At 42.0% G+C, this 118,334-nt stretch overlaps 5 protein-coding genes and 1 pseudogene across 5 annotated transcripts; 5 read left to right on the forward strand and 1 right to left on the reverse strand.

The window, feature by feature from the left end:
• The first annotated feature begins 30,630 nt into the window (after nucleotides 1–30,630).
• On the forward strand, nucleotides 30,631–35,764 carry LOC142368732 (Fc receptor-like B). The gene is made up of 6 exons (XM_075450918.1): nucleotides 30,631–30,661; nucleotides 31,374–31,637; nucleotides 31,925–32,173; nucleotides 32,345–32,458; nucleotides 33,465–33,536; nucleotides 35,712–35,764. Exons 1-6 carry the CDS (start codon nucleotides 30,631–30,633, stop codon nucleotides 35,762–35,764), a joined length of 783 nt encoding a protein of 260 aa, XP_075307033.1.
• A 585-nt stretch (nucleotides 35,765–36,349) lies between these two features.
• LOC142368733 (uncharacterized) lies at nucleotides 36,350–44,048 on the reverse strand. The gene is made up of 3 exons (XM_075450919.1): nucleotides 44,026–44,048; nucleotides 40,807–41,372; nucleotides 36,350–36,381 (listed from the first exon to the last, which is right to left on the reverse strand). Exons 1-3 carry the CDS (start codon nucleotides 44,046–44,048, stop codon nucleotides 36,350–36,352), a joined length of 621 nt encoding a protein of 206 aa, XP_075307034.1.
• Nucleotides 44,049–51,120: 7,072 nt separating this feature from the next.
• Nucleotides 51,121–55,865, forward strand: LOC142368734 (general transcription factor II-I repeat domain-containing protein 2-like; annotated as a pseudogene).
• Nucleotides 55,866–59,475: 3,610 nt separating this feature from the next.
• LOC142368735 (uncharacterized) lies at nucleotides 59,476–69,379 on the forward strand. The gene is made up of 3 exons (XM_075450920.1): nucleotides 59,476–59,919; nucleotides 60,687–60,899; nucleotides 68,035–69,379. The coding sequence occupies exons 1-3, from the start codon at nucleotides 59,476–59,478 to the stop codon at nucleotides 69,151–69,153; spliced, it is 1,776 nt and encodes a 591-aa protein (XP_075307035.1). The 3' UTR covers nucleotides 69,154–69,379.
• Nucleotides 69,380–73,227: 3,848 nt separating this feature from the next.
• On the forward strand, nucleotides 73,228–74,478 carry LOC142368736 (sialoadhesin-like). Its single transcript, XM_075450921.1, is given in 6 exon segments — nucleotides 73,228–73,255; nucleotides 73,709–73,744; nucleotides 73,885–73,993; nucleotides 73,995–74,137; nucleotides 74,217–74,294; nucleotides 74,297–74,478. Coding segments are annotated over 6 exon segments (576 nt in total).
• Nucleotides 74,479–96,651: 22,173 nt separating this feature from the next.
• Nucleotides 96,652–104,858, forward strand: LOC142368738 (uncharacterized). The gene is made up of 3 exons (XM_075450922.1): nucleotides 96,652–96,883; nucleotides 101,949–101,977; nucleotides 103,846–104,858. Exons 1-3 carry the CDS (start codon nucleotides 96,652–96,654, stop codon nucleotides 104,794–104,796), a joined length of 1,212 nt encoding a protein of 403 aa, XP_075307037.1. The 3' UTR covers nucleotides 104,797–104,858.
• Nucleotides 104,859–118,334: the final 13,476 nt, after the last annotated feature.

The following is a 118,334-nucleotide window of genomic DNA, read 5'->3' on the forward strand; positions in this document are numbered from 1 at the left end:
CACAGGCAATCATTTCTTGAAGTGTTCCTGAGCCCATGCAGGGATTTCCATGACAGAATTCTGCCTGTTTTTGATGCAGTGCTGCCTGGGGATCCAAAGATGGTGGCCATCCAATATTGATTTTTAGCTGTGTTCCCTGCACACAGAGATGTTCCTAGATTCACTAAATCTTTTGACTTGATAACATTACTGTAGATGATGGGATTTCACAATTTTAGAATGTGTCTTTCGAATTGCTGAACCTCTGCTCTCTGCTTTACTTCTGAGAGACTCTGCCTCTCTAAAGAGTTCTTTTATAACCAGCTCCACGACTCACATATTGTTAATCATCCTGCGTTGCAAAAATGTTCCTCCCACTGTTTCTTGTTACAACTATTCACTTTTACAGCCTTTAGTTGGCTCTTGCCCCGTACTTTAAAAAATAAATTGTAAATAAAATATTGATTTGAGATTTACAAATGGTCCGTGTAACGCTTTGCAGTGCTTTGATCCATTTTTAGAATTCACATGAAAAAGATGAAAATTGGGTTCAATACTTCAATTTTCAATTTTGAAACTAGTCCGTAAATAGATAAATAGCGTTATTTTTATTCAGTCGGTGATCAAACACGATGAAAAAACAAAACAAAATATCAACTGAAACTAATGTAAAATTTGTTGATGTATTCTTTGTAATTTTTGTTTCGATTTTAGTTGGGCTGAACCACAAGGGGGGAGGGCGTTGACTAATATAAGGGGAGCACAGCTCAATTACCTTTCTCTTAGCCTACAGCAGTCAAGATGTTTTTTTTTTGTTTTTTTTTTACATGTAAGACGCATGTGTTGGCGCTAGCGCATCTGCGTGTGGCTCGGGTTTGATTCCTGCTCAATGCACATTACGTATTTATTATTTATATTTTTCTCAGAAAATGGCACGTTATGATAACGTTGCGGGAACGGGAGCCTGACTTCAGGTGAATTCTAAAAATGGAGCAGATCAATGCAAAACACGGACCCCCGGGGGCAGTTGCGCTGTAACCCATGCAACGTTTCGGTTCAGCTGATGTCTGCTTTGCAGAGGTCATTCACGAACGTATTCCTGTCACATTCTTAATGTAGCCTACATCTGCGTCTTTGTAGGCAATCATCTTCGTGCAGTGAATGTACTAAAATAAAAATTAGGATATTGTCCTAGGCCAGTGTGTTTACGCAGAGGGCGGGGTTTACACACTTAGTATTAACCTAATTAAATAGGCTACTCATACTGACTGTTTAACAAAATGTAGGCTATTCGAGCCCAAATATAGCCTAAGTGGCATAGGCAACACTCAGCATCACCGTTTCTTTACTGATAGTGCAGTATTGATAGTGCGAAGGGCGTAAAACACATGACAATATTAAATCATGCCACAACTTAATAGGGTACTGTAGCCTATTGGAAAGTTTGCAGGTTGGCCCACAGCTGAGCCAGTCGTTCTGTCAGATCTGTACGTCTCAAGCTGACTTGCCATCCATTTCATTTGTAGGCCTATCTCTACAAAACACATCTGGCGCTACTCGAGCCAGGACATCCCCCCGGCCCCCGCGTGCATGGTTCAGTCCAACCACGACGCAGAAATTCAAAATTGGAATATTAAAGGGGAACTCCGGGGCATTTGAAGCGTGTTTCCATTGCTAGAGGTTGTCAAATACTGATAGTAGGACACAGAGAGGTGCGTATCTGCGCTCCCTGTGTGAAGATCGCTCTGTCCGCACAGCATGTCATGCGAGGCTAATACGTGGTGGCTAAGGGGCAAGCGCTAACCCTTCCATGTAAAACAACAACTTGCACACAGCAGAAACGTCACACCACTTTATAAACCATCCGACAATAAAGTCACAAGCCTTACCATCAAAACCATATGCATGGTTCTCACATTACTGGCATGGGGACGTTACAAAACAACTTTATAAACAGCATGTAACTCACCGGCTGGTTGTAGGCTCGCGCATGTGAAAGCCCAAAAGAGTCGATGGAGAATAATCCCATATACAAAACAATTATCTTCTCTAGAAAAACTGCGTTCAAGTATTTAAAACATTACAACAATACATGCCCAGTAATATTGTTTTAATGTTTTAAATACTTAAACGCAGTTTTCCTAGAGAAGATAATTGTTTTGTATATGGGATTATTCTCCATCGACTCTTTTGGGCTTTCACATGCGCGAGCCTACAACCAGCCGGTGAGTTACATGCTGTTTATAAAGTTGTTTTGTAACGTCCCCATGCCAGTAATGTGAGAACCATGCATATGGTTTTGATAGTAAGGCTTGTGACTTTATTGTCGGATGGTTTATAAAGTGGTGTGACATTTCTGCTGTGTGCAAGTTGTTGTTTTACGTGGAAGGGTTAGCGCTTGCCCCTTAGCCACCACGTATTAGCCTCGCATGACAGGGTGTGCGAACAGAGCGATCTCCACACAGGGAGCGCAGATACGCACCTCTCTGTGTCCTACTATCAGTACTTGACAACCTCTAGCAATAGAAACACGCTTCAAATGCCCCGGAGTTCCCCTTTAACTCATTTTACTTTCCACCGACAAATTACAATGAAATGAACAAACAACATCAATTATCTGTTTTCTGAGTTGTCTGGAAAATTGAAAATTGAAGTTTTGAACCCAATTTTCATCTTTTTCATGTGAATTCTAAAAATGGATCAAAGCACTGTAAAGCGTTACACGGACCACAAATCACTGCATTCTGATTTATTTATTTTTACAACTTGTTTTTTGACAAAATATACAAAGTAAAGTGTCATTCGAAAGCTTTATCAGGTTTTTGATCATCATCACTATTAACTACATCCTCAAAATATGCTTAATCTCTTTTAAGACAAATTTTCCCAGTCCTACCAGAATAACCTGGTAAGTCCTAATATCCACATTAGAATCCCATAAAGCGGTCAATAAAGTGGAAACATATCAAAAGGTATTGGGGCACAGGCCCCTTGTAAGTTTGGCTCCTCCACTTTTCTCTCAAAAGTAGGCCTGGGCTACGATTACAATTTTTTATCTAATTAATCACATGATTTCCCTGATTAATCACGATTAATCGCATTCGTACGCAAAATCCAAAAATTTATTCAAAAGTAGTGTGTAGCCTTTAGCATTTAGTTTTATTTTAAATGTGCTGCCATATGAATGAAAGTGCCATAACATTTGTTGTGCAAACACACTTTTAACATCAGCATCTTTCTGTAGTTTTTATGTAGAAGCCTCGCTCCACTGTCTGTTTCGTTGAATGACTTGCTGCTATCAGTTGTGTGTTTTGCCTTTAAGTGATATTTTAGACTGGAACTACTACGGTAAGAAGACAATTCAACTTGGCTGTAAATGCAGGAGTTTTTTTTTTTTAATTTTATTTTGAAATAAGTGCTTTTATGTTGAAACAAGTAAAACAGGAAGTAGCGCCGGTTAGCTCCGTGAGCTTCACACAGAGACCGAGGAGCACCTGTAATGGTGATGTTACCTGCTAGTTTGTTATTTTATTACTCCATGCTTCGTGGTGTTTGCTGTAACTGTGTGAATGTGATGCTAAAATATTTATCGGCGTTAAATAATTAATAAGTTAACACGATAATAACGAGTTAACGCGCCCAGCCCTACTCAAAAGTGAACCATTGCTTCACATATCCAATGCCAGGCATGCAAACTGGTCAGGGGTGAAAAAGGTGACAAGGGTACACGGACACACGGCACGTGCGGAAAAGCGGAAACATGAGACGCATTAAGTTGTAAATTATACAAAATATATATTATAAAATATACAATATGTCCCATTTGCATTAAGTAGAGAACAGCTGTGCAGCATAAAAGATGAATTTATAGGTACAGTAGGCATATCAATTGCATTTACTGTACTATTATGTGTTTGATATATAACATCACAGGTCTTCAAAAACATTTAACTGTAGTATCATACATTTAATTACATTAAATTTAACGAAAAAGTTAGTCCCATGGTCCTTAAAGGGATACTACAAGTATGTAGGATTAAAAGTTTAATTAATTACTGCCCCAAGACAGCCTATGCTTAGTAATAGCCTACCGGTATGTCATTAGTAAGTGAACGATGACTCTCCCGACCACTTTCGCAGTCCGCTGTCATTAAACCACGAAAGTGACCGTTTGGCATGACGAGCCAAACGAGCTCCACGGGAAAAACTTATATCAGCAATTCACTTGACGTACCGCCAGAGACAAATTTGTATCGACAGCTGGCACTCTAACATGAAAAACATTCTCGCGGCAAGCTTAGTTAAACGACATTTTTTCATGACAGTGTAAGTTTTGAGACATGCATGCCACGAGCACTACGTAATCCTACATTGTGCCCCTTTTAACTTCGATTGATGGTGCATCATACTGGATGAACACGAGTGCACCTGTAGGCTGTCATCATCAACTGGGGTGTGGGCGAACAGCGAGGGGATGGGGGTCGCACTCTCAAATACGACCTGTGGCAGAGCTCTCCGGACTCTGCATTGATAAACTCACGACGAATGAAACGACCTCCTCAAATGGGCAAAATGTTCCCTTTCCGTGATTATCGGAGGGTATTATGAAGGGGCATACCTCGTTAAAAAGCCAAGTCCGGCGACAATTAAGGTCTCCATTGACGTTGGCTAAAAGTATTAGCAAAGCCCTGAACTTGTGTGGAAGGCGCTAGTTAGCCACTCTACAGTTACCTCGAGTAGCACTAACACAAACGGAGTTCTGTGAGGCGGTGAAATATCGAGGAATTGTAGACTATTTCAAGTCTGTTATCAAGACATTTAGCCGACACTTGTATTAAAGACACTATTAAAAGCACATTAATTGATCTAACGACACAATTCGTTATGAAGACTATTTCAGGACATCAGTCAAATTGTAGCATTTTAGCTTCAGAAGTTAACAACTGTAAACATTAATCCCTACCTGTCCTTGTCGCAATTTCCACCGTGTGGGGTCGGGGTGGGGGTGGGGACGGGGGGTGGGGGGGGGGAATAGGGGTTCGCCCTCCTCACTTCTGATTGGTGATAGTGCTTCTCTCACACGCCACTCTTGTCAGTCATTTGTTGTCACGAGAAGAGAGCGGCGGTGATAGGTCTAGTGTTGTTTTGAAGTTCACAGTTCCACTCGCTAGTTGACATGCTCACCCCCCCCCCCCCCCATTTTTTTTTCTCCTCGGATCTACGCAATTCAGAAGAATGACCCATTTTGATTTCAAAACGGCGAATTTCGCCAAAAGGTGGCAAGTTTGCATGCCTGCAATGCAATTTCATTGTTCTCAGCCTATAATAGCCAAAGCCTCAAGCCTCAAAGTCTCAACCCTGTCCACCTGACAACACTGAGTTTTTATTTCTCTTCAGCCAAATGGAGTTTTTGAAAATATCTATTTCAGGGCCAAAAACTGTGTCAGTGTTGTGGACAACCACAGGAACACCTGCACTTACAAAAATACCCGTGTGTGTGTGAGAGGATGAGGCCTGAGGATGGGGGCATGGTTGCATCATGCAAAGTCAGATCTGTGCAGACTGAAAGGAGTAAAGGAGGAGGTCCAACTAAACTATTCTTAGGAATTAATCCGTTAATTCCGTGTAAAAATCGTATACATGTGTCATTTTAGTAAGTGCGTATGATGTCAAATCAGGGGAATTGATCATTTTACTCCAAATCACATTTTACTCCACGTTTAACTCATGGAGACATTGAGTTACTTATCGACTATAGGCCATGCGTTTGTCTCCAGCAGGTTAGACTACTGTAACGGCCTGCTCACTGGCCTCTCTAAACAGGCTGTAATGCTGCGTGTACACCAAGTCGCTTGAGAAGCTTCGCTTGAGAATTTGCTTTGGTAGCTTTGGTAGCTCGTGACGTCACATTTAGAATGATCAATTCTTAAAGGCCCCGCAGCTGTGCAGCACCCCCGCGAAAAAAAACATGAGAAAAGTGAGGGCAGGGACACGAATAAACGTGTTGTTATTTACAATTTGTTATACAAGATATACATCACGTTACAAATTATGTAAAACTACATTAGGTACACCTGAGAAGAGCAGGAATAGAGGCAGCTGTGAAAATAAACTAAATTCGAAATAAAATCCAAAATAAATCCTATTATTTATTTTCTGGATAGGAACTAGAGTATGGCAACCCGACCGAAGCCCGACGGGCCCGGTCGGAACCCGACGGGCCGGGCCGGACTCGGACAAAAAATTAGAATGTCTTGTCGGACTCGGGTCGGGCTCGAAAGCAAGCAGACATCGTGAAAATTATAAACAGCCAGAGGACAGGTTTCAGTTCATTGCAAACATCAGTTTTTGTGATAAACATAAATAATTGAATATGCATAAATGAAAATGTTGGTAGGCTATTCGTGCCTCATGCCGTGCAGCATGCATCTGTGTGCATCTGTGGTGTGTGCATGCTCGGTGCGCACGCACGCATATCGAACATTCAAACAACTTTACATTAAACACGTGCGATCAGTGCAGCCGAGCTCAGTTGGCTGGAAGTGCTATGGAGGACATTAAAAGAAAAATAGCTTCTGGAGAACTGAAAGTCGTGGAAAATGAGAGGGGGAAATCCACTGTGTAGAAACGCTTTAAGCTATAATGGATTATGGAGGATAAGGGTGCGCTGTCACCAATGTGATTAGGGTGCGCCGTTTTGCGTTGGTAACTGGTCTCGGGCTTCCGGCGGGCTCGGACACAAATATTTTAATTAATCTCGGGCTCGGGTCGGATTTGAGAACTTTTCTGTCGGGCTCGGAATGAAAAATCCGGCCCGAGCCAGGCTCTAATAGGAACTAAAGTTTAAACGTCTGTTTCCGCGAACCCCGCGGATTGTCGGACCCCTACAATCTGTGGATTGTCATTGGTTTTCGCCGAAACGCGTCATAGCTCATTACCATAAAGTTAGCTTGAGTTTAATCGCTGGAATCCGCTCTGGTAGCCCAGGTAGCTCACCCTCCATAGAGAAATAATGATTTCCGGCGCTCAGGTAGCGTAGGTCGCTCTTGGTGTCCACGCAGCATATGACAGCTGCAGTACATCCAGAACGCTGCTGCTCGAGTCCTGACTAGAACCAGGAAATACGACCATATTAGTCCAGTGCTCAGGTCTCTGCACTGGCTTCCTGTCGCTCAGAGAATAGACTTTAAAACAGCTCTGCTTGTGTACAAGTCTCTTCATGGTCAAGCGCCAAAGTACATCTCTGACATGTTAGAGCCATATGAACCAACTCGGGCTCTGAGAACCTCAGGGAGGGGTCTCCTGCTGGTGCCCAGAGTCAGGACTAAACAAGGTGAGGCTGCGTTTCAGTTTTATGCTCCTAAAATCTGGAACAGCCTTCCAGAAGATGTGAGACAGGCCTCAACTCTGACAATGTTTAAATCCAGGCTGAAAACAGTTCTATTTAGCTGTGCATATGACACCTGGAAGTATTTTATCAGCACTCTTCACTTTTTAATTAATTAATGATTATTTTAATGGGTTTTTAATATATATATATATATATATATATATTTTATTTTGTATTTCTTTTTAATGATTTTATTGCCTTCTTGTGATTTTATGTAGCTGTGAAGCACTTTGAATTGCCCTGTGTATGAATTGTGCTCTATAAATAAAATTGCCTTGCCTTGCCTTGCCTTGCCTTGCCTAGATATATGTTGCGTCAGGGAGGGCATCCGGCGTAAAACATGTGCCAAATTGATGATGTGAGATCGACTCGCTGTGGCGACCCCTGATAAAAGGGAGAGGCCAAAAGAAGAAAAAGATAGACTATAAATATATCCGATGTAATTATGTCTCAATATTGCAATAATCATGATATATTTAAAACGTAGTTTCTGATAGGTAATAGATAACAGAAAGGAATGAAAGTTGTTCAGTCACCTTCAGCACATCCACAGCAATGGAGCCTATTCAGCACTACAATGAAGAGGGATACTTCATCAGATATCATCAAACAGACACTAAAAATTCAATTTAAAAAAAGTTGCAAATATAGCCATAATTCCGCTCTGATCAAGCTTGAACATTTTGTTCTTCTCATTGTTCCATTTTCCTTCCCCTGAACAATTGAAACAGATAAGGTGATGTACTTACCGAATAACCACAGAGCCAAAGTGGGCCCCATCCCCCACATCCAGTCCTGGTGATGTATCCCTCTGCTTTTGAGAAATATTTCAGTGAACCCTGAAACAGCAGCACCATGAAGAGAAACCCGACTGCGAGTGGAAAAGTTACATTTGACTTTGATATGAGATCAGGTGTCATTCAGGACCTCTTCACTTGAGTTTAGTCAAAGGCTGCTTCCTTCTCCTTCTAAAAACACCTCACAGCCCAGCAGGCTGTTGGTGACACAGACCACTTCCTGTCCAACTACTGCAGAAACAAATGAACTCATTTTTGCTTAAAGAAAACAAGATTGTTGTTGCAAACGTGGCCCTAAATATTCCTCCTTTAGGATCAAAATTTGCAGCAGAGTTCTAATTATTAATGCTTAATCTGTTGCATTCTTCTTGTTGAACTGGTATTTGGTTTGAACTGCACGGGCTGCATTTCCTCTTCTGTGCGTGGTATAAATAAGACTGTGGCACAAAAACCACAGAGCAATTTCTCTTCTCACCTGCATTAAAGATATCACTTTGGGGTGACAGGAGTGCCAAAACAAATAAACAAACACTGTTTTTCAAGGTTTAAAGACTCCTACACACAAATTCTTCCTGCCTCTCGTATAAAGGCTTACTCATAGATAGATAGATAGATGTTTTATTGATCCCACGAAGGAAATTGCTTTGTCACAGCAGCAAGCAATAGTGCGGTCACAAAAGACAAATATAGTATTTACATGATAATATTATAATGAAATAATCAACAATAAGAATAAATGATAAGACTGCATCTACAGATGGTCTCAATTAGTAAGTTAGTTTAGTACTGGGGTAGGGTTAGTAAGCATCATACCGATTCACAACAAAAGTAACAACATATAAAAGATAAACAACAAATGATGGGTGTAACAGTAATTTTCATGGGTACTAATCCGACTCCGTGGTCACGCAGAGGCTATCAAAGACCTCAGTATGCTTCTGCGTCACTATCCGTCAATCCGTCTCCGTAGTCCGTCCTTTCTAAGTTCTCCGTCGGACTGTCGGATACGCAAGGCAATTCACCTCCCGATCACTAGGCGTCGCTACGCTAGACGACCAAATCTCACGACGTCTATCGTGAAAGTCGTTGATTGATTGTTTACCTTCCGGCTCCGTTCCACTCCTCACAGTGAACGATGGCGACCGAGAGAGAAAGACTGTTGTTGGAGTTTGAGCTCATTGATATTGAAATGCAAATAATTTTGACCAAATGTTGACCGGAACACAGTAAACTGTTTAAAAAATGGCTGTGTTGTTGTTGTGAGAGGAAGGAGCAAAACCGGAAAAGTGATTCCGGAAATGATGTTGTTAGCCGACCAATCACAACCCTTGCGGTCTCCGCGAGCCTCCGTCTCCTCGACGGATAGATAGATAGGAATTTTGGCCGACGCACGCAAGCGACAGAGAGCGTCTCCGGGAGGGTCGACGGAAAGGGCTCTCCGTAGCCTATGGTGACGACCATAAATTAAGCTTTAGTTTTCAAGTTCAAGTTCAAGTTTTCAAGTGCCTTGAGATGACATTTGTTGTATTTGGCGCAATATAAATAAAACTGAATTGAATTGAATTGAATAGAAACCGTGTTTTCTTCATGGAATTAGGTTTTTTTTTAAAAACAACTTCCCCTTTAATTTCCATAAGGAGCATGAAGTCATTCATCGCTTTTTACATAAAGGGAAAGAGGAGGAGGAGTTCCCATGTACTTAAGCATTTTTTTTCATAAGGAAAGTGTTCCTCAGCCTTCACAGAGCAGCATCCTGATGGCGAGGATCTTACTGGGTGTCTTGTTTCTCTCGGGTAGAATCCTTTGTTAACCTTTGGCAGAGCATTCTCTTGTGTGATATTGTAATGTATGAGATGTTGACCTATTCTGAGATGTTGCTTTGTCATGTTTTTCCTCTCAGAATGGCTCGTCCTCTGCAGCTGCGTCCTCCGTCAGTACCACTTTGTCAATCAACCTTTGACTTGGACTGAAGCTCAGACCTACTGCAGACAGACACACACAGACCTGGCCACCATTGAAAACTCTGAAGAACTGAAACAACTTATCAACACGGTTTCATCTGCTGGTCACAACTCTAACGTGTGGTTTGGTCTTTACAGTGAAATTGACTGGAGGTGGTCTGATGGGTTCACAGGGAGTGGGGCTCAGTACAGGAACTGGGACACTTATATGCCCAACTTTAGGTCAGCAAACCAGTTTTGTGTGGCAACGGACGATAATGGAAGGTGGTTTGATAATTACTGCATGACATCCTGCCCCTTCATTTGGTAGGTAAGGTAAGACTATCAAGCAATATTTATTTCATTATGTTTAGAAAAGCCTATTTTTTTAAACAGAAAAAGAATGTGATCTCAGCATATGTCCTATCACTTGCAGGAACACAGCTGGATCCTGTATTTATTTTTGTAAATGAGAGAATGAACTGGACCAGTGCTCAGAGGTACTGCAGGGAGAACCACGTAGACCTGGCCACTGTGAGGAACTCCACAGAGAACCAGAGCGTCAGCAGCGTGTTACCAAGTGCAGAATGGTCATGGATTGGTCTATTTAGAGATCCAAATTTTTATTGGTCTGATAGGAGCAGGTTCCTATTCAACGAGTGGGACGATGCTCTAAACCTTATCCAGTCAATGACAGTCATATGTGGTGTTACATCAGTGGATAAATCAGGAAGATGGAGATTTTTATCCTGCGAATCACGATTACCATTTGTCTGTTACAGCCTCGCACCTGGTGAGTGTTTTATCAAATCAAATAAAATCAAATCAAATAAAACAAAATAAAATGTATTTGTTTAGCACATTTCATGTACAAACAATTCAAAGTGCTTCACATAAAATAAAAGCATTGCAGCAGGGAGTGGAAGAAGCATTAAAATTACATAAAATAATATAAAGAGAAACAAATAAAATCTTTTAAATGAATTTAAAAACAAGCAACAGTAAAGATAAGTTAAAAGATAGCGTGCAAATTTCATGCATAGACACATGAGAAAAGAAATGTTTTTAACCTGGATTTAAAAATGTCTCCATTTGGTGAAAGTTTAATCTCCACTGGCAGTTTGTTCCACTTGTTTGCAGCATAACAGCTAAATGCTGCTTCTCCATGTTTTACTGTCCTTCAGTGGAAGATAGAATACTGCAGTCTATTAAAATAACTAATGTTAAACTTCCTCAAACATGTATAGATTGTTCATGAATTTACATTTCTGAATGCAATGAAATGGAATGTCTGGTAATGTCTCTCCTTTATTCGGTACCAGTGACCAGGCAGGTAGTGAAGCTCAGATTGGCGGTGGAGGACTCTGTGGATCTGGAAGACAGTGCTGTGAAAGCAGAGCTCCTGAAGAAGGTAAATTAGGATTTACGCACACACACCTTTGTTGAAATGTTTCCAAATAACTGTCATTTGTGTCCCCCCCCCCCCCAGTTCCAGGAAAGACTGAAGGAGAGCGGAGTGAATGGAGTCACCCTGAAGTGGAGAGAGCAGTTTGATGGAAAAGTCTTCCGCAAGGAGAGAAAAAGACAGACCGAGCTCTGAAATCTGAAGCCAACTTTACTTTGCTTTAGCAATGATTGCGGTGTTTAGTTAATACATTGCGGTTCAGTCTACATCAAAGCTTCTGTGATAATGTTATCTATGAGAGGACACTTTGCTCTACTGAGGCACATCTCTGATTTGTATAGCAGGAATATTCGTCCTGAATCTGTCGTTTCACAGCTCTTTCCTTTAGCATTTTGAACTAATTTAGTTATGGTGTAAAAGACACAACTCCTGGACTGTTGCACACACACAAACACACACACACTTGTGTGTTGGTTGTTCTTTATATAGGATCATAGCAGTGTCAAATTTGCATGTAATTGATGGTATAAGTACTTTTTATTGGATGAATAAAAGGGCCCTTCTGTGTTTTGCTGTTTTTCATTTTCAACTCCTTTCCCTCTTAACTCTGGTGGTGGCCTGTGTGTGAAATGCCGGGGGGGAGGGGGGGGGGGGGGGGCAGATAAAGAAAGATGATTGACTGCTTGGCGTTTAGCTAGTCTCAAAAGTTACCAGCGTGAGAGGCAGACTTGTGCATGTGATCGGAACACCATTTCAGTGCTCTTGCCAAGGCCGCCATTTTCCTTCTCCCTTACCTCCTGGAGCGATGAAGACCTCGCTGAGACTTGTATAGAAGAGAAGAAAAGTTAATCAATCAATTATATTAAGAAAATATTTAATAAAAATGGATCAATAAAAGTATTTTGATTGATCAAGTCTGAGGGATTTGGAAATACTGCAATGCAAAAAATAAACACACTTGCTTTCGTGAGGTTGTGAACGCACATCAAACTTAGATAAAAATATGAGAGGCCACACTGGAAATCTGATTCCCAAAGAAAATGACGTGGCTGATTTGAGAATTGTTTTTTGGGGGCTGGTGTTGGAGAGAGTGGGATTGTTGGAACGAGAAACACTGTGTCGACGGAGATGGCTAAAAATGAGTGCAGACGGAAAGAAAAGACTGTTCTGAGCCAAGACAATTGATGTAATTAACTCATCCATTCGCTTTATCTGCATCCGTTATAGACATGGAATTCAAACGACAACAGTTTGGAAGTTGGAACTTGACAACAGTCAAGGAAGTTGAGGAAAACAATTATTAAATCTTAGAAATATGTTTGTTTTGTGTATGTATATGTATCGTGTACATCTCACAAAAGATCCTTCACCAATTGTTAATAAATCCACCTTAACTGATCTTTCATGTTGACCTCATTTCATCTGTTCGTGAAATATGTGTTTGGAAAAGCTCCATCCAATATAGTCTATATTTCAACTCCTAACAACCGTGTTATTTGTTTGGTAAATTAAAAAAAATAATTTGACATTTGAATTAGGCCATACATATGGAACATGGTTTCATTGTGGGAGGAAGTGGTGGCACAGGTCACATTTGCTTGCCAGCAGCTTCATCCATTCATTTTCAATAACTTCAACTGGTCTCTGTGCAGTCTGTTTGCTCCTGCCAGCACCAGATAAAGCATCTTGTTCTGTTGGCTCAAGGGGACACTCGACACTGCATTGGCTAATGACCCTATTTAGTGGTTCAAAGTTGCATGGCGTTAAAATGCAACCTGTTCCCTGTGGATCCGAGTCGTATATCTCAGCTGCAGAGTACATGGGCACTCTTTATATAGCACCATAGGCATTGTTTTTTTTTTTTTCTCGATTCTGTTGATATCTGTAGTTATATTTCTGGTGCTTTAATCATTTCTTCTACAAAGAGCACCCTTGTGAAAAACATGAACTGCAACGCATAGGCCTTTGGTTTTGTTTTCATATCATCGTAATTAACTTTTGGATTAATTTTGAACGAGTATTAGGTATTCTTTACGTCTTAAAAATTGTGCTTGATCTGGATGACCGTCCAGTACCAAGTGAAACTTTTCCTTCCAATATTTTCTACCGTGTGGACCTTTAAAGTTTAAATTAATAATAAAATTGTATTTTTCTTCTCTAATACACGTCACAATATTTAAAAAAAGTATGTCTGATCTTACGAAAGGCCATCAGACAAACTCCATGTTGTTTACTGAGAGGGTTCATCTGTGTTGCCTGCCTATGCTGAGTGAGACTAGCCTGATAAACCAGCCTAAATGGATTGGATGTCTAATTTAGTCTGGCACCGATCAATGGATACAACGGAACATTGTTGATGAGCACAACCCGTTGTCTTTCAAACCGCGTCTGTGCCTATAGGCCAACGCTCTGACCAATCAGCGCAACTGACTGTGACGTAGTAAGCGCGACAGAAAGCTTTGGTGGGAGGGGACTCTTCCAAAACTGATGCCAAGCACAGATTCTATAGGACAGATACGCCACTCACGGTGCATTTCCGGTTTCCAACGAGGCGATTTTGGTTGCAGTTCCACCCTCTTTCCACGTGGGGCGCCCAATTTTGGAGACCAGAATGAATGGAGTCCTATGGAGCTATACGCCCTTTCGTGCCCTTATCTCAAGATATAATTTTTTCTCTAGTAATTCGAATGTTGTTTTCGAAAGAGGGTGTTTAGAAAATACCCATGGCTGAGTTTTAGATTTTTAGAGCCACTCATTTGCTTAAAAAAAGGATTTGAAGTGTATATGACGTCATACATAGCTGGTCGACCAGCTGTCATTAGCACAATGCTAGCGCGTTGTGGACAACAAGAAGCCAACCAGTAAGAAATCAAAGGGATATATGTACTCGTTCAGTTGATTTTTTACTTGAAACCCATGTTGAGCTCTCAGAAACTACATTCAAATCTGAGCGCTCTTGAGGAGACTTAGGTGAAACTGACCATTTGTAGCATCTAGCTCCATTGGGCCCCATTCATTCTGGTCTCCACCGACGCTCCCAGTGGAATTCTGGTGGAACTGCAGCCAAAAAGCCGGTACAATGGGGCTTAATAGAGAGTGGCAAGGCTGTTCGTTATAATGGCTGTGTGCCAAGGCTGAATCAAACGAGCACTGTTCCATTGCCGCCGCCATCTTTCTTATTGTGCTTTCGCTTGTCTATGTTGCTTCCACTGCCCAACGTCGCACTGCTCTGTCGTCACTCCCTCAGAACCCTCTGGCCCGCCCGCGTTGATTCAAAACACATCTCTGCGTTGTGATTGGTTTAGTTGCCATCTGCCAGATTCAGGGCAGTATTTTCAAAATGACAAGTGGATCGAGGCCAGACCCAACCGCAGGCAAAACATTTTGCCGTCCAGCAGTTGGCGCTGGTTTTCCAGGCTAGAGTGAGACCTCATCAATCAATCAATCAATCAATCAATCTTTATTTATATAGCACATTTCATACCACAGGCAACTCAATGTTGCCTGACAGCTGAGTTGCTGTCAAGCTACATAAAAAAAACACCCCTGTCTATTCATGGTGATCTCTGAAGATTTCAATCTAACTACAACACATCTCATCTACACTATATTGCCAAAAGTATTCGCTCATCTGCTTTTACACGTATATGAACTTAAGTGACATCCCGTTCTTAATCCATAGGGTTTAATATGATGAATGTCAACTTTTCTGGGCAAGCTTTCCACAAGGTTCAGGAGTGTGTTTATGGGAATTTTTGACCATTCTTCCAGAAGCGCATTTGTGAGGTCAGACACTGATGTTGGACAAGAAAACCCCCCAAACTGTTTCCACAAAGTTGGGAGCATGAAATTGTCCAAAATCTCTTGGTACACTGGAGCATTCAGGGTTCCTTTCACTGGAACTAAGGGGCCAAGCCCAGCTCCTGAAAAACAGCCCCCCCCTCGAGCGAGGAAATTTCACAGCTGGACTTGTTGCACAGGTGGCGTCCTATCATCGTACCAAGCTGGAATTCCACTGAGCTCCTGAGAGCAAACCCATTCTTCTTTGTTTGTAGAAGCAGTCTGCATGTCCAGGTGCTTGAATTGATACACCTGTGGCCATGGAAGTGATCGGAACACCTGAATTTAATAATTTACATGGTTGAGTGAATACTCTTGGCGATAAAGTGTATTGGCGATAAAGAGTGGGGTGTCTGATACTCAAGAGAAACAGTTGAAAAGGACCATCTTTAAGTTCACTGAGTGCATATGCTCTAAACACGTCACTGATGAAGGCCACTGAGTGCATGTGTTCCAACCAGAGATGGCATATAGTCAAATAAGGAGATTCGGAGGAAAATACATTCCAAAGGCGTGAAGTCCATATACATCGTCTCTTGGCTAGTTGCCTGGAGAAGAAGAGACCTGAAGCATCTCCACCATATAGGGATAAATTAACACCCATAAAAAGGAGTTTCACCCTCTGAAAGACAGAGAGATTTCGTTCGAACAATTGGGCTAATCTCTCCAGACTTGATGCATCTTTACTGGAAATTCGAGACGGACCTGATGAATGCAATAAAGGTTTCTATGTTCGATTAAGTCCATGTCAGCAGAGTTCTTCATCACTCATCTCCACATCGGCTCGGCGACCATCCCTCATATTTACGACAAGAGCAATGAAATAGCTGCAATCATTTTTCTCCGGAGATTAAACAAGTATTTAGTCAACTGAATGCAACTGCTGCATTTGAGTGGAAATATGTCCAGTGTTTTCATTTTGAACTGATAACATTACACGCAGGCATACAAGTTATGGGAGTGATTTATTTCAGGGTGCAGATTCAGTGCACTATGCTTCCTGAAGAAGACACACAATTGTTTTTAACAGCAAAATCAAGAGATCAAACAAAGCAGCAGAAAGAGAAGAAACAAAGGAAAGCAGCATGGTACAAATTACATGGTCAGTGTCATCATCTGTAAAACTCCTTGACTATTACATTGGTATACTATAACCCCCCACATTCCCCTTTGTTTAAGGGGGAATCAATACAATGACGACACATCTCTACAAAACTAAGAACAAGCAGAATATGTACAAAAGTTGAATTAAGGTGTGAACCAGAATGACTGGAAATGTAACCTGCTTAATCAAATACGAGATGAACCAGAGGGGGTGTCGATGATAACGGTAGCATCGGTAGCTTCGATTTGGAGTTTGTAGAATTGTTCAGCTGCCGCCCAGTACTTGGCACGGCAGCTTCTTACTATCATTAGTGCAATAAACCGAACAAAAAAAGACTTTAGCAAAAAGGCAACAGAAACACTAACCAGTGTTTTACACATACTGGAAAAACCTGACGTGTATCAAAAATATCCATATATATCGTCATTACCGTATGCAGTCGTGAGTGTCTTTATAAGACAGCAAAAATTATTTCTGGTTAACAACGAAGACTGTGAGATAGACACGGAAATATCAAAATAGGATACATGTGAAGCAAGCAATCAAACTGGAAACGGTAAAACCTTTTTTTTTTTTCATATCTAGGAAAGTCATTGGCGAATTACCCCAGAAAGAGAAAAACAATGCCATGTATTTTGGTAGTTGTGTAAAACACTCACACACATGTCAACAGGGATATGTACAAAGTGGAGTTCACTGTTCATATTTACACATTTACATTAAACGAGCCAAACCTTTACAGGAGACATGATTCCACCGCGGGCTACGCCTAATATAGGCTGATACAGAATACGCCGGCTACACCTTCTCTCCACGACGGCAACTGTTGTCTCCAGAGGACAGAGTCGGTTCTGACCCAGAAAGTGTGAGGAGGAGGAAGAGGAGGAGCAGAAAGGGCCGTAACGTTGTTTTTCTTTTTCTTTTTCTTTTTCTTTTAGTTTTTTTTTTTTTTTTTAAAGTAACTAGACATGACAACGGTTAAAGGGGAACTCCGGGGCATTTGAAGCGTGTTTCCATTGCTAGGGGTTGTCAAATAGTGATAGTAGGACACAGAGAGGTGCGTATCTGCGCTCCCTGTGTGGAGATCGCTCTGTCCGCACAGCATGTCATGCGAGGCTAATACGTGGTGGCTAAGGGGCAAGCGCTAACCCTTCCACGTAAAACAACAACTTGCACACTGCAGAAACGTCACACCACTTTATAAACCATCCGACAATAAAGTCACAAGCCTTACCATCAAAACCATATGCATGGTTCTCACATTACTGGCATGGGGACGTTACAAAACAACTTTATAAACAGCATGTAACTCACCGGCTGGTTGTAGGCTCGCGCATGTGAAAGCCCAAAAGAGTCGATGGAGAATAATCCCATATACAAAACAATTATATTCTCTAGAAAAACTGCGTTCAAGTATTTAAAACATTACAACAATACATGCCCAGTAATATTCTTGTAATGTTTTAAATACTTGAACGCAGTTTTTCTAGAGAATATAATTGTTTTGTATGTCGGATGGGTTATAAAGTGGTGTGACGTTTCTGCAGTGTGCAAGTTGTTGTTTTACGTGGAAGGGTTAGCGCTTGCCCCTAGCCACCACGTATTAGCCTCGCATGACATGCTGTGCGGACAGAGCGATCTCCACACAGGGAGCGCAGATACGCACCTCTCTGTGTCCTACTATCACTATTTGACAACCCCTAGCAATGGAAACACGCTTCAAATGCCCCGGAGTTCCCCTTTAATGTCACAGAGCAGATCTGCATCCGCTGTTTTAGGCACCATGGGACAGACAAAGGTGGTACTGATTCGAAACACTAAACACCAATCTTCTGAGGGTGAGTCATTTATAGACGAGGACACGGGACAATAAGGAATAAGGATTATGACAAAGCTGTGTGTACATACAGTGTAGTCCTCAGAAGCTGAGACGTCCAAGTACCTGTGAGTTAACGTTTTGAGAAAAAGTGCAACACTGCCCTCTTGTGTTTTGCATGCATACTTTCTCCATATGCAAATTCACAAGGGTTCTTATCATACTGTACATTCCATTGAGATTATTATTGCCTTTTAAGAGAGATAAATTGAGTGGTAATTTGAGGGAGAAAAGAAAGAAAAAACAGGGTGAGGTGTAAAAAAAACTCACTTGTCTTTTAATTTAACTTCACTACCTTGGTGCAGCCTACATTTAGTGCTCAAAAACAGCTGTCTTTGGGCACAGCTAACTTCAGTAGCAAGACTGTTCAATTCTTCCTGAGTGAACAACACAGGACACCGATACACTGAGCATTACTTGCTGATTTTAAGTGTGATAAGTGGCAGACAATTTACACACACGTTTCTTTCTTTTTTTTCCTTTTTTTTTTTTTTTTAAGCACAGGTGAGCCATCAAGAGTCATTAATAGCTGTCCAGAGCTGGTGTGAAATGAGAAGCAGAGGAAAGAGGCTTGCAGTGATATAAAAACTAAAACCAAAAGGATCGCACAGAGGTCATAGAGTGGAGGTGAAGCGTCCAAGGAGGAGGACGGGACGAGAGGAAGAAAACAAAACAAAAAGGGAAAAGAGGGTAGGAAGGCAGAGTCCCTGTGCTCATTAGCTGACTCGGCTAGGCTGGGCTAGCTCATCAGCGTTGCTATGGCAGCCATCAGCTGGTCAGGTAACTGTGTAGTTCTCTGGAGTTGATGCTCAGGACCACACCTGAGTGGTTGCCTTTAAGAAAAGTGCAAATTACAAAAAGGACAGACAAGCAAACGAGAAAAATAAGCTGAAGACTATAAAGCACACATCCTGACATGCTGTGCGTCGCTGATGTGAAAGGTGCCTTGTGGAGTTTTCTTATCCTTGTGCCCAACTGAACCCACCACACATGCCTAAACTGTCGGTTTTTCTGCACTCCCTGAATGTTTGAAGTCAAACATGAAAATAATTTTATGGTAATCAAACAACAGTTTTTCTTTAATATTTACGAATGTGAGGTTCCGCTCCTTTTGAACCAAGTTCTAAAGCTCAGGCTGAGGTGAAAACATGCACAAGGTACCTTTTGAATCAGCTTATTATCCGTGCAAAGTTAACTTGTTCTGGTATAGTTTGCGTCGAACGTTGGTCACACTCGGCAATGTGGTTTCACACAAAAGAGTTCTGCCACTCTAGAATGGAACACAATCAGCCATAAGTTTTGATTTCAAACTGTTTTTGTTTTTTTTGTTCTATGTGTCATCACCGGACTTGTTGACACTGTCATTTATCTTTTACTTTTTGCACGATTGAAATTCTTACAAGTTTCTAACAATTCTGCAACTACAGTTCAGTAACGCAGATACTTTAATCATTGTCCGTTACTTCATGGCATGACAACATGACAAAACGTGCTTCAGCTAAGATATAACTGAATGTGTTCAATTCTGCCGGTGACTCTGAAGCACAATCTCATTTCCAACTCGTTACGCACTGCTGATGGGTCAAGACCCCCTTGTGTTGGTTTTTAACACATGAGGAAGTGCTCTACAGCTGCGTGTTGCCAGTTATTTTTGTGCACTGGCTGCGCAGATACTATACAGTGACAGGAAAACGTATTTCTATAATGCTGGCTAATTACAACAAACGTGGATTATTTAAGTAAATTGTATGGAAGACACACACAGTCCAGCCTTGACAGTTGTCCTTTTTTGCATTCTTTTTTTCTTTATTTTGACTTCTTTCGCTCTGATACTTTACTTACAAAAAGTACTTTTTCAAAGCGAAGCAAATTTGCATGGAAACACGTTTAAGATGTATTAAACAGTAGTTGTTCCAGACCCGTGTTTCACTGAATTATGGAGTTGGACTGTTAAATTGTTTTTCACCAACTTTCAACTCAGAATTTTTAGGGCAGGACTAAAGTCACAAATTCCCGATTCAGTGGGATTTGGCATCTAAGGTGAGGGAAAGCTGACCCCTCCCTTCACACTATCACAATTATTGATAACGTTTCATCCACTACTCCACCTCTGCCCATGAAAGAATTTGATGCACTGGATTGAACCTCTATTCCTTGATGGTCATTACTTTACTGCAAAAGTGGAGATGCTCACACAATTGCCTGATGTTTTAGGTGTCTTTATTCGCCTACAATCGTTTTAGCACAGCCATTCTGGCCACTGCTGCTGTTCATTTTGCCCCGAATAGCAATGACATGAGCAATACCCGAAACGTTCAGGGGTGAATAAACAAAAGGAAAAAAAACTGAGTGATGCCCTTCATTTATTTCATTCATTATTTTACTATACATAATAGATAGAATTTAAAAAAACTGTTTAAGAATATAAAATATAAAAATATAAAGTGACCAGTGAAGTGACATGAAAGTGAAATATAAAGTGATCAGTGAAATTCAGAAGTGCCATCACTGAGAGCTGTTGTACAGCCTGATGGCCAGAGGAACAAAAGAGTTTTTGAGTCTGTTGGTGGAGCAGGACTGAGACAGCAGTCTGCCACTGAATACACTCCTCTGTCTGATGAAGGTGTTGTACAGAGGGTGGTGGGCGTTGTCCAGTATGGACAGCAGTTTGTCCAGGGTCCTTCTCTCTGCCACTGTCACCAGAGAGTCCAGCTCTGTGCCCACCACTGAGCCAGCTCTCCTCACCAGTCTGTCCAGTCGGGCAGAGTCCCTCTTCTTGCTGCTACCTCCCCAGCAAACCACAGCGTAGAAGAGGACACTGGCCACCACAGACTGGTAGAACAGCTGCAGCAGTTTTTTGCAGATGTTGAAGGACCCCAGCCTTCTCAGGAAGTACAGACGGCTCTGTCCTTTCCTCTGTACAGAGTCTATGTTAGCTGACCAGTCCAACCTGTCATCCAGCTGCAGCCCCAGATATTTATATGTCCTGACCACCTCCACATCGACCCCCTCGATGGACACAGGTTGGAGCTGTGGTTTCTTTCTTCTGAAGTCCACCACCATCTCCTTGGTCTTGGAGGTGTTCAGCTGTAGGCGGTTGGACTTGCACCACCCCACAAAGTCCTCCACCAGGCTCCTGTACTCCCCCTCCCGTCCATCCTTGATACAGCCAACTATCGCAGTGTCATCTGAGTATTTCTGCACGTGGCAGAGCCCAGAGTTGTACTGGAAGTCAGATGTGTACAAGGTGAAGAGGACGGGAGAGAGCACAGTCCCCTGTGGTGCTCCTTCCTGAGTCTGGTTCTGCCAGAGGTTTCTTCCTGTTAAAAGGGAGTCGTTTCTCTCCACAGTCGCCTCAGGCACGCTCAGGACGGGAGATTGGACCGAAAAACAAAAAGTTTTCAGTGCAATCTGTTGGTTTTCTTAGCTAGGAAATTGTTTTTGAATTGGCTCTATATGAACGAATTGGATTATTTTATGAATTATGATTATTATTAATTAATTGAATTCCAATTGGCTTGAATTGGACTTACTATCTAAGTGCCTTGAGATGACATTTGTTGTATTTGGCGCTATATAAATAAAAATGAATTGAATTGAATTGAATTGCTCCGGTGCTGCTGACCACAGTGTCCGACGTGCAGTTCTTCAGTCTGACGTACTGCGGTCTCTCTGTGAGGTAGTCTGTAATCTATCTCACCAGGTGTGAGTCCACCCTCATCTCTGTCAGCTTGTCTCTCAGCAGGAGGGGCTGGATGGTGTTGAAGGCGCTAGAGAAATCAAAAAACATGATTCTCACAGCACCGCTCTCCTTGTCCAGATGAGAGTCTGGACAAGGAGAGCATATCTTAACCTGGTTCTCACGCAGATGGATGTTTCTCATCCATCTGGAATTGTGTCGGTTGCCTAGCTGTTCTCTGCTGTGAGTAGGCGGGATTGTATTCAAAAACCTCTCGAACCTGATTGGAGAATTCAATGTGTGTGTCACGTACTACTTCGACCAATCATATCGAAAGCGGACGTGACGCGTTGGAGCGCGACCGGTCTTTCGGTCTGTGGTGGAAAATAAACAAAACACAACAGCAGCGAGCAAAGCAGGAGCCGAGCAGGAGCTAGCAGCAGCTAATCGTCCGGCAATGGCTGTGTTTGACTGTGTTCGTTGTCGCGCCGGATGCTACGTCATACCTGTTAACACCCCGCCCCACGATTGTGATTGGCCCGGTTATTTGGTAACCGGGGACTTCGGGCTCAACAAGGCGCTCCCAGACCCTCGAGCGAGCTCACGAAGTGTAACGAAGATGCACGAAGCACGAAGGGTCTGCGTGAGAGCCAGGCTAAGCATATCTAGCTCATCACCACGAAAACAACCAGGGGAATGACCTAGCCATTTACATTAGCATACATTACTGGCCATGATGTTTGCAAGGTGTTCATGTAATTTTGTACAGTTCACACAGATGTCAACCCACCAGGGACACCCACAATCTCCACCACCTTCCTCCACGACTCGTCTTTTATGTTTGTATCCCTGTATGATGGGATAGATCGAATAAAACGGGGAACCCGCTAACCGCTGTAATCAAACACTCCTCCATCTTTATTATTTTTGATTTTTCTCCGCGATGCTTTCGTCACGACAAACCTATCATGACACGCCTACATGATCTGCTGTCATTGGGTAACGCACTACGGCTGCCGTGGCAAATTTGCATAAACTTCGGGCAAGCCCAACATTTTGACGTGCTCCCCCGCTCGCCGTGCCGGAATCCCAGCATGCTTTGCGAGCACGGTGACAACGATCGGCCGGATTTCATTGAAAATGAACTGAATGCGTTGGATACGGCTTGCGTTGACGGAACAATGGACGACTAGCGTCAGAAAGGGCATTCGGCGTAAAACACCTGCCAAATTATGACGCGAGAGTGACTCGTTGGGGCGACCCCTGATAAAAACGGAGCGGCCCAAAAGCATGTTATCATAATTTGTAAATTCGTGTTGATTCAGTTGTGAAAAAAGCAAACCACAAAACTTCCCTTTGAACACAGACACGATTTATTGTTGCGTCTAGTTGTAGCCCTAAAAAAGCTCTTAGACAACATATGAGAGGTTTTTTTTAAGTGGATCTCATGTCATCTTTAGTATTACTTGTCTGGGGAATCGTGAGGGATGTACTTGAATACATTGAAGTAAAGGAACAGTAATCATTTGGCATAATTTAGGGTTTATATTTTAAGAGATTGAGCCGACAATTTTGGACAGAATCAAGAAAGACACCAACGAACTGTGCCTATACTTCTAATACCCGGCAGGTCTTTTTTCTTAACCCACCGATAACTCTGTTATAATATCGGCATGACATTATACACTCATCAGACACGAAACTGCCTATAAAAGATGACTGACGTGGCACACGCGTCGTCTTAATACTAGCCAGGATTAGTTCAGAAACACTGTTGTTGCTGTTGTTACTCACCTTGAACCGGCGTCAGGACAGAAAACAGCAACAAGAAGACGAGATTAAAGCGCACAATGACAGGCGAAAAACCCTCGATGTTCATTTGGCCGTCCTCCCTTTGCTGCTGCACACATGGCATGAGAGATTGCGTTAGTCCACGTGGATCTGTGTATGTTTCTGTTTAGTCTCTGTTCGTCTCCAGTTAGTTTAGTCCTGCCATTTGCTCACCTTTCCTCTGTTCCCTCCTGCCAGTCGTCAGCTCCACTCACTCCACCTGTGTGTCTTCACTCCCTCACTCACTCCCTCCACTCACTCACTCACTCACTCACTCACTCACTCACTCACTCCTTCACTCCCTCCCTCAGCTAAACTCTCGGCTGTGATTCACTCATTGTCAGATCCTCCGTCCCATGCAGGTTTCCCCGTCTGTCTGGTTCCACGAAATGTACAGTCTGCTTTTTTTTGTTTTTTTTTCCTTAGGCGTTTGTTGTTTTTCTAGTTTAGTTTGTTTTGGTATTTCCAGGCTTGGCTTGGCTGTGATTTTAATTCATAATCAAATCAAATTAAATTTATTTGTATAGCACATTTCATGTACAGAACAATTCAAAGTGCTTCACATAAAATAAAAGCATTGCAGCAGGGAGTGGAAGAAGCATTAAAAATACATAAAATAATATAAAGAGAAACAATTAAAACAATTGAAATTAATTTAAAAACAAGCAACAGTCCGGATAAGTTAAAAGATAGCGTGCAGATTTCATGCATAGACACATGAGAAAATAAATATTTTTAACCTGGATTTAAAAATGTCTCCATTTGGTGAAAGTTTAATCTCCACTGGCAGTTTGTTCCACTTGTTTGCAGCATAACAGCTAAATGCTGCTTCTCCATGTTTAGTCTGGACTCTGGACTGGACCAGCTGACCTGAGTCCTTGGATCTAAGAGCTCTGCTAGGTTTATATTCTCTGAACATATCACAGATGTATTTTGGGCCTAAACCGTTCTGGGATTTGTAAACCATCAGCAGGCTTTTAAAATCTATTCTGTGACTGACTGGAAGCCAGAGTATTATTTCTATTCTAAATAAACGGCTTAAGTTGCCTCCTGACTCCGGCTCCCTGTCTGCACCTGGGTCCTCCTTCCTCGCCTCCACCTCCAAACCGTGACAGTGGAATGATGAAAAGAATTTACATGTTGGAAATCCCATCTCATTTATATACCAACATTTGATCTCTGCTTTGTGGTTTCACTTTCTTCTCACGGCAGGTAGATATATATACTCTGACGTTACTTTTGGTTGTGCTTTTGTTTTGTCTGTTTCAATGAACCTGACATCTTGGACACCTACACGTGTTTAAATACTTCATCACTGTCCCAGCCGTTTTACACGGCTGGCCGTTCTCTGACAGTTCATGCTGTAACTCCTCAGATGAGTGGCACTTCAGAATGAAATTATTAGTCCAGCAACAGTGCTGTAGACCTCAGATTGAGCCCTCTCAACTGTTTTTGGTTTGTTTTTTATTTTATCTTATGTATTCGGTCAGTGTTGTGCGCCACCTTCATCCACCAGGAGAGGGCGCAAGTTTACAAGATTGGCTAAACAGGACTGACCAAAATAGGCAGTCAATTTAAAGGGATAGTTCGCCTCTTTTGACATGAAGGACCATGAAGGACCATAAATATGACCATGCTAAAGCCTAAGTAAGAAGGGGAAAATATGTTATATTTTATATGTTATAGTTTGGCTGTGGAATGTTTTGTGTCAATAAAACATGAAGAGAAAGTCATCCACATTGTACTAAAGTTCTAGTAAAATTGACTGCTGTTCTGCGCCGGCTGGACCAGCATTAAACATGCAGTTCATTCAGAAGCTGGTGTTAGACTTTTAGTGAGACATAGTGCAGTCTTTTAAATAGCCTGGCTAGGCTAAGATGCTAACGCCAAATTGAACAGCGCCTTTTGCAAAGATAGGCACATTGGATATTATTTCCTGTAAACGTGTTTCAAAAGCACATCACAAAGCTATACAAAAGACCACAATGGCTTAGTATACATGTAGTGACCATTTGTCCATAAAAACAAATTAAACTTAAACCAAACAAAATCAAAAGACCACTGATGCACCATGGGGGATGTGGTTTAACGCAGGCAAAAGAAGATGATTTATTTCAAAACAATAAAACAAACAAAAGAACAAAGAAAACCATGCCTGTTACTTTCTCCTTTTCCCTGGTAAAAAACCATTGGCCCACCCAGGTGCATGCTGGTACTCCAGGTGCCTACCTACGGTGCCCAGTGTGACCCAATTACCAAAATATTCTAAACAAATAACTAACAAGGAATACTAGCAAAAAATCTAATCTAAATAAAGCACTGAAATCAATCAAATAAAGTTACTCATAATGAGCTGTTGATATGCAACACCATGGGATCACCTAAGATTCGTCTTTCTACTTGTCCTGCTGGATATCAGTGCTGCTTTTCCTTCAGCCGATCCCAACTACAACAGGTCATCTGGATTTAAGGAATCACAAAAGGCTGATGTGAGTGTCCTTTATCTGAGTCCAGTTTGTTCTCGTAAACAGTCAACCTCGTTACAAATACAGTTGTCCGTGAAAACAGAGTGAAAGAACAATGAAGACACGGAGTGATTCCTGTGCCGTCCAAGTTGCGTCTCTTTAATTCTCACAAATGCAAAATATAGTATAAACTCTCCAAATGTAATATTCTCATCCGTTTCAGGTAAGTTGGAAATATCTCTACTTTTCACATGCATCCAATAACCTAATAAACACACGTTCAAATCAGATTGAAACATTGTTACACTCAGTGGGGTCACATGGCACTGAAAGGATCGGATAATTGGCTAAATTACGATAAGACTGAGTTATTAAGTGCATGTAGACACCTTAATCTGACAAGAAATTGGATCGGATTGGATTACTCGCGATCGGATTAAGACCCCGAGATAAACGTGTTTGCAGACGGTAAAGCACGTGGTGAATTAGACTTTGTGTTCTGCGCATGCTCGAGATTTTTTCCCGGGGTCGTGAGCCAGAAGTCGGAAGAGACGATATTACTGTTGCTGTCGCCGCCAGAAAGAAAGAAACACCGCGATGGAGAATGCACCGTTGTGCATCGCGTTTGTGCAACAAGCAGCTCATCACAAACGAAATGTAGAGGGACGTAGCTTCATCTTGCTCTTCGTTCGTGTTACGACCCAAGGGTCGTATATAGTGTGTGTGTGTGTGTGTGTGTGTGTGTGTGTATGTTAGGGCTGCAGCCAGGTGAGTTGTCCCAGCTGTGACTGACTAGGTCTAATCAGCTGGGCTGCTTTTAAAAGATGCTGGAAGACGCAACCCAGGAGCCCGTGGGACCAGCTGTTGTTGGAGTGTTTTTGCAGTAGCTTGTGCAGGTTGTCGTGAAGCATAACTCTTTCAGTGGAAGGAGGTTGACAGTTTGATTTTGGGTTCTGTTAATCATTTAGGCTCTTGTTCGTCCTCAGCAGGTTCCGTTGGGTTTGTGTTTTTCTTCTAGGTTTTGGTTGAATAGTATTACTTTTCTTTTCCAATACCATCACACATCAGTTCTCATTGTTTTATTTCCTCAGCTCGGGACACTTTATTGTTACCCCGTAACAGTTCGCCATTTTTTCGAATGCCTGAGTTTGTTGTTGTTGTTGGTGGTGTTGGTGAAGCGGTTAACCTTGAGTGGCTCTATTAGCAACAGTTGAAATGGGTACGGGTTCTGCACCGGCCCGTCGTGGTGAAAAAGGAGCTGAGCCAGAAGGCGAAGCTCTCGATTTACCGGTCAATCTATGTTCCTACCCTCACCAATGGTCACGAGCTGTGGGTAGTGACCGAAAGAAGGAGATCGCGAATACAAGCGGCCGAAATGAGTTTCCTCCGCAGGGTGTCTGGGCTCTCCTTTAGAGATAGGGTGAGAAGGTCGGTCATCCGGGAGGGGCTCGGAGTAGAACCGCTGCTCCTCCGCATCGAGAGGAGTCAGATGAGGTGGCTCGGGCATCTGGTTAGGATGCCTCCTGGACGCCTCCCTGGTGAGGTGTTCCGGGCCCGTCCCACTGGAAAGAGGCCCCGGGGAAGACCCAGGACACGTTGGAGAGACTATGTTTCTCGGCTGGCCTGGGAACGCCTCGGGGTCCTCCCAGAAGAGCTGGAGGAAGTGGCCGGGGACAGGGACGTCTGGGTTTCTCTGCTTAGGCTGCTGCCCCCGCGACCCGATCCCCGGACCAGCGGAAGATAATGGATGGATGGATGGATGGATGGATGGATGAAATGGGTACAGCGCCACCTATTGTACCGGGGAATGACATGCTTTGTGCCTCTGATCCGATTCATTCAACGCCATATATCCATGGATAATTACCCTTGCTCAACTCATTCTTATTGTAATTTAGCCAATAATCCGATCCTTTCAGTGCCATGTAACCCCACTGAGTGTAACCTGACAGTACAAAAGACACAATATATACTGTACATCTATAGTACAAATGACAGTATCATTTTACTGTGGCTATCATGCTGTGTTAATGGGTGTGATACACACTTGCTCCACAAATTAGCTCACGGAGGAACATAAACATTTTCATCTGTACAAATCTTTCATAAACATCTTTAGATTCTTCTCATTAAAATAACGTCTATTAAATAAAACCATGTGCAAAATACCCGTTGCGCGTGTTTCTTATTTGCAGGTGTGGAACTGTGTGTGAGTGTAATGATTACGAGCAGTAAAGCACACTCGACTGCCTGCAAGACAAAGGCAGGGGCAAAGAACACCCTCAGTCTGTAAGAGTGGCGGCTTTTCGACTTTCTTAAACATCAATAAACACACGAACACGATCCTACAACTCACTCTTAGCATATGTACGCACAACTGAAAGCATAAAGAGCTTAAAACCACCAACTTTGTGAAAACAGACAGAGTGAAAGAAGAATGAAGACACGGAGTGATGCCCGCGCCGTCCAAGTTGCGTCTGGAGAGTGGGCGGAGCGGAAGACGTCCACACATGAGACCCATAGACATATATTTGTCTATGAGACCACCCAAATGGCAACAGTTCCGGTCTCGAAGCTCCCACTTACTAATTTTCCTCTTAATGCCACAGTATATATGAAAAATAAGATCTGCATATCACAGATATTCACATTCAGTCCGTAAAAATGAACAGAAAGATTAAATTCCTTTTACAATGAGATTAAATTCAAATGAATGTGGTGACACATTTTGCGTTCACAACAGTAGGAAATTCATTTAAGTGCTGGGCAGTGAAATGGACTTCACACTGTGCTTTTTTTTAAACTTAATTTCTGATTCCTTTATTGTATCTGAGTCACAGACCAGGGCGGAAAGCTGTGGTTTCTACGGAGATCACGTCAGTTTGAGCCTAGGTGAGAGTATACTTGCTGGCATTTTTGAAAAGCTTCCTTTAACATTTCAAGTTTGGACAGACTAACATAATAATTCCAACATTTTTTCTAATATCTTCTAAGTGTACTTACTAGGTCTTCCTCCCACGCTAAAGTTAGTCATGGAGCCACATACACAAACCATGCGTATGGAAAAAGAAGCCACATTATTTACAATAAACCAAAACAGGCAATTTCATGGAGCATCTCATAGGTGCAGGGCTGCATGGTGGTGTCATGGTTAGCACCGTCGCCTCAAAGCAAGAAGCTTCCTGGTTTTAACCCCTGGCTGGGGCCTTTTAACTCCCCTGCGGAGCTTGCATGCTCTCCCTGTGTATGTGTGGGCTCTCTCCGGGTACTCCAGCTTCCTCCCACCGTCCAAAAAGATGCATGTTCTATGTTAACTGGTTATTCTAAATTGTCCCGAGGAGTGAGTGTGAGCATGCATGGTTGTTTGTCTCTGTGTGACCCTGTGATGGACTGCTGACCTGTCCAAAGTGTACCCCACCTCTCGCCCAGTGGCAGCTGGGACAGGCTCCAGCCTATTCTGAATTGGATTAAGCGAGCTTAGGAAGCGGATGGATGGATGTGGGTGCTACAGATAACTGCAGCAGTGAATCATGCATAATGAAGAAGACATCTCCAATGAGACATTAAAAATGGGAATCAATATTTTGAGTTCGTTCTGGATTTTTAGGAACAAGACTTTCACAGAGCTGTTTAAAAAAAAAACATCAAACATACCACGATCCATTAGTACATCTGTGTCTCCCTCCTGATCATCTCCATAGACTGTATGTGATGTTGGTTGCGAATTCATCTGCTGACAAACAAAGAACAGGATATGTTGGTCCTCTGCTGCAGCCCTGATTTGTGTGAGTTGACAGATGTTTTGGCCACTGGTTTCTAATCTGACCGCTACTTTTTAGCTCTGCAGGGTCCTTTGCTCAGGACTTACATAGTTGATTTGCTTGTTTATTTTTTTTTTTTAATTCAGCTATTTTTGTTCTGTTCATGGTTACAGAACTAAGATCCCAAATAAATTGGATTTCCTTTTTCTCTGCTTCACTGATTAGTGTCTCAGTTGTGGATTTGTCTTTTCTTTCATGATTCCACTGATTAAGCTTTGGTGGACAACCAGAGAAGAGAGCCGTGTGTGTGTGTGTGTGTGTGTGTGTACCGTACAATTCTGCCTTTGTGCATACGCAGTTTTGGTCATGAATCTGCACGGTTTTATGCATCTGATCAATGCAGTTCCACATTTCCATCAGGAAATTAAAGCTACAACCTCCGTCTCTGTAAAGTGCCGTGAGACACCTCACATCCTGCTTTATTAACACTCTCAGAGCAGAGTCATGCAAAAGCCTCCCTTCAGTGGCAGTTCAGTCTGCCAGTCGACCACCAGCCGTGCAGCATGGAGATCACAGCACTCTGCACTATTTTTGGTGAGTTCCAGATGTGTTCAAGTTCCCAACAGGTAAGCCGAATCTGTATTGGATTCTGACTTATAAACAGAAGACTTTTAGAAAGTAAAGTCTACTAAAGTAGATTGTGATGTGGGGGGACGTTTGTTTTTGCATCATTCAGAACCGTAAAAGGGAGTATTTTTCTGTATTCGACATAAATGTATTCTAGAAAACACCTTACAAGGTTAGTAATTAAAAGACCACTCGTAGTAGTTCTGCTAAATAATGCCTGCACACTTATCTGGGACATTTTGTATTGTGTAAATCATCGTATGAAGCCATTAAAAGTGCTGTTACCTCAAAGGCTGTTGGTTACATTTTTGTCCTTTATTACCATTTTTTTTTTTTTTTTAGCACTGACAGCATCCATTTTAGGTTTTTAATGACATATTTTTCATCTTTCTGCTCACACAACACAGATAAAAGAGCCAACGCTCTCAGGGAAAGGAAACCACATGGATCAGTTAAAAGCAGTTTTGTTCAACAACAAAGCAGACGCTTGTCTTTTTAAATGAAAACTCTTTGGCTACACATGTACCTAGAAGGTTTTCTTGGGTATTCTTCATAACTTGCATGATGCAGGGGCACATTTGTTGAGGCGGAAGGTGTCACTTTCGATTTTACAACACAAGCACACAATTAGCAAGGCTAGCGAACATGGTGTAAACACAGTTCTCTTCATTTGTTTCAGGCTGTCTCAGAATCCTTCCCAACAGATCTCAGTTCTTTCTCTATGAGTCAGTTGCGCTGAGCTGTGCAGACCAAACAAACTCCTCTGGTTGGAGAGTGAAGAGAAACACGTCCACAAACAAAAACGAAGAGTGTTCAATAACTTGGGGGAAAAGAAATGAAACGCACTGCTTCATTCTGGACCTTTACCACGTAGACAATGGAGTGTACTGGTGTGAGTCTGGAGCCGGAGCGTGCAGCGACGCCATCAACATTTCTGTGACTGGTGGGTTCAAACAAATACCGAGAACCACCATTAAATTTTAATAAGTACTGAACGAGTGTCTGTGAAGGAGAAACACATGTGAATCACTTACTAACACCTCGATAGGTCAAAAATGCATGATAGAGGTGTGGGCCATTTGCCTGTGAATAAAGTTGGGAAGATAAAAGAAAAAAAAGATTTTCTCTTTAAGCAGCCTTTTGTTTTTTAGGAATTGCATTTAAATCAAGATGCTGGCCTTGAGTTGCCAACAAATGTTCTTGTGATCTTTCCACCCTGCTATCGCTCAGGTGGTTCCGTGATCCTGGAGAGTCCTGCTCTCCCTTTGTGGGAGGGCGAAGCTGTGACTCTGCGCTGCACGAATAAAGATTCCCCCTCCTCCAACCTCACAGCTGAATTTTATAAAGATGGCCTCCTTATCGGGAGCAGCTCTACAGGAACAATGACCATCTTTGGTGTCTCCACGTCTGATGAAGGCCTTTACAAGTGTAACATTAGCGGAGCTGGAGAGTCACCAGACAGCTGGCTGTTTGTTCCAGGTGAGTTGAGTATCAGAATGTTAGAATAAGAAAGAAGATAGTGCTGAATACCAGGAGATGCAGACTGATAAGTTACATGTCTTTGTTTTGTGGGCAGCCAGTTGCAATTTCAGGGCTGTTGTTTTTTGCATTGAAGACAAACTATGATTTTCCCTATTTGCTGTGTTGAAGGTGAGCAACATGAAACACTACGCCCCCATCTCGCACATGTCTTACTTCCTGTGGTTGGCTTTGGCCTCTCACTTGGCTCGGTGTTGCTGCTGTGCTTCCGAAAGAACCTTAAAGGTTAGAGTTTGTTTCTTTTTAGATAAATTAAATAACATTTTATACATATTACACCACAGACACACAAAAACTTTTCACAGAACATTAAAAAAAATACAGCATTTAAAAAAACAAACTTAGATCTTTCAAAGTTTGGACACATTTGACAAGATGAAATTCTATTTTAAAAAAGAATAAAGTACACCAAAAGGACAGTACAACTTCTATACAAGAACCTAAGTCCGTGCCACCAATAGGTTAGATGTAATTGTTTAGTTTCTTGTGCAGACTACTCTCATCAGTCCCCTTAAACTAAGAACACTTATGTCCTTGAGCTGACCACATACTATAGCATTCATTTTGGAAGTTAAGGGAAATGGCAGAAAAGGACCAATCCCTGCTTTTTTTTCATTTATTCCATTTTTCCACGAAAGAAAGAATTAATCAAAAATTGTGAGGTTATACTGGGGAAGAAACAAGCCCTTTACCTTACATTTGTGTTCCCTAAGAATGTTCTGAGGGTAGCTAACGTTCGTAAGAAAAAGAATAGTCTGAAAAACTGAGATGAAAATTCACTGGCGTCTTTTAAAACTGTGATGTTTTCGTTCGATGTTTTCGCATTAAAAACCTTGACTGTCGTTACACTGTAATGATTACAGGGCCCAAATTTTGACCAAAAAAAAAAACCTGACATAAAACCACCAGCAGCAAACCACTTTTCCGACAGATGGTAAAGAGTATGTTGAAACATTAAATGACGCCCATGACCTGCATGCACAGGATTTTATGCAATGCCCTACTGCCACATTGCAATGGATAACAGTACATATGTTCCTAATTAAGTGCTCAGCGTGCATAAATACCAAGTCAGCGATGAATCACCCACTAATCCAATGTTAATCGTGTCTAAAATGTATATTTATTTACATTCAGTTTTTTTTTTATTGTTGTATTTAGCCTAAAATATAGGAGCTTGAATTTTTTTATACCAGCTGGTGGTTTAATGTAAAAAAATATTCCTCTGCAGGTAAAGCCAACTGTGCTGTAACCTACACTGATGTCACCATCACACAGGGAGTGCAGCCAAAGAGCGATGCAGGTAAACACAGCTGGAGTCATCATCAGCAGATATAAAGGACATTAAATATCAGTGGCAGCAGAGATTTTGTACAGTTTACACAACAGCGTCAGTGGTAGTACTCCGAGTGTAAGTTTACCTTTGTGAACATCATGTGTCAGACTATCCCTCTTAGGTGTGTAAAATTCCAACCTCTCACAGGTTTTATGCTCGCATCACTGAGTCACCACTAAGGTGGTGAGTTAAACAGTTGGTCCACTGGTATGAACTTAAAGCACAACTTTCAGGTGAGCAACCCCCAGTGACTTAAAGCGTAGGAACATGTTGGTGTTACAAATACATTTAGAGCAGTTTTATTATCATTAGTATTTACTTAAAAAAAGAAAGAAAAACACATACACCATGACAGTTGTGTACCCATGACAAGGGGGAGCAGCCAAGCTAGGGCAAGTTTAATGTGAAGAAAGATGGCTCCACACAGGAGTTTTGATGTTGAAGAGATAGAAAATGTAATTGCAAAATCACATGACAGACGACAGTCTTGTATTTATGAACCTAACAGACCTAAACCTAACCTTGTACAGAGAAGTTAAATAGTACTGTGAAGAGAGCCGGTGGAGAACTTAGCTGGTGTGCTGCTGAGTTAGCAACATTCGCTAACATTTGCTAATGTTGTCTTGGCAGCACTGTGAGGTTTGCCGTCACATATCTAAGTCTGACAAAGCTGGTCATTTACCACTGGAGTGTTAGACATAACACTAAACCAAAGCTTATGCCCATGGATCAGCTGATGGGCTGTAAGTCATGTTACACAACAACGCCGCGCCCACAGAGACGTTACATGGAAACACAGGACTGCCAAAGAAAAAATAGAAATAAAACCAAGAGTGGAAATATGAAGATTAATGACAAAATAATAACAATTAGAACAAGTAGACTCTGTTGACACACTGGTGAGGGCCTGGTGGCCGAGTCCTGGGTTATGGGGCTCATCTGGGTCTACATCAGAAAAACTGTGAACGGTGTGTCTTAAAAGGTTAAAGTCAGCCTTACATGTGGCAGAATAGATATAAGAGAACAAGAGAAAATAAAAAAATATTCTTGTAGACCTAGACAGTCATGGAATGTCAGCTTCAAAGTTCAGTTCTCTTTGCATGAGTTTTTATTCACAGTTATGAAGAGTTATGAGTTAGTGAATGGAATGGAATCCAAAGTTCATGTGCCACCACACTACACGATGTGTGTCGAAAGTTGTTTTATTTTAGTTTTTCACATAAGGTTGAGGTGATGTACGACGGTTTACAGGCATGTATGAAATGAAGTTAATCAATACTGTCCTTTCAATACTCCCATGTTTAACTGGTTGCATGGGGAGGATTAAGTGACATTACTGTTTAGAGTGAAACTCTTCCAAGCCAAAATATATTTAAAACAAGCACAAGTAAAACATATTTGTTGTATGGTGCCCTTATGCCTCTGCTCCACTATAGTTCACTGGTAGAAATGGCACGTTTTTATTCTAGTACTTTCTAATGGCTTTAGTTTCTCGTTGATTAAGATTACTAAAACAATATACAACAAAGCTCTAATATCAATCAAACTATTCAGTAGCTAAACCTGCAGTCAGGGTTATGAGCTGCGACACCCATCTATCATCTCCCGCTTATAGCTGCAATATATACAATGAAAATGTGTTTGCATTCATGCATCACTAATTATTGCAAAACTGAAATTCTGTAAATGAATTGATAGTATGAACAATAAAAAATATAAGGTGTGATGCTGTGGACCTTCTGTCACTGGGAATCTACGATGTCTTTTGATTGAAAATACACATCTGGATAGTGGAGTGGTAAGATATCCACCTTTCATGTGGGTGACCTGGGTTCAAATCCCCTGCATGAAAGGTACTACCTCCAGTAGGGGTCCTTAGGTAAGACCCCCGTTACTCTACCTGCCTGTAAGTCGCTTTGGATAAAAGCGTCTGCCAAATGCAAAAACATAAACATAAACGCATCAATGGTGTTTGGAAAAGCATCAGAAAGCTTCCGCAGTAAAATGACGAATGTGTCTGAGCCACGAAGAAAAATCTGAAGGCTACAAATGCTTTGCATGCTGTGAACTATGTCCACCCAACTCTGACAACTTTGTAACACGCTAATAGATTAATCGTTGGCACGTTCCTGTCTTCTGCAGAGGTGACCCCTGAACCGGCCCTCTACTCGACAATCAAGCCAGGAGCCACCTGAGAGGAAGCAGTAGAACGTTCACTCATCTATTTCATTTGTGTCATTTTTTTGGACTGTTTTCCACCCCCAAAATGTGCCCATGGGTGGTATGTTCATATTTGACCTTTTATTACTTTTGAAAAATATATGATCTCTTGTGCTCAGAAGAGAAACTGAATGTGAAGTGTGAAAGTGGCAGCCATGAGAGGGACAGTAGCGGTTTCTCCTATTGTACAGACAATAATCTTTATTTAAAATCAAACATGTCACAAAGTTCTCAACACCAGTGTAAATAAACTAAACATCATCCATTTAATCATCAGTGGAATACATTCTTGCTGTTGAACAGGTGCTAACCAACCTTATTTCAAAATAAGGTGAGACTGAAACCAAAGAGTTCCAGCAACGGTGTCTTTCCATCTCAGTTTCACCCGCACAAATAACAACGTTGTCTGTGGAAAGACGGAGTGAACAGCATTCAGCATCTCTGCAGTCGTGAACATGTGAAGGGCAAGTTTTTCAAAAGCATTTACAAACGGTTTCCTGTTAGACTCCTGTGAACAGATGGAGACCTCTCAATTCCTGGGACTACCTCAAAAACTGAGCTCACACCTCCATGAGCATGTCGTCATTCACACCTGAAGAGTGAGGCAACAGTTTGAACAATTTGACTTTTAAATATTTCGATTGAATCCCTTTTTTAACTGCATTTAAAACCTTCCTTTAGCTATGTAGTAAGGATCTTCTTCGTTTGATATGCAGTATTTTGACAGTGTTGCCTGCATATTCATATATGTTCTCTCCAAACTCCAAACATGGATTGACTACACAAGCCTATGATGCACAGGCCCAAAGAGTCAGGGTGTCCTGGTCCAAAGTCATTTTTTGCCTTGGACCTTAGAGAGACACAAAATGACACCAAAGACATGCTAAGTTAACCAGAACACCTACAGCCCTATGCAAAACTGAGACAAAAAGAGGCAAGAAACAATTAAATATACGAAAAGACCAGACAAGGATTCAAGCCGGGTAAAAGGAGATTTAGAATGAACACAAATACATCCAAAGTGTTCCCACAGCTATAACACACAGGAACACACTAAACATGCACTCAACAATGACAACAAGATATGAAATGGCTGCAAAGAGAAATAAAACAACCAGAAAGATTCAAACCAAACACAAAGAGTCTCCAAAGGAATTGAATTCGATGCAACCCGATGAGGGAGCTGGAGAAAGCCCAAAAGAGATGGAAACTGAGCAGAAGAACAGACTACAAAGATGCAAAATGAGTGCAAATGCAATGCACCACATGAGAAGTAGGTGACATATATGAAAAAAACAATCACAAAACAAGCAGTCCTTTATGCAAAATGATTGCCACCCGACACAAAATAACCAAAGAAAGTCAGAACAACTGGAATGCAAAGCAATACAAAAAGAGATGCAAAATTAACACCAGCACTTACAAAAAAAGACCACCATGGCCTGAAAATGTCCCTGACTCATCTATTGTCTCCTGCTCATCCATGTGAGACGGCTCAGAAAATAGCAAACTCTGTGCCAGTCTGTCATGGGATAAAATGACAAAATAAAAACAAAATAATGAGTTATTCCCACAGCCAGAAATGTCAGATGATTTGTGCAAAAGAAATGTAAACCCTAAAAGTAGGTGCATCTTATCATGGGAAGCTGTTGTTCCCTGTTACATGAGGCTCGCAGATATCAGGTATGTTGCGTCACCTTCCAATGGGGAGCAAGTCTGCCCTCTAGTGGTCATTTAGTTAAAAACGTTCTCGTGTTAAACAGATACTGGGCAGTGGTTTGATCTGTCACAGGTATCTAAGATGCTGCATACTATGCAGTTTGTAAAACCCTAAATCCCTCTCTACAAATTACCCTGGCTTCCAATTCTTACCTAAAGAGCAAGAGCTTGAGAATGTAATCCAAACCAACTTGCTACAGAGCAACAGTATTTTGTCAGGGACTTTTTTTAACAACACAGTTTGTCAGGAAACTGCTAGGAAATTGTCTTTGAATTGGCTCTGAATGAATGAATTGGATTACTTTTGAATTTAATCAGTTGGATTTGATTGGATTATGATTACAATGAAGTGAACTCGAATTGGTTTGAATTGGACTATATCACTGAAGTGCCTTGAGATGACATTTGTTGTAATTTGGCGCGGAACTGAATTGAAACTGAACCAAAGTTTCATGGTTTTATTGCTACTTTGCCAAGTTGATCTTCATCTCCAATGACGTAATGGTCCCGTTAAACAAAACCAAGTTAAAACTGACTTATGCACAGCGGTGAGGCATTTAAAACACTGCAAGAGGAAAGTTTAGACATGTGCTTGTTCTTGTTCTCCTCTTTTCATGTACAAATGCAGTTATTTCATATCAACTGCAGGGAGATGCCAGTCAAAAGAAAGATTTCCCCACAGCGAATGTTGTCGGGGACATTATTGCAGTCAGCTGGTTTATCATATCTCAGCCTGCTCTTGTCTGTCTTACTGTTATTTGAAGTCTCAGGCTTTCTACGTGAACCTGATTATTTCACTTCTCCCTGAGAATCTGAATAGTTTTTCTTGTAGAGCGGATGTAAGGTGTTTTCCACACTCAGAACTACGTAACGCATCATTCAGCACAACACTCAACCTCCCTCTGGTATAACAGGGAACATTCTGCTCGCTTGGAGTCTCAGTGCCCTGAAAAATGCAGCTTTGTCTTTTTTGTTGAGGAGTCAGAGGTTCAGAGGCTCAAAATGTTTAGATTTTTGTTTTATCAAGTTGTGCTTCAAGCATTCACGGCTTCCCCACTTGAAAGAGACTGATCCATCTACCCACAGATTTCAAACTGGTTGCTGCTTCAACAGCAGAGTAGATTCAGCCTTTTAATTGAAACTCCAGTTAGGTGATTTTATTTTGAATTTGAGAAAAAAAAAAAAATAATCTGGGAACCACAATAATGTCAGAAACCAAAACATTACAGTTATATGGGCTGCTCAGAAACACAGGATAATGAAACAAAACATGCACTTTAAGCTTTGATTGTCCTTAAGTGAAAACAGATTATATCAATTAAAAACTTAAGCAATGAGCAAATACTTCATGATTGGCTTTTGTACCTGTTAAGAAGGGATTTGAACTAGCTGTGCACATTGTTTGTAGAGTGCTAAAATTGATTGAGTTTATAGAGATAAGATAATGATAATAAATACTTTTTAAGCATTGATAAACATTGATAAGATATACTTTTTAAGCACAACAACAAATCAAAATACCATGTAAATGGTGAAGAAATGCAATCAAACTGCATTCATAACTAGATTAAGAGGAAAACCAATGTAAATAATCAACAGAAAGAAAATATATATCATGTCCATCACCTGAAACAAAGAAATGGATTATTTATCCTAAAGGAAAGTTATATAGTTATAGTCAAGTAGGTCTTAGACTAAGTAGCATTGCTATCCTTGATTTGAGGACAAAGCTCCTGCTAGTTGCTATTTTGGTACTGGTATAAGACATGGTAGTGGGCTAGAAGAGTCTGGTAATGATGAAAGAACTGTGTGAGAGGAGCACACAGGATGGAGGAATTTGAAAAAGAAAAAGGAGGATTTCTGGTGGGAGAAGTAGCTGAGACGGAAGGCAGGCTGTGAGTGGAGATGATGCGATAGGTGGCTGAGATTGGAGGGCTGGTGGAGTTTGGCTGAGAAACGCTGAATGTTGGATGAGTAGCATTCATGGTGTAAAAAGCAGAGGGGGTAGTTTGATTAGGGAAAAAACTCAAAGGAGAAGTTGTATTAAAAGGAGTAGGCCTACCATTTATGTTTGAATGAGCAGTGTACTGAGCAGTTGCAGAAGTTAATGACCCGGTAGTGCTTGGTCTGGATGTACGCTCAGGGTCAGTTGGGTTTAAAGGGACACTGTTGCTGACTGTGGGGAAGTTGGTGTTAGGCATAGCAGACACCATGGCAGTAGTTGAATGACGTTTAATAGAAGTGCTTTCTCCAGCTGTTGAAGTCGTAGCTGTAACTGAAGCAGTACCTGGAGAAGGGTTGCTTTAAGCACCTTTCTAAGGTGTATGACTTGTAGTGGATATTGATAAAGTGGATGAAAGGGATTTGGTTGAACTTTTTTTAGTAGTTTGAGTCATAGCTGTGACTGCAACAGCACAGGGGGTTGATGAGGTTGTTTCAGGTGTTGTAGTTACTGGATTCTTGGCTTGGGTGAATGGAATAGCCGATGACTATTTGACAGGAGTTGCTTGATGGGTAGTTCGAACTTTTTCTGGGACAGGAGTAGTTTTAACGGGATCTGTTTGTAAATCAGGAATCAAACCAGTCTTAAGAGTGGTGGTAGAAGTTTTAGAAACTATTGCGGTAACAAGAGGTACGTTGTTTAAAGTAGGATCAGATGGGTCAAGTTGAACATGAGGAATGTCAGCTGAGTGGAATATATTAGGCAATTTTCCTGATCCATATTTTAGTTTGAATTCGGACCCAAGCCAAGAAATTCCTGATAAAACACCCACAAGTCCTCCTTGTAGGGCTGTTATACCTGAAGAAAAGATTCCTCCGACACCAGAAATTATTGAGGGGACTGGAATGTCCACTGAAATATTTGTATTTTTCTCCTGCTTGCTTTCATTTTCATGCTTGTCCTCATTTTCCTTTTTTTTCATTGTTGTGGTTGTGGTTGCAGTGGTAGTAGTAGTCGTAGTAATGCTAATGGTTGTAGCAGTAGTGCTTTTAGTGGTGGTTGTAGGGACTGTGATTGTTAGTGGAGTGGTAGTTTGGGGTTTAGTTGTAGGGAAAATAGTGGTTTGGGTAGTTGTGGTAGTTGTTTGGGGAGATGCTGTGGTCAGAGGGAGAGTGGTTGTTGGTGTTTCTGTAGATGTAAGTTCAGATGTGGTTCTTGGAGGTCCAGTTGTGGTTGTATGTGGTGGAGAATTAGTTGGAAAAGGGCTTGATGTGGTCTTCGGAGGTACAGAAGTGGTGACAGGAAATGTGGTAGTGGGTATGTTGGATGAGGTGGTGGATGGACTAGATGTGGTACCAGGAGGGCTGGATGAAGTGACAGTTGTGGTTGTAAACATGCCTGATGTGGTACTGAAGGAGCCAGTCGTGGTAGAAGATGGGACAAATGTTGTGGGAGAGTCAGATGTAGCAGGGAGAGGAGTGGACATGGTTGTAAAGGGGCCAGATGTGGTGGGGGGGTGGCCAGTTGTGGAAGTAGCAAAATGTTTGGATGTACTTAGAGGAGTAGATGTGGAAGCTGTGGTGGTAGAAGAGATGGATGTAGTTGTAAAAAGATGTGATGAAGTACTGGGATGGTCAGATGTGGAAGAAGCAAATGTGGTAGTTAAAAGGTCAGATGTACTGAGAGGGGTAGATGTGAAAGAAGGTGGGAGAGATGTGGTATCAACAGGACTAGAAGTGGAACTGGAAAGGATAGATGTTGAAGTAAGTGGAGCCGATGTAATGGTAGAAGGACCAGATGAAGAAGTGCTACGTGCTGTAGTAAAGTGTTCTGATGTACTAAGAGGGATAGATGTGGTAGAGGTTTGGGAACCTGTGGTAGTAGAAGGGATGGATGTAGTTGTAAAAAGATGTGATGAAGTACTGGGATGGTCAGATGTGGAAGAAACAAATGTGGTAGTTAAAAGGTCAGATGTACTAAGAGGGGTAGATGTGGAAGAAGGTGGGAGAGATGTGGTATCAACAGGACTAGAAGTGGAACTGGATGGGATAGATGTTGAAGTAAGTGGAGCCGATGTAATAGAAGAAGGATCAGATGAAGAAGTGCTAGGTGTGGTAGTAAAGTGACCAGATGTGGTAGTAAAAAAGTTAGATGTAGTAGAAGTAGATTTGAAATCTATAGAAATATTTGGGAGTTTTTCTGGCTATAAAGTTAATGCAACAAAATCTACAATTATGTTCATGAAAAACCCCACCGCTATACACTCCCTTCAAGAATGTTAAGAATAGTTTCACATATTTGGGTGTTAAAATTACACCAACAATGGAATCATTGGTACCCAGTAATTATGACCCCATAGTTGAGTCTGTGACAGGCTCTATAAACAGATGGAAATTCCTGCCACTGTCTATGATTGGACGTATTAATGTTCTGAAAATGAATATTCTGCCTAAGCTTCTTTACCTCATTCAAACCATTCCACTTGCTCCTCCTATTAACTTTTTTGTCAAAATGAAGCAGATCTTTTGTCATTTTATTTGGAATGATAGACGCCCCAGGTTACGTATGACTCTCTTGTATTTACCATATGATAGGGGTGGGTTAAACGTCCCTTTTCTCCAAGGATACTATTGGGCTGCACAATTGAGAGCGGCTTCATACTGGTTTGACACTACATCATTCCCTAACTGGGCGAGGATCGAGGAGAAGACAACCACCAAAATCTCTCTTAAGTTATATCTCCACTCAGCTAATCTTTCTATTTTGAAAAAATGTACCCTAAATCCTTTTGTTAAAAATACAGTGATCGTCTGGCATAAGGTTTTGAACTACTTAAAAGAAAATGCTGCTTTATCCCAATTTACTTCCATTTGGGGAAATAGAAATTTCACACCAGGTACAAATGATCTTGGATTTAAGATATGGGCTAATAAGGGTATCAACAAAATATCAGATCTTTATGATAAAGGTGTTCTTTTAAGTTTTATGGATGTTAAGCAAAGGTTTAAAATTGATTCCAAACACTTTTTTAAATATTTGCAGATTAGACATTTCATAAAACAAACTCAAAACTCCTTAAACATGCCTTCCCTGAACACTATTGAAATGATAGCTGTGAACTATTGTGGTAGACCTGGACTCATTTCTCGATTCTATCACAGTATCATTATAAAATCCATAGAGTCCTCAGATGATAAAAGACAGGCCTGGTGTCTAGATCTTAAAGAAGAAATAACAGATGAAGAATGGAAGCATGTATGCTTACAAAGCCAAGTTCAAACAATAAATACACGATTTAAGTTACTTCAGTACAAATGGCTGATGAGAACATATATTACTCCAGTAGTAAAACATCGTATTGATCCTAACACACCTGATCTATGTGTTAAATGTGGTACACATAAAGGGACTCTATTTCATTGTCTTTGGGAATGTTACATTATCCAAGAATTTTGGAAGGAGATAATTATGACTGTCTAAGATCATTGATACACATCTTCCACTATGCCCTAAGCTTTGTATTCTGGGACTTTTCCCAGAAAATTGTACACTCAGTAAGTATGAGAAATCAATGGTCATATATTGTATACTTGAAGCTAAACATAAAATCGCTCTCTCATGGAAATCTATGTATAGGCCAAGTAAGCAAATGTGGGCTGAAGGACTCTCACACTGTATAGCCATGGAGAAATTAACATATTTGATCAAGGGGAAATATAACACATTTGTTAAGATCTGGGATTCATTTATGGAGTTTTTGGAGGGAGGGGGTTTGTCGGAGATTGTATAATTTCTTTTCTTTTTTCTTCTTATTCCGCTCATGTTATTCTTTTCACTTTCTTCACTAATGTTAATTTCCAGATTTTGTATCTACTTACTGTTGTGCTTGATGAATATGTCTGTTAATGTGCCTTCTTTTCTTTTGTTTTTGTTGCCTTGTTTTTGTATGTGGTTGTTTGTTAATTAAAAGAAAAAAAAATCAATAAAGATATTTGTCAAAAAAAAAAGATGTAGTAGAAGTCAGCTCAATTGTGTAACTTCGGGGGGGAGATGTGGAACTGTGGGAGATAGATGTAGTTGTAATTGGTGCTGATGTGGTACTAGAAAGGCCAGTTATAGAAGTTTCACGTGTGGTAGGAAAAATGCCTGATGTTTTACTAAAAGAAGTGGACATGGTGCTTAAATGAGGCATCGTAGTAGATGGAGGGAGCCCTGTCGAGGTAGAGGCACCAGATGTTATGCTGGAAAGGCCAGATGTGGTTGAATGATGAAAAGATTTAGGCGTAAAAAGGCCAGACGTGGTCCTGGGATGGTCAGATGTGAAAGTAAGAAATGTGGAAGGGTCCGATGTCAAAGTTAGAGGTGTAGATGTGGTTGGAGGTGAAGCAGAATTACTTTGAATATGTGGAGGACATTTGCAGTCAGCATTAAGCCGTGGATAAAACTCAGAGACGGTCGTATGAAGAGGATACTGTGTTCCAGGAAACACGGTAAATTGCCCACCAAGTTTACTTTGCAGTTCTGCCAAGATCTCAGTCTGCAGATACATGGTGATGTTGTCTGGAACATTCTCACCCCAGTGTGCACTTGCAAGCCATCTATTCTGACTTTTAATATAGCTATATATACACATATATATATATATATATATATATATATATATGTGTGTGTATATATAAATATATATATATTAATATTTCTATAGCCTATTTTGTTTATCTCTCTGGAGAGATTTGAGAACTTCTGCTCCTAAAATAAAAGCTTTTGGATACAACATCTCCTGCGTCCTCCATTCCCTGGGTGTGACAAGAACGGAACAAAAGGCAGCACCAAAGAAGAGCTTTGGGGTGTCCTTCAAGAAGCCTGGAGAACTATTCCTGCAGACCACTTAGAGAAATGACAGAGAGCTTGTCTAAAAGGGTTCAGGCTGTGTTAGAGAATAAAGGAATATACCAAAAATTGACTTTCAAGTTTGTTCAAATTTTTGTCATGCAACCATAAACAACTGAAACCTCTCAAACTTTATAATGGTTACAGTGTACTGTGTACAGTTGTGTGAACTTTTACAGACCATAAGACCATTGCATGTGCTGGGTCCACGCATGACTTGTGTTGTAACATAGATACTGTACGGCTGACAGAGTCTCGTGACAAAGTGATGCAAAGGTGACGTGTTCAATTTCAACAAAATAGCTTGAACTGTTCTGAGATCTCCTCCAAACTGAGTTCACTCTGACTGCTGTCAACTGCAAGTAGTGATGTCTATTGTGTTTTATCTTATATGTATAATGTATTATTTCTTAATTTTTTAACTTAATCATACCCAGAATAACATGTTGATTATGTTGATATTTCTACAGTCAGCTCAACACTACATATATCTGTACAATGTTTTGTATGCCATGCTTTTTGTACATTTACATAGAACAATACATTTTATTGAAAAAAAACCCTTCTTAAACCGGTCACATGGTACGGCCGGTTCGAAAGGCCTCTGACGTCACCATATAGTCATCGACACGCGTCTCAGTACGAGCTTCACAAAATACATCCGAAGTTACTGGACACGCGTTTCAGAGTCAAATCCCTGTTGGAAACATCACTAAAGACAAATACGCACATTGAGAAACGGCCCATTACCCGACACACACTGCGAAGCCTCGGCTCATCTCGGCTCATCTCGGAACATCTGGTAGCATAGCAACAGAAAGCTCCATGCAGGTGAGTCCAGAAAAGAATGAATTTAGCGGTCAGACGTTAGCAGAAATGTCTTCAAAGTGCTCTGTGTCATTGGTTTGATTCCTGCTGCTGGACACGGGGAGTCAGAACATGCAGGAGAGAGTAAAAAGTTCAGATAACTTGGCTGCTATTCACAGTTAGCCCGGCCTGCTAATGCTAAAGCTAATGCTAACCGTTAAAGCGTTAAACCATCCCAGAAACACAACCTCAGATATAGATTTCAATAAGCCGGCCAGATGGCCAAATAAAATGGAGCTTTATCCTTTTAGCTGTGTGTGAAACATACTTCTGGGCCATTTTCTTCCTCTTTTCTAACCTTTTGGGGCACTTTTTGACCATCCTGTCACATTTCCCACTAAAGCTGCAGTTTTCTTAACTTCTTTCTGTAGTTTTGCTGAAATCTTTTGTGATTGAAAAAGTTTGATGATCAATGTCAAATGTAGAATGGTTCTTTCCAGACTTATCTGAGTATCATTTGGCTTTTTGATAGAAGTGTGCAGCCAAAACATGTGATTTGATGTGTTTAACGTACACAATATGCCATATTTCATGATTAGATCTTCAAATGGGACTTAATTATGCTCAATATAAATACTTTAATGACATGAAGAGTTTAAGTTGTGTGAAGAGGAGTCATAGCATTATTATAAAGACTTGTGGGTGATCCAGGAAAGTATCACAGGAGCAGTAGAAATCCAGTTCTCCTCAGTATCAGTGTGTGATTTCTCAGATTTACAATCAGAAGCCCATTAAAAGACAGTCTGACTGTCCTCTTCAGAAGTGTCTCATGAAAGCTTCATTATTCACTTTCCTTTACATATCCAATATTTTCTGTTATCCACGAATCAACAAGGACTGAGCACATGATAAAAAGGTTCTGGAAATGAGAACAGGTTTAGAAACGGAGAGAATCTAAACCTCAGTATTTGGGATGATATTGGGACCCTTTCCTCAAACAGGATCATTGTCTTAATGTAGTAAAATGATTTAAGTTGATGGTGTTCCACTGACTCAAATGAGATTTATGGGATATTGCACACAGTGGGTGTCGGTCTACAGAGTTATTATTACATTTTTTTCTGAATTTGATCAAAAAGCTACACATATTTTTAACTGTGACCTTAGTGGGTCTTTAAAGAAGCATTTTAAAGTTCACAGGGATTTAAATAAAAAGCACAGTAATGAGTTTAATGGAATGTGACTGGCTGGTTGAAAACTGTGCAGACCAGAATGGAGCAGCAGAACCAGGAGCTGAACCAGGGGCAGAACCAGGGGCAGAACCAGGAGCAGAACCAGGAGCAGAACCAGGAGCAGAACCAGGAGCTGAACCAGGAGCTGAACCAGGAGCTGAACCAGGAGCAGAACCAGGAGCAGAACCCCTCCACCAGTAACAGAGCCGGCTCATCCTCTGGGTCCACCGGGCCACAGGTCAGTGTGGAGGAGGTTTTTATTTTATTTCTTATTTATTTGGTTAGGACTCTGCACATTAATCAACATATCAGCAAAGCATCCATGTAAATATGCCGGAGTTAGCACAGCTGCTAAATTTCATCCGTTGTCCTCAGGCAGGTATCATAAAAACATACAGACAATACACCATGACAAAAAACTAAAGAACAAACAAACAGAAAATATTTAGAAAGATTCACATCAAAGTTAAAGGTATAGTTCGCCTCTTTTGACATGAAGCTGTATGACATCCCATATCAGCAACATCATTTATGAACATCTTCTTACCCCCTGCTGCGTCCTGTGAGCAGAGTTCCAGCCTCGTTTTGGTGTTGATGAAAGTAGTCCGGCTAGTTTGCTAAGGTCCCGAAAATAAAGCGTTTTGCTTCTCAAAACAATACGCGTTCAAAAGAGTAATACATTTGCATCACAAAATCCTCCTTCCAGAAAAAGTCAGAGCTCACATCGCTTGGCCCTATTTTCTCTCCCTTCGTATCACTGCCTGCTGTGTAAACCGTGCAGACCGAAGTGCAGCCCGAGCACTCCCCTGCTTCCGAGCAGCAAACCCAGTAACAGGTGCAGCTATCGCTAGGTGGCTGTTAGTATTGATATGAAGGGAGGCAGAAATAGTGGACGTCATTGAGGGATACTGCATCATACTTAGCTGCCTTCCCTCTAATTTTTCATGTGTCTGGGCAAACACACCAGCTCCCTGAGCACACTGAGGAGCACTGTGAGCAGCATCAGATGTGCACGCTGTGGCCACACACCTGTATCACACCTGTGCAACACCTTGGATCATAGCCAGTTACATGGCTTATTAAAATAATCAAATCACAGCAGTAATTTCCATTAGTTGCACAGGCTGGAAAACTGGGTTGGATTTTCTGGAGCGGTCCTTAACTGGGGCCGGGGGAGACTCCGCCTGTTGGACTGCCGGGGCTGGTGCAGACTCCACTTGTTGGGCTGTTGGCGCTGGTGAAGACTCCTTATCTTGGGGTGAGGATGATGACGTTGCAGGTTCTTTCTGGATCTACTGTCCTCCATGGTCAGTCCTTGTCTCAGTGCCCTCACCAGAGCATTTAATGCTCTTTTTGGGAAGTCCAATTAAAAGAGCATTACAGAAATGGATTGTGCTGGAGATGAATGCATAGATGAGTGTCTCCTGGTCTTTTTGGGAGAGGAAACCTTTAATTCTGTTGATGTTTCTGAGATGGTAAAAAGCTGCCTTGGTGACAGCTTTGATGTGGCTGCTGAAAGTCAGATATGAGTCTATCAACACTCCGAGGTTACCAACTTGGTCAGTGATTGTAAGGTTCCGAGTCTCAAGATGTTTACCAACGCTGACCCTCTTCTCTTTGCTCCCAGACAGAATGATCTCAGTTCTGTCTTCATTTAATTGTAGAAAATTCTCTCTCATCCAGGTGTTTACTTCCTCCAGACACTGACACAGTACGTCTGCTGGGCTGCAGTCGCCATGGTGACAGAGACACATAAAGTTGTGTATTGTCTGCATAACTGTGATAATTGATGTTAAAATTCTGCAATATCTGACCCAAAGGGAGCATATTCAAGTTAAACAGAAGAGGTCCAAGAATTGACCCATACATACATAAAATAAAATGAACTTAGAAACGTGTGGCTGAATACAGAGGAGCCAGGTCAGGAAACACCATGACAGGATGCCATCTGCACTGGGTGCTGCTCACAACACACGACCAGGACGCCTCCACTCGGGCACACATAGGCCAGCGAGGGGCCCACAGCAGTGGAGCACTGCCGCAGACCCCCCCACCCGGCCAAGCCAATGCTCACCACAAGTCAGAGACATCCCAGCCAGAGTTGATCACAGCCCCCAGTACAGATGGTCCCCACCGTCATGGCCACTCGCTCAGATTCATAGCTGCCAATTGTAACAAAATCAGTCCGGCCTTCTAAGTAGGACCTGGACCAGTTAAGGACCGCTCCAGAAAATCCAACCCAGTTTTCCAGCCTGTGCAACAGGATTCTGTGATCTACAGCATCAAATGCAGCGCTGAGGTCCAACAGAACCAGGACTGAAACATTACCAGAATCAGTATTCAACCTAATGTCGTTTAACACTTTGACCAGAGCTGTTTCAGTGCTGTGATGACGTCTGAAGCCTGATTGAAAGTTATCAAGACTTCTACTTTCATTCAGAAAGTTGTTGAGCTGGTTAAATACAACTTTCTGAATAATCTTGAATATAAAAGAGAGGTTAGAGACAGGTCTGTAGTTGTTCATCATCAATCAATCAATCAATCAATCAATTATACTTTATTAATCCCCGAGGGGAAATTTCCAATTTCGGTCAGGACAGACAAAACAGAAAAACAGACATGGGAGAGAGAGTGTGACCAGGCATCGCAGCCCGCGGGCTCACGGCCACGCAGGCGCCGCCAGATAAGAAGGAAGGGGGACAACATTGGGTGAGGGGAGGGAAAAAAATCATACTTCACACTGTACCCTTATCAGGATACGGTCTGAGATCTCAAAAAAAACCTCAGCACATAAAAAGCAACATATACACAAGACAACAACAACACCATAAGCAATGGGACAGTGAAGAGGTGAGGAGTTGCATGTGTTGTAAGTGAGCATGTATGTGTATGCGTGTGTGTTTGTTCAATAAGTCTGCACAGAAAGTTGGATCAGGCAATTGTCCTTGACAAGTTGGAATATGTCAGTCAGTTCCACAACAAATCTCACAGGAGTGCAGGAAGGGAGGGGGAGGACATGGGAGTGAGCATCATGTTATCATAACAAACATGGACAAGTGATTATGCAGCTGGCTACAAGGCCAGTGTGGGGCACCAGATTGAAATAACAATTAATTTCGATCAGACAGACAACTGATTGCGCTCTCTGTCTTTCTGTCCATTGCTGGAATCTCATTGCGAAGTCCCTAATTTAGCCGAATTGTGGGATGTGGACCCTTTCCGCCCGGTCCAAGCGATCAATCAACCATTCTCCCAGGTCAATCCACTTCTCTTCTGAGTCCAGGAATCTCCGCCAGCCTGCGAACCTGCGCCAGGGTTGCATCTAGTTTCCGATTCTGCTCCCGTAGCATTTCAGTCTGAGCGTTGATTGCCCTTGTGACCCCATCAAACGCTTTCCACGATCTCTTAATTTCACCAAATACCAGGTATCCTCCAACTCCAAACAGCAGGAACCCGAGTATCATAAATCCAAATATGTAGACGTCTTCCGCGTCCTCGACAGCCAGCATCGCCAAACACACGATGCGCCACGTCCCCCATGCATCCTCCGTGTATCCAGCGAAGAATGTCCCGTCAGGGCAAGACGCTTGTCCTTTCGTCATCTTCGCGGTTGAAAAAATTTGATCAATAGCATTAAGACCCCAGCTGACCAAATCCATGTTATTTGGCTTCGTCTGATATGTAAAAAAGATGCTCAAAAGACACAGACACAGACAGGCTAAGCAGGGCAAAAAAGGGAGGGAGGAGCAGAGAGAAATGCGACCTCTTCACCGAGAGCCAAGAGCAGAATCATAGAGAAGTCTAGAGTTTAATGGCTTAATGGCAGCTGTCTTTAGTGACTTGGGAAAAATGCCTGATGCCAGTGAGCTGTTAACTATTTGTAGGAGATCACTTTCTACTGAGGTAAAAACAGTTTCTAAAAAGTCGGATGGTATTATGTCCAGATTGCAAGTGGTTTATTTCAGATGCCGAACTGTTTTTTTTTTTTTTTTTTTTTTTTTTTTAACTATTTCTTTGGGCTTTTTATGCCTTTTAATGATAGGACAGTGTGAGAGAGACAGGAAGCAGAGGGCAGAGAGATGGGGAAGACACGCAGCAAAGGGCCACTCGGTGCGGGAGTCGAATCGGGGCCCGCTGCATCGAGGACTGCAGCCCCTGTACATGGGGCGGCTGCTTAACCCACTACGCCACCGACCGCCCCCCTCTAGGATTTTTAAATCAACAATATCAAATTGTGACATAACATCAGAGTTATTTCTAGGTTTTAGACACAGATTAGTTTTCTTGTTTGTCTGTCTTGCGTGAATGTTTTGTCTTATCGTTTTTATTTTTTGGCTAAAATATTTGGCAAATTCGTTGCAATTCTCAGTGGAGAGGAGGTCTGGGTTTGACTGTTTAGGATGATTCGGGAGTTTTTACACCATAGCAAACAGTTGGAGAGTTGTTGACATTCTTATTAATCATTTCAGATAAATGCAGCTGTCTGGCCTTGCACAGCTCATTGTTATAACTACGCAGGCTTTGTTTGTACAGCTCAGAGTGAATCTGAAGGCGGTCCGCCCCCGCCAGCAGGTTCAGTCTGGCCCGGGGGATAAATCTGCATTATTAAAAAAAAAAAAGAATAAACTTAATTTTCTTTCAAATATGCAGTTCCTATATTGTCCGCTAGGGGCGTTGTGTTTTAGTCAGTGCAATCGCTTTACCTGCTTTTTCTGTTGGCCTTGACACCCTCATCAGCGAAATGTCTTTGTCAAAAAAGAGAAAAGTGGATACAGAGTGTCGGATTTTTAAAGAAAAATGGACTTCTTCTTATATGTTCACGGAAGTGAATGGGAAACCCGTGTGCCTGGTGTGCAAGCAGCAAGTTTCCGTGCTTAAGGAATATAATATTCGGCGCCACTATGAAAGTCAGCATAGTAAAAATATAACAACTTGCACGGAGAACTGAGAAAACAGAAGGTCAATGAAATGTTGGTGGGTCTGAGGAAACGGCAATCTTTTTTCACCCGGAGCCGAGAGGTCAGTGATGCTGCGGTGAAAGCCAGCTACTTAATTGCTAGCCAAATGGCATTAGCATCAAAGCCGTACTGTAAGGGGGAGTTCGTCAAAAACTGCATGCTGAAGGCTGACGAAATTGTGTGTCCTGAGAAGCGACAAGCTTTTGCCAATATTAGCTTGACGAGAAATACCGTGGCAGACAGGATTTCGGAACTATCGGCAGATTTGGACAGCCAACTGAGACGCAAAGTGGAGTCATTTCTGGTTTCTGGCATTTTCTGTTGCAATTGATGAGAGTACCGATATTACGGACATCGCTCAACTGGCCATATTCATTCGTGGAGTTAACGAGACTTTGACTGTCACAGAGGAGTTTCACGAGTTGGCGCCTATGACCGACACCACGACAGCTGAGAACATTTTTTGCTCAGTCGTTGGAGTGCTGGACAGAGTTGGGGCGGACTGGTCCCGCGCCGTAAGCCTGGCTACTGATGGTGCGCCGTCAATGATGAGGAAAAAGGCAGGTGTTGTGACCAAGTTCAGAGAGAAAGTACAAGCCACAAATGGAGGGGGTGATTTTTGGACATTTCATTGCATTTTGCATTAGGAGGCATTATGCTGCAAGTCCTTAAAATGGATCACGTCATGGAAGTGGTTGTCCGAACTGTTCATTTCATCCGAGCCAGAGGTCTCAATCATTGTCAGTTTGACAGCCTTCTCAGGGGCTGTAACATTAACCATGGTCTGCCATACCACACTGAGGTGAGATGGTTAAGCAGAGGTGCTGTGCTGAAGCGCTTCTCTGATCTACGTGGAGAAATCCGAGAATTCATGGAGAAAAAAGGAAAACCTGTTAAGGAATTACAGTGCCCACTTTGGCTGCAGGACCTTGCATTTATCGTTGATATTACAGAGCACTTGAATAATCTGAACAAAATGTTGCAAGGATGCAAAAAAATTATAACAGTATTATGACAGCATACGTGCATTCAAGTTAAAGCTCACGTTATGGGAGACACAGATGGCAAGCGGTGACCTTGCTCATTTTCCATGTCTAAGAGGTCAAACTTTCAAATCAAACTTTATTTATATAGCACCTTTCATACTAAAGAAAAAAGCAACACAAAGTGCTTTACATAATAAAATCAGTAATAAAATCAATTCAATTCATAAACTCACACACAACATCACACCGACAACCACACTGCACACATACTACCCCCCCACCACCCCCAACATGAGCAATATCAACAACAATCAACAACAATCAACATTAAAATCAACATTAAAATCTGGCTTGACGCTGAAGCGAGGAAACGGTATCTTGGGGATCTGTCCACACCGGGAGCCAGCCCACCAATGACCACAGAGGCCACCACCACGGGGAACCGCCCTGATCAGGGCAGGCCGGCATCCACACCACAGCCAGAGCTGCAGTGCAGGATCCCCCAGCCACCTCGAACCAGGGCGGTCCCCACAATAATGACCCCACAGACCGAGCGGGCATAGTCTCCGGTGTGGAAGATCCCCATGAGGAAAAACACTGGATAAATAAGTATATAGTAAAATAATTTAACAAAAAATAATAATATATAAAAATAATAAATAAATAAATAAATGAAATAAAATTCAGCTGTAAGCTAAACTAAAAAGGTGGGTCTTGAGCCTCTTTTTAAAAACTTCAACAGTCTCTGCAGCCCTGAGGTTCTCTGGCAGGCTGTTCCACAAATGAGGTCCATAATAGTGGAACGACGTCTCACCATAAGTTTTTGTTCGAACCTTAGGAACAACTAAAAGGCCGGTACCAGAGGACCTCAGGGTCCGCGAGGGCTCATAATTTAAAAGCAGATCAGATAGATAAGAAGGCCCAAGACCATTAAGACATTTATAAACAACTAAAAGAACCTTAAAATCAACCCTGAAACGCACGGGGAGCCAATGCAGCGTTTTTAAAACTGGTGTAATGTGTTCCCGCCCTCTGGTCTTGGTCAGCACACGTGCAGCTGAATTCTGTATTAATTGTAGGTAATGAATACTTTTTTTGGGAAGACCAGAGAGCAGGGCATTACAATAATCTATTCTACTAGAAATAAAAGCATGCATCAGCACCTCCGTGCTGGCAAAAGAGAGAAATGGGCGGACTCTGGCAATATTTTTAAGATGATAAAATCCTGTCTTTGTTACATTTCTAATATGTTGGATAAAATCCAGCTCAGAGTCAAAAAGAACACCCAGATTTTTTACATGTTGAGAAGATTTAAAATTTTGTAGTTTGGGTAAAATTATCTCTCTCTTGTCTTCAGGACCAATAATTAAAACTTCAGTCTTGCCCTGGTTGAGCTGTAAGAAATTCTCTGCCATCCATGACTTTATATCTAAAATACAGTTTAAAAGAACGTTAACTGGTTCTAGGTCATCAGGAGACACGGCAATGTAAAGCTGTGTATCATCAGCATAGCTGTGAAAACGAATGCCATGTCTCCTGACGACATCCCCAAGTGGCAACATGTACAGATTAAAAAGCAATGGGCCTAAAATTGATCCTTGGGGAACCCCACACTTGATTTTATGGATTCTTGAGGAGCATGTATCCATACTTATAAAAAACTGTCGATCCGTGAGATAGGAATAAAACCATTTAAGAACAGTGCCAGAGACACCCACCAGGCTTCTAAGTCTGTTTAATAAAATGTGGTGATCTACTGTATCAAAAGCTGCACTAAGATCCAGCAGCACCAGGACTGAAAGCTTCTGTGAGTCCATGTTACATCTGAGATCATTTACAATCTTTAAAAGGGCTGTCTCTGTACTGTGGTTCTTCCTAAAACCAGACTGATGTTTCTCAAAAATATTGTGTTTGTTTAAAAACTCATTTAATTGGATACAAACAACTTTTTCTATAATTTTACTTAAAAACGGTAAGTTGGATATAGGTCGGTAATTATCAAGAATCTTGTGATCTAAATTGCTCTTCTTCAGAAGGGGCCTCACCACTGCAGTTTTACAGGCAGATGGGAAAACACCCGTCTGAAGAGAGCAATTTACAATATTTAAAAGCTCACACTCGAAGAAACCATAAAATGTCTTTAAAAGAGATGTGGGAATGGGATCTAAAAGGCAGGTTGTTGGGTTTAGTTGGGAGAAAACTCGACCAAGCATCTTGGCATCAACCAGGACAAAACTATCCAGTGTTTCCTCGGGTAAAAACAATGCTTCAGAAATGTTAAAATCAACATTTTGTTGAGATAAAAGGCCAGATCTAATAGCATTGATCTTACTTCTGAAGTGGTCTGCAAAGTCCTCACATGCAGTGTCTGATGCTGGGATGGAGGACTTGTTAAAATCTGTGTTTATTAAAAGATCGAATGTTTTGAAAAGGAATTTAGGATTATTTTTGTTCTGTGTAATAAGATTTGAAAAATGGAGGGTTCTTGCCTGTTTTACTGCACTATTGTAATTTTTTTGTTGTTCCTGAAAAATCTGTAAGTGAATGGTTAATTTTGTTTTCCTCCATTTTCTTTCTGCTCTCCTGCAGTTCCTTTTCATTTGTTTGATTCGCTCATTTCTCCACGGTGGTATGGTTTTAACTTTTACAGATTTTGTTTTAAGTGGAGCTGCAGCATCAATGGCTGACTTCAGTTTGCTGTTAAAATAATCAACAATAAAATCACACGATGCAGGTAAAAACTGTGCAGGGGTATGATGTAAAATGTCAATAAAATCTGCAGCCACTTCAGAAGTAATCCACCGCTTCCTCACGGTTCTCACCGGGGCCTCCTGTTGGATAAAACTGGTGACATTAAAAAACACACAGTAGTGGTCTGACACAGCCAGGTCAACAACAGAGGACACACCAGTGGAAAGGCCATAGGTTATGACCAAATCTAGGGTGTGTCCTCTATTGTGAGCAGGCTGTGTGACGTGTTGTTTAAAATCCATGCTGTTCTATAGGTTTAAAAACTCATTTGCATAAAAATCACAACTGTTGTCAATATGCAAGTTAAAATCACCAGTTATTAAAATTTTGCTGTATTTTGAGTGTATAAATGTTAAAAAGTCAGAAAACTCATGAATAAAACAGGAAGGAGGCTTAGGTGGTCTGTAGACTGTGACACATAATACAGGTGGGTTGCTGAAAACAAAGGAATGATGCTCAAAAGAAGAATAATTATTTAAAAGAACTGTCTTTGTTAAAACTGAGCTTCGAGCAATAGATGCAGTTCCACCGCCTTTTTTGCCACCCCTGATAGAAAATAAAAAATTAAAATTTGGTGGTGAGAGTAACTGGTGCGTCAGCGCCAAGCCAGGTTTCAGTTAAAAAGAGACAATCGATATTATGGTCTAAAATCAGATCATTTATGATAAAAGATTTATTTAAAAGAGATCGAACATTTAAAATAGCCATGTTAAGAGTTGAGGAAAACTTCTGTTGTGGGGTTGTTTTTCTCAGAGATACTTGGTGTATGGGGCGGAGACATCTGGAACTAGTGTATGGATGTGACTGGAGGTGTTTGTAACATCTGCTGGTGATGTGAACTGGTATATGGTGTACTGAAGATGAGGGTTTGGCTGGAGAAGATTGGAGTTTGACTGAGTTGTGGCTGCTGTACCGTCAATCTGAAAATGGTTTATTTGATTGAAGAGTCAGTTTAATGTTCATGGATAAAAGATGAGATCCTGTATGATTTGGATGTAAGCCGTCGTGTTTGAAAAGGTATGGTCTATTGTAAAAGGTTGTAAAATTGTCCACATATGGAATATTGTTGGAGTTGCAGTATCCTTTGAGCCAGATGTGAAGTTGTTGCAGACGGCTGAATTTGATGTCCCCAAACCGAGGTGAGGGAAGTGGGCCGGAGATGATGCATTGTTTCTTTAACTGTTTAATGCTGTGGATGAGGGTGATAAAGTCTTGCTTAAGGGTCTCTGATTGCTGCAGCTTGAGATCGTTTATGCCTGTGTGAACTACTATTTTGGACACGGATGATTTGTTCTGGGAAAGCTTGTGGGTGGAGTTGGTGATGTCATTGACCAACGCACCTGGGTAACAGAATGTGCGGCACCTGGTTACCTGGACATGCCTGACCATGGATGTTCCCACGATGATTGCAACTGGGCCACGTCCGTGGGAGCCAGACCCAGCCGGCGAAGTACTCCGGGTCGTTGGTCCAGCAGCGACAAGAGATGAGGCGGAGGTTCCAGCAACAGCGGCCGTGGGTGGGGAGACGACAGCAGCAGCGACCGTAGGTGGACATCCCATGGTCCGAGCCCCCACAGGACCATGTTCCCGGTCCAAACGGTGATGAGTATCGGTGTGTCCACTAACCGCATCCCTGAGGAGCTGCCGACGTTTTCCTGAGGATGATAGTGAGCGTCGAGCCTTTCTGTTAGCACGAGCACGGTTAGCAACCGGCCGGGCTTTGCTCGGCGCCAAACTCTCAGTCCCGGCAGCTACAGGGCCATAGCTGGGTGGTGGAGCGACCAGGGCCCCGTCTGACCTGAGCGTCGACAGACCCTCGAAGCGGTTGGAGAGGACTAGGTCATCACGATTCGACGCTTTCTTCTTGCGGCAGACCACTTGAGACCAAAGTGTGTGCCTTGGTGTTGAGCTCGAGGAAGGCCGGGGTGAGGTGTCAGGATCCCAAAGAACTGTGTCCTGTAGAGCTGTTTTCAGTGAGGCAATATGCATGGACTGCTGGTGGGCCAGGTCCAGAAGTGAGTTCAACATTTCTTTCTTGGATTTCAGTTCATCGGAAAGCTTCCGGATGTCTTCCTTAAGGTTAGTAATATCCTTGTTGGTGTATGTATGCACCAAGTTGTCATCTGTAGGCGCCAGGGCAGCCATGTCCTCAAAGTAACAGGGTCCCAAGGACCGCAGGCCGCAGTAGCTCTTCCACCAAACAAATTTGCTGGTGGTAAATACTCAATTCTGGAGTACTCTGAAAGTGTTGATCAATGTTGTTTTAGATAGATCAGTGACTGGAGTGAGGTAACAGACGAGGTTGGATTTCCTCTGTCCTCTCAGAGCTTAATTTGCGATGCCAGACACTCGAATGCTCTGCTCTCTGTTCACTCTGCTCTCTGTTCACTCTGCTCTCTGTTCACTCTGCTCTCTGTTCATTCTGCTCTCTGTTCACTCTGCTCTCTGTTCACTCTGCTCTCTGTTCACTCTGTGTGCTTTAATCTTTAAGCTTTAATCCTGACTTGAAACAGTACAAAGACAAGATTTCAGGGATGCTGAGGGAGTTTGCAGGCATGCAAACTTGCCACCTTTCGGCGAAATTCGCCGTTTTGAAATCAAAATGGGTCATTCTTCTGAATCGCGTAGATCCGAGGAGAAAAAAAAATGGGGGGGGGGGGGGGGGGTGAGCATGTCAACTAGCGAGTGGAACTGTGAACCTCAAAACAACACTAGACCTATCACCGCCGCTCTCTTCTCGTGACAACAAATGACTGACAAGAGTGGCGTGTGAGAGAAGCACTATCACCAATCAGAAGTGAGGAGGGCGAACCCCTATTCCCCCCCAAATTTGTCTCTGGCGGTACGTCAAGTGAATTGCTGATATAAGTTTTTCCCGTGGAGCTCGTTTGGCTTGGCATGCCAAACGTTCACTTTAATGGTTTAATGACAGCGGACCGCGAAAGTGGTGGGGAGAGTCATCGTTCACTTACTAATGACATACCGGTAGGCTATTACTAAGCATAGGCTGTCTTGGGGCAGTAATTAATTAAACGTCTAATCCTACATACTTGTAGTATCCCTTTAAGGACCATGGGACTAACTTTTTCGTTAAATTTAATGTAATTAAATGTATGATACTACAGTTAAATGTTTTTGAAGACCTGTGATGTTATATATCAAACACATAATAGTACAGTAAATGCAATTGATAGGCCTACTGTACCTATAAATTCATCTTTTATGCTGCACAGCTGTTCTCTACTTAATGCAAATGGGACATACTGTATATTTTATAATATATATTTTGTATAATTTAGAACTTAATGCGTCTCATGTTTCCGCTTTTCCGCGCGTGCCGTGTGTCCGTGTACCCTTGTCACCTTTTTCACCCCTGAGCAGTTTGCATGCCTGAGTTTGAGAAACGATTCCAGGTCTTTAGCTAACTCGAGACAGAATTCACAGTTTTTCACTCACCATTCGCAGTCAGAGCTTCTGATGTGCCCGTTGACATGCAACTCGAAATCATTGATTTGCAGTGTGATGTAGAATTGAAGGACAAATTTGCCTCTTTGAGCTTGGACACGTTTTACAAGTATCTTCTACTAGGCTATCCTAAATTAACAGCATTGGCTGCAAAAATGTTGTCCATGTTTGGGTCTACCTATCTTTGTGAGCAAGTTTTCTCTGTAATGAACATTAATTAAACGAAGCTGCGCTCAAAGCTCACACTTAAAGGAGATTCTGAAACTGGCTGCTACTCAAGACATGATGCCTGATATTGATGCATTTGTGTGCAGGCTAAAAGATGCCAAATTTCAGGGGCAAATACTGAGCAAGACTAAGTCCTATGGAACAGGGTTCCCGCGGGGTCCTAAAAAGTCTTAAAAGCATTGAATTTATGAATTTGGAAATAATACCTTAAAAAGACTTGAAAAAGTCTTGAATTTTGATATCTGGGTCTTAAAATTTGTGCAGTAACTTCCCCGTATCACATTCTCCTCAAACGTTTCATTTGTCAACTAGGCTACTATTATTTTGAAAAGCCTAAATAATGTAGCCTAAATGAAGAGTGGCGCAACCAATCATTGAGAACGCAACGCTGCCGCTACCGCTCCGCCCCGGGTCCGATCACATTGCTACAGCACTGACACAGACCACAGCAACAAGCCAAGCAGAAGCGTGAAAAATCAAGGCAAATCTCAGCAGAAAACAAGAAAGTTTAACTTACGCCGTTATGTTGTTTTTTAACATTAGTTTGCGTTTCCTTGCTTCCCATTTCTTGCTGGGATTATGGGGAAATGTAAATGTAATGAAGCGTGGCACGAGAAATAATCATTTTGTCACTGGTTAAAACCAGTGGACAATAATGTATACGAGGCTTTTTGCACAGTGTGCAAAAAGAGAATTCAGCTTGGTACCATGGGCTTGAAGGCTTTAGAGTCTCACGCCAAGTCCTCCAAGCAAATTAATAATATCGAAGCGAAGGATCAACGTCCTTCCAACGCCGGGGTGTTTCAACTGGCCAACGCTAGCCTGTTAGCTATTAATGTATCTGAGCTAGCAGATAACGTTAACCAGCCAACTGCTAGTACAGCCCCTCAAGTTACGACCGTCACCGCAACTAGAGTAGATCTGCGAACAGCTTTTGGGTCCACACCAACCATGAAAGCAGAGGTGTTGTGGACTCCTAACACAATCGCCAAACACCATTCATATAATGGAAACGAGGGTATTTCAGAGTTGTTTAAATGCATGTTCCCCGATTCCTACATCGCTGCCACAATTACTTGTGGTCCCGACAAAACGGCGTACATAGCCAAGTTTGGTTTAGCTGTGTATATTAAAGAGGAACTGGTGTCCAAGGTAAACAAATCACCGTTCGTTCTTATGTTCGATGAGAGCCTCAACGGAACGACACATTTTTTTGTTGATTTTCATTATTTATAGTTCTCTCTACTCCCCATATTCCAAGCATGGAATAAGTAGCTTGCTAACATAACCAATGTTAAAAAACAACTTAACGGGGCTTCCGGTTTGGACGAAATGCAGTAGGCAGCGTCGAGTCTAGCTCCCGTCACTTTTATTCATTTAACATTTCAAATGCCCATAGTTTCGATTTTGGCCATCGCCAAGTTATTTATTCCACACAGAACACTTTGGTGCTGGATGATGCCTCCCAAACCATCAAAATCAGGCCGGAAGGACGAGTCTGACAGGGGCAACCTCGCTACTGCAGCAGGTTCGGAGTTCAACATGGCGGTCCTGGCTAGCCACTTGGAGGCGCTTCGCGGCGCTATTTCTTCGGATTTTAACGCTTCCTTTTCAATGCTCGAAGCCAAACTGGACTCCATTCAAACCACAGTCTCTGACCATACTCACTCAATTGTGTCTCTTGAAGCCAACGCAAACCAACAAGACGGACGCATACAAAGTCTGGAGTCAAAGTATGCTAAACTAGCGGAGAGCAACACCAGGCTACAGGCTAAGCTAACGGACCTTGAGTCCCGCAGTCGCCGTAATAACATTAGAATTGTCGGCTTACCTGAAGGACCTCAGCCTTCCATCTTTTTCTCTGAGCTTCTGTTCGAAGTCCTCGGTGACAACGTTTTTGCGCCCCCCCTCCCCCGGAGTGCGACAGAGCGCACCGGACACTTGCCAGCAAGCCAAGACCAGGCCAGAGACCGAGGCCCGTGATTATCAGACTCCACAGATTCCAACAGAAGGACAAGATTATCCGAGAGGCCAGAGCTAAAAGAGGCAAACTTCAGTACCGAGGGACCCCCATTGCAATCTACGAGGATTATCCGCCTGAAATCGTGGAGCAGCGTAGGGAGTACCAGGAGGTAATGTCGGAACTTTATCGCCGGGGCTTCAGGCCTGCGCTGCTCTTACCTGCGAGGCTTAATATCACTTTGAAGGATGGGGTCAGGAAGAGACTTTCCTCTGTTTCTGAGGCCAAGGACTTCATTGCATCAAACAGTTCTGGTACCGGCTCTCCTACACATCCCCGTCCGTCTGACTAATGCGGTAACGTCGGCGTACTAGCACTAGCATAGCAATGTAGCTTGTTAACATTAGCCTTGTTTACAAGTCCTCCGTGGCTACCTCAGTTACCCGTCTGTTTTATAATAACAAAGGCTTGTTGTTTTGGCGTTATCACGAAGACGGAGGTGTGTTTTTTCACTGTTAATGGTCTTTTTTCTGGCCGGTTTTCAGTGTTTTCAGTGACTTTACATATTTTTTCTGACCCTTGTTGTTTTGAGGTCCCATTGCCAGATCTCGTGATATGTTGCCATGAGTGCCTTTACCATTCAGAGACTTTATTTTGCACCTTTCCTCTGTACCTCAGTTTCCCATCTGTTTTATAATAACAAAGGTTTGTTGTTTTGGCGTTATCACGAAGACGGAGATGTGTTTTTTCACTGTTAATGCTCTTTTTTTCTGGCCGGTTTTCAGTGACTTTTTACATATTTTTTCTGATTCTTGTTGTTTTGAGGTCCCGTTGCCAGATCTCGCGATATGTTGCCACGGGTAGCTTTGCCATTCAGAGACTTTATTTTGCACCTTATTTAATTTATTATATCCCATTTAGGGTTGCTGAATGAAAAAGCAAACAATCACATTTTGTCTCTTTGCTGGACCAGCTGCTCATGTGGATTTTACTGGACTGAAGTGTATGTGTGTTTTACTCTGTTGTTACTGTTGTGGTGTTGGCATAGATTTAATTGCATAATATTCGACAATGTTCTATTTTTTTTTATTCATTCACTTATCCTGGATGTAATACTATGGGGATGACTTAAAGGGGAACTCCGGGGCATTTGAAGCGCGTTTTCATTGCTAGAGGTTGTCAAATACTGATAGTAGGACACAGAGAGGTGCAAATCTGCGCTCCCTGTGTGGAGATCGCTCTGTTCGCACACCCTGTCATGCGAGGCTAATACGTGGTGGCTAAGGGGCAAGCGCTAACCCTTCCTCGTAAAACAACATCTTGCACACTGCAGAAACGTCACACCATTTTATAACCCATCCGACGATAAAGTCACAAGCCTTACCATCAAAACCATATGCATGGTTCCCACATTACTGGCATGGGGACGTTACAAAACAACTGTATAAACAGCATGTAACTCACCGGCTGGTTGTAGGCTCGCGCATGTGAAAGCCCAAAAGAGTCGATGGAGAATAATCCCATATACAAAACAATTATATTCTCTAGAAAAGCTGCGTTCAAGTATTTAAAACATTACAACAATACATGCCCAGTAATATTGTTGTAATGTTTTAAATACTTGAACGCAGTTTTTCTAGAGAATATAATTGTTTTGTATATGAGGTTACAAATATCAGGTTACAAACTAAACATTCAAAAAGTGAAGTATTTCTGGTTAATAAAATGGCAAAGGCACTCCCCCAATCCATATTTCCTTTTAAAAGGGCTCTGGAGGGATTCAAGTACCTGGGGGTGTTTGTTTCAAGCTCTTTTAAAGACCTGTTCCCTAAAAACTTTCAACCACTTATAGACAAATGCAAAGCTGACATGACCAGGTGGGCCTCCCTCCCCCTGTCTCTTGCGGGTCGTGTCAACCTTATAAAGATGGTCATCCTGCCAAAGTTTCTCTACCTTTTCCAACACATCCCAGTGTGCATCAACAAGTCTTTTTTTCATTGATCTCGACAAGCAATTGAATGCGTTCATCTGGAGCAATAAGCCGGCGTGTATTAGAAGGTTGTGTCTCCAACTCCAACTAATCTGCTCTCAACTCCCGGTAACTACCCATAAAAAAATTAAATAACCCAATTGTTACTAGTTCCATAAATATTTGGATTAGGGCTGTCGCGGTGAGGGAATTCCCACTGCGGTGACTCATAGCCGCTCAACAGCGCGGTATGCGGTGATATCGCATTTTTGTTCATTAGGCTACTTTCCACGACATTCAATGTTAGATGAAAATCGAGCGCATAATCCATCTTTTTTCCCCAGCGACTCTGACATTTCACTTTGCTTTGCCTGTCATTTACTCGCTCACAGACCAACATAGCGGAGATCAAGCAGCGCATACCCCAGTTCTGCAACATTGTTGCCAGTGCCACATGGCAAATATCAACATTGTTGCAGACCTGGGCACGTTTCGTTTAGTAATGACGGAGAAAAACGAAGCAGATCAGGGCAGCAGTTGAGCTCACGTGTCCGGGATACAGTTTTTTTTTTTAACAGACTGCCGCCGACCAACCAACCCCGGCACATTTTTTAAACTTTTTTTTTTTTTTTTTTTTTTTAAATAGTTTCACACCGTTTTGTTGAAATGATCAGGTATTTCCCAACAGCAAATGTGCACACCAAGCTGTGGTTCTGCGGAAGCTAGTTTATTGTTGATATTAGACGGTCGCATTTACAACGTTAAACATGGATAATATGGGAAGATTCAAAGCCATAAAGTGTCCGGACTAGGCAGAGGAGTAAAGCCGAGATAAAGGTAGGCCACTGCATTTTATTTTAACTTCTATTGCTACGACACTGAGTAGGCATATTCTTGTAATATCAGCTGCTGAGGGAGAATCAGACCACGAGTAGCATGCAGACGTGTGTGCGTGTGCGGTGCCTATATGCAAAGATGGCGACAGAAACGCGGCACCTCGCTGTGTTAATGTGTTTGTCCTGCCTTGAGGGGAATATACAATGTATCATTATTACTGTGCTGGCTTTAAAAAGTATCAGTTCTGTCAGTCGCTTTGTATCTACTGTGCAGTCTTAAAAACTCGTTTAGTTTCTCGAGTTGTTCTGCGCGTGCAAACGGGCGTGCGGTGGGCGGTGGTGGGGGTGGCCTGGACACGCACCGCGGAGGTCCTCTCAGCACCGCGGTGATTGCATTTTGCGGTTATCGCGACAGCCCTAATTTGGATCCAATTCAGGAAACAACACGGGTTACATAGAGCTTCAATTCATGCCCCTATTTCAAATAACCACCTATTCTCCCCATCATCTACCGACCCGGCCTTCCGCATTTGGTCTAACGGTGGTCTTTTGACGATTAACGAACTTTACGTGGATGGTGTTTTTTCTTCCTTTGAACTCTTGCCAGTTAAATTCAACTTGCCCAACAACCATCTCTTCCGTTTTTTTCAAACCAGGCACTTCATTCAAAAGCTTTTCCCCCACTTTCCTAATCGCCCCCCTGAATCACCAATCGATAAAATCGTCACTCTTGACCCAAACCAAAAACAGCTTATTTCAGTTCTTTATGGCCAGATTGGCTCCCTTATTCCGAATCCTACGCTATCTCTTAAGGAGCTATGGGAGAGTGATCTGGGTAATACAATTTCTGATGACCAATGGACTGACGCCCTCAACCTAGTTCATACATCCTCCATCTGCGCTAGGCATGGCTTACTCCAATGCAAGGTTCTCCACAGAGCTCACTTTACTAACGCTAAGTTAGTAAAGGCTAGAATATTACCGGATCGGAGCGATGCTTGTAACAGATGCAACCAATCCCCGGCTGACCACATGCACATGTTTTGGACCTGCCCGAAGCTTGACAAATTTTGGTCTGACATATTTGGAACCATTGAACAGGCCTATAACATAAAGATAGACCCCAATCTGCACTGTTCGGTCTCCCTTCACCTGGAGACGTGCCCACCATTGTACGCCGTGTCGTTGCCTTCTCCACTCTGCTAGCTAGACGTTCTATTCTCCTCAAATGGATTCATGCTTCTCCACCAACACGTGATCAATGGATACAGTCCATCTTACAAAGCCTCCAGCTGGAGAAGCTAAGATTCTCATTAAAAGGTTCTCTGAAATCCTTCCGTTCCACCTGGGACCCACTATTAGCTCTTTTTAAAAAAACTCCCTATCAATCCTTTTGTGGCCCAAACATACCCGTCGGTGGGGGGTGTGGAGGGTTTGATAAATATAATTAAAAATAAAACAAGACTGTGAATAAGGACTTTAGGTAACTTAAAGTGTTAATGGAGCAACTCATATTGCTATCTGTATTTAATCCTTGAGGATGTCCTTTAACCCTCTAGACCCCATAGCGGCCGTTGCCCGCCGTTCTTTATTCTCCCATAGCGACCGCCGCCGGCCGGCATGAAAATACACGTCTTACTACGGGAAAATGATGTTGCTGAACTGTAACTACACACTTCAGTAGTTCACTGTTAATTAACAGATTGTTGTATTAAAATATATATGTTTGTATTCAATTATTTCGAGATATTGTCATGTTTTTGAGGGATTTCTCTTGGCCGCAGTTGAGACTGATATGAGAGCGGAGGTTCTGCGTTTGGGCGCAGCTTCACTCGCCGGCTAATTGTGCTATCTACTGTAGTTATGTTTGATATTAGTTCGCAGTGTGCCAAGTATTACTTTGTAGCTACCAGCTTTGTTCATTATCACTCGATTACCTCAGCCACTCAATTCAAGAAAATCAAGATCAAGAAAATGACAGCTCCGAAAAGACCGTGGATGTTTACCTGGCAATTTTCACCGGTTCACAATTGTCCAACTCGGATTTCAGTGACACGAACGTAAGTTGTAAATGTGATTTAGATAGATATACAACCTAAATTTGAGACGTAGTGGCCAACCTTGTCACCTACAGCCGTTTTGATTTGCCATGCTAACTCCAGCTGATTTATCGTTAGTTATTTGCGAGCTTGCCGGTCAGTATCCTTCAACAGAACATACTACAGACTACACCTACACCAGACTACACCTAAACTAAGAGATAATTTATAAAGATTTTTTTTTTTTAAAGTCTAACTCCTTGTTTGCTACTGGTAATCTAACTACCTGCCTGGTATAAGTAGCCTACACATATTTCCCGGTTTATGTAGGCGCCTATCAACAAACATTTCAAGTGATGTCGTGCCTGATTATAATGCGAGAATTTCAAACCGGACATGTCACCATCATTCGTCCACCAAGTGATAGCTCCAGCATTTAGGTTGCCAGAGTTAGACTACGATCAACTCGATCTTATAAATGTAATTGTGCAAACGTATTTGAAATACTTAATACATTTTGTGGAAAATTGTTTGTGGTAGTCTTGTCATGGTACTGTAGTGAAGTTCTGAAGTGGGCCCAAACTATTTCTCTGCATTATAGCCTATCGTCTATTATAATAATAATAATAACAATAATAACTTAGTTTTATATAGCGCTTTTCAAGATACCCAAGGTCGCTTTACATTACATGTAGGCATGTGTGTAAATGTGTGTGTGTGTGTGTGTGTGTGTGGCAGGGGGTGAGGGGAGAAATTACACTGAATTTCAATAAAAACTAATTTCATTACATTCACTTTACTCTCATTTTATTATTACTGAGGTTGTTCAGAATCACCTGAGATGTTGATATGTTATGCAAAATAAAACTTAAATATGCCTACAGTACTATAACTATCCATTTCAAGTTAAAAAGAGGAGTGAATATTTGTTAAGTCTCAAAATATCCTTTTTGATACAGTTAAATGGTCTATGGAATACATGAATGAATAACTCCTAAAGGATCACGTATCATTTGAAAGAGCCATTTCCAATCTTTAAATAGAAAGAAACTTACAATGAACACTTGTCACTTGTTTTCAAGTTATTCTTGGTTATTTGTAATGTTTCTCAAATTGCCCATTTCTTTCGGAATTCTCAGGAATCTGGAGCATTGTTTTAAAATTCTGTTGGGGTCTAGAGGGTTAAAATGTTGCACTTCCTTTTTTTTTCTTCATTCCACCATTGTCCTCCTGTTATAACATATATGTAAAGGTATAATTCTGTTTTGATAATACTTACTGTTTATACTATGCCATTTTCTGTACCAAGACTTGTTTGCAATAATAAGATTGATTAAAAGAAAAACAAACAAAAAAAAAAACAACTTGACTGTGTCAGTTAAACTTTTTTGTGGTCTGCTGAAATTTTCTTTATTTATTTATTTATTTGTTTATTTTTTTTTATTTTTTTTTTTACACCTCTGTTTGGTTTGTTGTCTGTGCTGTGGTGTTGTAGCGTTTACTACTACTATGCTGCAATGTTTCATCAATGCTTTACACAGTCCACACTTTCATTTGTTTGAGAAATAAATTAACAAATTAAAAAAAACGTTTTTCTTTGCCGGTAGGTCTGTGAAATAAGTATTATATTTTTTTTTTATAAATGGTCTTAAAAAGGTCTTAAAAAGACTTAAATTTGACTTGAAGAACCCTGTAGGAACCCTGTGGAATGATGCTTTCAACGTTGCACTATAAAAATAAACAGTTGAAGTTAATATTTGCTGTAGGAATTGCTGTGAAAGTCAGTGCTAGTCAGTAACAGATTTACAACAGAATAGTTTTATTGAGTAAAATATTATTTCTTATGCATGCCACATATGTTATCTATGTGAGGTTTTTTATATGTATACATTTTATGCATTAACAAGGAAGGGGACAAATTTACTTTATCAAATGTCTGTTTAAAACAGCTGGCACTTAAGATTTCAAGTGTGTGGAGTCAATTCATGTGTTTAATTAATTAATTTATTTCTACATTTTGATGTGTTTGGTGTATTTTAACAGGCAGGACAGTGTTTTTAAATTCCACAAAACTGTGACTAAATGTTTTGCCACATTGTGAAATCACTGTGATCAGTTTTTATGCATAATGCACTTAAATAAATGTTAAACTGGGTAAAAGTGTTGTTGGAATTGCACATACATTTCTTAAAAACTGAGGTTGTTCATAATATATTTAGTAAAAGGACAATTCATTTAATGTAAAGATTTTTATTATTTACTTATTTTTTGCACTAATACAAAGAAAACGTGCTTATTGTTAGTTCTATGTAATTTTGGAACGAGTTTACTGATGTGGCCCCTTGAGATAAGATTAAGGTGTATACGGCCTTAGACCAAAATGAGTTTGACACCCCTGGCTTGGAGAAATCTTTTGTGTGAACTTCAAAAGGATCCAAGTCTTCTTCCTCTCTGTCATTGCAGAAACATGGGGCGCAAGAGGGATCCAGATGGCACTGCTATAAGGACTGTGGGAAAGTTATCAAACGGTCAAATCTGAGGTATCATCAGAGGCTTCATACTGGAGAGAAGCCATACAGCTGTGATCAGTGCGGGGCAGCTTTCACTCAATTATCTGATCTAAAGAAACACCAACGTATTCATACAGGAGAGAAACCTTTCAGCTGTGACCAGTGTGGGGCAGCTTTCAATCAATTATCTAATCTAAAGACGCACCAACGTATTCACTCAGGAGAAAAACCTTTCATTTGTGGTCAGTGTGGGAAAGCTTTTACTGCATTAAGCAGTCTAAAGAGACACCAACTTATTCACACAGGAGAGAAGCCATACAGCTGTGGTCAGTGTGGGGCAGCTTTCACTGAATTAGGTGGTCTAAAGAAACACCAACGTATTCACTCAGGAGAGAAGCCATACAGCTGTGGTCAGTGTGGGGCAGCTTTCACTACATTAGGTAATCTAAAGACACACGAACGTATACACACAGGCAAGAAACCATACAGCTGTGGTCAGTGTGGGGCAGCTTTCACTTTATTATCTAGTCTAAAGAGACACCAACGTTATCACACAGGAGAGAAGCCATATAGCTGTGGTCAGTGTGGGGCAGCTTTCACTGAATTAGGTAATCTGAAGACACACCAACGTATACACGCGGGAGAGAAACCATACAGCTGTGGTCAGTGTGAGGCAGCGTTCACTTTATTATCTAGTCTAAAGAGACACAAACGTGTCCACACAGGAGAGAAGCCATACAGCTGTGGTCAGTGTGGGGCAGCTTTCAATGTATTGGGTAATCTGAAGACACACCAACGTAGTCACACAGGAGAGAAGCCATACAGCTGTGGTCAGTGTGGGGCAGCTTTCACTTTATTATCTAGTCTAAAGAGACACCAACGTATTCACACAGGAGAGAAGCCATACAGCTGTAGTCAGTGTGGGGCAGCGTTCAATGTATTAGGTAATCTGAAGACACACCAACGTAGTCACACAGGAGAGAAGCCATACAGCTGTGGTCAGTGTGGGGCAGCTTTCACTTTATTATCTAGTCTAAAGAGACACCAACGTAGTCACACTGCAGAGAAATGATTGGCTTAAATCAACAACAATTTTTATGGCAGATAAGCAAACATTCACCTGGGAGCAGCAACAGGAACTTCCAATCAGAAGCTTTGCCTTTCTTCAGATTAAAAATCTTCTTTGTGGATTACCACCTTCTCTTGTCAGGACTTTAGTTCTGAATGTTCTGTGGGGAGCACATGTTTGAAGAACCATTGAAAATGCTTTATAATTTGTTGGGATTGCTTTAACTGGGGACGGATCTCCCGACGTTTAAGACAAACATGGCATCAATTGTGAGTTGATGGACAGAACAAAATGCAGTCTGTTTGAAAGTAGACCATGTTTATTCTGTTACACTGAACATATTTTGTTTTGTTTAAAGTTAAGATCCACAAAGTAGCTTTGCAGCAGCTGTGGGTATTTCTGTAAACATCTGAAGAAGCAATATATCATTTCAGTTTGATGTGAAGTCGAGCTTTACACTCGTCTGTATTTCATTGTTCTGCATTTCATTAAAGGGCAGATGTTAACTTTTCTCATTCTCTTCATGTTCTTGCTACACAGATATGTTTGAAGAAAATGTGTGTCTGGTTACGAGGGAAAGTTGACCCTAATCATCTACCCCAAAGAACCAGAAATCTTTAACGCAGGCTGAAAAAGGTTTGGAGTTGTTCCCTGTACTTTCCAGACAGCTGTACGATGCTCATGACTGAAGCTGAAAGTTAAGGCTGTTCCAACACTAAAAGGACACGAGGCTCAACTTTAAGCTGTGAAACTCGTTCAAATGTCTGTGTTGGAATCAGATGTGTGAACGGATTTTAGTCCAAATGTCATGGCTGCACTGAGGGAAAAGGCAGCTAAGCAGGCTAACGGTACTTTGAATGGAACCGTTTAACACGAGAAAACTGATCTGTTTGTTGCTTCTACTACTGCTCAGTTACTCACACAATCAGGTACTGAGCAGATTTACCAAACAGACATTCTGCTGTAATCTCAGATGCTCTCAGTCGCGCTGCTCACGTTGTTTTAGTCCACAACTCTTCTTCTTCTTCTCCCCCGACGGCTACACAATTTACCCAGAATTTACCTGTGGCAGAGTGTGCACACAACACCCTTATACTTTATTGGATTGTATCTACAAACTGAAACGCTGATCATTTAAACCTGCTTCAGGCTGTTTTTGTTCCCTTTAGTTTTAAGCTGACTGTTTGGCGTACCCTGAGCATTTCAATGGAAAATGTTCAGCACAGACTTGGAGTTGTATTGTGTTCTTGTAGTAACTACGTCCCCACAGCTATTATGTCCTGAAGAGTATCTTAGAAAGCGCTTTGTGCCGCTCACAGTGGGAGAATCTCACTGACAAATCCCACTTTGGCCTAAAGATGTGATCAGCGGTGACTTTTTTGTGTTAGCGACTGGCGCTACGGTCCTGGCTGAACAGGAAGTAGCCACCAGAAATGCAAGACAGTCGCTGTAGCCACTGAATGTTACGCAGGACTGTTTTCCTGTATGCAGATGGTCATCAGTGAAGTCACCTCCCCCGAAAGAGCCTCGTCATGTTGTGAATATGTGGCAAAACATGGTAAGCCAGCCGGGGGGGCTGTTAGCGTGACAGAGACAGTCCCTCAGTCAGAGACGAACCTCAGAAGTTAAACCCAGTTTGTAACTGAGCTGACTCACAGTGGAAGTCACACGTTAGATCTGGTTCTCAAGGAGTGTTTCCTGTTGAGATCCAGCCGTGTCTGATCAGTGCTGCAGTTTATTGTTTTGCATTATTCTCTCCTCTTACTCAGACTACACCTGAAACTAATCAAAATCAGGAAGCAGCATGAAGAATTGTCACATCAGCCAACTCAAAGAACTAATAACAAGTGCTTCAAAAAGGCAAATGACGTAAAAATGAGGAAAATACCCTCAGTCCCCAGAAGTCTTTCTGGGGTTCCTGCTCCCAAAGCACACTGAGCGCTGTTTCTGTGCTTCAGTGTTTTTCAGTAGTTTGTGTTCACTTTTTCCACCTCCGTAATGATCTGTAAAACTGAAGGTTGTTAAAGATCACAGTGCTGGATCCAAACAATAGTGTAATGTTCCAATCTGACCTCCTGGTGGCAGTGTCGTCTCACTGGTGGGGATTTCTCATTGATTCTTTTAAAAGCAGGAATCACTGTCAGATATTCATGATCTGAAGGGGATGAACTCCTGTGCTTCTGCAAAATACCTGAGTTTCCTCCAGTGCCACCATGAAGTTAGTGTTTTTCGCCATATATATTTATATTTACACTAACTTATAGATTTAATCTGCTGTAACTCCTGGTTAAATGGAGGTTTTCCTCTGTCTTTAACTGCAGAATTCCACCGTAATATAATTCTAGTTAAAAAAAATAATAATAATAAACTCATGTTTCAGCTTTAGTTATTTATAAATGTAAATTGATGATACATATTGGATGGAAGCTTTTGGCTCCGGATGAAATGTTTTGGGTTCAGGTGGAACCGAACCAGGTCAGCACCATTATTCCAGAATTCTTTGCATCTTCTTCAGATTTTCTCTGTGAAAACAGAGACTTCTGAAACATGTTTCTGAGCTGGTGTGGATGCTGCTGGAAGGACCTCTGCTGGTCACTGGTAGTTTTTCACATCTGTTATGATGTGTAACCGTAGCAACGGGAAAGTTGTTCACCTGTTGGTACAGCTAACTGAGCTTCACAGAAGCTCAAGAAATGGCTGGAAAAATACCCCAAATCTGGATGAGCTGGAGAGGAGACGTCTAGGAAATAGAGCAGGAACAAACTGGAGGAAAAGGAGGAGGAAGTTTAAAGCATTTCTTCCCTCGATCATCAGGGGAAATGTGAGGTCACTGGTGGATAAGACAACTACATGGATCAACTACACACTGAAAAGTTGAATCCTAAACTTTCTCTTTTCATTTTCTTTTCATAGGGACTGAGTTCAAGCCTTTTCCAGGTTCCACTCAATCTTTCTCAGTCTTCAAAGTTTGAAACCAACAAGTCTTATACTTTATTGGGATACAGAGCACGAGACAGAACACCAAGCAGCTGAACAAACCAGAGACAGTTGATGAGCAAAGCTGCTTCACAGGAAACATGTTGGAAGACTAAAAGATAGTGTCTGTGGTCATCAGTCTCAGGTAAAAAAGTGCCAAGAAAGCAGCACAAAGCAGCAGAGGCATCGCTCAGAGGGTCAATAAACTGCTTTGGGACTCGGAGATCATATGTTCAAGTCCTGTGAGAACTGCTCAAAGAGTTTAAATGTCTCCAGCTTTTAGAGGCCAAAGCAAAGAGTGAAAAGCTTTAAGGTGGAAAGTTTCATTCTCTGATTTAATGTCTCAAACTGGTACTGAGCAGCTTTTAGTTTGTCAGGATGAGGGATGAAAGCTCCTAAAGAAATAAAGTCTGCAGTTCAGCATCCAAACAGAAGAATGGAAGCAGCTCAGAAAGGAGGCTGAAGCTGTGATTGGGTGGTTCAGGCAGATGCAGAGCAGCTTCTGGAAGCAGAGGGAGGGGCTTCAGCTCCTGTAGATGCTGATGGCTGTTAGGAAAGGAAGGGCAGTTTGTTCAGCTCAGAGCAGGCTGGGGTTTATCAAGCCAAAATGAAAAGAGAAACTTTAGGATTCAACCCTTCAGTGTGGCGTTGAACAGCTCAGGCTGTCGGCTGAAAGCTCTGAGCCTCCGAGAACGTGGAAACTACGACCAGAGCACTTTTAAAGTTCAACAACGCTGCTCACAAGGAGCAGCTCAGGATGATGGGATGCTGCCTGGGGTTGGACTCATCACGGGTTCAATTCCCACAGATGCTCTGAGTCACAGCTGTCTTTCAGCTCGCAGCCCAAGCCGTGCGCCCAGATGCTCAGTTAAACATCAGTTAAAGGCAGATGATTTATCTGATCTGATTATTTACAACATGTTCATTCAGCTTTGGACATATTTGTGGAATGAATGGTTTATGGCTTGTATCTTTAAAAACTTTGCCCCCTGGTGTGTGAAGAGAAGAAGAAACCACAGGGACCCACACAGGAAGAGGGCGGGCTTTATTTGGGGCTTCAACAACCAGCTCAAACTGGCCAAATGAGTGAGAGACACAACGATGGAAACAAGTGTTCAGTAGCTGCTCTGTAAGTAGTGAAGCTGTGTTTTTCTGCTTTAGCTGAAATCCTTTAACTGTTCCTGCTCTGTGGAGAACTTCTGATAGTGGAGGGGACATTTAAACAGCTCAGGCTGAGGTCGGATGGAAAACACATGGTGATGAGCTGCTTCAGGAGGAACTTTACACAACTAAGAGCGTACAGAAACTAAGTGAAAAGAATGCAAAATAAATGCTCAGTTTGATCCAAACTCCTGCAGCTGAGCGTGTAAAGTTAGTTTTGTTATTGAGTGGCTAACATTTCAGATAAAGGACATAACAGCAGTATTTACTGCACATGGAGCAGCTTCACATCAGCACAGAAAGATGTTTGTATTCATCGCTGGTTTGATCTGAGCTCTGCGTTTCTCACGTTGTCGGCTTTATAGAGTTAAATGACTTTATTTGTCTGATTCAGACCAACCTGAGTCTCATTTCTCTTCAGTTCTGACGTCACTGCTGAGCTGCACAGCTGATCCAGGTTAGCTGGGATCAAGCTTTTATCACCATTCAGATGTTTGAACTCTTTATCAGTGACTTCAGCAGGAACCTGTGATATGAAAGAGATGGAATAATGAATAAGTGAATCCAGCTTTTTGCTCCTCATGTCAGCGCTCACAGCTGGTCTGACTGTGAGTCCCAGCAGCTCTCAGCTGTCTGAAGGAGACTCTGTGTCTCTGAGCTGTGAGGAGGACCACCGCTCTGCTGGATGGACTCTGAGGAGGAACCAGGACTCAGTGTGGATCAGGAAGGGGCAAAGCAGCCGGTTCCTCCTGTAGCATCAGCTCCACACAGCCATCAGACAGTGGAGTTTACTGGTGTGAGCCCAGAGAGGGAGCAGCCAGTAACAGCATCAGCCTCACTGTCTCTGCTGGTAAGATCAGACTGTGGAGTTAGTGCTGATGAAGCTGTGTGGAAATGGATGAAATGCTGCAGTTTGTCTCTGTGCTGAGGTGGATCAGTGATCCTGCAGAGTCCTGTCCTCCCTGTGATGGAGGGAGGTGACATCACTCTGAGCTGTCCAACAAAGACCCCCCAGCTGCTTTCTATAAAGATGGCTCCCTCATCAGGGCGGAGCCTGTAGGTCACATGACCCTCCACCCTGTTACCAGCTCTGATGAAGGCCTCTGCAGGTGCAGCATCAGCGGTCATGGAGAGTCTCCACCCAGCTGGATCTCTGCCACAGATGAGGGTTACTCAGGTGACTCTCTGTGATTCCTGAGCTGAGTTTAAAGAGTTTAAACATTCATAATGTGACGATGATGTGATAAATATCTTTATTTCATATAAAGCCACCACCACACCTCCTCCTACATCCATCTCTCCAGCTGGTTCCTCTCCTCTTCTCTCCCTGGTGTTGCCTCATGTTTCTGCCTGTGTTGTGGTTCTTCTGCTGGTTCTGCTGGTTCTACTGGTTCTGTAGGTGAGACAGATATTATGTTTCCAGGTTTTATTACATGTGTTCTATCATTCATTCAGATATTTTTATTTCTGTATTTTCATTATATTATATCACAATACATGTTAAAATATTTCAGCTGATAAAGAACAAGTTGGAGAGGATGATGTCACGTACCGCGATGTTAAGATATCACGTCGTAAACAACAGAAAATCAAAACAACTCAAGGTAAAATGTGTGCGTGAACGGAGATATTCTGAAGGCTGGAGATCACTTTTTAAGACTTTTATACATAATTAGAACACTTTAGTTATATTTTAGAGGCTGAATGCAGTATGGAATGATCAGAAAACATCAGGAGGTTGAAACATTTTCAGTAAAGTGAATTTTATCTGAAATGTGGAAGAAGAAGTCTGCAAACATGTAAAACTGTTATTTAGAAATGAAAGAATATTTTCACTGTAATTATATTTAAATCAAAGAATATAATGTTCATTTTAACTGGAATTTCTATTTAAATTGTAGTTAAACACTGAATTATTCAATCCAACAGATAACACTTTGATGATGAAACCTTTTTATTTTTGTTGTTTCTTTTGATCATTTCTGGATTAAATTACTTAATAACTTCATGAAGTTAAACTAATAAAACCAAAATCTCTGCGTAAGCCAGCTGTTCTGTGCACGCTGAGCTGTGCACGCTGAGCTGTGCACGCTGGGATTCACTGAGGATGTTTTATTCATGGTGTGCAGCTTCTGCTCTTCTGCACACAGCATGAACTGTACAAGTTAAAGTGTTTGTTGGTTATTTAACCTGAAAGCCTCCAGCAGCATCCATGTTTCCTCATTAAAGCTCTGAAAGAGGAATGAGTGAAACCTGTCTGTCTGAGTGTTTCTGTAACCTGAGACAGCAAGAAGCCGTCAGGCTCCTCCTCCTCTGTCTCAGTCTTATGATGTCATCATGTTACTGTGATCATGTGATGAACACACTGATGACCTCAGACTTCATCCAACCATCAGTTCACCTCAAGCTAAAGATGAGGTTTATAAAATAACTGAAGGCTGTTTTAAAGACTTTTTCAGGGTTTTTAGGCTTGTTGCTGCATCAGTGTTAAAATAAGAATAAATGTTTCTGTAAATGTTCAAATTTACTCATTATTTCTGCATTTTGTTGCTGTTGTTTTGCCAATAAATGATTGTACTTCTAACTCTCTGTGTTGTGTATTTATTTCCATGTTACTCAGCATGGAACAGGGAGCGTTCCCTCCCTGAGAGGAAAGTCATGTCAGATATCATGTTTTTCTATCTTTCTATGAGCTGTGAGGCCAAACAGCAAAAGACTGCAGCTGGTTTTTCTCAGGGTTGAAGGTTGTTTTTGTCACTTTTCTGCCACAAGAGGAAAACAGCACAGCTTCATCCACAGGAACCTCCCTCAGGAAACTGTTGGTGGCCACAGAAGTGCTTTAAATTAAAGGCCAAACTGAAGCTAAAGGAATGATGACAACACTGATAATCTAATGACTTGGATCCAAAGGGAAAGTTCCCATGAGCCTTTGCAGTCAGCATGAAGCAGCCCATAGTCAGAGCCTCCTCTGCTGCTGCTGAAGTTAATTTCAGCCCAAAGTGAGACATGACGGTGATGTTTCAGGAGCTGCTGACACACACTGAGCAGCTTTAGCTCAGAACACCTGGAACACACACATCATGGTGTCATCACGTGGTTTCCTGGCTCCGCCCCTCTGATGGTGCCCCTCAGCCTGCCTGATGGCATTCAGGGGCAGCGGGCCGGTGAGACTCCCTCTGGTGGCAGAAAACAGAATTACACATGGTTTCACTCACTTTCTCGTCGGGTTTAGGAATAAAAGTCCACATGGAAAGGTGGTTATTTTAGGCTCTGCCTTGTGACTCTCTGCATAGGGACAGCCACCCCTCACCTCCATAACACATCTGATGTCGATACTCTTTTAAGAAAGACATACGTGATGACCACATGCCAATTATCGCTGTGGCTGCTTAACCTTAAATGGAAGATGTTTTTGAAGCCTCGAGCCGGATGGTCTCTCCTCTCCAGAGCAGCTGAAGGCCAACAGAACCAGATGGAACCCTGAGGTTCCCAAAGCAGATGCCTCCTCCCCCCGACTACACATCCATATCCTGTCCATGTAAACCACAAACAGGGTCGGAGACGAGGGGCAGAACTGGTAGAGTCCCCGTAACCCAGAACCACTTCCCAACCAGAATGCAGACACAGCTCTGACTGCGTTATTCAGTGACTGGATATCCTGTAAAAGTGACTTCTGCGGCACCCCCCACAGACTCCCTGGGGGTCCAGAGTCCAGAAAACACATGTAACACAACCCTAACCCTGGATGGTTAAACTCCCATGATCCCTACAGTAACTATGTGAGGGTAAAGATCTGGTCCACTGTTCCATGACCTGAACACATTTCTCCTCCTGAAAGGTTCAGTTACCAATCAGAGCCCCCTCTTCAGCCTTAAACTTTACAAGAGAAGTGAGATTTTCCCCAATAACAGATAATGTGCGTCGAAAAAAGTGGAAAGGGTGTCTGCTTCCCGGACATTTACTGGCAGCTTATTCCACAATAGAGGGGCCTGCTAACTGAAGGCTCTGCCTCCCATTCTACTTTTAGAAACTCTGGGAACCTCAAGTAAACCTGCAGTTTGGGAACGAAGTGCTCTGTTAGGAAAATATCTTACAATGAGATCTTTAAGATATGATGGAGCTCGGTCATTAAGAGCTTTATATGTAAGGAGAAGAATCTTAAATTATATTCTGAATTTAACAGGGAGCCAATGAAGAGAAGCTAAAATTGGAGAAATATGAGCTCTCCTGTTAGTTCTTGTCAAAACTCTGGCTGCAGCATTTTGGATCAACAGAAGGCTTTTCAGAGAATATGTGGGACAGCCCAATAATAAAGAATTACAGTAGTCCAATCTTGAAGTAACAAATGCATGAATTAGTTTTTCTGCATCACTCTGAGACAAGATGTTCCTGATTTTAACAATATTACGAAGGTGAAAGAAGGCAGTCCTAGAAACCTGTTTTATATGCGAGTCAAGTTCTGGTCAAAAATAACTCCAAGGTTCCTCACTGTAGAGCTAGAAGCCAAGGAAATACCATCTGGAGTAACTATATAGCTAGATAATTTCTCCCTGAAACGCTCAGGTCCAAAGATAACGACTTCAGTTTTGTCTGAATTTAGCAGCAGACAGTTCTGAGTCATCCAGGTCTTTATGTCTTTAAGACATGCTTGTAGTCTGACCAACCTATTGGGTTCATCTGGTTTTATAGATAAGTACAGCTGAGTATCATCAGCATAGCAATGGAAATGTATGCCATGCTGTCTAATAATGTTACCTAATGGAAGCATGTATAAAGTAAAAAGAATCGGTCCAAGCACAGAACCCTGGGGAACTCCATGACTTACTCTGGTGTGTGAGGAAGATTCTTCATTTACAAGAACAAACTGAAATCTATCAGATAAATATGATTTAAACCAGCCTAATGCAGTTCCTTTAATCCCAATAACATGTTCAAGTCTGTGTAATAAGATACTGTGATCGACCGTATCAAATGCAGCACTGAGATCCAACAGGACAAGCACAGACACAAGTCCGCTATCAGAGGCTAAGAGGAGATCATTGGTAACTTTCAGCAGTGCAGTTTCTGTGCTATGATGCACTCTGAATCCTGACTGAAACTCTTCAAACAGATTATTTCTGTGTAAATGATCACAAAGCTGAGCTGCAACTATTTTTTTCAAGAACTTTAGACATAAAAGGGAGATTGGATATAGGTCTATAATGAGCCAACACTTCTGAATCAAGAGTAGGTTTTTTAAGTAAAGGTTTAATTACAGCAACCTTAAAAGTCTGAGGTACATATCCTGTCAACAAAGACAGATTGATCAAATCCAATATGGAAGTGTCAATTAATGGGAAAACCTCCTTGAACAGTCTGGTTGGGATTGGGTCTAAAACACAAGTTGATGGTTTAGAAGAGACTATTGCTGTTGTTAGTTCAGAGAGATCAACTGGGCAGAAGCCGTCTAAATACAATTCAGGTTCTAAAGATACTTCTAAAGCTGCTGTACTTGATGATACATCACTGATAATAGTGGGAAGGACTCCATCAATCTTCTCTCTGATAGAAACAATTTTATTAATAAAGAAGCTCATGAAATCATCACTGCTGAGAGTTAAAGGAATAACTGGCTCAGCAGAGCTCGGACTCTTAGTCAGACTGGCTACAGTGCTGAAAAGAAACCTGGGATTATGCTTATTCTCTTCTATCAATGATGAATAATAAGCAGTTCTAGCTTTACGAAGGACTTTCTTATACATTGTTAAACTATCTTTCCAGACTAACTGAGACTCTTCTAAATTAGAGGAATGCCACTGTCTCTCGAACTTTCTTGCAGTCTGCTTTAAAGCACGCAGCTGTGAATTATACCAAGGAGCCAACCTCTTCTGACTGATTACCTTCCTTTTCAGAGGGGCAACATTGTCCAGTGCTGTACGCATTGAAACTATAGTGCTGTCAACAAGAGAGTCAAGTGCTGCTGGAGTAAAGTTTAGGTAGTCGTCCTCTGTCATATCTGCACATTGCAGTGAAGAAAAGGATGATGGAATTAAGTCTTTAAATCTGGTTATACGTAAATTTCTTCTCAGAAACTGTATAGTCAAGTAATGTAAACTCAAAGGTTATCAGTAAAGTTCAAAAGTTCAGTGTATGGTACAACACACATCACTCGAATATATGATTGCCTGTAACATGAGTACATAAATTCTTTCACAAAAGAACCATTCTAAATTTGACATTGATCATCAAACTTTTTAAATCACAAAAGATTTTAACAAAACTACAGAAAGAAGTTAAGAAAACTGCAGCTTTAGTGGGAAATGTGACAGGATGGTCAAAAGGTTAGAAAAGAGGAAGAAAAGGGCCCAGAAGTATGTTTCACACACAGCTAAAATGATAAAGCTCCATTTTATTTGGCCATCTGGCCGGCTTATTGAAATCAATAGCTGAGGTTGTGTTTCTGGGATGGTTTAACGCTTTAACGGTTAGCATTAGCAGGCCGGCCTAACTGTGAATAGCAGCCAGGTTATCTGAACTTTTTACTCTCTGCTGCATGTTCTGACTGCCCGTGTCCAGGAGCAGGAATCAAACCAATGACACAGAGCACTTTGAAGACATTTCTGCTAACGTCTGACCGCTAAATTCATTCTTTTCTGGACTCACCTGCATGCAGCTTTCTGTTGCTATGCTACCAGATGTTCCGAGATGAGCCGAAGCTTCGCAGTGTGTGTCGGGTAATGGGCCGTTTCTCAATGTGCGTATTTGTCTGTAGTGATGTTTCCAACAGGGTCTTGACTCTGAAGCGCATGTCCAGTAACTTCGGATGTATTTTGTGAAGCTCGTACCGAAGCGCGTGTCGATGACTATTTGGTAACGTCAGAGGCCTTTCCAACCGGCCGTACCATGTGACCGGTTTAGGAGGGTTTTTTTTTCAGTAAAATGTATTGTTCTATGTAAATGTGCAAAAAGCATGGCATACAAAACATTGTTCAGATATCTGTAGTGTTGAGCTGACTGTAGAAATATCAACATAATCAACATGTTATTCTGTGTATGATTAAGTTGAAAAATGAAGAAATAATGCATTATTCATATAAGATAAAACACAATAGCAGAGGCGGCGCTAAGGGGTTGCTTGCGGTTGCTATAGCAACCCCAAGAATGTGCTCAGCAACCCCATAGCTACCCTGTAATGATATACAACGGCGCTAGAGGGCGCCGCCGCATAACTCAAGCTGCAATGTATATATCCGGTGCTGCATCAAGCTGCAAGGTATATATCCGGTGCTGCCTCTCAAAATAAATCAGTTATCATTACACAGCTACAGGACTCAGTCGCATTTTATTACATGGTGTCAGGAAAGACGAATCCTCGTCAAGAAAAAAAAAAATGGACGCGCTAAAAGCACCGGATACCTTACGGTTGGAAGGAAACATCGCCGACAATTGGAAAAGATGGAGACAAAAGTTTGAATTTTTTATGGCGGCTACAGGCATTGAAGGAAAGTCACAGAAAGTACAGAGCTGCACGTTGCTACACGTCATCGGGGATGAAGCACTGGAGATCTATAACAACTTCGAATTCACAGAGCAAGAGGATAAGACAAAACTTAAGGTACTGCTCGAGAAGTTCGAGCAACACTTCACCCCCCAAAGGAATGTGACGTTTGAGAGGCATGTGTTCAACACTCGTGTACAGGCCCACGGCGAAAGCATCGACCAGTTTGTTACGGATTTGAGATCAAAGGCGAGGTCATGTGAGTACGGACAAATATGTGACAGTTTGATAAAAGACCGAATTGTTGTGGGAATAAGGGATGACCACGTAAGGGCAAAATTATTGAGAAGAACCGACCTAGACTTACCCCAGGCTATCGACATATGCCGCGCTGCAGAGTCTAGCCGTATACAATTGGACCAATTACAACCAAAAGCACAAGCCGAGTGTGCAGTCAACAAAATCAAACGAGAGCGCGAAAAAAAGCAGCAGACGTCACCCGCCACCTCACACAGGCAAAATATGATTCGGGACTGTAAATACTGCGGCCGAGATCACCAGAAGGGAAAATGCCAAGCATACGGTAAAAAATGCAACAGCTGTGGAAAAATGAATCACTTCTCGAACAAATGCATGTCAAAAACAGCGTCGTACATGACCAGAAAGCCAGTGCACAGGGTAGAAGAACAATCCGAATCGGATCCAGAAGAAATGTACGTCAACATGGTAAAGGCAAGTGGTGGGGAAGACTGGGAAGCGGACCTCGTCATCAACGACAAGAAAGTCACAATCAAAATAGACACCGGCGCGCAATGCAACGTAATACCTGAATCAATCCATCGACAAACAGGAGCACAAATTGGGAAATCAAAAGCAAAACTGGTAACTTATGGAGGGCAGTGCCTAAAGCCAATGGGGAAATGTCAACTGCTGACGGAATACAAGGGCCAGTTTCATCAAGTTGAATTTCAAGTGCTGAACCAGAAGGCAACACCACTGCTGGGCCTAACAACTTGTGTAAGCCTCGGACTCATAAAACGCATCAGAGAAATAACAACAGGCCAAAGTCAAGACATTCCAACGGAATATGCAGACGTGTTCGAAGGACTGGGGCGCTTCGAAGGAGAACAGCGCATCGAGATCAGAGCAGACGCACAGCCCATCATCCATGCCCCGAGGAGAGTCCCAGTCGCCCTGAGAGAGAAAATAAAAGATGAACTGAAGAGGATGGAACACCTGGACGTCATCGAAAAGGTAACGGAGCCGAGGCAGTGGGTGAGCAGCATGGTGACGGTATGGAAGCCAGAGAAACAGAAAATATGGATATGCATGGACCCCAAGGACTTAAACGACGCTATCGAAAGGGAACACTACCCCATGAGGACGATCAAAGAAGTGATGGCCCGGATGCCAGGAGCCAAGGTACTCAGCACACTCGACCCACAATGTGGAAACTGGCAGGTGAAGTTGGACAAGGAAAGCTCAGCGCTGTGCACGTTCAACACTCCATTCGGATGATACGCATACAAAAGACTGCCATTCGGAATCAGCACTGCCGGAGAAATATTCCAAAGACTGATGACAGAAATGTTTGAGGACATAGAGGGAGTGGAAGTAATTGTCGATGACATCCTCGTATGGGGAACAAACAAAGAGCAACCACTGCATGAAAAGAGGGATTTGCGGATGTATGTGGCCCCTTACATGACAAAAAGCACAGAATCAAAGCATGCAGTTTGAGACAAACGTTTGTAAAAATGGGCTATACAAATAAAATTGCCTTGCCTATACAGCACAAAAACCTAACAAAAATTCCTCTGCCGTTGCAGGCCCAACTTAAATCAACATGCATATTAATTAAAATAATTTAACACACATTGGTCTCTGACCAGCCGACCACAGTTGCCATCCGGGAAGATGGCAGGAATGTCCCAGTCTATGAGAGCTGGCACTCTGGGGGCCCTCTCCTTTCTCAGGCAGGCCACATTGTGGAGGACAGCACAGGCCACAATGATATCACATGCCCTGTCTGGGCTGACTCTCAGGTGGTTCAGACACTGAAAGCGTGCCTTCAGTAGGCCAAATGTCATTTCGATCCGGGCCCTTGTTCTGGTACGGGCATGGTTGTATGCCAGTTGTGCCTCCAGAGGGTCTGCAAATGGAGTGAGCAGAAAAGGCTGGCAGGCATACCCTCTGTCACCCAGCAATACACCCAGGAATTCACCTGTGAATACAAAATGTTACCATCGCAACCTCATAAGTAGTGACAGTCTTAACACAGCCATGATGTTAAAAGTGGTTATCAATAGAGGTTCTGTGGCTCACCTTGTGATAGGCGCCAATAGATCTGAGTTCCGAAACACTCGGGAGTCGTTGACCGAGCCGGGCCACTTTGCCACAACATAACTGATCAAATAGTCAGCATTTCAGACCATCTGAAATGATAAGATGCACCGATGACATTGGGGAAACCTGTAATACGATACAATGAGTATCTTACTCTGAATGTTAACATTGTAATTGTAACTGTAATTTTTTTTTTTTTTTAATTCTTACCCGCAATCCTATAGAACTCCTCCTTGATGTCACAGAGTCTTCTATGCCCAGGGAAGGAGATGAAGATGCTTGCAAGTCCTTTAATTGCGTTTTTTTTTCACTGCTAAAACAGTACAGGCAGGCACATTCTTAATAAAAAGTTGCTGCCATGTCCATTTTGGTTGCTTGCTTCCGCTTGACTCAGAGCGCGGATCTCCAAAACACATGAGAAGCTATACAGAATCATACGCGGCGGACAGCACAGCTTTATGCCAATTACCCACACAGGCTCCACACCTCCACACGCATCGCGTCTCCAATCATAACTCATCAGGGGAAATCACATTTTGCCAATATTTTTGAGACCCCCCAACATTTCCCAAATCATGTTTTCGGGGGGTCTCGTGTCAGTTTCAGGGGGTCTCGGATCCCCCGAGTCCCCCGTAGTTCGAACACTGCCTAATTGTGATAATTTCAGTGGAGTGTGGTGAGTGTGTATTTGTGCACTACTTACGCATTCAGGTGGTCAGCAATGGTTTGCCACGCTTGCTCCCTTTGTTTTTTAACTGTGGCAGTATTTCCTTTTTCTTTTATTTTTGTCCGTCACCTCTTCATATGCTTCCATTAATAATTATTGCTCCGCTGGGGAGAAATACGCCGCCCTTGTTGCCATGGTGAATCAGTGAATCTATGATCGATCGTGGGGTCTATTTAAGAAAGCCGTGTGCAGCACTTATCCAGGATCGCTTTCACCTGGCTTAATGAATCCGTGTCTGCTCATCCTGGATTGGCCTTTGTGCAACCAACTAAGCCTGGGCGCCCATGTTGTGGATTACTTGAACCTGGCTAAGTAACTCATCCTGGATGTCTTAATCCTACTTTTGTGCAACGGGCCCCAGCTTTACTGGTGAAACGGCTATCCACATTGTTCCTAGATCTACAGTAGCTGTGGTGATGTCATTCTACAGTCAGCCAATCACGTCTGTTCTAAATTACCCGGAGAAATCGGAGGTCTAAAATAATATTTCCATAAAGCAGATTTATGAGATAAATAGAAACCCTATTTAATTGTATTCTCAGTTTAATTTGTTTTTGAATAGTCATATGTTACAGTTTTCCTCTAATTTTAGCACCCATTCACTCATAACATAGCTAAACTGCAATTCTAAATGGATATTTGGCAATTCTAACTGGAATATGGCGATTTTGAGAATGTCCTTCTTCAAGTAACACAAATAAGGTATGAAATCCCAGTTGTTTTTCATATGCTCGCCGAAACACTATTATCAAATAGTCTTCTTGTGACTTGGTTTGTTGGTCGACTCTAGGTGCTTGCAGTCTATCTAGAGCAGGGTTGGGGAGTAACGGATTACATGTAACGGCGTTACGGTAAAAGGATACAAAATAAAAGTAACTGTAATCCGTTACAGTACAAGCAAAAACTATGTACTCAGATTACAGTTACATTCAGTGAGAATGGGGGTTACTTAACAGGATTACAATTTGTGCGAGGTTGCAGTGACAGAAGTACAGAGCGGCAGGGTCGGACTGGGGAAAAAAAAAATCGGCCCTGGCAATTTTCCCCGGGACCAGCCCCCCCTCAGTATTAATTAGTATCTCCAATCTAATTAAATAAAAATAAAAAAACGAGCACAGACCGCTCATACAGTCAATGGCATGTACCCATAGAAAAAATACACACTCACACACACATCACACAACCTGACTATCGGCTGCTAACAACCATGATCAGTAGGCTAACCTACACAAACCCAGACACATAATGGCTCGGCGGCCAGCAATCGGATAAACCAATGAAGTGAATCAATCCTGTGAAAGAATGAAAACAAGTGAATGAAACCTGCACTCACCCATTATGAAGTTAACTCTGCCAGCCCCATACTCTTGCCCCTGCTCAGCCAACTCCTTGACGTCGGGTATGGTTGGTAACGTTACTGCGGCTAGCATTAGCAACGAGGCTGCTAGGCATGCTAAATCGGTAAGCATTAAGCATCAAGGCTACTGAAGAAAGCTAGTCTTTTTAGCTACGTTATATTATCATCTTCTTCTCGGCTATAAGTTAACCTTTGTTTACGGCCACTGGCCCTAACCTGACGCGCTAGTTGTCAAATCACCTGGAAGTTTTCACCGGAAGTACTGGCGCACACACACAAGCAAGGGTGTGCAAAGAAAAATAAAATGTGATGTAAAAGTCTTACTTTGCTTATTTATTACTAAAGTAGAGCACTTCATTGTCATTGCACATGTATTAATGAAATGCAGTTTGGCATCTTATCAAGTGTAACGCGTGCAGATTGTATAGCATGCAGTATTTAGAGATAAAATGCAGTTATTTACAGCTAGTGTAAGGAAAGATGGTTAATAGATATGTGCAGAATAGATCAATTACCTAGGGAAATGCATGTATGTGCAGAGAATGTATAATGTAGTTATGGCAGTACAATGAAAAGAAAAATAGCATGGTATAAATAAATGTGATAAATACAGATGAAATCATACAGATAATATACAGATTATCCTATACCATAAATAGGTAAAAGTAATCCAAAAGTAATCCAAAAGTAATTAGTTACATTACTTTTTTAAGTAATCCAAAAAGTTACACTACAATTACATTTTAAACAAGGTAACTTGTAACTGTAATGGATTACATTTTTAAAGTAACTTCCCCAACACTGATCTAGAGCTACTTGCTGAGTAGCCTAGTGTCAGTGCAGTTAGCACCATCTTTTGAAAATAACGGACACACTTTTTACTTTATGTTAGGTTGCCAGCGTGCTTCCTGCCATAATGTGATGCGAGTAGATTGGCTTGAGTAGGCTAATGTGTGAGCAACAAGTTTGAACGTAACGTTGTGCCCGTGTGATTTAGCACTGTACGAGGCTCTTTTGCTAGCAACCCCTCACATTCATGCAGCAACTGCATAGCAACCCCAACGAAAAATCGCTGGCGCCGCCGCTGCACAATAGACAGAAACTATTTATCAGAAAAAATACATCTATATCTACATATATCTCAGGAGAAATTAACATCTATATATTTATATATCTATCTATCTATCTAGATAGATAGATAGATAGATAGATAGATAGATAGATATGTATATATACATTCTTTTTTGGAGCGGCAGAGACACATTTATCAGCGTTTTAAATGGTAGAGGGTGCCCCTACCTCGTCCTCCTTCATACTGAATCATGCCAGCGGTCCAGCTTACCTTCAGATCTACATCCTCCAACAGAGCATGATATCACTGTCTGTTCCTCCTGTTGTCCCAAACACTCCATCTGTAGAAGATGTCCTTCAGTCTGTCTGTTCTCTCTGGTGTCAGATGGAAAATGAGCTGAATGGCAAAGCTGGGCTGAAGAAATGATTTTAAAGAAGCTTTAAATGACTTGGAGGGAAATATGCGGCTGTAGATACTTTGACTGATGAGCCGGGATCAGTTCTTCTTTTCAGTAGAAGACCTAATTATTCTGTATGTCTCATGTGAACTGAATACATGTGAAACAAACATCTGGAACCCTGTTTATTGGGCTTCAAGCCAGAAAACTATTGTAAATTATGAATTAATTGATTAAAATATGAATTTGATCACTTTTTTCTGGTTAAAACCAAAGTAAATTACATAATAAATGAGTCAGATGTGCGAAAAAAAAAAGATTTAAACTAAACATTTTATTATAAAATGTCATCATAGAAAATGTAAAACAAGCCTTAATGAAGAAGTCATTTTACTGCTATTTATGAATAAATAGCATGTATGCACTTGCTATTTCATTAGACATATTCTTTGTGTCCGGATATGAAGCTTCTGCTCCATGAGAGCCATTAAAGCATCATCCAGGTTTAAAGAAGCGGGTGGATCTGCGGGACAGACAGATGAAGGATGGAGACCTGGCGCTGATTCTGAGAAATGTGACGACTGGTGACAGAGGAACATATGAGTGTCCAGTCGTCCAGGAAGGAAGAAACCAGGAGAGTGGAGACGTTGGGCCTCATGCAACAACCGTTCCTACGCACACATTTGTTCTTAACTGCTGCGTACCAGGGATTTAAGAGAATGTGCTCATTCACCAATCTTTTGGTATTTTACGTTTTCTTTCAGGTAGGAACAGAATTTACGAGTGATCCAGAGCTGTCGTAGGAGTTTCCTAAAGTAGTCCGCTGTTATTCCAATCAAGTTTGCTTGACTAATGGAGTTTATATTACTTTGAAGATATGATAAATAAATACATCCATGATACCCCATAGTGATGCTGACATGATTCTGTTGGAATTAAATGATGCACTAACTGAAGGTTAATCTGACTGATGAAAGTATCTTGGGAACAAAGAGGGAACAGGATGAGACCAAGAGGCTTCAGCTGAAGATGGTGTCATAAGTCTCCCACTAAGAATCTCTGGGGAAAACAGTGAGAACAATAAATATGTAGTTCCACCATCCTGTCCTCACACCACACTGCTAAGATTGAAAAAACACTGTTGAAATTCAAAAACAATAACAAAGAAGATTAAAGTGAAAGCGAGTTTTATTCAGTGGCTGTAAATGAAGAGAAAAAACTCCAGAAAAAAACTCTGAAGCTGGAGATGTTTGAATTGTTTTGTTTCTGTTGAATGAAATCAAATAACAACTAAAATGTCTTTTCATGTGAATCAGAAGGTGTCTCAGAGTTGTTCCCCACAGTGTTTTTCAGCCCACATGTTTAAATATTGAGCAGATTCTCCTCTGAGCTGATTGGCTGATTGCTTTTTGTTCACACTGTGATGCTGTTAGCTCTCATGTCATAGAGGACCCAGACTCTGCTGGAGTTGGGTTATATGGTCATGTTGATCATTTCCATCAATCACCAGTGAGTGGGATCAGGTCTGAATCACTGAAAACTCACTTTCAGGAACACAACTATTTGTCATTCTTAGTCTCCTCCATAAAAGTAGATTTTTACATCTTCAGCTTCTTGGTAGTTCCCAGAACAACCATCTTCCACCATGTCCCACCCTCTGACTTTATCACCCGCAGCCATGTTAGTAAGATGGAAATGTCTCTTCTACCAGAACATCATCTGCTTCTTAGATAAAACTGCATCTCACAGATTCCACTTATTCAGCTCCTCTTAGTCACAGCACCCTCTGCTGGATTGCAGGGGAACTACAGCAGACTGACATTTATTGGAATCTTAGCAGTGTGGTGTGAGGACAGGATGGTGGAACTACATATTTATTGTTCTCACTGTTTTCCCCAGAGATTCTTAGTGGGAGACTTATGACACCATCTTCAGCTGAAGCCTCTTGGTCTCATCCTGTTCCCTCTTTGTTCCCAAGATACTTTCATCAGTCAGATTAACCTTCAGTTAGTGCATCATTTAAGACCAACAGAATCATGTCAGCATCACTATGGGTATCATGGATATATTTATTTATCATTTCTTCAAAGTAATTAAATATAAACCCCATTAGTATATATATATATATATATATATATATATATATATATATATATATATATATATATATATATATATCTATCTATCTATCTATCTATCTATCCTTCTTTTCTCAGAGTGCATGCTGGGAGTTTGTTGAAGGAAGGTGTGGTGAGTTTGCTGAGAGTTTGTGAACTTTTTCTGACTCATTTTCTCACTGTGTGATTATGATGTAAATCGTGTGATTATTTTGAGGTAGGTTTTGGTGTGTTTTGGTGTAGTTTGGCGGAGGGTTAGCCGTGTTTCACGGCGGGGATGGCGTCTTTGGAGACGCTTTCCCTTTCAATCCGCCATGGGGTGCGGGTTCAGCCCGACCCGTTAGTACCTGTGGAGGAGGTTCTCCTGGCTGTGGGAGACCAGGTGGGACATGCAAACCTGTCCTACGCCTCCAGGATGAACAGAGGGGTTGTGGTGTTTGTGAAGGAAGAGCGTTTGGTGGCTGAGTTGTTGGCGAGCGGAGTGACTTTGAACGGTATGTACCTGCAGGTTTCCCCACTCGCCGTGCCTTCCACCCGAGTCACCGTCTCCGGTGTTCCCCCGTTTATCCCCAATGAGGCGCTGGAGCAAGAGCTGCAGCGCTTCGGGAAGATGGCGAGTGGTTTCAAGACAGTAGGTCTGGGGTGTAAGAGCGACAAACTGAGACTCGTTCAGGAGACAGTGTTTCATGTTCCTGAGCTGTCCGTCACAAACGATGGACGTGTCATTCAGAGTGAGACACGGAGAGGGACTTTACATGGTGTACGCCAGCACGGGCAATATGAAATGTTTTGAGTGTGGAGATGTGGGGCATAAGCGGGTCGCTTGTCCTCACAGGCTCGCGAACGAGCGCGCTCGTGGGGATGTGATGTCGGGTGGCGAGGCGGTGGCTAGCGCCGCCGCGCCCGCACCCACACCCACCCCCACAGCTCCCACGGCGATCGAGACCGATTCAGGAGAGGGCTCCAGCGGGCAGGCAGGGGGAAAAGGACAAGGAGCTAAGACAGCAGCTAATGACAGTTTGGCTGGTTCAGAGCCAAAAACAGGAGAAACTGAAAAAGCAGAGGAGGCTCAGACAGCAGAGGAGATACAGGTAGCTGGAGTAGATCAGGTACAGGCAGCAGGAGAAGAGGTACAGGCAGCAGGAGTAGATCAGGAACAGGCAGCAGGAGAAGAGGTACAGGCAGCAGGAGTAGATCAGGAACAGGCAGCAGGGGTAGATCAGGAACAGGCAGCAGAAGCAGAGGAGGTCAGTGGGGGAAACATCTGGGGAGGGCAGGCAGCTGGATCTGACCAAAGTCAGGCTGCTGGTGTACAGGTGAGGAGTGGGCAGTCAGGTGTGTCACAGAGTGTTGGTGAGGAAGATGAGGAGGGGATGGAGTATGAGTCGGACTCTGACTGTGTGTCTGTAGCAGATTCACAGTCATTGAGTGGAGATCTTTACACTCTGGAAGACATTAATACTTTCCTCGATGAAACCTTTGGGCAGTCTGTGAAGGTGACTGATTATTTCTCAGATCCAGAAAAGTTTTTAAAAAGCGCACTAACGTTACAGAAAATTGTTGGAGTCGACAACCTTGATGAAAAGAAACGTTTTCGTCTAAAAAAACACATGACCTCTATCAGAAAGATGCTAAGACTCAAAACAAGAAAAGGATTAAGAAAGATAAGATAATGACGATGATGAATGTGGCACACAACTGTATCCTCTTACTGCTCTCTCTACTGTTTCTTTTCACCTGTCTTCTGCCTCTTATGAATAAGCTGAGGGTAGCATCTTTAAATATTAACGGTGGGAGGGATCAACACAAGAGGGCGCTAGTTTCAGAGATGGTTTCTCAAAAGAAACTAGATATAATCTTCTTACAGGAGACACACAGTACTATGGATCACGTGGTAGACTGGGGTCTGGGGTGGAGAGGCCTGTACACTCTGTCACATGGCACCAACCTGTCTGCAGGTGTGGCCACCCTGTTTTCTCCAGGTCTGGACGTCAGAATCACCTCTACCACAGAGATCATTGCAGGCAGGGCTTTAGCTGTTAAAGCAGAAATTCAGGGTTTCATCTTCTGTCTGATAAATGTCTATGCTCCCAATCAGGGCTCAGACAGACTGGACCTTTTGCAGAGGATCTCTGTGTTTGTGAAGCAGTGTGCTCAGGAAGAGTGTGTAGTCATGGGGGGAGACTGGAACTGCACCACAGAGTTCACACTAGACAGGATAGGACAGGAGCCTCATCTACAGTCTGCTGCAGCATTATCTCGGCTGGGAGCAGAGCTGGGTGTGGTGGATGTATGGAGGGTTAAACATCCTCACACAAAGCAGTACACCTGGGTGAAGGTGGTGGATGGGGCTATGAGTGCAGCCAGGCTGGACAGGGTTTACATGCCGCAGGTTTTCAGCAATAGATTACTGAACAGTTTTATTTACCCGGTTGGTTTTACTGATCATCACCTAGTCACTTTTGACTTTCATATTTCACAGACACCCAAATGCAGCTCTTACTGGCATTTTAACATAAAGCTCCTTCAGGACACTGATTTTTGCCAAAGATTTGAGGTTTTCTGGGGAGTCTGGAGAGGGAGGAAGAGGGATTTTGAGTCTCTTAGTCAGTGGTGGGAGGTTGGGAAAGCACACATCAGAGCTTTCTGTCAGCAGTACACCAGCCACTCAACCATACAAGTTAAACGAGCCATACAACACTTAGAAGAAGAAATCAGGGACCTGGAAAACAATTTTTGCACGCACAACAACACAGATAGTCACACATTGAAACAAAAGAGACAGGAACTGAGCACTTTTTTACGGGAAAGGGGGTTTTGGTGAGGGCACGGTTCACTAGTGTCAGGGAGATGGACGCTCCCACCTCCTTCTTTTTAAATCTGGAGAAGTCTGTCTCACAGACAAAACAGATGGTTTGTCTCCGCCTTCCTGATGGGACAGTAACCACTGACCAGAAAGAGATGAGGGGGCACGCAGTGGATTTTTACAGTACCCTCTTCCGGGCAGAGAACTGTAGCAGGGAGTGCCAGGACGAGCTGCTGCAGGGACTTCCTCAGCTGAGCAGCGAGGATAGAGCCGCCCTGGATGCTCATATTTCCATGGAGGAACTCACTGCTGCAGTGGGACAGATGGCCTCTGGTCGGGCTCCAGGACTGGATGGACTCCCTGCAGATTTTTACAAACGTTTCTGGAGGTGTTTAGGTGCTGACCTGTGGGAGGTTCTACAGGAGTGCACTCTCACAGGATTGTTAATAACATCATGTCGACACGCAGTTCTTTCTTTGATTCCGAAGAAAGGAGACCTGGCTCTATTAATGAACTGGAGGCCTGTGGCCCTGCTATGCACTGACTACAAACTTTTTTCGAAAGTGCTTGCCAACAGGCTAAAAAATTGTCTTGACCTGATCATCCACAGAGACCAATCGTACTGTGTCCCGGACAGATCCATCATGGATAATCTTCTTTTGATGAGGGACTTGTTTGATTTTTGTAAGGTGTACAATGTTGATGTTGGGGTGGTTTCTTTAGACCAGGAGAAGGCGTTTGACAAGGTTGATCACAGTTATCTTTTTTCCACCTTAAAGGCTTTTGGTTTTGGGGATGGTTTTTTGTCACTGCTGGGTTTGCTGTACACAGATTCTTGTTGTTTGGTGAAGGTGGGGGGTGCTTTGAGCTGTCCAATTAAGGTTAAAAGAGGAATCAAACAGGGATGTCCTATTTCTGGACAGTTGTATTCCCTCGCCATTGAACCTCTTTTGAACAGGTTGAGGTCTAGACTGTCTGGAATTTTGCTATCAGGTATACCTCAGCGGCCCCCCCTGGTAGTGTCAGCATATGCTGATGACATCAGTGTTTTTATTAGGGATCAGGGAGATGTCAACCACCTGACCAACAGTTTGGATCTCTATCAGAGAGCATCCTCCTCAAAAGTAAACTGGGCGAAGAGTGATGCTCTCCTGGTTGGTCAGTGGATAGACACGGAAATACCAAGGCTACCAGGACGTTTCAGCTGGGTAAGACAGGGACTAAAGGTCCTAGGTGTGTTTCTGGGGACAAATGAGTTTAAGAGCAAGAACTGGGAGGGTGCTGTGGAGAAAGTGTGTGCCAGACTGTCTAAATGGAAATGGCTGCTACCTCAGCTTTCCTACAGGGGAAGGGTCCTGATTGTCAATAATTTGGTCGCCTCGGCCCTTTGGCACAAACTCACAGTCCTACCATCACCAAAGGGCCTGATTGAAGAAATCCAGAGAGCAATTGTGGACTTTTTTGTGGTCAGGGAGGCACTGGCTAAGGCCAGCAGTACTGTACCTGCCGGTACAAGAGGGAGGACAGGGACTGGTGGACATTGCCTCTCGTGTCACGGCGTTCAGGCTGCAGACAGCTCTAAAACTCTTGTACAGTTTTGGCCTGCCATGGGTTGACACAGCTTCTTTGTTGCTGAGGAAGGCTGGACGGCTGGGGTACGATAAACACCTGTTCCTGCTTCAGCCCCAGTCGGTGGATCTGACTGGTCTTACACCCTTCTACCGGTCAGTGCTACAGGCTTGGCAGGTTTTAACATCAACACGTAAAGCAACAACAACACCAGGGATGTGGCTATTTGAAGAACCGCTCATTGGGAATAGTTTTATCGCCTCCCAAGTCTTGTCTTCTGCCAGCCTGAGGTCCAGACTGAGAGAAGCAGGAATTGTGAAGCTGGGTCATCTGGTGAAGACATCCATCCCTCATCTCGCTGACCTGCTCAACATCAAGTCAAATAGGTTCTACTCCGCCTGGTAGAAGAGGTTTGTGTCGCCCTGCCTGGAGGTTTCAGAGGTTTTGTTCAAGACCCCTCTTTATTTAATCTATGGGACCAAGAGTGTGAATATGTCTTTCCTTCCTTGGCTGTCTCTCCAGCTGTGGGACAGTGGCAGCCTGAGGAGGATGGCCTGCTGTCTCTGAAGACCTCCGAGTCTGCAGACTTTGAGTCTGTTGGGAAGAAGGATCTCTATCTCCTCAGTGTTAAAGTTGGAAACCTGCGCACCCTGGTAGGTTTAAAGGCGTCAAAGTGGACAGAGTTTTTTGGCATGGGACCTTCCCCAGGAGGCTGTTGGCGGTCCCTGTACAAACCTCCTGTCGACAAACGGACAGGAGACCTCCAGTGGAGGATCGTACATGGGGCCACAGCTACAAACGGGTATCTGGTGCACCTCGATCCTGGCACAGGGGATGGCTGTCCGTTCTGCCCTCAGTCAGAGACAGTCTACCACCTCTTTGTCCAGTGTCCCAGACTGGAGGCGCTGTTTAGACAGCTGCAGAGGTGGTTTCGGGGGTTAGGTGAGGGTTTCTCCTCCAGCCTGTTCATCTTTGGGCCACATTATTGTGCAAGGAGGAAGGCTGTACTTCAGTTGCTTAATTTCATTTCAGGAACAGCAAAGCTAGCCATCTGGAAAACCAGGAAGAATAGAGTGAGAGGTCAGGGGTCAGAGGACGTAGTGTCCATGTTGACTGGGTTGCTAGCAGCTCGGCTCAGAGTGGAGTTTAGTTTTTATAAACTCACCAGACAAACAGACGAGTTTGAAAAGCTTTGGGGTGTGAGGGATGTCCTTTGTTCAGTCAGAGAAAACTCTCTGATCCTGAACCTTTAACTTGATTTGCTGGTTTTTGTTTGTGTGTTTTTGTTTGTTTTTCTGTTTTATTTTTAGTTAGCGACGAAAAATGTATACAGAGTACATAGAAATAAAGGTTTGTTTTAAAATTCAAAATTCTATCTATCTATCTATCTATCTATCTATCTATCTATCTATCTATCTATCTATCTATCTATCTATCTATCTATCTATCTATCTATACATACATACATACATACATACATACATACATTAGTGGTAGGCCGTTATCGGCGTTAACGTGCTGCGATAATTTGAGAGTCTTATCGGGCGATATAAAAAATATCGCTGTTAATCTATTCTCAAAGTTGGGTTGGGAACTGGGTCAAAATAGGTAGCCTAAGCAAACTGTGATGACTTTTACCTTGATATTTTAGCTCGGATGTGGGCCGATGTACTTTGTCTGCCGTTAGGTGAGATTAAAACAGAAGATAGCTATATATATATATATACACATATATATATATATATATATAGTTTATGTATATATACACATATCCAACAGAACAATTTTTGCTGATTTTATGTACATTTATGTGCAGGAGTCTACCCGCATATAGTCAAAGAGGTTATTGCTGCTCAGCACACAAAACTGAAAATGAAGCTTCTCTTCAGAGTGAACAAAGGCCAAAATGATTCAACAAAACAAACTAGATCTTAAAGATTCGGGGCTTGTGGTGCTCAAGGTGTGGTACACACTATTTTGTGGGAAATATTTAATTTCTTCCTAAAAGCTCTCCATAGCTGCTGGCGATCACCTAAAGACCGAGAAAAAAAACTCTCCTAGTTGCGGTTACTATGGCTACTACAGCCAATCACAATGTGCTCTCGTTCATGCAGTGTGACGTAATCAGCAAGCGACGGAAGCCGAGCCGATTCGACCAAACAATGCGTTCTGCGCTTCGTAGCGTTGTGCCGAAGCGTCCCGACTCTGAACATCTGGTAGCATAGCAACAGAAAGCTGCATGCAGGTGAGTCCAGAAAAGAATTAATTTAGCGGTCAGACGTTAGCAGAAATGTCTTCAAAGTGCTCTGTGTCATTGGTTTGATTCCTGCTGCTGGACACGGGCAGTCAGAACATGCAGCAGAGAGTAAAAAGTTCAGATAACCTGGCTGCTATTCACAGTTAGCCCGGCATGCTAATGCTAACGCTTGATAGAAGTGTGCAGCCAAAACATGTGATTTGATGTGTTTAACGTACACAATATGCCATATTTCATGATTTTCAAGCCAGATTTTAATGTTGCTCATGTTGGGGGTGGTGGGGGTGGTGGGGGGTGGGGGTGGTGGGGGGGGGGTAGTATGTGTGCAGTGTGGTTGTCGGTGTGATGTTGTGTGTGAGTTTATGAATTGAATTGATTTGATTACTGATTTTATTATGTAAAGCACTTTGTGCTGCTTTTTTAGTATGAAAGGTGCTATATAAATAAAGTTTGATTTGATTAGATCTTAAAATGGGACTTAATTATGCTCAATATAAATCCTTTAATTACATGAAGAGTTTAAGTTGTGTGAAGAGGAGTCATAGCATTATTATAAAGACTTGTGGGTGATCCAGGAAAGTATCACAGGAGCAGTAGAAATCCAGTTCTCCTCAGTATCAGTGTGTGATTTCTCAGATTTACACTCAGAAGCCCATTAAAAGACAGTCTGACTGTCCTCTTCAGAAGTGTCTCATGAAAGCTTCATTATTCACTTTCCTTTACATATCCAATATTTTCTGTTATCCACGAATCAACCAGGACTGAGCACATGATAAAAAGGTTCTGGAAATGAGAACGGGTTTAGAAACGGAGAGAATCTGAACCTCAGGCTTTGGGATGATAGTGGGACCCTTTCCTCAAACAGGATCATTGTCTTAATGTAGTAAAATGATTTAAGTTGATGGTGTTCCACTGACTCAGATGAGATTTATGGGATATTGCACACAGTGGGTGTCGGTCTACAGAGTTATTATTACATTTTTTTCTGAATTTGATCAAAAAGCTACAAATATTTTGAACTGTGACCTCAGTGGGTCTTTAAAAGAAGAATTTTAAAGTTCACAGGGATTTTAAAAAAAGCACAGTAATGAGTTTAATTGAATGTGACTGGATGGTTAAAAACTGTGCAGAAAGGTTATCAAGAGAAGAAGAAAAGTGGGTGTGGTTTAACACGCTGCATGCCACAGCTGGATCTTATCATATGTGCTGACAGTTGCAGAGTCCATCAGTCGGACCAGAATGGAGCAGAACCAGGAGCAGAACCGGGAACTGAAGCACGAACAGAACCAGGAACAGAACCAGGAGCTGAAGCAGGAGCTGAAGCGGGAGCTGAAGCACGAACAGAACCAGGAACAGAACCAGGAACAGAACCAGGAACAGAACCAGGAACAGAACCAGGAACTGAAGCAGGAGCTGAAGCAGGAGCCGAAGCAGGAGCCGAAGCAGGAGCCGAAGCAGGAGCAGAACCAGGGCAAGAACCAGGAGCAGAACCAGGAGCTTAACCCCTCCACCAGGAACAGAGCCGGCTCATCCTCTGGGTCCACCGGGCCACAGGTCAGTGTGGAGGAGGTTTTTATTTTATTTCTTATTTTTGTGATTTGGACTCTGCACATTAATCAACATATCAGCAAAGCATCCATGTAAATATGCCGGAGTTAGCACAGTTGCTAAATTTCATCCGTTGTCCTCAGGCAGGTGTCATAAAAACATACAGACAATACAGCATGACAAAAAACTAAAGAACAAACACACAGAAAATATTTAGAAAGATTGACATCACAGTTAAGAGTCCGTACACAAAAGGGAAAAGACGGAGAGGTGACACATGAGAGCAGCTCTGGCTGTTTTCAACCACTGTTTAAGGGTCTTTTTAAAGGTGGTGGAATTGTCCCAGTTTTAACACGAGTTGGCAGTGTGTTCCAGCACTGTTCATCTGATGGACTCCACCATTTGGCCAAACTTAGTCCTGTATCATTGCACATCAGTCTCCTCAAGTGCTCTGGGGTTTACTTTAGAGGATTCTGTCTTTATGAAATCCTGTAATAGTGGAGGGGCTAATCCTTTGGAAACCTTAAAGATGAGACAGACATCCAAAAAACAGCTGATAGCTATCAAAGTAGCTTTAGTCCAAGTTCCCCAACTGAGCCAATGAAAAATCTATTGATAACTCACAGTAATCTCTTACTTACTTGAGCAAGGCTGCTCAATTTCTCCATTGATAAAATAAATTTAACAACTCTACAACATAAAAATTCATAAAAAAAAAACATGTAGAATATAGCATATACTTTGTTGTCTACAGTAGTAGATCAACCCTCATCTTACTTTGAAGCTCCCAGAAGTGACGTCGACGCAGCTTTAGCAGCAGAGAAGCTATTAGGCTTGTGATGATAATAATAAACTCCTGGACTATTTTCAAACTTCCAAATGCATAGTTTGGTGAGTACAGACCATATTTGTACTACTGTAGAAGTTTGGTATCATGGCATGTGATTTTAGTGTGGTAATTTTGGAGATACTGCCAGGTCCCATTAACGCTTGTACGAAGCTATTCGGGATAACTCTGTAATTCAGCTGATGTTCAGCCAAGATCGAAAAAACTTTTGGTGGGCTACTTGGCTGGATATCAAAACTATCGCTTTAAAGTCACCACCACATATTATTATTCCTCCCATTTCTAAAATCATGGACACGGAGCTCAAGTCCTTCAGGCAGGGCTAGGTGGCGTTTAAACAACTCGTTAACAAACTCAATGACAGACCTTCCTTCTTTTTCTTCTGGAACCCTGTAAATTCTGATAGTATTTCTTCTTGCACGGCTCTCCAGATCGACAACTTTGTCCCGCATCTGCGTGTTTTCTTTCACCACCGCCAGTAGCATTTCTTTCATCTCCAAGCAGGTCGACTCCAAATCAGCTACTCGGGTTTGTGCCTCAGCTATGTTAGCATTTTGGCTATGGAGCTCCTGCAAAACTTCACCTTTAAACTCCGCGAGGTCGTCTTTCAAAGCTTTCTTGACGTTGTTTTTAAATTCGTCCAGGTCTCGTCTCATTCATTGTTTAAAGTCTTTTAACTCTGTATGAAGCATTGTTAGAGCTTGAAGCAGAGCGTTCTGGTCAGTGCTAGCTTCACCTAACATTGTTTCTCCGTTGTCGTCGTTTTCCTCGTGCTCAGCAGACTCGATCACTTCTGGGTTTTGTTGTGTATCACTCACATTGTTGTTCATCATCTGACTCCTTAGCTTTCTCCCTCCGTCCATGCTTAAATTGAAACAATATTAGTGCTATTTATATTGATAGGAGGTACTTTGTTCAAACCGACTTGCAGGAGCTCGCTATTATGTGACTATCTTGTTGTAGCGCTGCATTGGAAGCCGACTGTTTATTTTTTTGTTCAAATGTAAACAACAGTTTTGGAGCCAATAGGACACTGGCACCGTGGGTCCTGAAAGAATTGCAGCAGCTTCTTGAATTGGCATGACAGTATAATACAGTGTTGTCAGCATATGGTTGCATCTTTATATTTCTACAGACATTTGGTAAGTTATGGACATTTAGGCTGAATGAAACGGGACCCAATATTGAGCCCTGTGGTACTCGGGTGTTTCCTGTGCGACAGGTATGATTTCATCCAGCAGAGGGCACTATTTGAAAAGTTGAAATGAGTTGATTTAGCAATAAGCACATCATGATAAATGGTGTCAAATGCACGCTTTAAATCAAGAAATACAGCAGCTACAAAGCCACCCTGATCCAACAAGCTCTTTAAGTTTTCTAGGAAATAACAGGCAGCTGTCTCTGCTGAATGGAATTTCCTAAATCCAAACTGCATTGGATGAAGAGTGGCATGGCCATTATTTCAGTGTTCAGTCAGTTCTGTGGTAACCCATTTCTCCGCTACTTTGGAAATTCTAGGTAAAATACTTATGGGTCGATAGATTTTTTTCGGCCTTAAAGATGCACTGAAACGAATGTTCATCTATCATTCAAATGAAATTTTTGTCTTTTTCTAAAACCATCAATCCAACTTGAACTAAATTTTCCGGGCATAACTTTTTATAACGGCCATTTAAAAGTGTGAATTATATGGCCTTTGGTGCGAAATTGGCCACATGACCGTGACGTCATAGGGTTGACTCCCTTATTTGCTAGTATGGCTGGCTGCGATAATAACATACATTTGATGGACCTATCTCTCATAAAGGAACCAAAATTCTGATACAAACATCAGCAGGTCGAAAGAACACACCTCTAACATTATGTGGAAAAACTTTCGTTGAATTTAAGCCACACAAATCGATGTAATATCTATATTGAAGAGGCTCTCTGCACCTCCCGTATGGGTACTGGAAATGAAAGAAAGTTACCATTTTCAGCACAGGATCGGCGGCACAAAACAGCCATCGCTGATTATTATTAAGATGTTATCAATCAAATGACACAATAGTGTATGTTTGCTGTGGTAAACTGGAAAAGATTTGAACATGCCGGTTTTGCAGATATGGCATTCTGCTGCACTGTCTTTGACACGTTGAAACCTAACGAAGGGGCACTTTGAAATCCAGCCACTTAAAAAAAACGTATGTGATAATAACATGGTTTTAATGTAAGCTTAATAAACAATGGCGTGGATTAACGGGTCGGAGATCCTCCATTGCGCGGCCCCGTCTGCGGATCCTCACGGGTCGGCGGCAGGGAGATGGGCACCCGGCCTCGGCACGACCGTCAGCAGCCATCGGTAGGACTGATCCACGGAGCCTCGGATGTCGTAGCCGGCGCAATCACCGGAGAGACCAGACAGCAATTCTAGCTGGATATGTGTGTAGACCGAAGAGCAAAGCGAGCAGTCCCCTGCTTCCGAGCAGCAATTCAGGTGCAGCTACCGGCAGGCGGCAGCACGCAGTGATACGATCCATCGTGCTCTCAGCCAATAGCAGTGGTCGACACTTGCCTCTCAGAAGCGAACAGTAAGCGAACATTATTATATATAAAAAAAAAACAAGTCCAGTAATGTCCGATCTGGAAATTTCAGACTCACCTAGCTGTCTTCGCGCCCGAGCAGTAGTTCAGCAGGGACAGTCTCCGTCGGCACACCAGGTCCAGCGATGTCAATAGTTGGAACAGCTTCAGCTAAAAGACGTCTCCTATTCCCAACCATTCCCGCGATCTCCACAGTTTTAAATGAAACTTTTGTGATGGAAATGTACGGAGCACAACACGGATGTTGAGGACACTTCAAAATCACGACGATGCCTCCGTACAAACTGTATCCACCGTGCTCTCGTCTTTGCCTTCTCCTTGTCAGCCTCAGTTCCAGAAGTTTTTGGTTTGGGAAACATGTGCAGAGAGATCCCTTCAGTGAAGCTGCTATTTTTGCAACTAACACCATTTGTTCCTCCAGCAACACAATATTTTCTGCCGTGCTGTGATGTCTTAGCCATAGACGCCTCCATTACAGTTAGACTACGAGAACTTCTGTGTCAACCCTATGACGTCACGCATTAAAAAAAGAATTCGCACAAAAAGACAAAATGTGGTAGCCTGGCGACGCCATCCTATGTACTTCCGCCCAAAGATTTTGGCTCCGCACATAGTCTGGCCAAATCCCCCTACCTCGGTTCTCTCAGTGTTTTGCCAATCAGCAAACAGTTGCGAGTGGTGACGCAGAACTCACGCGCGGAGTCCATTGTAGTCCATATAATTGTAGTTCAACCGCAGCGGAAATAAACATGGCGACGGAAGAACGCTAGAAGCTATCCATGAAGTTGTCTCAACTCTGGAGAGCATTACACAATTAAAACGAGAGCAAGAGGAATGCCTCTTCAATATTGTTAGTGGCAAGGATGTCGTAGCTCTCCTTCCAACTGGCTTTGGGAAAAGTTTGATTTATCAAATGGTACCGGTTATAATGAAAGCGGATGTGGGAAGCGTGATTCGCGAGCTAGAGCCTCGCGAGAGTAAGCATGAACCTCGGCGCATAACCAACGTCATTTCTAAACATTATGATTGGTTAAGGGAACTCTGTTACTCCAATGAATTTAAGTTGCTGGGTAAGGTCCCGCCCTCCATGGAAACGGATTCCTCTTGGGTTTTCCCAGACTGTTTGACAAAGTCAACAGTCGGCTTTCGCCCAGGCTAAAAATGTGGCTCCTTTTGAGCCCGTTTTAACATGACTTCCCGGATAAATTATTATCCAGACAATATCTCATTTTAATTGCAAGGCTTGGAACCTTTAGAATCAGCAGCAAAAACTGTGAAATTCCAACAATTAAAATTCGTTTCATAAGCACTTTAAAGACGGGGGGGGGGGGGTGACCCGAGCTATCTTCCATTTAGACTTTATCTCAATTTTTCATTCATTTTATCATTTCATTGTTCAACCAGGACAGATTATTTCTATGTTGCTTGGATTTACCTTTTTTTTTGTGAAGTGCGTTATAATATAATTGACCTTTTTTAATAAAGTTATCTGAGTGAGCCTCAATGTCGTTATTTTCCAGAATATTAGACCTTCTAGATTTTGGATTTCCTCATTCAGGAATTGTACCGGACACCATGCCTCATAAGGTGCGATCGGGGGGTATTCCCCACCCCCACTAGGTAATGGAACCGATCAAAGGATCTCAGAGAGAATGATCTAATTTGGAGGAAGAGGCTGTCTCAAGACTGATATGATCCAACAAAAGGTCTCTATATTGGTTAATGCAAAGATTTTTTTTTTTCCCAATTTAAAAGTATAGTTTTCTTTGCAATACATTAGGCAGTGCAAATCATGTGAATTGACTTTGTCTCAAAGGTCATGTCATCTACATGGGCTAGTAAGCAAACTGATGGGGAGGGTGGTATTTTACATTTCAGACACTTTGACAAGTCTTCACATATCAGGCGCCAGAACCTCTGGAAAGGTGGACAGAACCAAATTGCATGGATGTAATTATCAGGTATATTTCCTGTACATTGCGAGCAAGTGCTAGATGATGCAAAACCCATCCTGAACATCCGTTGACCTGTTTAGTGTACTCTGTGAATAATTTTATCTTGTATCAATTGTAAATTAGGATTTTTAAGCATTTTAAAAGTTCTTAAACATATCTGGGACCAAAGGTTTTGGTCAAAGTTGACTGACAGATCCGTCTCCCATTTCACAATGGGAAGGGATATTGATTTGTCTATGTTAGACAATGCCCTGTAGATTTTTTACAGTAATTTGATAAGTTGAAGATTAAGGAAAGTTTATTATATTATTATGTTGTAGGATGTCAGGGTTGTTCCAGATGGGTGTACGTTTGCATGGGATTAGTGAAGACTGTATCGTTTTAAGAAACTCCCACCATGCAGTCAGAGAGGAGCTCACATTGATGCTCTTGAAGCATATATGGCGTTTTATGTTTGAACTAATGAATGGAAGATCCAAAATCATTATATTGTTGCATAGTGTCTGTTCTACGTCTAACCTTCTCTAGCCTTTCTAAATACATTATATCCTGGAATGCTGGTAGCTGCTGTAGATGATGATGAATGTGTCAACCAACTTTCACATATTCCAAGTATATCAATATTAGAGTCACTTAATAAACGTTCCATTTGCTCAGTTTGTGTTTTTCCTGGTTAAAAACAGCAAAGTGTTTCCTGGTTTCATCTCCTCTCTCTGAGCTGCAGATCCAGATGTGCTTTGACTCAACATGTGCTGCAGGCTGAATGATCTGCTGGAAGAAAATCAGTGGGCAGATTGTTGTGGTGGGACGTTTTCTGGCTCTCAGTCTGCAGATTTGAGAGGTTCAGGAACTAATCTTCATTATTTGTGTTTAAAGTCTCTGGGTTACATGAATTGAACCTGGTGGTGGTAATATTCTGGGTCTTTAATGGTTAGATGACAGGTTTGTAGAGTTGTTTTAACAAAGAGAAACAAAGTTTGAGTTAAAACGGACTGTGTTTCCCTGATGGCTGTTGAGCTGAATGGCTGCAGACCTCTGAGTTGTAAGCTTGAACAGAGGGTTCGTGTAAAGAATGTCATGTATTACCACCACTGTTACTTTTATTTCTTTAACCCAGCGGTCATCAACCTTTTTCAGCCCAACCTCTACATGGTGTTTAAGTGAACAACTTAGACAAGACTCTGGTTCCTTCCATCATTTAGAAATATTGTAGCTCAAGTTCCTTTTCAGAGTTTCATCATGACAAAAAGAATTAGTAAAAGAGCAAAACGCCAGAGTTTACAGCTTAAAAAGCTGAACGTGTGCACAACACACCAGAGCACAGTGCTGATAGCTTAGGGCACTTATAAACGCACCCTCAGCGTTCACGTTTGATCTGAGATATTGAGACCTGAGTGGCTCGGTCTGTCCAGGTCCAGTTAGAATATGTTGGTTAGCTTAGAGAAATCTTTTGTGTGAACTTCAAAAGGATCTAAGTCTTCTTCCTCTCTGTCATTGCAGAAACGTAGAGCCCAAGAGGGATCCGGATGGCACTGCTGTAAGGACTGTGGGAAAGTTATCAAACAATCAAATCTGAGGTATCATCAGAGGCTTCATACTGGAGAGAAGCCACACAGCTGTGGTCAGTGTGGGGCAGCTTTCACTGCATTATCTAATCTAAAGACACACCAACGTATTCACACAGGAGAGAAGCCTTTCAGCTGTGGTCAGTGTGGGGCAGCTTTCACTGCATTATCTAATCTAAAGGCACACCAACGTATTCACTCAGGAGAGAAACCTTTCAGCTGTGGTCAGTGTGGGGCAGCTTTTACTCAATCATCTGATCTAAAGAAACACCAACGTATTCACACAGGAGAGAAGCCTTTCATCTGTGACCAGTGTGGGGCAGCTTTCACTCAATTAGGTAGTCTAAAGAGACACCAACGTAGTCACACAGGAGAAAAACCTTTCAGCTGTGGTCAGTGTGGTGCAGCTTTCTCTGCATTATCTAATCTAAAGACACACCAACGTATTCACACAGGACAGAAACCTTTCATCTGTGGTCAGTGTGGGGCAGCTTTCACTCAATTATCTGTTCTAAGGACACACCAAAGTATTCACACAGGACAGAGACCTTTCATCTGTGGTCAGTGTGGGGCAGCTTTCACTCAATTAGGTAACCTAAAGACACACCAACGTATTCACACAGGAGAGAAGCCATACAGCTGTGGTCAGTGTGAGGCAGCTTTCACTCAATTATCTAGTCTAAAGACACACCAACATATACACACAGGAGAGAAACCTTTCAGCTGTGGTCAGTGTGGGGCAGCTTTCACTGAATTAGGTAGTCTAAAGACACACCAACGTAGTCACACAGGAGAGAAGCCATACAGCTGTGGTCAGTGTGGGGCAGCTTTCACCAGATTATCTAGTCTAAAGAGACACCAACGTAGTCACACTGCAGAGAAATGATTGGCTTAATCAACAACAATTTTTACGGCAGATAAGCAAACATTCACCTGGCAGCAGCAACAGGAACAACCAATCAGAAGCCTTGCCTCTGTTCAGATTAAAAATTTTCTTTGTGGATTACCACCTTCTCTTGTCAGGACTTTAGTTCTGACTGTTCTGTGGGTAGCACATGTTTGAAGAACCATTGAAAGTGCTTTATAATTTGTTGGGATTGCTTTAACTGGGGACGGATCTCCCGACGTTCAAGACAAACATGGCATCAATTGTGAGTTGATGGACAGAACAAAATGCAGTCTGTTTGAAAGTAGAAACATGTTTATTCTGTTACACTGAACATATTTGTTTTGTTTAAAGTTAAGATCCACAAAGTAGCTTTGCACCAGCTGTGGGTATTTATGTAAACATCTGAAGAAGCAATATATCATTTCAGTTTGATGTGAAGTCGCGCTTTACACTCGTCTGTATTTCATTGTTCTGCATTTCATTAAAGGTCAGATGTTAACTTTTCTCATGCTCTTCATGTTCTTGCTACACAGATATTTTTGAAGAAAATGTGTGTTTGGTTACGAGGGAAAGTTGACCCTTATCATCTTCCCCAAAGACCCAGAAATCTTTAACGCAATCTGAAAAAGGTTTGGAGTTGTTCCCTGTACTTCCCAGACAGCTGTATGATGCTGATGACTGAAGCTGAAAGTTAAGGCTGTTCCAACACTAAAAGGGCACGAGGCTCAACTTCAAGCTGTGAAACTCTTTCAAATGTCTGTTGTGTTTGAATCAGACGTGTGAACAGATTTTAGTCCAAACTTTGGGTTGAAACTTACTTTTTCAACCTCCGTAATGATCTGTAAAACTGAAGGTTGTTGAAGAACACAGTGCTGGATCCAAACAATAGTGTAATGTTCCAATTTCACCTCCTGGTGGCAGTGTCGTCTCACTGGGGATTTCTCATTGGTTCTTTTAAAAGCAGGAATCAACGTCAGATATTCATGATCTGAAGAGAGTGAACTCCTGTGCTTCTGCAGAATACCTGAGTTTCCTCCAGTTCGACCATGAAGTTAGTGTTTTTCGCAATGCTGGTTTGGCAATGGTATTATCCGGGACCTATCCCGGCCCAAACCATCGACCTGGGCTGCTTGGCCCAAGGGGAAAATAGTTGTAACTAATTTTTGTCACTTATCTTATTCTTGCATTAATATCAATTCAACTGTAGTCTGCATAAATTCACCATTGCAGCGCAGCCGCCTGCTGCTTCACAGCAGATTAAATAGGTTCTACCATGTAGGGGAATTCTCTCCTCCCAAATGTTTCAGATGGTTTGGGCCATGGCTCGTCTTTTAAATAACAATGGCGCGAAACAGAGCGCGTCAGTGATGGAGGGTAGAAAGAGGCCAGGTGGAACAGAGAGGGCTAAGCTAAAAAAAAGACAGATGGCAGCCAAATGTGCCAAATTGACAGATATCTTCTCAAGATAAGCTGGTAGGTTACTGAGAGATATGGATAATAGGCCTGGTTGTGAATTTGATCAAATAGTCTATAACGTGGCGAACGTTTGCAATGTCAACTCAACTGTCATCTGACAGCTTTTGTTGTTAAATATGTAAAATCTCACAATTTATATGATTTAGAAGTGTATTCCTATATTCAAAGAAGAACCGAACACTTTCTTTACATTCCAGTTCTGATGAACAATTAACGCTTTATCACGCTTTATCTCCTCATCAACTGTAGCCTGCATAGGCGCGCACATGTGGTTACTAACGCAATATTAAATAGGGCCGATCACATTTGTTGTTTGATATTTGTTATTAAATGCATCTCAAACATGCAATTAAAATAAATATAATTATTTAGAAGGGCTGTATGCAAATATTGTACATGGTCTGCGTGCGCAGGGACAGGGGCACCGCGAGCACGTTGGAGTGTTTAGTTGCCTTTTTTAATTACTGGAGAGTCTGCACCAGCATCATGTTTCATGTTCAAGCCTTCCCCTCCCATATATTATAATGTGAGCTGAGCCCGCTCACGCCCGTGCAGGGAATAGAGTGTTCTATTTTCAAGTTGCAATGAGCACTTATTCGGACACCGCGCGGGCACGACGCTTTGATGTGAAAGGAAGAATCTGTTTTCTTGTTGATTTCTATCCATTTCGGACTGAACATGAATACAGGTGCAGACCCGTGCTTGCTGTGTGTAAATGAACCGAACACTTGCTTTACATTCCAGTTTTCCATTTTTTGACAAGCAGTTTCAAATGTGCTGTCACGGTTATCTCCTCTCCAACTGTAACTGTATTTTTTTTTATTGTTATCGATTGTTTTTTTGTTTGTTTTATCTTTTTTCACGGACTCAAATTCCTCCTCCATATTAGAGTGGCCTGAATTTGAATTAAATTCCCGGACTGAGAAAATGGCCCACCCCGGTCCTGGTTTTTCGCCATATATATTTATATTTACACTAACTTACAGATTTAATCTGCTGTAACTCCTGGTTAAATGGAGGTTTTCCTCTTTCTTTAACTGCAGAATTCCACCGTAATATAATTCTAGTCTAGAAAGAAATAAAATAATAAACTCATATGTCAGCTTTAGTTATTTATAAATGTAGATTGATGATACAAATTGGATGGAAGCTTTTGGCTCTGGATTAAATGTTTTGGGTTCAGGTGGAACCAAACCAGGTCAGCACCATTATTCCAGAATTCTTTGCATCTTCTTCAGATTTTCTCTGTGAAAACAGAGACTTCTGAACTGGTGTGGATGCTGCTGGAAAGACCTCTGCTGGTCACTCTTGTAGTTTTCCACATCTGTTATGATGTGTAACCATAGCAACGGGAAAGTTGTTCACCTGTTGGTGCAGCTAACTGAGCTTCACAAAAGCCCAAGAAATGGCTGGAAAAATACCCCAAATCTGGATGAGCTTAAGAAGAGATGTCTAGGATGCAGAGCAGGAACAAACTGGAGGAAAAGGAGGAGGAAGTTTAAAGCATTTCTTCCCTCGATCATCAGGGGAAATGTGAGATCACTGGTGGATAATGCCCCTTTTCCACCGTTTTAAAAATCGACCTCTATGTAAGAACACTGCCCACCTACCGCCACCTGAGTGTGAAAACAAATTGAGTTTGTTTCGGGCACCCTCTGCTGCTTCCTTCCAGTAGGTATCAGTGTTGGGCTTTGTTTGCGGGAGCTGTGAGTTTCCATTAGTTTCCATTGAACATGGGCCCTAACAAGGAGCTGGAGAGTCAGGTAACACTTTTTTACTATTGTATGTATAAATTTCCACTCCCTAATGGGTAATATTTCAGTTATGACATTTAGAGTATATTGTGTTGAAATAAAATTACCTTAAAACGTGCAAGGAAAATCACTAATACTACAACAATGTAGTAGCAGAGAAACTGCCACTGTGTAATCCTGATTCAAGATATTTTTTATTGAAGTTTTCTCAACATAACAAATGTGCAGCGTTTCATAGTCAATACAGAGATATGATTATGGGTATATATCAATCACAGCATGCACAAGTGAGATGTACAAGAATACAGAAATAAAAGAATGAAAATAAACCAAATAAAATCAAACGGTGTAAAAAGTAATCCCTCCCATGTCACAGCCAGGTTACTAGTCATAGCATAAGATCACTGTTATGCCGAAAGCATGACTGAGCCAAAAATGTGCAGCATAGCTGAGCTGTACTCAAGGGCCAAGCCTTTACAGAGTCTGGAATACGTTTAGGAAGGGGCCCCACACCTTCTGGAACTTCTCATTTGATTGCTGAAGTGAGTATCTTAACCTTCTCCAGTTTTAAGAAGGACACAATGTCTTCCAGCCATTGCGCATGAGTGGGAGGAAAAGTATCCTTCCACCTGAGCAGAATTGCTCAACGGGCCAGAAGGGAAGCAAAGGATAAAGTGCGTTGCTTTGCTATAGTTAGCTTTTTCTCCCCTCCCATGACCCCAAACAGAGCAGTCAGTGGGTTTGGTTCTAATTTGATGTTTAGCACCCGAGAAAGTGTCTGAAAAACTTCTCTCCAATAATTATTAAGGCCTGAGCAGGACCAGTACATATGAATGAGAGAAGCTTCCACATGTTTGCATCTGACACAGTATGGACTAATGTCCGGGTATATGGAGGACAATTTTGCTTTTGAAATATGAGCCCAGTGTACCACTTTGAACTGAATTAAACCAGTGTTGTTTTTGACAACCATCTTAGATTTAGTCTTAGTCTTAGTCTTTTGGACTAAAATGCTTATTAGTTTTAGTCACTTCTATATGTGTTAGTTTTAGTCCAGTTTTAGTCGACGAAAAGTCAAAAAGGTTTTAGTCTAGTTTTAGTCAAAAAAGAGAGAAAAAATAAGTATAGTCTACCTTGTTAAGAAAATAGTATGGTCTTAACTATCAAACAAGCAGAACAAAAATACATAGCTTATTAACTGACCCTGTACTAAAGCTTTCTGATTTTTCATTCTGTACTGTGCGTGTGTCCCAACTTTACTGTAAGCGCACTAAACGCACAGGTCCTGGTTAGGGCTGCACAACGTCACTTGTGGCTTTTAAGCTAAAGCTAGCAGACTCTACGTATAACAGTAACTCGACCTGTTTAACATATCAAGTTACGTGCTGACAGAACGTACACACAAAGAGATAACCACATCGTCACTGAATGTAAACATGCTGCTAAAGTAACACAATTGTAATGAATTGACGTTAGCGTAACAAAAGCTAATTTTAGCCTGAAGTTAGCAGCCCATTTGCGCCAGGAGTATGTGGAAAACGTACTAATGTATTAGCTTACTATGAAATTTATCGATTATGTTAACAGCATTTGTAACTTACCTTTGAAAAAATATCCCTGTGGCGAGCCTTAAGATGCCGCAGCAGATACTTTTTAGGTTTTAATTGACACACACAATAAGCAGAAATGTCATGCATTTTAAACGTCTGACAGATCACCCACTAACATTTTTGTCCATTCTCGTTTTGTCAACGAAAACTCACACATGTCTCGTCATGTTTTCGTCATCAGACAGCTATGTTTATCTCGTCACCGTCTCGTTATCGTCATGAAAAAAAGTGCCGTCAACGAAATGATTTCGTCATCGTCATCGTTGACGAAAACAACACTTAATTAAACAGTGACGTGCACAGAGGGCTGATGAATTAACCAATTGGAGTATGGAAACCCAAGTATCTTCTCATAAGGAAAAACCTAAGTCCTCCTCCCATGCTGTTTTGAGCTTATCTGTGGGGGCACTCCGAAGATCCAACAGCTTGCCATAAAAAGCTGAAATGAGCCTCTTTTTAAGTGGATCCATAGAAAGAACAGTGTCAACAATGGTCGATTCTGCTGCTGTAATGGATCTGGACGCCTGAGAAAGATCAAAATGTCTCGCCTGAAGATACCTGAAAAAATTTGACTTAGGGAGGCAGAATTTTCTACTCAACTGCTCAAATGAAGCCAAACTGTTGTCTATAAACAGATCTTTAAAACGTACAATACCTTTCCTGTGACATTCTTGAAAGGCAGAATCCTGGCAGGATGGTTTGAAAAGGTAGTTTGATGCAATGGGGCTTAGGAGAGAAAAGCTATGAAAACCGAAATGCTTCCTAAATTGGGCCCAGACTTTTAGAGAGTGTTTAACCATTGGGTTTCTAATTGGTTTGATTGAGGGAAGTGGAAGTGAGGATCCAAGAAGTGCAAAAATTGATAAGTTATCGTGTGACTGTAGCTCCATCGCCACCCAGTCAGGTTCAGAATGCAAGGCAGCGCAAGTTAGCAGCCCAATAATACAAGCGAAAGTTTGGAAGGGCCAGACCGCCTGTCGCCTTGGTCTTTTGAAGATGGATCCTGTTCAAACGTGGTCGTTTACCCTGCCATAAGTATGAAGAAATAACTTAGTCGAGAAGTTGAAAAAAGGATCCAGGGATAAAGAGTGGTAAAGCCTGGAAAAGGTACAAAAATTTAGGTAGAATGGTCATTTTGACTGAGTTGATGCGACCCACAAGAGACATTGACAGGGGCGACCACTGTGTTAGGGTTTGTTTAGTTTGATTTAACAATGTGATTAAGATTCTCCTGGAAAAGATCTTGATGCTTCTTTGTCACGGATATGCCCAAGTAGGAAAATTTGTTGTTCTCAATTTTGAAAGGAAAACCGCTAAGGTCTAAGGCATGTGCTTCATTCACTGTGTAATCCTAATGACATCTTTGTAACATTTGTTTTATAGGTGATAAATACATATTTAACTGTGCTAATGCTCAAGCACAACCAGTGCAATGCCGGTCAAGTTGCCTTCATTGACACTTTTGCAATGACCTCAATCTGGGCAATGAAGTAAAAAAAAATCAGAAGGCAGTGGACAAATTCAGGCTTGCCAAGTCCCTCCTTAGAGAATCGGGTGTTTTCTTTTCGCTCAACATTGTCAGTCACTTCATGTTGTTGTTTTTTATTCGATTCAATTCAATTCATTTTTATTTATATAGCGCCAAATACAACAAATGTCATCTCAAGGCACTTAGATAGTAAGTCCAATTCAAGCCAATTGGAATTCAATTAATTAATAATAATCATAATTCAGAGTGTGAGCGTGCATGGTTGTTTGTCTCGTATGTCTCTATGTGGCCCTGCGATGGACTGGCGGCCTGTCCAGGGTGTACCCTGCCTCTCGCCCATTGACTGCTGGGATAGGCTCCAGCCCACCCGCGACCCGATCGACGGATTCAGCGGTATAGATAATGGATGGATGGATGGATGGATAATCATAATTCATAAAATACTGATCATAATTCATAAAATTTAAATATAATTAATTAATTAATATGATTTAAATAAAATGTATGCATGTTATCTCACAAATAAGCAACCCTAAGACAGTCAATTCATTCTATGCCAAGCAAATTGTATTAATCTGAACATATTTGTTTAATATTGTTTGTCTTAACAGATGACCTGAGCAACTGTTGTTCTTTTTGTGGGTAGGAGGACCAGGATGGAACCCAAAGGGTAATTTCTATGCTTTGCCACAAAAAATGAAAAGGAATAGTTTTTACTGTATCAATGTTGCCCAGGTTATTTACAACAATTGATTACTACATTCTTCTGCATCATCGGCATCTACAGGTACTACTAATACAGGCATCACTTTTGTTGTACTCGTTTTGTGTTGACATGCAAGATTACTTACTTTCCATTGTACATATGCTGTTGAAAATAGTTTTTTAGCCAGAACTAAACAATTATGTTGGTGAGAAGAAGGAATATTAAAGATATTATAAGTCAATTCATTTAGAGTTATTGTTAGGACACTTTATAATCTAAAATGTGCATACCACTACACCTGCCTATTTTCCCAGATTTGCTGTGACGTGTGTCAGAGGTGGTACCACCAGAATTGTGTGGATTGGCCTCCAGTGGATGAGGAGTTCTTGTGTCCCGCTTGTAAGTAATGCTGTCCCATGTTATTTATTCTATTTGTTTTTATATTGTTAAAATGTTTTTTATTATTGATATTTTGGTTTGTTTTCATAGAAAGCTATTGTGACATGTTTATTGTGAAGGTGTTCAGTGTTCAAAGTGTTTTTCATCACAATAAATTATGTATATGCTCCCAATGATTTTGTGTGCACATTTCCCAAAAGAAGAGTTGGGGTGAATTTATCACCAGGTAAAAATTACAATATCCTAGTGGGATGATTGTTTTTCTGTTTCTCCCAGCATAAATTACCTTTTCAGATTATAGTCAAAGGACTGATACTGATGAGGGGAGTCGTTTTCATGCATGTGCCACCTTCCTAGTAAAAGTTAAGGGGGGGGGTGCTTATTCCGGCAGGTGGAAAACCAGGCCTGCCGTGATATGCACCCCCTTTGATTTTTTTTTTCTGTTAATCCCAGAATCAAATGCTTTTCACAGTAAAAAAAAAAAAAGACTAGTGTGTTGAACCAGAGTCAGTTTAGTGCATGTGACAGCTTTACAGTAAGAGTTAAGCAGGGGGTACATGCTGTATCACAGGAGAGGGAACACAAGGCCTGCCATGAAATGCTCCCCATCTGCACAATTTTGTTTCTTTGACCTCAGCATTAGGTACTTTTAACTTTATGAATTTGGTGCCAATATATGTATGAGTTTGATAGGTCTGATAACAGATATGTTAGTGGTGGATGGGGGATTGGTTTATTGTATTTTATCTTATAAAGCAGCAAGAAAAATATTTAATTTCTTAAAAACAAGTGTAGCTATTGAATATGAGAATATGTCCTTTAATGGTGAGAAACACACAGATGCTATGACTTGTCTATCAGGCATAGATCAAATTACATTTTCATATCGTGATATTCAGGATCAGAAGGCTATTGTTTCGACCTACATAGCCTACAGGTTAACACAAATAAAAGCACTTACTTTTGAACCTTGTAACAAAAGCTGGATTCATATTTAAGTCTTGTGAGATCCCAAGTCAAATATATTCACCTTGTTTTGAAAAATCAAGTCCATTCATTTTGTACTTATGGCTGGGGTTTATATTTTCACAGCGCTCGCTATAACGCGATTTTGTGTTGAGAAGAACATCGGAACACTCTTTAGACTTTTAAAGACTGAAAGCAACCGATGTTCTTCTCTTCCATCTCCTTCATAAATAATTAAATCGTAGAATAGTATGTTCTCCAGCGTTTGTTTAGGCGAAATGCTTCACTTTCTGAACAAACAAGTGGTGTGCGCTCGCTCCCGCGAGGGGGTGCATCTGATGGCAGGGGTGCCGAATTCGGCAAGCCGCCCCATCGTTTCCGATTGCGGTAGCAAATCCTACGGTACAGCACAGCTCTTTGACCACTACCGCTACAAGTCATACTGAAAGTGATGGACTGTCTGAGTTTTGAAGGTACTATTTTAACCTGCCTGGATGTCCTTTGTAATTCTTTTTTGGACTGCTGCTTCACTTCTTTTTTTTTTAGCCTTGAAGATGAGCACAATAAAACACCATTTAAGTGAATTCCCGCATTTGGCTTTAATTTTTGTCATAACAGAGCCCAGCCACACTTGTATATACTTTTTGCCCCCATATATTTTTCATATTATGGCATTTTATATGCCAAGACCTTTTTTTCTCGAAAAAAAAAAAAAAGATCTATTTCGAGATACCGAAGCTCGTTTTGTGGCGCTATGGGGCTAATGATGTATTTTCCACGATGACGGGTTCAGATATTTTGTTAGTTCTGCCAAGTTAAGTTAGTTTTCTCATCACAGCAAAACAGCGGGAAAAACTGAGGGGCATCCACTGGCTGAAGTGCAGCTCAGTTAGATAGACTCTCTGCCCACGGATGCCACCGTCTAGCCTGGCGACGCCATCCTACGTACTTCCGCACATAGTCTGGCCAAATCCCCCTACCTCGGTTCGCTCAGTGTTTTGCCAATCAGCAAACAGTTGCGAGTGGTGACGCAGAACTCACGCGCGGAGTCCATTGTAGTCCATATAATTGTAGTTCAACCGCAGCGGAAATAAACATGGCGACGGAAGAACGCTAGAAGCTATCCATGAAGTTGTCTCAACTCTGAAGAGCATTACACAATTAAAACGGGAGCAAGAGGAATGCCTCTTCAATATTGTTAGTGGCAAGGATGTCGAAGCTCTCCTTCCAACTGGCTTTGGGAAAAGTTTGATTTATCAAATGGTACCGGTATAATGAAAGCGGATGTGGGAAGCGTGATTCGCGAGCTAGAGCCTCGCGAGAGTAAGCATGAACCTCGGCGCATAACCAACGTCATTTCTAAACATTATGATTGGTTAAGGGAACTCCGTTACTCCAATGAATTTAAGTTGCTGGGTAAGGTCCCGCCCTCCATGGAAACGGATTCCTCTTGGGTTTTCCCAGACTGTTTGACAGAGTCAACAGTCGGCTTTCGCCCAGGCTAGCCACCGTCTGCGCTGAAGCGCAAAAATTGACTTGACTTAGAGCAGTCAACAGAATTACACACGCATGTGTTGACTTAACATTCCAGATCCTCCCCAACTGTCACGAAAGCGGGGAGATTAGGTGCTGACACAGAAACACGCTCATTTTCAAGCTCACCAAATTCCCTCGTGATCTCGATAAAAACACTAAACGCACACATCTTTTTATTTCCTATGTAAGCAGTCTACTGTATGCTGTGTTCTCAAAACAAACAGTGAAAACAAGAAAATGTAACTTCTTATTATCATTAGGTGCGTTTATATGGACACGTTTCGTTTAAAGAGATTACATGTAATCGGTTTATTAGAATTCGACCGAACTGTATATATGAGCCACAAATAAAGAGATTAAATTTCTTCCGAGTTTACATGTTACAGCAATTTAATCCGATAGGATGATGTTTTAACAAATGTTGCAGTATGTCTGAGCTGTTTCTTTGCTTTGTGTTACATGAAAAAATGAGGTGCTCTGTTTTTTTTTCTTTTAAAAAAAACTGCATAGAAGGCCAAGGGGCAGGACAGCCCCAGTCCGCGCACGCAAGCACACACGCACCACTGACAGGCATACCTGTCCATCTCATTCATTGCTGTGAAAATGCCGTCTCTTATGCCAATCGGCCGGAGGTTTATTTGGACGTGTTCAATGCCGTTTTACTAAAATGTCAAGCAAAGCGTGGATTATTGTTTTAAATGGGTCGTTTTGACAAAAAGTCTGGGGTTGCTTTAGGGTTGCTGAGTAATTTCTTGGGGTTGCTATAGCAACTGCAAGCAACCCTGTAGCGCCGCCTCTGTGCTACACACATAGAAAAAAGATATTTGGCTACTTACTAGTAACATTTCTCTCCTCCTCAAATCCGACATCGACACCATGGCTGACGTCCGAAAGGGGTCTGCCTCCCAGTATGTCGTCCATTTCCGTCTGGTACGCGAAATTGGCCGGGCTTGATCCGCTTTTACCTTTACCATTTTGCCTTTTGGCATTGGAGTAGGCGGCCTTCAGGGCTTTCCATCTTGACTTAATCTGGTCAACGGACCGGTCAAACCCTGCCTCTTTCAAGGCTGTGTGGACATCATTAAAGATTTCCGAGTTCCTCATCTTCCTCCCGTCCAGTTTTGACATGATATTTTGCTCTTGCAACGTTTTCAATAAAAACACTGTTTCCTCCCCCGACCAATTTTTGTTCTTCTTCACCGTCGCCGTCATTTTAACTTCGATATCTTCCGTTATTTGCCATTTAACTAGAACTACACAGTCTTTATTAACTTTATCTCGCGCGCCCTTACACTTGCGCAGTAACATGAAACATGTTCTAATAAACGGTTTATCCAGGTGTGCCTGTTTATATGGGGAATTTCCTCCTTCAATCGGATTATATGAACGGTCCAAACATAAATATTTAACCCGTTTATATTTAAGGAGATTATTTGACTGTTTACATGACGCATATTTAATCTCTTTACACGTGTAATCGGTTTAAAAGTGCATTTAATCAGATTAAACGTGTCCATATAAACGCACCTATTAAAACTAAGACGTTGTCATCTCGAGATAATGGCATCAAAAGTGAATAATTGTAGGCTATGCATTCTATGCTTATCTGCTCAACTACCAAACACAATAAGACTTATAAAGACACAAAATGGTGACTTGGATTAGAAATAAGATAAGCAGTGTCAGTGAAAGTCAGTCTGTCCACGGTTTTGGTCGAGACTGATGAGCAGTGAGTTCAGAAAGTTTTCCAATCTTTCTTACATTTTGTTTTTGTGAAGAAAGTGTTGTCCCTTCTGGGCTACAGTAGAAACGTGAAGGGGAAACCTGTTGGAGGACTGAGGAGGAAGAGGAGGAGGAGGAGGGCGAAGTGTCACATTCTTGCATAATTATCGCTCAGTCTATGGCTACAAAAACACAACAAAGGAAACCACATTATATTACATTTCTGCCAGTGAATCACCCCAGATGTTACATGCTGGAACTTTAAAGAATTTTTGGCCCCAGTGGCAGTCTTTCGTCTGTTGGGGAAAGGATCTTTCTCTGACAGTTTTCCTCATTCTTCTTGGCAGAAATGTTTAATCTCAACCAGACTGGATGGGTAGCCACAGTGCACGTTTTCAAGTCTTTTCGAAGCGTTCCTTAAAAACACTCCAGGGTTTTCTTCGGTGTTACACTTCAGGCCATTCCTTGAGAAACGTAAACCTGCTTCCATCTTTGCCTCTGTTATCAGTAGTCTCTCCACGTTCAGTTGAACAGTCCTTTTTAGCTTGGGAGGGTCCCATATTGTGAGATTAATTTCCTGATTGGAAGCTGGGATAAGAGCTGAATGATCCACTAAATTTTCAGGAAATGAGCTTCAGTGCTTCTTTTAGTATCTCCTTTAGCATTTCCTTTATGAAAGCAAACGGTATTGCTCCGTCGCATTTTTCCTTGCAGTCGCAACATCAAAGCGATGGAGTCACACTCACTGTGATCCACTTAGATTTGAAGACAGGAGGCTGGAAAGCAAGCTGACGTGAGCGGCCTGCAATAACATCTTTCGCTTTTGTGGCTTTTTCTTTCCTCTTTTTTCAATTACCAACCTTGATCGTGAATTTATATTTCCACTGATTTCATAAATATAGAATATAATCTCAGTGATATGACATGATAAGAGCATTTGCGTTTGCACAACAGCAGGTGAAACTGATTCGCAATGAGTGTTGCTTCCTAACTGGACAGGTTGATTTCACAGAAGTGTGATTGACTTGGAGTTAGCCTAGATTGTGTTGTTTAGGTGTTCCCTTTATTGTTTTGAGCGGTGTATACTGTTCAAATTACAAAACCTTTTTTTTCTTCTATTGTGACTGAAAATCTATTGAATACCTTGGTGTTTCTTAACAAAGCGCCCACACCTGTAAAGATGCCATGAGAAAAGCTAGATGAACCTTCAGCTGAATTGATTTGTCACTGAAGGAAGTCTTTCCTCAAGCGGAGAGCAGCATATCCAAATGGAGCTACAAACGAAAAAAAAACGAAATGCAATAAGTGGCTGGACCCTCTTCTTCTAACCTCGGTGTGACCCCACTGTGAAGAATGTGCAACCACTTCGAACTGGTTTCGCCACGCGAACAACAGCCCGACTCTTGACTCTTTGTTTTAAAAATATTACAGCGAATAACTGAACATAAGCTGCATGAAATTCAGGGTATGTCTCTCTTTCACACATTTTTTTTTTAGGCTCCGGTTCGTTTTCCCCATTTAACCGAGACCCTTCAATTTAGATTGGCTCAAACTCCATGTTTCACGTCTCTGCAGAGGTGACCTTTCCGGGTGACATTTGGAAATTAATTCCCCTCGAGCAACACGTCACAGAGGCCGTTTTCCTGGAAGTGTCTTTTTGGTTGTTTGTTATGTTTCTCTCTTCTACTTGATATTAACTCTGTCACATCCCTGGTATAGTTAAAATGACAAAACCTCAGATAATCTGTTTGCATAGGTGATATGATGCGATATGATTGTTTTTTATTCAAAACATTTATTCTCCCAACCCCTACACAAATCAAATGAGACAGAAGGAATTCTGTTAATTGTGTCACTTACTAAAACTATAATCCTCC

This window comes from Odontesthes bonariensis, chromosome 19, assembly GCF_027942865.1.
Source record: "Odontesthes bonariensis isolate fOdoBon6 chromosome 19, fOdoBon6.hap1, whole genome shotgun sequence".
Lineage (NCBI taxonomy): Eukaryota > Metazoa > Chordata > Actinopteri > Atheriniformes > Atherinopsidae > Odontesthes > Odontesthes bonariensis.

Excerpts from the sequence above, each read along its gene's own strand:
- LOC142368732 (XM_075450918.1), top strand. The coding sequence starts at position 30,631 with ATGGAGATCACAGCACTCTGCACTATTTTTG. Across the intron at positions 32,459-33,464 it reads CTTCCGAAAGAACCTTAAAG|GTAAAGCCAACTGTGCTGTA; the intron begins GTTAGAGTTTGT and ends ATTCCTCTGCAG. Across the intron at positions 33,537-35,711 it reads GCAGCCAAAGAGCGATGCAG|AGGTGACCCCTGAACCGGCC; the intron begins GTAAACACAGCT and ends TGTCTTCTGCAG.
- LOC142368738 (XM_075450922.1), top strand. The coding sequence starts at position 96,652 with ATGGAGCAGAACCAGGAGCAGAACCGGGAACTGAAGCACGAACAGAAC. Across the intron at positions 96,884-101,948 it reads GAAGCAGGAGCAGAACCAGG|GAATTGTACCGGACACCATG; the intron begins GCAAGAACCAGG and ends TTCCTCATTCAG. Across the intron at positions 101,978-103,845 it reads CGGACACCATGCCTCATAAG|AAACGTAGAGCCCAAGAGGG; the intron begins GTGCGATCGGGG and ends CTGTCATTGCAG.
- LOC142368733 (XM_075450919.1), bottom strand. The coding sequence starts at position 44,048 with ATGGCTTGCAAGTGCACACTGGG. Across the intron at positions 41,373-44,025 it reads GCTTGCAAGTGCACACTGGG|TACTTCATCACATCTTTTTA; the intron begins GTGAGAATGTTC and ends TGACCATCCCAG. Across the intron at positions 36,382-40,806 it reads CACTTCATCCAGCCCTCCTG|GTGTGAATGACGACATGCTC; the intron begins GTACCACATCTA and ends CTCACTCTTCAG.
- LOC142368735 (XM_075450920.1), top strand. The coding sequence starts at position 59,476 with ATGGGCTTGAAGGCTTTAGAGTCTCACGCCAAGTCCTCCAAGCAAATT. Across the intron at positions 59,920-60,686 it reads AAGAGGAACTGGTGTCCAAG|TGCGACAGAGCGCACCGGAC; the intron begins GTAAACAAATCA and ends CCTCCCCCGGAG. Across the intron at positions 60,900-68,034 it reads AGCGTAGGGAGTACCAGGAG|AAACATGGGGCGCAAGAGGG; the intron begins GTAATGTCGGAA and ends CTGTCATTGCAG.